Source organism: Homalodisca vitripennis, chromosome X, assembly GCF_021130785.1.
Source record: "Homalodisca vitripennis isolate AUS2020 chromosome X, UT_GWSS_2.1, whole genome shotgun sequence".
Lineage (NCBI taxonomy): Eukaryota > Metazoa > Arthropoda > Insecta > Hemiptera > Cicadellidae > Homalodisca > Homalodisca vitripennis.
The window spans coordinates 9,730,065-9,846,473 of NC_060215.1; the positions used below are offsets into that span (position 1 = coordinate 9,730,065).

Here is a 116,409-nt window from a genome sequence, read left to right on the forward strand (position 1 = left end):
AAAATTAACCCTTCCAACGCGGCTAACGCCTAAAGACGCGGAACTGCCGATGCTTTAAACGCGGATTACGTCTACAAACGCAAAAGCTTTACTTATGAAATGGCGAAGAATTAGTTGTTAAAACTTCCGTAAGAGAGCAGATCGATGTTCCTTTCGACTGTCGGGACTAGACAAAACGCTTTGTCACCGTTGGTGGACTTTGTACCGGTATCTACTCGGTTTGAAAGCAATCGCCGCCATTTTTTGTATGGCCTGTGACGCGGCATACGTACGCCTACAGACGCGTTCGTTTCATTCAGCTGTTTACTACGTGTGTGACGGTCGTATGTCGGTTATATTGTTAAACAAAGTGTTTTGAATCAGTCCGTTGTAATTCTTATACAATTATCTTATACAATTCTTATAAAATTGTTTTTTACTAACATTTAGTATAATTTTTTGTTATAATGGCTAATCTAGATGATCCAAGTTTTGACAAATGAGCGCATTTTTGGTATATAATGTGTAATATTTTTTTCAATTATTTGTTTTGTATTTTTTATACCAGTTTCACCATACAAGTCCAGTTTATTTATTCTAAATAAATAAGGTTTATAAGTACAATATTTGTTTCATTTCCCTTGTAGGCTATCATATAAATAAGTTTGTGTTGAATTTCACATTATTACATTTCAAAATCTTATACTGAACTTATTTATTTATGTACTAATTATACAGGAACTTCAGTTACAATTTACTCATTGTAAATAACCTGTATAAATTTAATGTAATCTGTCAAATAGTGTTGCTATGTACATTATCCTGCAATGCAGTTTATTCAAAATTTCAAATATTTTCGTGCGTATAAAATTCTCAAAAATATGTAATATTACATGTTTATTATTTTTTCTTATTAAGGTAATACCAAGGTATTTGAAACAAAAATTAGCATTGGGAAATTAAAAAAAAAAAATATATTTTTTTATGTCTTAGCGTTTGACAGTAATTTAAATTAGCGCTTTAAGGGTTAAAATTAAAAAAAAAAAAATCAGATAGCTGATATTTGTCTAATTTTTATGTATGTAATGAGTTAGTAAAATAAAATATCAGTTAACAAATAAAATGTTTGTTTGTGATAAAAATATAGTTTTAAGAACAAAACATATAAAAATAAAGTGGAAAAAAGTCTACTTATTTATAAAATAAAAAAGCATCTGCATGCATGCATGCAAAATAAATGTCCATTTGTTTGGTTAAGGCTTTTGTGGTTGCCAGCATACTTATATGCTCAACACACACATCAGGGGGAGGGGAGGGCACGAAACAAATACTTCCAAGGAGGCATAAATTTGATCTTTTAGACTATCAAAATGTTTTCTACTACGTATGGGGTAGAAAATAACAATAAAAGTTTTTGGTGACCAAAAGACCTTAAAAAGTTGTATGTTTTAAAAATGGAAGTTTCATGATGGTGTAAAAGAAGTCTTCTGCAGATTACTGCATCCGTTGGCCTGCAAAATAAAAATAAATTAATAAATCAAAAGAAATAACGATACACCGGTACTTTGTTTAAAATCCACTTTTAACAATGGAGAGTTTGTGAAAGTAACAAGATTTCCTAGGACATTTACCAGTTAAGTGAAACAAGAAACAGAAACACTGGTGTAACACATAGATTGTACTACACTGTTGTGACTCACAGAAGTTAGAAATCACAACAATTATGTTCCGCGTTAATCCATGTGCATCATTTCTATGTACTAAACAAAACTGACTAATTATTATAAACTGAATTGAAGAGCATACGTCCACTTCACATCTGCTCACTAAAACCAATCTCTGAAAACTGTACTATGTTTTACAATAATTTAGTTACAAAGTTCAGTTTTATAAAGTGCATGTGACACCAAGTCAAAATCAAAGTAAAAACATCTTTATTCATCTCATACACTACTATACAACGAATAGTGTCACTTTAGTTACAAAACTTACATCTAAAAACACACAGTTAAATGTTCCTTTTATTAGATACTTCTCAAATAGAACACTTATGAAGTTATTTTTAGTAAAATATACTAAATTATGTTTAGGGAGGAAAATTGTATTTTTATTCCCTTCACTGTGTAGGTGATTTTTACAATGAATATTGATCTAATTTTGATGCTTAGAATATAAAAAATTATACACAGTCAATATCAATATCTTAAGTTCAGACAAAAACTGTTTAACAGATTCACCATGTTTCATTTTTAACATTATTCTAAAACTATTTTTCTGCAAAATAAGAATCTCAATTAAATTTCTATCTCAAGTCCCTCTGTACACAATTATTCCATATGGAATTGCACAGGGAATAAAAAACCATCTTTAACATTGACAAGTTATAAAGTGTGATAATCTATTATCTAACAGTTTGTAATTTAACACAATTACAATAACGGATTTTTGAGCAAAATAAAGTAATAACAAATTAAACACTAATCATTGAAATTAATTGAATGTTGTAAAGCACATTAATTAGATAAAGATCAAATATTTAGGAAAATATTATCCACCAACTATTTGTACAATATATAAAGATTTAATGCCATCGGTAAAGTAAAAAGTGCTCTAGGGAAAGAGTTCAATTTTATTCTGGAACACAATATTTAAAATGTTATATGAACTTCTTTATTATATCAACTTGTGTTAAGAAAAACTTTATTGAATCTACGATAAGTAATTTTACAAACTTGCTAATATTTCAATTAAAAATCTGATCTTCAACATAAAGTGTTGTAATTACGTGCTCATTAACAAAACCTTTAATCTGATCTACTACAAATATTTTATCTACACAATTTATCGTAACATATTCAGGAATGTACTTTCTTAATGATTTCTTACTCTATATGCGTATCCCAGCTGAGGTTTTGATCAATGACAAGACCCTAAAACTTGATTTTGTCAATTTAGCCCAGCATGGTAATATTCATATCAATGCAAGCAATTTTATGGTTTCTATTTTGTTTTGTGTGACATAATGCTAGTTTTGCTGATATTTAACCCTTTGCATGCCAACGTACCGGTATTACGGCCGTCGGCTACTCAACTGAAAATCGCCAACGGCCGTAATATAGGTACGTCACGTTTTTCGCCTGTAATTTTCTTATAGTTCATCTGATTGCCCCGAAATTTTGACTAATCGATAGTCGATTAGTTGCTTTGCAACCACAAAGTAGTTAATTCCTTTATGGACTGTTTGTTTGGTCGTATTTGAGCTTCGCAGCTGTTGAATTGTTTGGTCGAGATTGAGGTTACGTTCGTGTTGCTATGCGTTGTTTACGTTTGTAATTCTCTCATTACTTTTGTTGTTAGGGCATTTTTACTATGCCCCTTTTATTAGATTCATTGGTACTTTGGGATTATACCGACCACACCCAGACATGAATCGTTATTTGACATTTAGCTTCAACTGATTAATAAATTAGCGTAGAACAATATTTCGTCGATATAAAACAGGAATTGTCTTATCGCAAACCCCTCCCCATCCTCAGACAGTTGACATTTAGCTTCTACTGATTACTAGATTAGCGTAGAACAATATTTCGTCAGTATAAAACAGGAATTGTCTTATCGCAAACCCCTCCCCATCCTCAGACAGAGGTCAAAGTCGAGCGGTGTAGTAGATAACGTGATTGCAGAGTCTCGCCGCCCGTTCGCTTTGTTGTACTTTCGTATTTTACCCCTACATTTCTCCAAACACAAAAATTCAACAAACACAAACATTACCAAACAAAAACTAAACTCTTTATTGAAAAAAAACACACAAAACTTGTTATTATTCTTGATCAAACTCCGCCACCCAAAATGCGAGTGCCTCCGGCCGAAGGTGCTTCCGAAGCTCGCGCTGATGTCAACGAAAGAAAAACATCCCTCGAGATAGTATCTATCAGTAAATATAATTCTAGAGGGGCTGATCAGAAATATAAATTGAATTGTAATGGAAAGGCAATTATGTACCGTGCAAAAACTTAAATAATCATGTGATGCCGCGCGGCCTGCCGTAATCGGGATTCTCGAGAAAGATAAGATAGCAGCGACCACAATACCGATCACAATACCTGGGAATGCTTGTTGATTGATGGAATGTTAGTTCTGTTACTCAAATACATCGTTTTATAACGTTCTAAGTTCATTGAAAAAAGTTTAAGCGAATCTAACCTCATTAACAATTGATAATCTATGTAAGTTTGTAATTTTGTAATTAAAGAGTTGTTTTTTTTTTTTCGTTCTACAATGTTTGTTTATAATATATCTATAAATTTATATTTTTGTGTTCTTCATACTAGTGTGGTTGGTATAATCCCAAAGTACCGATTTGTATAGTGTCAAATATTGATTTGTGAATATAGTGTAACATTACATACAACGTCCATGCAAATTACAAAAACTGTGCCCGTGTCACATTTAGTGAAAAAAATCATAACTGGACTTCTATATAAGGTAGGCTTTTGAAATGTTGTAATTAGGTTAAGGGTTAGATATAGTTTACTAGGATATAACAGGAAATCAGCATACATTTTTTTTTTAACCACTTATTTGTGCTAAAAAAAAAAAGTTTTTTGGAAATTTTAATTTTTTTTTTCTTAATTTTTAACTTTTTTATAAGTTTAAAGTACATTTATGCAACTAAAATTTACCAACAGAACAAGGGCATTTCATAAGCAAAATAATGGTAAAAAAATCATCAATATCTGTTAAAAAATAAAAAAGTTATGATACATTTAGTGAAAGCTTGCAAAACTGCTGAAAATGCCCTTGGTGTTTCTGGGTAGTACTTTTGGAAAATGGGCTGGCATGCAAAGGGTTAATATTAATCAACAAGACAAATTTATAATTTTGAAGTTCTGTGTCTGTGGAAATTTCTACGTCATTTCAATATCTGATTTTGAAAATAAAATGACATTGAAATCACCAGCATAAAGACACAGTTGATCTCTTACACTTACAAGATTACTAAACTATTTTGGCATAATTTGTGGGTAGCAAATTAATAATACAGGCCCTAATATTGATCCCTGGGGCACTGTGTTTGTTTTGTTGGGTGCCAGATTGGGATTTTATTACTGGTTTATCTTCGATAGTCAGAAACTAAACTTATAAAGTTAAAGTTGTCAGTAACTAAATAATCCATTTCTATAGCTCACAATATGTACCTGGAGGAGGAATGCCCAGTCCTACAGCCTCTAAGGCTTGCTGCAATTGTTGTTGCGCCTGTGCTTGTTGATTTGCTCCCAAGATGGGACGAACATTCGATCCGGGGCCCATGCCCCTTGACCTGCTACATACCACTTTCTTTCTTTATATAATAAAAAAAAATAAATATTAAGTAATTTAGCTATTTACTAGACAGTTCAACACCAATAGGGTCATTAATAAATTAATAATTGATCATTTATTATAAAAGAGTATTATGTGACCAAAAAATGTGATTTAATACAACTAAAGACTACAATGACACAATAGAGTTTGGGTGTTTGAAAGATCAAAAATTTAATATATTGTATTTTCAATGTTTTGGGAGCCGATACATGTTTCTGGTGGGTGTGGTCTGTAAGAAATAGGTAATCCCCAGCATATATTCAAAATACTAAGATATTGCTAAGAGAAAGTAAGAGACTGATGGTATGTGCAGCATGTATTGAGCATTAATGTTGTTTGAGCTTCTCCTGACTGCTCTGGAATTTCAGGTCAAGAATGACTTTGGAGACTTCATAACTATGGAAAGTATTTTTTGTGTGCTTCTTGATCTTATGTCCCAAGAAGAAAAATACAGTAGGACCGCGGTAATCTGGCACTCAATAGTTCGCCAACCGCAACCCGCAATTTTGTTAGAGCTAGGTACAGTACAGTAGTTCTGTTTGGAATCCTTCAGGTGAAGTCGGGCTAATCTTGACGAAAGCGGGCGGATGAGATTGAGCCCTGGCTCAAGCGCTCGTGTAAAACCGAGCCCTGTAACAAGTTGTTGGGGAAGAATCGGGGCCAATCAGCTGAACACCACTACGCCATTTGGAAAATCATACGAAAATGAGACCATTTTAGTTTTGCGGCAGTCAGAGTGCGTTGTTTACTGAATTCCATATGTAGTGCTATGGTAGTGTATGTGCTCATAAACCATTGTACAGTAGCTACAGTAATTTTTTAATGATATATGCTACATTTTTGTTTACAGTGAGTGATTGTGGTGTAGACTAAATACGTCTTCTAAGCCTAAAAATGTGCTCCTGCAAAGCAAAACGGAAACAGGCAACATTGTCCATTAACCAACTGGAAATTTTGAAACGATTGGAAAAAGGTGAGAAGCAAAATCTTATTATGAGCGAATAAAATGTCTCATCCTCCACTCTATATGACATTAAAAAACAAAAACTTCAATTAGAGAAATTTGTTTTTGACATGTGAGAAATGTGTATTGTGGACATGGTGTATTGTGGCTAAGCGAGTAAAGGGGAATCCAGTAACATGGCCAAAGATTATTGAAAAGGCCAAATTGTTTCATAAAGAATTGAACTTCACTTAAAACTCGTCATGGTATACGCAGTTTAGACGTTTCTGGTGAAATAAAATCTGCTAATCTGTCTGCTGAATGAGTACAAATTAACAATCCAAAAGCTCATCGATGAACACAGTTTATCTCCCGCCCAAATTTACAATGTACACGAGACTGGTCTTATGTGGCATTGTTTACCGAACTCAATCTTGGCTGGTGGCAACGAGTTCTAGCACAAAGGGTTAAAAAAATAAAGATAGAATCACTGTTTTAGTTTGTGCAAATGCTTCAGGCGATCATAAACTAACTCCGTTTGTTATTGGGAAATCTAAGAAGCCCATAGCTCTGAAAAATGTGACTGACTTGCATGTTATATACAATGCTCAATCGAATGCATGGATAGGAAGAGTGAAAAACTGTCGCAGCGGGCAGGCAAAACATTATGATGGGGTTTCACTGTATGTACTAACAATCATTTGTAAGTAGTAAGTTATTACTTTATAAAAAGCAGAGTAAGGAATTTTGGTATGCATACCTCTGGTGTCTCAAGTTTGGTGAAAGGCCATTACGGCCATTTACATGTGGTCGCAATACTGGTCTGCCAGCATTAAACAGTATTACGTCATTATCTGCAATAGAACAGGCTTATAATCATTTATTCTACACAATATTAACTAGACATATTTGTGGTGTAGAAAATTTCAGTACAAGTACAGCTTAATGTTAGCAGTATATAGACAGAGTAGCAATTTAAAACATATACCCAATATATCACAGAAAAACTGTTATCTATCAAAAGAAGAAATATATACATCATATTTTATAATATATACACTATCTGTTATATAGCAAATAAGATCTATTCAATGTAAAATAATATGTGTGATGGAATTGGAAACACGCTACCTTGGTTTGACAAGGTTCTATCTGGTCCAACCAAAATTTTAGAGGAAACGAGTTTGAAAATTCAAAATGCTATAATTTTGTTCATTATGAATATAATTTAACAAAATTTTACTCAGTGTCTAATATAGTTATAGTGCAACATTTCATTTTGTTTTTATGGAAAAAATTTTTACTGTTGATTTTATATAAAATATGCCTAAATGCAGTTAGAACCTTGTCATAGACGAAATGAGCAAAAATTAAAGTGACAAGGGTGTAAGTGCAGATACAACTTTTCCAAACTAACATGTTTATTTTTCTAAAATTACAAACATCAAACAAGGTTGTAACTTAACTATGAGATATTTACAAAACAATAAACAGTAGTATTTTTAAAGTGTTGAGGTATCACAACTTGAATATTTTGGTTCATGATTGTGTATAAAACAAGTTAAATTAGAAAAATTGTAAATAATTAGGCATACTTAGCCATATTATTGTTTTACACAAAATGTTCTTCTCTTAATAACACTAATTTTAGAGATCAAGTTTAGTATCACTATTAAACATCTTTTTGCATTCTACAACAATGCACGTTTAACTAGATTTTTAAAACGGCAGTGTAGTCTTGCAATGGCATAAACTGAAAAGCAGCCTTTATGTCTTTTTTCTTTGCTTCTGAATTATCTATACACTGTTTTTGGATTTTCGGTTTTACTGCGAGAACATTAACGTCACTAGAAGAGCTTGAGGGTTGCTTGCTGGCTGATAAAGTCTGTTTCTTACACTTTCTCTGGGGTGGTTCGCTAAACTTGATGTATTTGCAGTTTTCAGGCTCAAGTGGATCATGTGATGACTTTATGAAAATAGTATGGAGAGTTCATGTTAACCTCAACCTTGAAACACTTGCAAACGGAACTTCTTTGTAATTCAGAAGCTTCGAAGTTTCTGTAAAATTCTTGAAGTCAGCAGGCTGCATTTGAATAATTCGGTACGGTTGGTGGTGACTTACTTGTTTTAATATTCTGACAAGTCCAATGGGAGAGTAAAATTCGAGTTTTTTTTCATCTCTCTCTCTCTATGCAGCTGTGTGAAATGTCGACTTCCTGTACACATGAAGGGCCAGGCAATGAATACTGCATTGTAACTGAGCTAACACTCGGGTTATCCCTTAAAAAGTCCAACACTGCATTTGACATAATGCTATTTGTATTTTGGGGCACACAAGAGTCAGACCAAGTTGTTAAATCACTGATATCATTTTCGTCTACCACTAAATCGAGGATTCTTCTAACGGCAGAAGCAATGTCATTTCCCGCACGACCTGACATAGTTTCAGGCCAAATGGCGCAGTACATTTGCTTCGTAACGGTCTAGTAGGCTGTCAAGTTGAAGATGATAAGCTTTCTTAAGTAAAATAACGAACTTATATCAGCGTGGGGGACTGTATATGACGTTCTCAAGATCAAACAATAAAACTGGTGTGTCATTATCCTTTTCTTTCTTCCTCACATCACGCATTGAATTTTCTCAAACTATATTACATATTCTTTTTGCAACGTTTCAGTAAGAGTTTCAGTTTTTCTTGCCACAATAAACTTTTCGCATGTATCGCACCTGTCACTCTTTGGACAGTGAAATCCCAGATTGAACTCTGTGGTAAAGATTTTGTAATATAACGATTTTCTGACTGGAGAAATATTTTCTGATGCACATTTTTGTACATAAAAATCGTACATTTTTGCAATCGAGAGATGAGCTCCTAAGTATTTCCTGTTTGTCTTAGCCCTGCAGTAGTGGGACTCAACTGTGTGGAAAGATTTAATATGATCCCTTACTAAAGAAGGATCGCCTCTAGGTAGCCTACGGCTGTTTTCTGACCTTCCTCTTTTGTCCAAAGTCGGTGTATTAGTAACGCCATTTTCGCGCTGTGTGGTTTTGTGAGCGGTATAGATAGGTTTCTGGGAGATTGCTAGAGTTCCGAGGAAAAACAATTTACACACCTGAAATTTTCCCCCATTCAGGGTACAAAACAACATTTTGTAACAGAGAACAAAATTCTAGCATTTTGAATTTTCAAACTCGTTTCCTCTAAAATTTTGGTTGGACCAGATAGAACCTTGTCAAACCAAGGTAGCGAATTGTCTTCCATCATTTCCATGATTATTTCAAAGTACTACCATAAATAGGTTAATATAACAAAACACTAACACAACAAAGTAGTAACAACAACAACATGTGGTCAGGAACAACATAATCTCTCATAGCAGCCTAGCAGTCACGTGGTAGTTAGCAGCCCAGCTGATTGCCACAGAGTATCAGTGCGAGATACAACCTTGTCAAACTGCACTGAGGAAACCAAACTCCTTCAGTTAGAACCTTGTCAAATTAGCAGTCTGGTTATTTATTAACATATAAGAGTAAGAGTCAGTTCTTCATGTACATAAGAAAGAGGGGAATCAAAAGCAACAATAACCCCATTTTCGCAAAAAATGTCAGTTACAACCTTGTCAAACCAAGGTAGCGAACTGCCAACTCATAACTGCTTAAAGCATTATATCCAACACAACACCTCAGCTCACAGGTAGGCAGACTCTGGCTACCGAACAATTTTGCAGTAGCTGTCTGTCCACAATACAAAACACAACACCTCAGCTCACAGGTAGGCAGACTCTGGCTACCGAACAATTTTGCAGTAGCTGTCTGTCCACAATACAAAACACAACACCTCAGCTCACAGGTAGGCAGACTCTGGCTACTGAACAATTTTGCAGTAGCTGTCTGTCCACAATACAAAACACAACACCTCAGCTCACAGGTAGGCAGGCTCTGGCTACCGAACAATTTTGCAGTAGCTGTCTGTCCACAATACAAAACACAACACCTCAGCTCACAGGTAGGCAGACTCTGGCTACTGAACAATTTTGCAGTAGCTGTCTGTCCACAATACAAAACACAACACCTCAGCTCACAGGTAGGCAGACTCTGGCTACTGAACAATTTTGCAGTAGCTGTCTGTCCACAATACAAAACACAATACCTCAGCTCACAGGTAGGCAGGCTCTGGCTACCGAACAATTTTGCAGTAGCTGTCTGTCCACAATACAAAACACAACACCTCAGCTCACAGGTAGGCAGACTCTGGCTACTGAACAATTTTGCAGTAGCTGTCTGTCCACAATACAAAACACAACACCTCAGCTCACAGGTAGGCAGACTCTGGCTACCGAACAATTTTGCAGTAGCTGTCTGTCCACAATACAAAACACAACACCTCAGCTCACAGGTAGGCAGACTCTGGCTACTGAACAATTTTGCAGTAGCTGTCTGTCCACAATACAAAACACAACACCTCAGCTCACAGGTAGGCAGACTCTGGCTACTGAACAATTTTGCAGTAGCTGTCTGTCCACAATACAAAACACAACACCTCAGCTCACAGGTAGGCAGACTCTGGCTACTGAACAATTTTGCAGTAGCTGTCTGTCCACAATACAAAACACAACACCTCAGCTCACAGGTAGGCAGACTCTGGCTACTGAACAATTTTGCAGTAGCTGTCTGTCCACAATACAAAACACAACACCTCAGCTCACAGGTAGGCAGACTCTGGCTACTGAACAATTTTGCAGTAGCTGTCTGTCCACAATACAAAACACAATACCTCAGCTCACAGGTAGGCAGACTCTGGCTACTGAACAATTTTGCAGTAGCTGTCTGTCCACAATACAAAACACAACACCTCAGCTCACAGGTAGGCAGACTCTGGCTACTGAACAATTTTGCAGTAGCTGTCTGTCCACAATACAAAACACAACACCTCAGCTCACAGGTAGGCAGACTCTGGCTACTGAACAATTTTGCAGTAGCTGTCTGTCCACAATACAAAACACAAACACCTCAGCTCACAGGTAGGCAGACTCTGGCTACTGAACAATTTTGCAGTAGCTGTCTGTCCACAATACAAAACACAACACCTCAGCTCACAGGTAGGCAGACTCTGGCTACTGAACAATTTTGCAGTAGCTGTCTGTCCACAATACAAAACACAACACCTCAGCTCACAGGTAGGCAGGCTCTGGCTACCGAACAATTTTGCAGTAGCTGTCTGTCCACAATACAAAACACAACACCTCAGCTCACAGGTAGGCAGACTCTGGCTACTGAACAATTTTGCAGTAGCTGTCTGTCCACAATACAAAACACAACACCTCAGCTCACAGGTAGGCAGACTCTGGCTACTGAACAATTTTGCAGTAGCTGTCTGTCCACAATACAAAACACAATACCTCAGCTCACAGGTAGGCAGACTCTGGCTACCGAACAATTTTGCAGTAGCTGTCTGTCCACAATACAAAACACAACACCTCAGCTCACAGGTAGGCAGACTCTGGCTACCGAACAATTTTGCAGTAGCTGTCTGTCCACAATACAAAACACAACACCTCAGCTCACAGGTAGGCAGACTCTGGCTACCGAACAATTTTGCAGTAGCTGTCTGTCCACAATACAAAACACAACACCTCAGCTCACAGGTAGGCAGACTCTGGCTACTGAACAATTTTGCAGTAGCTGTCTGTCCACAATACAAAACACAACACCTCAGCTCACAGGTAGGCAGACTCTGGCTACTGAACAATTTTGCAGTAGCTGTCTGTCCACAATACAAAACACAACACCTCAGCTCACAGGTAGGCAGGCTCTGGCTACCGAACAATTTTGCAGTAGCTGTCTGTCCACAATACAAAACACAACACCTCAGCTCACAGGTAGGCAGACTCTGGCTACTGAACAATTTTGCAGTAGCTGTCTGTCCACAATACAAAACACAACACCTCAGCTCACAGGTAGGCAGACTCTGGCTACCGAACAATTTTGCAGTAGCTGTCTGTCCACAATACAATGGTTTCATATTAAACTCCTCACAAAGAATGGTATATAAACAGTGAAAATACAACATTTTTTTGTCCTGAGGGAAAAGGGCAGTTTGTCTTCGCACTTAGTCCTAAAAGGACCTTTGCGCCTCTCTTACTTAAACTTGTGTCCTCAAAGTCCGAGGCTTTTACAGAAGCCTATCAGATTTAAGGGCTCCTGTTCTCTGATATCCTTGGGGCTGAGGAGATATGCTCCCAGGAATCTTTTCCGAATTTTTGAGATGGCAGGACAATCTAACCAAATATGCTCTGCTGATTCCTCCTCTTCTCCACAGAGTCTAAATTCGTCAGTCTGGCTAAGGCCCACCCTCATAAGACGTTTCCTTAGGGGTCCATGTCCTGTCAACATCCCTATTATCAGTCTTGTATCCTCCTTACTCTGATCTAAGAGAGTTTCCCACCCTTTAACGTAAGGAGAGATAAACATTTTGGATAGTCTTAATCCTGAGGCTCTACTCCAATTAATGTTTCTTATCCTCTTTTCCCAATCTTTAACAAGAGCTTTGCTGATGGAGAAAGCTATCCAACAGCCTGGCTCAGGCTCCACTATTATGGACTCTGCTCCCTTTTTGGCAAGGATGTCTGCTTTGTCATTTCCATGAATGCCCTCATAACCTGGCACCCAATCGAGTATTACTCTGTTATTCGTTGCCAGCCCAGCTAGAGCATTCTTACATTCCCAGACTGCTTTTGAGTCAAACGAACAGGTATCAAGTGCTTTTAGTGCAGCCTAACTACCAGAAAGTATCAAGTATTTTAATCTTTTTGCCCTCATTTGTACGAGTCTTCTGGAACATGAGTCTATTGCCATGACTTCCGCTTGGAAAACCGTGGTTTGTTTTCCCAGGGGCACTGCTATGTTAACTCCTGGTCAGTATATTCCCTATCCTGCCTTAGAGTCAAGGCGTGAACCATCTGTGTAAAACTTCGGGACTGCTTTTGTAGAGTAGGCCTCCTTTTAAATCCATTTCTCTCTTCCATCGATAGAGACAGTATATAGTTTTTCAAAGGAGTATTTCTTAACCATTGCTTCTGACACATACTAAAGGGCAATAAGCATTTCAGTGCAAATTAACTGAATTTTTTACAACAAAAATAGATATGTACTAAGAAGAAAAAAGGAGGATTTACTAATGTCTTCTAATTGTATAGAGCTCTTATCCTCAAAAAGTACCAAATACAAACCTCTGTCTGTGTGTCACTTTTTAGCTTTATTATTTGTTGTTTGTTTGACACTTTTCCTTCTAGTGTCTCTGATTACCGGCTAAAAATTGAGTGTTTTTATCACCTACTTACAGTGTATTAACTACTTACTCGTATTCATAAGCCGAAATACTGGTACTGCAGGGTGAGAGGTTGGTGGTCCTCCATTGAAACGGAGTGGGCTTGCAGGTTGATGCGGATCTATTGGAGCACCAGTGCGTGGGGGACTGCTGGGTACACCCACCTACAACACAATTTCACTATAACCATCTCATTTACATTTTTACCAAATAAATAAATACTTAAAACCGTACCTATTACTTCCACTGCTCAAATATCAATGTGGTTTTGAGTGAACTTCCTTCCATAATGACGAAATTGTTCCTATTACAGAAGAACTCCAACTATCCGGATCAGATTGCGAAAATTAAAAATCTACTTTAACGGCACATTGTCCTTCGAGCAATGAATATGCAGGAATAGCGCAGTAGTTACCCTTCTAACTGTGAACATAGTGTAGTGATAGTGGAAGGCGTGGGAGGGAGGGTGAGTGATGGCCCACACTGCTTCGCTACCCTGCTCCTGTCACTCACTAGTCTCATAAATATTCCTGGACGTTCCGAGTGCAGTGAAGAAGATGTAGGCAAGTGACTGTTATGTGATTCAACGGATCCCGAATTCCAGATTCTCGATGATGTACTCGTCCAAAGTGTTGTGACAGCAGTAAGTGATGACCCGGAATTGGAAGACAAGGATGTCACTACCGTGCCAGACGAGGAGCCAAAAGCGAGTGATGCATTCACAGGTAAATGGATGGAGTGGCAACCACAATATGACCATCTGAAACTGCTCACCATCAATCGGATGTGAGACTTGGCGGCACGGAATCAATTTAAGGCAGCAAAACAGCTGACTGCCTGGTATGTTAAAAAAATAATGTGTTTTACTATGATTTAGTATTCTTTGTCAACACTGCGTAATGAAAACATTGTAATTAATATTGTTTTTCATAATAAATACCATAAATATTCTCTATTGTGTTTTGTTTAAGAATTTGTTCCTAAAAACAGACTTTTTTTGAGAAAAATCCAATTACCCGGAGTTTTGGTTATCCAGATTAGATCCACTCCAAATTAATCCGGATAATTGGAATTCTATTATATTTATATAAATAGTACATGTTGATTCTGAATTGAGTATAGAAAGAAACTTTATTTATCTGTGGTCTTTCTTTGTTTAACATATTGGCTCATATTAAAACTTTAATGCATTTGTAAAGGACCTGTCACATTTAATTAAATTATATTAAAATTTATACATGCTTTGACTGCCCTATGTGTGATTGTTCTATTATAGTTTAAGTAGAAACGATATAACAAAATTAACTATTGGAATATTTGAATAACAAAATATTGTGATACAAACTGTAGTTTTCAATGCAGACTAAAAATAATTTCCAACTTTATAACATTTATATCGATCTACAAAAAATGTTACACCTAATTTTAGATAATTCAGAATTCAATCTATAAGTAAATTCTTAGTGAACCCACAGTAAACAGCATAACCAATCTCGAGTTCAATAAAAGATTCTCCGCTACCTCTTAAATTCAAAACAATTTGATCCTGCTACATTCATAGCCATCAAAATGTGGTCATTTATCTTCACTAATAACAAATTATCATTATCTTTCGTGACATGGTACGCAGTATCTCGTAACGACGCATTATATTCATTTTAAGTTCCCCGAAATTCCATCAGAATACGCATGGACGACATTTACCGCCAGTTTCAACATTAGTATTTGTTGGCTTTGACCATTTGTGCGTGCATTCAGCTTACCATCTGTATGCATAATAACAGCTGAGCACGCATTGTTTGTTTACTCACTTTTTATAATGTAAAATGTGTTTTTATATATTATTTGACCAATATATATATAATACAAAATAAACTATGACAAATAATTTAAATTAAGCACAATAGTAGGTTTTTTAAATGTCTTAATTAGCGTACCAAAGGTTAACATATTTGACTTGCTACACAGTCAGTAGTCAGTGATATCATTCAAAGTGAGAAGAAGGGAAAACTAGATGTTGATGTTTGTTACCACAATAAGCCAAGTGTCAGTTACTTTCTCGAATTTTAAACAAAACAGCGGCAAATAGAAGTCGCTCAAGAGACACTAAATGAAGTCAACGACGATGCAGAATGACTGAAATGCATGACAGGTGACGAAACATGGATTTACGGATATTACATTGAAACTAAGGCTCAATCATCTCAGTGGAGGCGATGTTATGCAGCGATGTTATCTGCATATCCCATCAGGAAAGCCTCCAGAGACATCTGCAAACTCAACATTTCATCGTAGAAAACGTTCCACAAGTCGGGGCTCAAGATGGAACCCTGAGCAGCCCTGCTTGTGATCTCTCTCTTGTGCTCGCCATCTGATTTCATAAAGACCAGCTGCTTATCTGTCAGGTAGTTTTGTACCATCCTGAGCAGATAAGCCAAGATGCTGAAACATTTCTCCACAGCCTCCAGCATGTCAATTCACCTTGCCGAATTAAAAGCATTCTTGATGTTCAGAGTTTGCCTGAAGCCATATTGCCGTGCGGAAAGGTTGCCAGCCTCATGAATCGCCTCTGTTAGACAGCTCAGGAGCTCCTCCACAACATCGAGCAAACAGAGTTTTCCAGATTTTAAGAAAACACCCTCCTCCAAGCAGGGGCTGAACATCTCAGGAGCAACAACCACCTTCAGCACATCACCGGGTATGCCATCTGGCCCTGGAACCTTCTTGTTTTGTGTACCAAGTACCTCCAAAAGCACTTCTTCATTACTTTTTCTAAGGTTCCAACCAGTGCGTGATGAGCTCACAGAAGGCCACAAGCGATCATTGTTTCGTTCAAAACCGCAAGCTGAAAGTGATATACTGGTGATCGCTACCAGTATAGTCCTCACTTACCCTCCAGCCTACAACATTACGTCCCCTTGTTGATCGTAGTGACTCCTGTTCTTGCAACCATCTCAAGAATGTATCTTCCTCTAGCATCTGCATGGGTCAAACCCCACTTCAAAGATTTTGCATTGAAGTCACCAGCAACCACGACATTACCATCAAACGTTCTTAGAGTGTCCTCCAAATTGTCAATCTTTGTCCGGAAGTCTAAGATACTCTAGTTGGGAGTAAAGTAGCAGCTCGCCAAAGTGAAGTCTCACCCAAACCTTTCAGTGCCATGCTCTTCTACAAGCAACTTACCTGTTGTATCTGGAGTCCAAATGGCTGTCGTTCCGAGGTCATCCTGAAACCACCCTGGATCATTCTTATTTGCTCACTGATGATCAGAAGGTCGTGTTTTTCCAACCTCGTTTGATCTAAAACAGCATCAGCTACACGACTTCTATGAAGACCTATAGAATGTGCATCATCGTTTTTTTTTTTGCACGTGCCAGAGCCTGTCTGAAAACAGCAAGCTCCAGTCCCTGGGAGATGCTTGAGATCAGCAGACCTCGCATTATTCTCCTTGCAGAGAAAATAATGTGGATCCTGGCCTTGCATTCCTTCTTTAAGTGACCTATACCTCCACACTGCAGACACACACCATCTTTTCTTAGGTCAGGGCCTTTACAAGCAGCTCGACAGTAACCGACCCCAAAACACCAGAAACAGTGAACAACTGTCCCACACGATTGCATTTGGCAGTACACCCAACCAATCCTGATACGACCAGTGTTCACAAGATGGGTGGTAGCACACAAGGTGACAACATTAACCCTCTCCTGAACGCATTAAGTAGTACACCCATAGCGAGACCTATTTATCCAGCTGCTCAAGTAAAAAACGTAGTAGTTAACTTTTTACATCATACAAAAGTTGCCTTTTAAGCTAAAATTATGATTATAGTTCCGTTTTAGAAATATGACTTCAAAACTGACGCTGACCAAGTACCGCAATGCGTTTTAAAGGTATTTATTAAGGTGATCAATAATATATTTTTAGTCTTTATCTTCATTTGTGAAGGAAATATTTTATTTTTAACGTTAAAGTTGCAAAAATACACATAAAATAATTTTAAAACAGCATACTTATAACAGACTTATGTCGAAGCCGTATCAACTAAAAAATGATATAACAATACTATTTTCTGTAGAATTGCCGATATATCAGAATAATTGCAGAGACATCAGGTAGGCCTAATATGGGAACAACTCATATCTGAAATAAGTCTTGTTTGTAGGATTATAATACTTATTCTTCTAATAAAAATACAAATTAGGTTTTTTATAGTTAAATTATAGTCTTAATTCAACGTTATGGACATGTAAACCTACTGTTCATTGAGAAATGTTAACTCCTTTGTTTTTGATGGTATTCCAGAAAACAGTGTACCTTGCACAGGTATATGTCACAGTTTTCACACTTCCATGAAGTTATTACAGTTTCCTTCTTCAGGACAGTGTTTCCTTCTTGGACGAACAGACGCAACACGTTTTTTAGATTTGAATAATTTGTGAGCTAATTTAGGGAATATGATTCCAACCAGAAGACTCCTTCCCCCATAAATCACATCTAGAGTGCTGCACTTGTCAAGAAAATATCATATTGCGTAGTTATGAACCCCAGGTCAATTCGGACCACTGGCATTATTTGGCCAGCAAGTCGATTTGGGCCTTTTTACAGGAGAGGGTTAATGTAGACAAATAAATAAATATATAAAAAAAATATATATATAAATTCCGTGATTCCGTTACTTTCTGAACGTACCTTATATACTGACCAACTATTGCTTAAAGTTCACGCTAAGTGTCACTTACTTCGCATTAGTATTTACCAAGAGTGTACTAATTTAACCGTAAAAAGTAACATGCACAATGACATGTTTACTACAAACATAAACTTCGATAAAATCACTGGTATGTCAATTAAATCGCATCATCCAACGTTGCCAAAGTGAAATTTAAATGTGTAGACAGTCAGCACATTTAATTGCTATTGTCTTTTGGCAAGATATTTTAAACTAAAACGTATCACACACCTGAACCAATGCCAGACAGACCTGTAACGTTGGCCGCAAGAGCTGCGGGTGGTGGTGATAGAGGGTGGGATAACCTCCATTGTAAAGAGCAAATTGAGAACACGCTCCATTCTGGAACAATATAGAAGTTTACCAACGTCCAACTTTTCAAGCAAAACAATAGTAAGTGGAAACAAAGTACAGTAGTTCAGTCATAGTTTTATCCGCAACTTACCCTCAAAACGCCTCCAAGTACTAGCTTGCATAAAAAGTCATCTAATCATTTACACAATTCAGATCATTCTCCGCAACTTACTCTCAAAACGCCTCCAAGTACTAGCTTGCATAAAAAGTCATCTAATCATTTACACAATTCAGATCATTCTCCGCAACTTACCCTCAAAACGCCTCCAAGTACTAGCTTGCATAAAAAGTCATCTAATCATTTACACAATTCAGATCATTCCCAATAAAAGATCGCATAATTACCTACTGTATGATTTTTTATAACCGTACACTCAGCTGCGGAGTAATAGTCAGCATGGAAAGTCATATTAATCTTATATACAGTTTAGAGCAGTACAATACAAGATAAAACAATAAGCTAAAGCACAATTGTTATAACTTTATACTTAGTTGCATATATATTTATTTGTTACACAAGTTTACAATAATGGAACTGTAAACATACACCAGGTTATTTTTAATAATGTAACAAATAAATCTAATACAAAATTAAGAACGAAACACATAAACAGTGATAATTAAAGTAATAAAGTATGATTTACTGTATAAAATCATATAAAGGTCTGGTATCTTCCGACAGTCTTCAATTATTATTTTACAACTCGTCTTTTAGACATGTAATAATTCTTTTCTAAAGTTAAACTTGGAGGTAAATTGCTGAACAATTTGATTCCTAAAATTATCCAATATCTAAAAGAGTGAGACAATATTAAAGATATCGGAGATTGTTTTTGTATCTTGTAACAATTATTTTCATGATTTTATATTAAAACTGGATTCATATTTTTTTTTACAAATACAACTAATTTTGAAATGTAAATAGACAATATTAACATTTTCATATTCATCAAGAACAGAATTGGTATCACATAGTTATTATAACAAAATTAAAATTACTACAGTACTAGTAAATAGCGGCTAGACCCAGATTCCAGACATCTAGACATCCACATTCTCAGAGCTTACACATAAAAGTGCAGGGGATAGGACCGGCCGCATTTCCGCTCTTTAGTTACCTTGTGCATTTCCCCAATCAAACCCAGATTTTAGTTATTTGTAATTTTATCCTAAAGTGATTAGTATATATAGATTGTAAAAATCATAACGAAAAAGAATGTTGCAATAATACGTATAATACACTGAAATTTTCTTAGAGTATTGCTTAGTCCTGAGTCTGAGATGTTATTGAATAACCCCGGATGGAAAACAACAGTTGCCAGGCTAACCCCAACTACCTGCACTCATGATTGTGGGGGTGCATATGTGCGAGATAACTACCTGGCCCACAACCCTATTTGTTATTACTATAACATTTAAACAGTATACAAGAAATAAATGAATTTTCCTACAAGTGCCAATTGAGTAGATCTTCTTCAAAATCTTCTTTAAGGTCTTTTGGAAGCAAGTTGAACAACTTTGCACTTGCATAAGAAGGCTTCTTAGCAAGAGCCTTCCATAATATGATGGAAGACTAAAAGTACTGTACAATAATTATAGATAATCACCATTCTTCAAAACATGTTTTGTGTAGGTGTATAAGATCACTGTATTACCCGACATATATATTGTAAACTGACAACACCCGATATTTTCTAGGTTTTGAATGCCTCTTTGCAGCTACTCCAAAAGTCTAGTTCAGCAATGATTTGTACTGCATGATCAACGCTGGCTGGAGGGCTGGAGGTTGCCAGCACAGGATACACTTCAGAGTACTATACTGAAGTGAATGTGGTTTCCTATCAGAGTATAATACATGTACACTGCTGGAAGGCACATGACCAGAAAGGTATGCACGAGAGACACTGTCTGTAACACGGAATTAGTTAGCTCATGAGAGAATTCCGAGCATTACGACTGTTTCAGGATAAACAGTCTGAGGATTAGAGTTGATATTGGTTCACGAATCAAGTGTTGTGGGTTAGATATATTCCGTATCTACATCTTGCAAACCGTGTTACAGTGATATTATGTGAGGAATTAAAGTGACTGGTGACCAAATCTAATATACTCGTAGTAGGAGATACCAACTACTCTCTCATCCACTTCAAGGTGAGAAACGATCAGCAGTCATTCTTAATTGAAAGGCGAGACCCATGCAAATGCACCACAAGGACGAAATTTTCCTAGGTTAAGTATGGTTTTTATAAATTTCTCATAGTTGTACGATAACACTTTCACTGTTGCTTTACAAGTACAGGCATTAACCCTCTGAAGCAATTTGACATTATATGGACGTGTCAAACTACGACCTGAGGTTTGGCATTCATATAACATACGGCTACAAACTGTCATGTGGTACTACCTTGCCGCCAATTCTTGAACTATTTAATCTTATTATAAAGATGAAGAAAAGATAAGGATCATATGTTTGTATTTCATTCTGTTAGTTTTATTTTGCTTCATATCAACAATATTCAACAAGCTTCTGTCAGCTGATTTATAGCGGTGTGAAATACGTGGTGATCGTTTTACCGGGACGTATTTTTGGATTATTTACATTACCCTTCGCACGCCACTAATAAATCCATTAACTTTCCTATAACGCCAAGACAAGTAAAAAAAATTTGTTTCTTTAAATTTAAAGCTAATTTTTATTATAGCTAAATTATAAAAAGTAAATGCAAAAAAAGTATAAAACAGGGCATTAAACTTAAAATTAACGTATTTATTACGTATTTTATTTATAAAAATAAAAAAGAACTATTTACAAACCTGTTTATTTCAGTGCTTTTCAGTCTAATTACATTTTAGTATTAAACAAGATAAACATTTTAAACTAATCACAACACTACCAAACGATGAAGAATAATAACGAGAAAATAGTAGATGCGCACGCTCGTGACGACCAAGAAAGCAGTAATACACGCCACAGATATGTTTGGTTATGTAGGAGACGCAGAACTGGCAAGCAAACGGTCGGAGTTATACAAAGGGCACTCTTGTCCTCCTGCCGCTAAATGAAGGTCCAGTCAAGCTGTACTGTCTCTGCATTTGGTTATGTAGGAGACGCAGAACTGGCAAGCAAACGGTCGGAGTTATACAAAGGGCACTCTTGTCCTCCTGCCGCTAAGTGAAGGTCCAGTCAAGCTGTACTGTCTCTGCGTTTGAGACATTCTCAGTATCAATCGATCATCACAATCGACAGACCAATACAAATGTATTAAGATTAAATAAAAAAATTAAATTTGTTCTGTATAATTTTGTAATTAACAAATTTAAAACCGATGTTATCATACAAATAAATATTATAAGTCATATCCTAATTTCCCCTCAACACAATAAAAGAGAAATCATCTTTTTATGTTTAATTTTGAAAAAAAAATGAGAATTATTTTGTGGAACAAATATAACAAAACCGTTATACAGATACTTACATTTTTTGTAATTTGGTATGTTTATTCCTACATACATAAAGAACAATTTAACCCTTTAAGCGTCATGAAAAATTTGACCTGTTCTTTGATAAAGTTACAATTTTTTTAAATTTCCAATGTGTAAAGTTAAATTTATTTTCGTTTCTGTATGTCAAAATAGAGTTATTTAACGGTAAATAAAATTTGTTTAGCCCTTTTTGGATTTCCTAGGCTAATTTTTAACTTTTGAGATTATCGCATTGTAGTTGTCACTAATATTTTTATTATTTATTCAGTAGTATGGGAATGAAACACAGTTTTATAGATAAACATATACTATATTACAAACCAATAAAATTAGAAAAATACAAAAGTAGACAAAGAGTGTTTATTTGGTGGCGGGCTGTCACAACTGACATTCTGCGCGTCTCCCGCAAGCCACTGTTATCGCGTGGACTTTGAACCTTCTTATCGCTCGGCAACCTGTAGGACAGCCTTGCAAGGCTTGAATTATGTTTCTTGCTTTCTGATAACATCCTTATGACCGTAGTAAAATATTAAAAAGTTTGGGGTTGACCAAGTAATTGCTCAGAATTACCAAATCTTCAAATTCCGAATCGTCTGGATTCGCCATTCACACGAATAATGGTAAAAAAACACTACATAAATACTGGAAACTGCTGTATATAATATGAATAATTTACTTTAACACAACAGAAAATTATCGATAACCGAAATACATATGCGTGTACTGGACGCTTCTCACTAACTGACTAGATGCCTTGACGGGAGCTCCCGTCAATGACTTTGTGAAAGGCGCGGGGCAACTCCCGCTAGACAGTGTTTGGCCAATTAGAAGCAGCTGCCACTCCCATTGTAACAGAATTCGAGGCAGGGCAACCCGTCTGTATGTCGCATGACTACTAGAACCATCTAGCAGCAAAATATTCAACTAACATAGCAGTAAGAAAATAAAGAATGCAAAAACGCGGATCCACGGCAATAACGTTTTGAGCTTGTAGTGGCCCTCCGCGGATCCGCGTCAATAACGCTGGAAAGGTTAAGAGATGCATACAAATACATTTTTGTATTCCAAATAAAAAAATTATTGTTTGAATTATTTTTTAAATTTTAAAATGTCATCATTTAAATAAATATTACAAGCAATTGTCTACGTTTTTCCATACACAATAAATGAAAAATCACCTCACTATGTTTTTTTTTTTTTTTTGGCTGAACACTATGTTAAGTTTTGAATAATTTGGCTCAACACTACACAGGTACCAAAAGAGTGCTTGACACTGAAAGAGGTGACCTGTCATAAATGCTTGGTACTGACAGCACCTCCCCCTCTTAAGTGCTTGGCACTTAAAGGGTTAATGAAAAGAACTAATATTGTTAACTTTAGCTTTTCTAAAATATTCAATTATTTATTAAATATTTCATAAGTTTCATATTATCTATCAATACTTAACTATTAATAATAAAAAATGTATATTATTTGATTTGGAGTTAATACTATTTTATTATATCACAGATTTCTTTTTTCGTACACCTCACCATCTCCGTCTCATTAATACAACTTGTACAGTAAATGTTTTAATCTATTTGAATACATACCAACATAAACACATACATATTTACATACAAATACTTCAGACGATATAATGCAATTACACAATTGCTTTCTTCAACCTCATCATCAATTCCGAACCTACTGTAAGCAATTACTTAGTATATATTACCTGAGGAGTATTCGGCGGGGTGGCGATTCTATGGTAGTGAGTCGGTGGTGGTGGGGGTAGTTGCACAGGGTAAAAGTTATTATTGCCGGAGCAGCATGCAGGGCCTCCTCCTACTCCATTACTGCACATAACAAATCATAATGTATTTTTGGTGACCATTATTTATATCTCTTTGCAGTTTAAGCTGAGACTGTATTGATTTTAGATTTGGTACCAGTAAACTTGTTTTTTGAATTATATGTAACCCAGATCTGGTAAAAAGCTGCTTTCTTGTGCCCTTAATCACTTCCATATACCTGATTCTATAGTTTAAGAACTACATTTATAAAATACTTGTTTACTCTCAGTCACAGATGACAAAAAGTTATTACTTTATACACCAGAAACTTGCAGTACTTCGCAAACAGATCTTGACAGATCTTTTTGACAGGTGAGAAGAAAAAAGGAATCAGAATTCTAAAGTTATTACTAGATTACATTCAATTCGGTTTGTACTCTTGCAACAGCTGTCTAGCACATCAAAGTAAGGAAAAAACATGAATGGTGCACACAAGAACTGATGCAGCAGCAAGCAGTAAGAGATTCACAGGCACTTATCGCTGTGGCCACCTAGTCATGTATACCAGTAACTGTTACTATCGATGGCCACTGGGTGTTTGAGGTCAACGATTTGGCTGGGTAAGCTCACGCTATTGTTTTAGTTTCCAAGTGTCCTGATTGATCTGTGATGTACAATCCAATTTTATGAGTTTTTGAGTCACCCTGATTAACTGATTGCTCGAGATATTTGAATCTTAAAAAAATAACTCAAGTTTACACTTTCAAGTGCCCTAATCACTTGGGTAATTTGTATAATGTTGATCAGCTGTCATCCTCGAATAAACAAAGGAGACTTGCGGCGATGCACTAGTATAAAATATAAAAAATACAAACTACAAGCACAGTAAAAATTTTTAAATCTACAGTTATTTATTGCTAGGTTAAATCTATATGATTTTTCAAACAAAAAGTATAAAAACACGGTTTAGTGATCAGCAAATTTGTGTAATGCGGATCAGATGATTTTTTTTTTGCAGCAAATTGAGGCAGATTTGTTTGTCGAATCTCATCGATAGTCTTGAATCCAAATCTTTATTAAAGATTCTGTGGATTCAAGATTTAACTTCGACACATCACTTTCCTTCAGCATCTCCCAGGCACTAGATAGTCTTAAAAATTTTAAAGCAATGATTTTAAAGAAAAAAATGCTGGAAAACTTGAGTTTGCTTAGTAAGTTACCCACTTATAACTTTGGCCCAGGTTGCATCGGCAGGTAAATTTATAAAAAAAATTTTACTACGTGTTGTGTATGAACTCAAGTGTGTGGGTCAAGGAAACTATTACTGTGGCTAACTGTTAAAGGTTTAAAACTTTAAAATTGGAACAAGTAATTCGTATGCTGTGTACGTACCTTTTAATTAAAGGCAGCAATTGCTCATGTCCTAATGGTATGACCAAGAACCATGAAAATAATATTACATTATCACTCAATCCTAGACCCTGTATCACTCGTCCACGGTTATATTTCCGTTTGCCTATTTTTGCTTCATCAATTTCAACGATAATATCCTGACTCCTTAAGACTTGTGACTTTTCCGTAACAATTAAAGCACATACTTCTCGTAATTTTGTCACCCCAGTCAGTAACAATATGATCAGACACATCCAGTTCATTAAGTGAAAGTTCATGGCATCGATTTATCCAAAGTCATAAATATGACAACTAATATGAATAAAGCATGATTGATTGATACCCACACACTGACATAGGTTGTTCGGTATGCAGATAATGCGCACTGTGCCGTTTGCTTGCTATGGAACCTATTCTTTGCCTCAACGTGTGGTGTTAGAAAGCTTATTTAAAAGTATAAACGAAATTGAAGTGATCCAATAATAGCTCAGATCGATCAAAGATCATTAAGAAACAGACAGAACATTACCATTGAGGTAAGATATCACATTACCACCAATACAACCAAAATAATCTAGGGAAATCTTACTATCAAGAATAGAGTATAAATTTGGACACATGGTAATAACTAGATAATACTTCTATATAACTGTACTACTACAAATAATTTGTACACTCTAGGACATGTTTACTATAGGACTGGAAATACTTACGAAGGGCAGCGAGGGGTGCTGAAAAATTGTTGATATTCAGGACCTGAAACAAAAATAAAATTTCTTTCAAATATTTTTTTATCCTTTGTTTGAAGGTTATTTTTGACAATGGAAGGATTGTGAAGGAAACAGGATTTTTCCGGACATTTGCCATCGTTCAGTGAAACAAGAAAACAGTAACACTACGTTTCGAGATCTGCAATCTGATCTCTTCTTCAGGTAAAGAACTAACCTAATACATAATTACAAACTAAGTTAAAATAAACAAATCTTACTAAAGCGTTGTGGCACGCCTAAGTCAGGAATCACATTTTTTTATCGGTGCTTATCAGTGTATACCTGTATTATCAGTGATCTATGAAGGGACTGCTAACATTTTTTAGACTCTTTTATGTTAAATATGAATTTAGAATCAGCTATGTATTAACTTATAAAATGTATCTTGCCTTGCATCTCCATCTTTTGACTTGATAGAAATGTTACTTTTTCTTCCAGCTCATGCATTTAGAAGATCTGATTATAATAATAATAATAATAATAATAATAATAATGTTTTATTGCGTGAACATATTACATGTTATGCAATCGTCAAATAACTGAATTAAGCTAAAATTTTTCACTCATACTTGCATCAAAATCCCTTTCTAACATACAGTTTTGACGTTCACTCTCTCCCAGTCATTCGAATTGTTCCACCCTTTCCCCAGTCAGTAAGCCAATTGTTATGTCTCCCAGTTGTGTGCCATGAACTCGTCCGTACTGTAAAATGCATAAGTGGTCAGTGTTGTTTTTAGACGAGTCTTAAATGCCTTCAGCATTGGGGCACTTTTAATCGAGCTTGGCAATTTGTTGACCAATCGAACTCCTGCCTGAGAAGGCAGTCGTTCATGAGCTACCGTTCTATGTCTCACAGATCGGTAGTCGTCCCTGCCTCTCGTTGCATAAGGGTGTATGTCACTACCTCTTATGGTCTCGCATTTGGACTTGAAAAAAATGCAGGTTTCCAATATGTAGAGGCAAGGAAATGTCAACAGTTTCAGGTTTTTGAAAGCTGGTCTGCACGACTCTCTCCGTTTCAGTTTTGCAATTGTTCGGACTGCTTTTTTTTGAAGGATGAAAATTCTGGAAAAGTTTGCGTTTGTGCAACCTCCCCACAAAGCCACTCCGTAGGAGAGGTGCGGGTAGATTAGTCCGTAATATGCCGTCATCAGTACCTGGGTTGGGCAGTATTCGGACAGTTTCCGCAAGACATAAATGCCTGAGGATAGCTTTGAACAAACATGATCTACATGAGAATCCCAAGTCAAACCTTGATCTAGGTGTATTCCTAGGAATTTCATAGCGTAGACTTCAGTGATTTCAGTTTCATCCAACATGACTGTTGGACTATAATCTGAATCTGTTTGTCGCAAACTGAATTTGATGAAAGATGATTTCGATGGGTTTGTTTTCAGATTGAGCTCGTTGAAGTGTTGAACTAAATTGTTTAGCTCAATAAAAGACATTTTTTCGAGCGCCTCTTGTGATTCTGAGTTGAGATAGAGAGTCGTGTCATCTGCGTATTGGACGAGCCGCCCTTGTTGCACAGATGAGCCAACATCATTGACGTAGATCAAAAAGAGAAAAGGGCTGAGTATTGAGCCTTGAGGAACTCCATAGTTCAGCCCCAGCTCCTCCGATCTAACGCCTGAAATGCCTACGAATTGTGTTCGATTACTAAGATTGGCTATGACTAAGGCACTAACGTTCATGGTGGGACGATGTATATCATAGTGTTACTGATAAACACTTTCTATGTCTCTCTCGATCTCAATACTTCACTGGTTTGACCTCTGCTATAAGGCAAATTCTAATAATTTAGTTTTAGTTTATGACTGATGATTTAGCCTTTACATTTTATTATTAAAGTCAACTCAGCGATTTCTGTTTGCTTTCCTGTTTTTTGTTTGTTTTATTTATATGCTTTTTTTCTGTTTTCCAGGTTAATTGTTAGAGAGGGTTTCTTAGCCCTTACTTCGCCTGGTAAAAAGACATCTTTACTTTACTTCAACCCTTTGTACTTACTCTGTATTAGGTCCTCACCCTCAGATCATCAGACCACTATATGTGGCCCATTGTATTGTGCAGTTATAAAATTCAATCCTTATCCAGGTGTGGGTGGAAAGTGCTGTAATCTATCAGCCAAATAAGGAACTAAATTAATATTTCACTATTCGCAGCATATACCGCAGCAAACATAGTTTGGATTTTTTCTTTGAGTGAAGTGCCAATTTGGCTGATATTGTCATTCCTATTAATTTATTGAAATACTAATCCATTTGGTGGAGGCAAACGTCAAAATAAGGAAATGAATCTATATTCTGTTGTTATTAGAGAACTTCTTCAGACTGATTGTATTTTTACATTACAAATAACAATGCTTGTACGATGTTTGTCCGGAAAGAAAAATTGTTTTAAATTAAACATTACAAATAACCTTTACAGCTTTTTAATTACATAAATTTGAAAGAACACATTATTTCATAAAACTATTTTTTTAACATTTCTTAATGCTGGCCAGAAAAGTCTTGATATAAAAAAATGAATGAACTTTATTAATGCAATAAATTAAAAAAAACCTAAAACACTGTTTCTGGCTATGGAGTATTTTTTTCTAAAATGTTTATATTAGTTTAGAAATAAAATTTCTTAATTACCTGATTTCAATTAACAAAGGTTAAGAGTGAGGGAAGAGTTTGTGAACTTACCTGCTGGTCTCTCCGGTGCTAAATAATGATTGTAGGTTGGGCCGGTGTACCTTGCATGACCCACATGATTTTGCTGCCCACCATTGGTAGCTGCGCCTGGATAATACATCGCCGCAGCAACAGTAGGTCCCTACAATACACAAATCTTTTCATAAAATCTAAGTAACTTAAGAGCAACGCCTTTTAATATGTAGACTGTGGTAAACACGCAGTACATCAAGCTTCCTGCCACTATTCAAGATCAATCAGTGTAGAACTGCAGTAAAGTTGTTAACTAAGTCAAAGTCAAAAAATCTTTATTCGATTTAGTTACAATGATGTAAAATTTGAATAGTGTCAGTTTAAACTAGCTAAAAACTAATATAAAATAAGCCTATAGTAAAACTAAAATAAAACTACCTGATTTGCAAATCAAAATATTCATCTAATGAATATAAAGCCTTGTCTATCAAGTATGCTTTAAGCTTTCTTTTAAATATTTTATGTTCTGTTTCTTGTTTGATAGCAAGTGGAATGGATTTAAGAAATTTGGATCCAATGTATGTTGGTTTCTTTGTGTAAAAATTTAGCCTATGGTGAGGTATTAAAATATAATTTTTATTACGTGTATTGTACAAATGAATTACGTTGGTCATACCAGTATTTAAGTTTTTAATTTTAGAGCACATAATTGTATCCATTATATATTGACCGTAGACAGTTAAAATTTTGAATTCCTTAAAATATTCTTTCACAGAATCATTTATTTTTAGTCCTAACATAATTCTCAGAGATTTTTTCTGTATCCGGAGAATTTCATCAAGATTTGATTTTTTTGTAGCACCATACAGAGGCCATATGCAATATAAGAGAAATAGATTGTCCTCAATGTATCAGTGCTACAGATAAAAGACATCTTCGTCAAAGCATAAATTCCCGAGTTTAATTTTGTAATCAACAATTGTACGTGTTGATCCCAATTAAGATTCTCACCAATAGTCAGACCTAAGAATTTGGTACTCTGATTATTTGTTACTAGTTGGTTATTTACTATGATCATTGGCTCAATTATTTCCTTTTTTGTTGGGTTTTAAAAGATATATAATTTGTTTTATTTATATTTAATTTTAAATTGTTTTCATTTAAAAAAGAATTAATGTTATTCAATTCCAAATATGAAAGCCTCTCTATCTCATCTACTGAATTAGATGATAATTTGAGGTTTAACTACATATTATATTCATTGTGCAGGTGTGTAATTTGTCATATATTTTCCTTCTTTGGCATAGAGGTACGCCAAGCCATTCCAAGTGTGGAACTACTACAGTCGGGTTTACAACAGCCATGAAGTGGTTCTGGTTAACAGTTCCGATGCAACAGCACATTGCATATAATGAATTGGATTTTATTGAAATGTAATTAAGTAAATTAAAATTTTGATTACAATGTTGATTTAGTTTTGTTTGCATTCCATATTACACACATCAAATATGGTAGGATGTGTTATAAATATTAACAGTGTGATTAACATAAAAATTAAATGTTAATAATAACATAAACCTAGATAAGTATTCAAACATGTTTTAACTACGAATAAATAAAAACCATACAGACGTGACATATTTAAAAATGTGCTGAATGAAATAGAATTGGAGGGAGAGGAAATAGGGTAAGGATAATAAATATAGCATCTCTGGACTGGTGCTGTTGCACTGTATGTTTATAGTGTCATGGATGTTTCATTGTTCCAGTTCTTATTTTCCTGCCAGTACTGCTCCAGGCATTCATTGTAACAGTTCCAGATACAACGACCCAACTCTTACTTACTACTTACTACTACTTACTTTGGCAATGATAATAACCTAGCAGCTTCGCAGTTATCGTTTTTTAGATTCTGAGCTTATTTTCCTTAACCCTGGAACCTTCTCACCGAGCAATTATGTCATATGATATAAGGCATCTAATACTAAATAAGTAAGGAGAGTAAGCTCTCTATATTGTATGGGCAAGTGCCAAGGCTTTTGGAGCAGCCACACAGTCAACCTGATTTTGGGGAGATTGAAAACCGAATTTACTTACATTGCGGGATCAACATTTGTTTATGTTTGGCATGGTGTTACTTCTTGTTCCCAATTCACAGTTATATAACATTCATTCGTAACATTGTCAGTCAGCACCACGAATAATAAATTAAGGGAAAATATAATAAGAGAGAAGGAAATCAGGACAGAAGAGATAGTGACATTACTTACATTTCTCATTTATTTCCTCTACTACCAGGAATTTGATTACGTACCAATCGGGCAGAAAGTTACATATCATTCAAAGTGTACACTACTGGTGACCAACCTGTGTGAAATTGTTCTGAAGGGAAGGGTGACCAGGGGCAGGAGCCGGAGCTTGGGTAGGAGCAGGTGCGGTGGGACAGTAGACCATATGCCTGTCACCCCGTCCCACATCCGCAAAGCTCAGCCCCATGATGTAACTACACAAATCTGGGTGGCTTCCATCCTATAAGTACAAATATTAATAGTACATCATTGTACATATAGACTATGCTAACAATCTCAATAATATTATATTACAATCTACATGAATTAAAAATAAAATAAAATGTAACCAAGACTTACTTCCGTGACAATCTATTAGGGTGACTCTAAAATTGTTGACAGTATAAATAAATGTTATATTTTTCAACGGATACTGCATATCACTGCTAGTATGCACACCTATTACTTGTTTAGGATTGAAGTACTAATGCTAATAATATGTATAAATGGCTATATCTAGATATGTCTGTTCCTCAAGTTAGTTGATCCTATCGGTTCTTTGAACCTAGGACCAGGAGCCGAGTCTTTCCTCAATGGTGAAGCAAGTACAGTACTGGGAAAATATATTAAACCATCAAAACCTACTGATTGATCAATCCAAACATTGCTACCGTACTAAAACACTGAACCGTGTCACAGTAAGTTAAGAAATGGATGCATAAGCAAGTGTATGACTAAAAGACATGAACTGTTTTCATTTTCAACAATGACTGGGTTTTTATTTGGTTTCAAAATCTTGGTTTTTTTATACAACTGAAGAAGAAATTAACTTAGGGATTTTGAAATGTATTAATTTAAGTCGTTTTTACAATGGTAATTTCCATTAATACTTATTATTCTATGTTATAATCCATACTTCAATGAGATTATTGACGATTAATATCACCGTAATATAATGTTTCAAGCATGAAAATATGTAAATGTGTACAATTTTGTACACATCTAACAAACAATAAATAAATTAACACAATGATAGTATTACTAAGGTGGAAAAAAATAAACATTAACCCTTTGGATGCCAATGTCCATTTGGACGGACCGTCGAGGTATAGTTGTAAAACGTCGTCCAATCAACCGGACCACCTTGGTCCGGGTAAAAACCTCCGAGGGCTGATTCATCACCTGTTCGGGAAAACATTTTTAAAAGTTATTTATGAACTCGAAAATTTAGTTTAAACTGTTTTGGACTATTATTTAAGTAAATAAGACTATCTGTAATCAATTTTAAAGTTAGTAGTACTAATGATCTTGACACAGGTGTTTGTTTTTGTGGTTTCTATTTGACAGTGTTATTCATTATTGTTTGATTTTTTGCTAACTTTTTAAAAAACTGTTTTGTGTGCAGTAGACTAAGTACAGCCCAAGGTGAAAAAAGAAAAAATTAAATTCTTGTAAAAATTACAAAAACAGAGTCCACCCGTTGTGTATTTCTAAATACAAATGTTAGACCTGACATGTATATATTTGTAAATAATGTTTTTCATTTTTGACACATATTTTTATTACTTTTTGAAGGAAAACTATAATATAGAATAAGAATATGTTTATTGTCATAAAGCTTACACAAGCATCGATACCTCATGTATGAAATATGAAAACTAGCATAAGCCCAGATGAGGAAACTTTGGTACCCAAAACAGTCACGCCACAATTTAAATTATTTTAAAACAAATAAATACATAACAAATTAAAACAGGTAGATAACAAATAAATAACAACAACAAGTAAAACACAGCCTCAAAAATTACAAAAGTAGAATATATAACATTGATACATTTTCTAATATAGTCTATATAAATAAAATACAAATGACATTAAGATTTAAAATCTAATCATTAAACTAAATAGTTTATGTCTAGAAACTATAGGTCTTAAAAAGTTGTAGACTTTCAAAGCGATTACTGTGTGACTATTAATAGTTTTGTTTAGTCTATAAAAATCAATGGATACATTTTCTCTATTTCTGGTATTATACATATGTCTGTTACTGTATGTCTTCAGAGGTTCAGGATGTTTGAGAATGTAGAGTACAATATCAAATATATATATATATATATATATATATATATATATATATATATATATATATATATATATATATAAGTTAAATATAGTTTGAATTTTACTGGCAATAAAAATTGGTTTACAGTGATCTAATGGTTCACAATGTGCAATAATTCTAATGGCTTTCTTTTGTATAGTAAAAATTTCTAATATCCTACTGCAGTTTCTCCATAAAATTAGGCCATATCTGAGCACTTATACTTACGGTAATGAAAAAAAATGCTCTCATTTTAATACTATGTAAGTATTTACAAACTTATTTCCTGCTGTAAAAATAATTCTAGTTACATAAAATTTGTTGTCAACAATAAATAAAAATAGTTGTTGCTAAACTATTTTTCAAATTTAAATTCTGAATTTTTGTGAGCAGTCATAGATACAATATCTGTATTAAATAAAATATTACAGGTGAATAAATATTGTGCCAATATTTAGGCCTGAAGGGAATTTTTTGTGTAAACAAATGTTTGGTTAGGCATTTACACATCATAAACAAATTTTTTCTATACAAAATGATATTCATATTAACACTATTCGACAGCGCATATAACCTGCTATAAAAAACCATTCAATTTACATAAAAACTAAGGATAATAGGTTGCAAAAATGCCAAAACAGGGTAGGTGGTTTTAGCTACTAGTACTACAGTTGGTTCGGGCGCTGGTAGTGGCAGCCTTAGGTGTTGGCGTCAATTAAAGGGTTAATTTATAAATCTACGTTATAAAAAAGGGATGGAATTTTAGTATAATTTCCAGGTATAATAATATATGTGACTAGGTGCTTACCAGAATTCCTTGGCGCTCATAGTTATTGGTCGGTGGTGGCGGAGGTGGTGGTGGGGGAGGAGCAGGGGCGAATTGATGCATACTGTACATTGGGCCGTATGAATGTTCCAAAGGAGGGATAGGGAGGGCAGACACCATCAGGTGAGGCTGAGTGGGCTGGTGATAATTCGTGGGGTGCGGGTGTTCACCTGTTGTCTCTGAAACACCATATTACGTGGTCACATACGTAATCTAAGTAAAATGAAAAAAATTATAAACCTAAAACTTAACATGGAAGTAAAAGGTAAGTTATGTTACAAACTCATCTTTTGAACTTTTAAAGATGTTATTAAAGATAGTTAAAGGTGACAGATTAATTATATCCAACAGTAAGAGGTTAATAGGGATGTAGTGTTGGCACATTAAAAGACATATAATGGTGGCAGGTTAATCAGTATGTAATGGAGAGAGAGGTCAATAGAACGTATAATGGTGGCAGGTTAATCAGTATGTAATGTAGAGAGAGGTCAATAGAACCTATAATGGTGGCAGGTTAATCAGTATGTAATGGAGAAAGAGGTCAATAGAACGTATAATGGTGACAGGTTAATCAGTATGTAATGTAGAGAGAGGTCAATAGAACCTATAATGGTGGCAGGTTAATCAGTATGTAATGGAGAAAGAGGTCAATAGAACATATAATGGTGACAGGTTAATCAGTATGTAATGTAGAGAGAGGTCAATAGAACCTATAATGGTGGCAGGTTAATCAGCATGTAATGGAGAGAGAGGTCAATAGAACGTATAATGGTGGCAGGTTAATCAGTATGTAATGTAGAGAGAGGTCAATAGAACCTATAACGGTGGCAGGTTAATCAGTATGTAATGGAGAAAGAGGTCAATAGAACCTATAATGGTGGCAGGTTAATCAGTATGTAATGGAGAGAGAGGCAATAGAACATATAATGGTGACAGGTTAATCAGTATGTAATGTAGAGAGAGGTCAATAGAACCTATAATGGTGACAGGTTAATCAGTATGTAATGGAGAGAGAGGTCAATAGAACATATAATGGTGACAGGTTAATCAGTATGTAATGGAGAGAGAGGCAATAGAACATATAATGGTGACAGGTTAATCAGTATGTAATGTAGAGAGAGGTCAATAGAACCTATAATGGTGACAGGTTAATCAGTATGTAATGGAGAGAGAGGTCAATAGAACGTATAATGGTGACAGGTTAATCAGTATGTAATGTAGAGAGAGGTCAATAGAACCTATAATGGTGGCAGGTTAATCAGTATGTAATGGAGAGAGAGGTCAATAGAACGTATAATGGTGGCAGGTTAATCAGTATGTAATGTAGAGAGAGGTCAATAGAACCTATAATGGTGGCAGGTTAATCAGTATGTAATGGAGAGAGAGGTCAATAGAACGTATAATGGTGACAGGTTAATCAGTATGTAATGTAGAGAGAGGTCAATAGAACCTATAACGGTGGCAGGTTAATCAGTATGTAATGGAGAAAGAGGTCAATAGAACATATAATGGTGACAGGTTAATCAGTATGTAATGTAGAGAGAGGTCAATAGAACCTATAATGGTGGCAGGTTAATCAGCATGTAATGGAGAGAGAGGTCAATAGAACGTATAATGGTGGCAGGTTAATCAGTATGTAATGTAGAGAGAGGTCAATAGAACCTATAACGGTGGCAGGTTAATCAGTATGTAATGGAGAAAGAGGTCAATAGAACCTATAATGGTGGCAGGTTAATCAGTATGTAATGGAGAGAGAGGCAATAGAACATATAATGGTGACAGGTTAATCAGTATGTAATGTAGAGAGAGGTCAATAGAACCTATAATGGTGACAGGTTAATCAGTATGTAATGGAGAGAGAGGTCAATAGAACGTATAATGGTGACAGGTTAATCAGTATGTAATGGAGAGAGAGGCAATAGAACATATAATGGTGACAGGTTAATCAGTATGTAATGTAGAGAGAGGTCAATAGAACCTATAATGGTGACAGGTTAATCAGTATGTAATGGAGAGAGAGGTCAATAGAACGTATAATGGTGACAGGTTAATCAGTATGTAATGTAGAGAGAGGTCAATAGAACCTATAACGGTGGCAGGTTAATCAGTATGTAAAGGAGAGAGAGGTCAATAGAACGTATAATGGTGGCAGGTTAATCAGTATGTAATGTAGAGAGAGGTCAATAGAACCTATAATGGTGGCAGGTTAATCAGTATGTAATGGAGAGAGAGGTCAATAGAACATATAATGGTGGCAGGTTAATCAGTATGTAATGGAGAGAGAGGTCAATAGAACATATAATGGTGGCAGGTTAATCAGTATGTAATGTAGAGAGAGGTCAATAGAACATATAATGGTGGCAGGTTAATCAGTATGTAATGTAGAGAGAGGTCAATAGAACATATAATGGTGGCAGGTTAATCAGTATGTAATGGAGAGAGAGGTCAATAGAACATATAATGGTGGCAGGTTAATCAGTATGTAATGTAGAGAGAGGTCAATAGAACATATAATGGTGGCAGGTTAATCAGTATGTAATGGAGAGAGAGGTCAATAGAACCTATAATGGTGGCAGGTTAATCAGTATGTAATGGAGAGAGAGGTCAATAGAACATATAATGGTGGCAGGTTAATCAGTATGTAATGTAGAGAGAGGTCAATAGAACATATAATGGTGGCAGGTTAATCAGTATGTAATGGAGAGAGAGGTCAATAGAACATATAATGGTGGCAGGTTAATCAGTATGTAATGTAGAGAGAGGTCAATAGAACATATAATGGTGGCAGGTTAATCAGTATGTAATGTAGAGAGAGGTCAATAGAACATATAATGGTGGCAGGTTAATCAGTATGTAATGGAGAGAGAGGTCAATAGAACATATAATGGTGGCAGGTTAATCAGTATGTAATGGAGAGAGAGGTCAATAGAACATATAATGGTGGCAGGTTAATCAGTATGTAATGTAGAGAGAGGTCAATAGAACATATAATGGTGGCAGGTTAATCAGTATGTAATGTAGAGAGAGGTCAATAGAACATATAATGGTGGCAGGTTAATCAGTATGTAATGTAGAGAGAGGTCAATAGAACATATAATGGTGGCAGGTTAATCAGTATGTAATGGAGAGAGAGGTCAATAGAACATATAATGGTGGCAGGTTAATCAGTATGTAATGGAGAGAGAGGTCAATAGAACATATAATGGTGGCAGGTTAATCAGTATGTAATGTAGAGAGAGGTCAATAGAACATATAATGGTGGCAGGTTAATCAGTATGTAATGGAGAGAGAGGTCAATAGAACATATAATGGTGGCAGGTTAATCAGTATGTAATGGTAGAGAGAGGTCAATAGAACATATAATGGTGACAGGTTAATCAGTATGTAATGTAGAGAGAGGTCAATAGAACATATAATGGTGGTAGGTTAATCAGTATGTAATGTAGAGAGAGGTCAATAGAACATATAATGGTGGTAGGTTAATCAGTATGTAATGTAGAGAGAGGTCAATAGAACATATAATGTTGGTAGGTTAATCAGTATGTAATGTAGAGAGAGGTCAATAGAACATATAATGGTGACAGGTTAATAAACAGTGTGTAAAAAAGGTATTGAAACTGTATTATAGCTTCTTAGCTATGAAACTTATACTTGTAGAACTTCTCACTTTGCTTTAAGCTGTTAGTTGTACATTTTCATGACCTTTTCATGAACTCTGAATACTCAGACGATGTCCAGGCCAGGAGTTGATCAACAATTTTTAATATAAGCATACATTGAGTTTGGTAAAAAATAAAGTTATATTTAAATCAACTTAAATACAACAAGTGAGACTTCCAAACTTGATTATTAGACGTTCAACAGTGGGTGGGGGTGGGGGGGAGAAAATGTAGTTCCAGCGTTGTACACATACACTGTCTGAATAATACCCTTCCCCCCTACATATCCAGGAACTGGAACTGCCCCCCCCCCCCTAGGTGTATAGTTCTAACCTTTCGATATGACCAAGCTCTGAAAATACAACCCCCATTACTAGTGGGAGAGGGAGGAGTATTATTCCAGTCCCTGGACGTGACCAAACTGTTATATTAAACCCCACCTGAGGAGTGACACCACAACCTCTGGGACACAGTTCCAGGGAGGGGAGCAATGCCTGTGCTCCATTTTAGCTTTTAAAACTAGGAAAACTTTTAGAACTTTTATTGATAAAATGAGTAACCATGATACAAAAGACAAAAATAGCACTTTTTTATAACATTCATTTACCACTTTAGCTTTTGATCAACATATGTTTCTCTTATTTCTTGAACCCGTTGAAGTATTTTGGTTTAGAGGATTTGTGGATTAGCAGGATTCTACAATTTAAATAAAGTTAACTGATACATTAAAAACAAACCACTCACTTTTATATATGTTTGTGTTTTTATAAATAAACTGACTGAGGAAGACATATTTTACAGCTACTACAGCTGTCCATGTATCTTGACCCGCAGTGAAGCTGTCCATTATTTTCTTAATCTGTATTTTTCAATTAAATGATTGGGATGAACATCTATTTTCTGTTTCTCACTGTTAATATCATCTCCAAATATATAAATTGACATTATAGAAAACATTCAGGTTTACTTACCTGTATGAGGTAGTTGAGGTGTCGGATGGTACTCTAGAGGAGGTTGAGGTGGGGGTGGACGGTTCATCACTTGTGTGGCAGGGAGCGATGATAACAAAGAGTCCTGTCGCTCCGCACTCACTGAAACAGTTTATAAATAATAAACATTACAAAGTAAAATTACTATGAATATTTATTATGCTTTTGGAGATCTATAAAGCTCTGTTCAGTTGTCTCTGCAGGTTTTACCGCAGTTGCAGCACAACCATATGACCATTAGTCACTTTCATTATCACTATGTGTGTATATCACTAAGTGGCACTGCACAAGGGAGGTGTATGGCTCGGGGGTCATGATGTATTGGTGTCCGGGATGAGGTGGTGATTTTAATGCATTGTCTGGGATTGTTATCAGATCGTTTCTTCAGAACTAACAATGTCACTGTTAGGTTCCAGGTCATGAGGGGTCTTGGGGAAAGAAAGGTCTGATGCCTTGGCCAATCTGGGCACGGCATCTGACACGACAGGGTATCAACAGTTCTGTAGGTTAACCCTTTGACGTGGTTTGATGTTTTATAGACACGGTGCCTCACGACCCCACTATGTGGTTCGATGTTCATATAATGCCAGCCATGCAATTCAGTTGAAACCTACAGCAACAGTGGGTGTCCTAAATGAGCTCTCTGCACATGATAGATATCAAGTCAGGATGGCTGAGTGGTCTAAGGCAGCACTACTCTCAGATGTGGGAGTTAGCCTTGGAGTCACGAGTTCGATTCCCAAGCTTGACGTACACATATGAGTCACTAGCCTGTGGTAAAGCCGGTAGGAGGACCCACCTTAAATTAACAGAGGTTGCCTTGGGTGGAAGTTGATGGCATCAGTGATTTTCTTATATAAGTGTACCTGTCCCAAAACATCTGTTTTGCATTTAAGTTTTTTTTGCTCTACAAGACATTGTTTATTGAATCATGATCATAATAATAGCTTTTAAGAGATAAAAAACCGTTTATACTACAATAACCATTTATACACTATAAGTATCATGTCAAAGAGTTAAGCAACACCTGCTGTTTGACTGCCCTGTCATAGTTAAGGAATGTTGTGCCACCTTTGGCACTCTAGACAAGGGTAGAAAATTTCCCCACGAGGACTTTATTGGTTATTTTCAGCGCAAGAGGACCTGTGATTACCATCTCTATTCAGTGATGAAGACCTGGCTTAAAACGTAGCACTTCGTTAGTGACACTGAACTTCACACTGACGTTGACCGGTGTTCAGATCTCAGACAATGGATTTCTTAAAAATTGGAATGGAAAAACTTGTGTCATGGTATGATTAGTGCCTCAGTTTGAACGGGGATTAAATTACAAAACAAGTTATGAATGTAGCTTTCAAATTTATATAACACAAGTATATCCTTTGACTTAGTTAATTTTTTATTTCAAAACGAATGTTACTTTCTGGGCAATAAGTTTAACAATTTTGATTGAATTTGTAGACATACTTCTTATAATTCATGCTCAGATAGTGTATAATAAATTACCTTGGACCTGAACACTTTAATTTACAAATATATGTTTTACAGAAAAGGTAAAAACACTATAGTAAATAGTGAATAATTACATAACAAACCCAATAATCATTTTGAAAAAGCTGATGGAGTATATTATTTTTGTGCAATATTGAAATATACCAATAAGCAATACTTTAATGTCAGTATGAAATAAATAATATAGACATTTGAAATGTTTGAATGATTTTGAAACTAAATAACTCATATCAAAGCAAAACACTTTAGGATACTAGAGTTATGTGTCACTTTTGAATAACAATTTGAAAACAACTAAACAAGAATATTTTACAACTTTTAAATTCCATTCTTTAAGCCAGATATAGAGTAAAAATACTTTAGAGCCTGTTATTAGTATTCATGTTACAAAAATAATGTTTACTGTTATTACATTCAATATTACTACATACATATAATTTGAACAAAAAAAAAAGAAATTGTTAATAAATTAAATTTTTTATTGACTTAGAAAGTATAATGGCTTACCAGAGCTCGAGGAGAATGTAGCGGGTTTCGATGATGATTGAGATCCAACAGCGATCTCAAACTTTGGTGGATTTTCGGGATCAAAGTGGTATACAGTACCATCTAAGTTTGTAAACGGACGTCCAGTCTAAGACAGAGAAAAACATTTGAAAAATAACAATCAATAATTAAAATACACCTACTTTAACTAATTACTGTACTGTCATTGTTTAATGGATATATTAAACAAATGGATAGCCTAGAAGACTTCATGATCAGAATCAATATAAGAAAAATATTAACAATTACTGATTCATACAATGTACAAGTAACCAAAGTAGTATATTTTCTCATTCATACTATGCATGACATATCTGGTCAGAGATTATTGAAAAATATTAAATTAAAACTAAAGGACTTTAATGTCAAAGTATTATTAACTATGATAAAAATCTGGTTTCATTAGTTATGCAATCTTGCTCACAATGCATAACAAGAAAGATATCAAAACATCCAAGATGATTAGAGAAGATATAACACACAACTCCAGTGTAAAATGCCAATCAAATAAATACTCCAACAAACCAAGTTAGTGTGGGGGGGGGGGGGCAGTATTAATCAAACCCGTACATGTCAATGAAGAAGGTAAACACTACAGTTGTAGCTGAATTAGATGTAAATTTTAAACTGAAAAATCTACAGAAGATGAATTTTATTGTTACAAAATAGCTTGAAGAAAATGAATTGCTGAGGATTTGAAATAGAAGATCTACATTTTATTTTATTTATTATGTATGTTTTTTATACATTATCGTATAAGTAAGCAAAGGGACATACAGATATAATGTTAAAATTTAATGTTTAAATGTTCATTAGTCTGTTCATAAAGTTGACTAAGTTGTTAAAAAGGATATTATATTGCAGCAGCCAGCACTGAAGTTATCTTCTAAACTGTTTCCTGTCGGTCATTTTTTAAGTCCCTTGGAAGGGCATTCCCTAACTCGGCTCCAACATGCACTGCAGAGGCTATCAGTTTGTGTACAGGTAAATGGGGTGCCGGTTGCTACTGCTTCCGGTGACTCCAGATGGAGCTAGAGAGTTTCAGAAAATGGAGATTCACCACAGTGAATATTTTTAACTCTCCAAAGGCTTGTATACAGGATTTTCTTTGTTAGAGATTCATGAGAATTCTGACAGCACTTTTTTAGTCGATAAGGAATTGCTGTAAGTTCTTCTTCTTCTATGGGGCGGCCTACTGCCATGCACTTAAGCCTCAAGGGCCTTTTGCACACTCTGGAAGCACACCATGAGGCCTACCAGCCTATGATTTCAGCAGTTCCACAAACCGCTCATCCTGCTCATCCACAATATTAATAAACAATCCTAGTGTTTTAGTTTGAAATTGAATGACTTAACAATAACGGACAATCATGACTTAAAATGTTCTATTGCCAGGCAACGATCTATTTGGAAAGATGGTTTCAAACAAAGTAACTGAATATAACGGAATAGGTGCACAAAATATACATGCAGACCGCAAATTATAATGAACTTAATGATCAACTCTGCTTCAATGTAAAGGGGTAAATTATAAACAATATAGTACAGCACTGAGCAGCAGGTTCTCCATTAGGAAAATTAAAAAGGCATATTATATGATGCTGGTAAATAATCAACATGCCATGCATAAAGCTCGACTATTATAAAGGTAATAAATGAAAGTTGTAGTAATTTTATAACGGTAAAATCACAAAAATGAAAACTAAAGTGCATGACCGGGTGGTGAGTCCGGGAGTGGGTAAGTGAGGCTACTGGACCTGAGGATTTATGAGAACTGAGCCCGGGGGCACGGAGGCCATGTTAGTCACTGCCCACATGACTGTAGGCTCTGGTTCGGGCTCTGGGGATACAGCATTGCTCTGGCTGGACAACTGTAACAACACAGCTGGACGACAACTTCTCATACCACAACTGACATCTGTTATCTCACCGCTTCTTTCTTCAGTATAATAAAGCATATTGACAGTATTATAACCCACCTTGACATAGCTAGTCACATTTACAATTACCGTTGAATAGTACATTAAACTTTTCTTAGATATTCATTTACTTTTTATATGCCTTTAAATAGGAATTGATCAATCCTATAAATATTGAGTCTGACTTTAATATCCGAATGGTTTTAATCTTTAATGTGATTTACGAGTTCTATTCTGATTCATTATACGGTATAACGCATATTAATGTCCAATCTTTATAACCACAAATGTTTGTACGCTCAAGTTTGTAATAATAAATTAATCTATTCACACAAGTGGTGTCCGTTGACAATTAGCTATTACGAAATTCACAAAAAAATTACGTGTGCCTTGGTTGTAAATAAACTGATACATTAACAGCTCTTTAATGATTTTTCTTTTCATAAAAATTATACTATTACTGTTAATAGTTTTCTTGACACTTTTTGTTACTAATTTCCCAATTTAATAATTTTTAAGTTCAACCTAAAATAAAATATATACACATAATGAATTAGTAGTTTCACAGATAATAATAGTTATGTTAATTGAGAAATATAACTGTTAGACATGGAATAGATAACTATTTTACTAGTAAGATCAACATTAATCCAGATACTGGAATCTGAAAAGAAGTAAAAACAAATTTTTAACAACAGGAAAATGTCACAGCCTTATTTTTACATCGAACTCTTGTCAGAACCCCAATGTATAAAATATTACGCTGATATATTTTATATAAGACTGACCTGGGTCGTCAAATGTGGAGTGGCAGATGGTGAAGGGGTCGCACTCAAGGTGGCATCGGAGCGCTGAGACTGGCTCTTGTAGCCAGAGCTAGACGGACTCACACGTGAGCTTACACTGCTACCAGAGTCTGGAACATGACATTTTTAAACGTGTATTTCTCCAGAATCTTCTCAATCACATACTACTTATTCAACTTATAATGACAATTTCAGATGTAATTCAACTAGCTTCCACCCTAGAAGGATAAATATCAGATAAAAACAGTTTAAATAAAAAATACTGTTGATATCTGACTAATTCGTACTTACTACATAATTTTAAAAATACTAACATTTTCATTAAATTTCATTTAATCAAAATACCAAGCTTGGTTGTACCAAATCTAATATGTATTTTATCTGAGTACTTGATTCAATCCAAAAGTTGGCGAGGACTTATGTACCTTACCTGCTGAGTAACAATGTGGCACAGTTACAAACAAACAATCACAGAACAAACATTTAATCTGACCCAACAGATTTTATAATCAATGCAAATAAATTATTACAGTAGTCAAAGAAGCCTCAAAAACCAGAATTATAATTATTTTTAATGAATTTTGAAAATTTTTATAGGGGAACTAATGATCAAGTCACAAGCAAAGATGCACGATGTCGTGGACAATAACTGTTTGGGGACGATGCTGGTAAAAACATATAATTTATTTTCTTCCGGGTAGCAACTGTACTTGATACATCTGTAACTGTCACGCATGTTTGTTTGAGTACTTAAAATAACTAACATTTGTATACTGACTTTGCTCAATCATCTTCTGGAGCTTCTGTGTTATCTTATGTGTGTTTTTAGGTGACAGTTTATGTAAACTTGGTTGTGTTTCGACTCTGTGTGTACAGTCTTTTCTAGCTTGTGGTGTTTACACGTTAGTTATTTTGCTTCCTCATGAATTGGAGATTGCACTCCAGACCTCAAACTGTAGAGTCTTGTTATTAATGATGGATAATATCATGATATCCTGTAAGATTTGGAAATTATGGACTGTCAAAAATTAAATTTTATAAAAAAATTGTCAACGTTTAGAGAAACTTATTGATGATGGATGACTGCTCACCTTGTTTGGTCAGTGTCTTCGCAGAGCCATTGGTAGAACTCTGGTCGTAGCCTCCAAAACTATTGGATTTGCTAATGCTTCCACGCAGGGAGTTGGCACGAAGTGTATCCTTACTCTCGTAAGATTCAACTTTTGTTAGTCTTGACTGCCTGTGTAAACATGTGCACTCATTCAAAGTGAATTCCAAAATAATCAACATAGAATTTAGTGTGTATAGATAGTGTGCTCATGGAAATCATGTAAATTTATTCAATAATAAAATTTTTGAACATATATATATATATATATATATATATATATATATATAAAACAGTCAAAAGTCAAAGTCAAAATATCTTCATTACATCATCGTCAAGATGAGAATGGTGTCACAGAGAATTTACAATACACAAGAACAATACAGGTCCAACCAGGTCAATACAATACGGGTTAATGATCGAAAAATTAACCCATATATAAACCCCCTCCCGTTTAATTATATATATATATATATATATATATATATATATATTGTATAATATGAATATAAAACCTGCAGAGAGATGTTGCAGTATAGCTGGAAACATGCCATGTAAGAGGTGACAATATGACGATTTATTTATGCTATATTATAATATTTAAATACTTTTATTACAGTACAAAAGTTAGAAAACATGTAGGTTAAAAAACAGAATATCTTTACAGACACAGAATAGACCTTTATGGTTTACAGATCTTAAACTATGAACATACGTTTAATATGAAAATTGTATTAACTCAAATAATTCCTGTATCCTAGAACTTTTACAACCAATTTACTTCTTTTGAGATACAATCTCAAAACATGCTCTAATGTAGCCAATAACAGAGTTAAGAGAAGAATGTTGAAGAATTAATTTTTAGTTTTGTTTCCAATAAAAGGAATATTAAAACAAACTAAACCAAATAGAAAATACATATGCCCAATAAAAGGCCAGAAGAAACATACACTAATCATAAAAAAGTTAAGGTTAGACACAGAAAATTAAATACCCGGTCATAGAACCTAAACTAACAGCTGGGGTAGGGTACCATGATACAAGAAACATGAAGACTTACACAAATGTAAAAAGCAAAACAGAAATAAATTTAAAATCCTCAAGACAAAAGCCACTTTTTGTTCTGATAGTAAAGGAAGGAGAGTGTACAGTAAAACAGAAAAGAAGTAATGGAAAAATTAGTACTATGGCAACTAATAGATTCTGAAATATTGGACAACAGAAGCCCTCTTAAAGGAAGAAATTATAGGCTATACAGCATTATTCAAGAGATATGTAAACAACCTGAAAGTAAAACTACTTTATTCAAGAAAACAAATGTAAATGTTTGTAATCACAGTGCCTTTCCCAAATGATCTACCAAACCTCTACAGAACTAAATTTATTGCATAACACCATCAGGGAATTGACTATCACGTTCCAAATTGTGTTCCTTGTTAATGTAGAGGATCTGACAAGAACTGGTTTTACAAAACAAGGACTGTACACAAACGAAATTGGAAAGTATAAACCTTACCAAAACCATTATTGCTGCTACAAATTGACACAACTTTCAAAATCCTGCAAAAACTCACCACAAAGATAAGCACAGCTAAGAGTTGGACAACAGGACAGAGGCAGTGCCTTTACGAGTGACACAAATCCTGAAGAGAAAAGAGAATACGAGCCTGCTTCAGGTCCACATTGATATCGCACTTAGCTGTAGCGGGAGCTCCTCTTGTGTGAGGTGAACGACCTGAGATAGCGATGTAGCAACCCATATGCCCAGAGATGATAAGTGAATTCGTGGTGGACTTCATTACGTTTGCTCTTGTGAGACCATTTTGTTCTCCTTGCAAAAAACACGTGTATTTCGTTTTAGCAGATGATTTCAATATAAATGTACTGGAAAATAACAAGATCACCAATTATTTCAAGATAAAATTTAAATAAAATGAAATGAAAAATTAATTTATCCAGAAGAGAATTTAGAACTGTTGAGTTCTCTCTACCATGTGTCTTAAAAAATTAACAAACATATTTATATTGAATAATTAAACTTAATTCCAATTCTTAAAAATTAAAAAACTTAAAATCATCAAGAAATAATTAAAAAATAAACATATTTCCACTCATATGTACACATCATCACACTTGCTTTCATTCAACTTGTACTGAAGTACCGAGAATGCTAGAATTAAATTAGAAAGCTCTACAGCCATGTCATCAATGACTATGTATAGTAATTAATTAAAAATTTGGCAATGCAAGCATTATTATAACATACAGCAGTAGATATGAAGCCCTGCAAAGACCCTGTTAATCATCAAAGAAGTTTGCTTAGTCTGTCTACAGTGTTTTTCAATAAAGAGGCTACAATGTGTAAACAAATAAAATGGAATATACTTCATTATTTGTTAGGTGGTACGTAGTTACAGTTTCATATTCATAAGTGATCTACAAAATAGATAAATTTGGGAATTAATGTTATAGGGAATCTACTGCTCTAACTAATACATATATTTTTAGGTATTTTCAAAGCTTTCATTATGCATTTGAGTTTCTAGGTTATGTGGAAAATGTGTTATAATGTAGCACCCTTCTACTGGATTTTTGTATACTAACATGTGTTGTGGTAATAATGTTTTAATTTTAGTTCTGGTGTTCTATGAGTAACTCCTTTCTAATTCAAGGTAAGATTGTGCCATACCATGTGTTGCATAACAGGCTTTGCTAAGGTTGCAAGCTAAATTTAAAACTTATATAGCTCCTTTCTAATTCAAGGTAAGATTGTGCCATACCATGTGCTGCATAACAGGCTTTACTAAGGTTGCAAGCTAAATTTAAAGACTTATATAGCTCCTTTCTAATTCAAGGTAAGATTGTGCCATACCATGTGCTGCATAACAGGCTTTGCTAAGGTTGCAAGCTAAATTTAAAACTTATATAGCTCCTTTCTAATTCAAGGTAAGATTGTGCCATACCATGTGCTGCATAACAGGCTTTACTAAGGTTGCAAGCTAAATTTAAAACTTATATAGCTCCTTTCTAATTCAAGGTAAGATTGTGCCATACCATGTGTTGCATAACAGGCTTTGCTAAGGTTGCAAGCTAAATTTAAAACTTATATAGCTCCTTTCTAATTCAAGGTAAGATTGTGCCATACCATGTGTTGCATAACAGGCTTTGCTAAGGTTGCAAGCTAAATTTAAAACTTATATAGCTCCTTTCTAATTCAAGGTAAGATTGTGCCATACCATGTGTTGCATAACAGGCTTTGCTAAGGTTGCAAGCTAAATTTAAAACTTATATAGCTCCTTTCTAATTCAAGGTAAGATTGTGCCATACCATGTGTTGCATAACAGGCTTTGCTAAGGTTTCAAGCTAAATTTAAAACTTATATAGCTCCTTTCTAATTCAAGGTAAGATTGTGCCATACCATGTGTTGCATAACAGGCTTTGCTAAGGTTGCAAGCTAAATTTAAAACTTATATAGCTCCTTTCTAATTCAAGGTAAGATTGTGCCATACCATGTGTTGCATAACAGGCTTTGCTAAGGTTGCAAGCTAAATTTAAAACTTATATAGCTCCTTTCTAATTCAAGGTAAGATTGTGCCATACCATGTGTTGCATAACAGGCTTTGCTAAGGTTGCAAGCTAAATTTAAAACTTATATAGCTCCTTTCTAATTCAAGGTAAGATTGTGCCATACCATGTGCTGCATAACAGGCTTTACTAAGGTTGCAAGCTAAATTTAAAACTTATATAGCTCCTTTCTAATTCAAGGTAAGATTGTGCCATACCATGTGTTGCATAACAGGCTTTGCTAAGGTTGCAAGCTAAATTTAAAACTTATATAGCTCCTTTCTAATTCAAGGTAAGATTGTGCCATACCATGTGCTGCATAACAGGCTTTACTAAGGTTGCAAGCTAAATTTAAAACTTGTATAGCTCCTTTCTAATTCAAGGTAAGATTGTGCCATACCATGTGTTGCATAACAGGCTTTGCTAAGGTTGCAAGCTAAATTTAAAACTTATATAGCTCCTTTCTAATTCAAGGTAAGATTGTGCCATACCATGTGTTGCATAACAGGCTTTGCTAAGGTTGCAAGCTAAATTTAAAACTTATATAGCTCCTTTCTAATTCAAGGTAAGATTGTGCCATACCATGTGTTGCATAACAGGCTTTGCTAAGGTTGCAAGCTAAATTTAAAACTTATATAGCTCCTTTCTAATTCAAGGTAAGATTGTGCCATACCATGTGTTGCATAACAGGCTTTGCTAAGGTTGCAAGCTAAATTTAAAACTTATATAGCTCCTTTCTAATTCAAGGTAAGATTGTGCCATACCATGTGTTGCATAACAGGCTTTGCTAAGGTTGCAAGCTAAATTTAAAACTTATATAGCTCCTTTCTAATTCAAGGTAAGATTGTGCCATACCATGTGTTGCATAACAGGCTTTGCTAAGGTTGCAAGCTAAATTTAAAACTTATATAGCTCCTTTCTAATTCAAGGTAAGATTGTGCCATACCATGTGTTGCATAACAGGCTTTGCTAAGGTTGCAAGCTAAATTTAAAACTTATATAGCTCCTTTCTAATTCAAGGTAAGATTGTGCCATACCATGTGTTGCATAACAGGCTTTGCTAAGGTTGCAAGCTAAATTTAAAACTTATATAGCTCCTTTCTAATTCAAGGTAAGATTGTGCCATACCATGTGTTGCATAACAGGCTTTGCTAAGGTTGCAAGCTAAATTTAAAACTTATATAGCTCCTTTCTAATTCAAAGTAAGATTGTGCCATACCATGTGCTGCATAACAGGCTTTACTAAGGTTGCAAGCTAAATTTAAAACTTATATAGCTCCTTTCTAATTCAAGGTAAGATTGTGCCATACCATGTGTTGCATAACAGGCTTTGCTAAGGTTGCAAGCTAAATTTAAAACTTATATAGCTCCTTTCTAATTCAAGGTAAGATTGTGCCATACCATGTGTTGCATAACAGGCTTTGCTAAGGTTGCAAGCTAAATTTAAAACTTATATAGCTCCTTTCCGTCCTGCAGACAGATAGACAGACATCATCAAGGAACAAAATCACGTTCCAAATTGTGTTCCTTGTTAATCTAGAGGATCTGACAAGAACTGGTTTTACAAAACAAGGACTGTAAACAAACGAAATTGGAAAGTATAAACCTTACCCTTACATTCATACAGAAAATAAATATTTATATTCCCCCGGTAGACAACAGAAAAACTGTGTCAATCTACTGAGTGACCTACAATGACACTCTGCCACATTCCATGGTTGAACATGCACCATCATGGAACTCAATCTTGTCTAGAAATGAAGTTTTATGCAAAATTCTAAGCGTACAGATGAAATGTTTCTCGAGATATCTTGACGCATGATTCTTTAACTTGGATTTTATAGCAGTAATGAAATAATAACAGTTTCCGTAAGTTAGCGAGGGTACTACAATGCAAGAGTGCGCTGAAGTCAAATATTGTCACCGACTTTTAACATTGACTCCAGTCTATCATACTTTCTTTTTATTCTATGAATAAAAACATACAGTTAATTATCACTTGTAAAAATCTCATATGGTTAAACAAACATGTTGGGCTTTATATCTCGATTCTCTAGAGGCATCAATAATCCTTCTGCCCTACGTTCTCTCTATTGTTCGTTGGTAGGACAACTCTTGGAGTATGCCAGTCCTGTGTGGTCTCCTTATACAGTTGGTGCCAGGACTAGACTTGAGGCCCTCCAGCGACGCTTCATTCGTCTGGTCGGTGTGAGGATTGGCTACAACTATCCTGATGTTCCCGTGGAAGCATTAAATGCATAACTTAATATTCCAACTCTGTCTTTGCGCCGTGATGTAGCAGATGTACTCATGTTGTGGAAGTTAGTTGGCGCCCATGTGCAGTGCCCAGATCTTCTCGCTGGAATTGGTATCAGGATCCCTGTAAACACCAGATCTAGTGGGCTTTTCAGCCGCAAGTACCACTCCACGAACTACGACTTCAACAGTCCACTGGCAAGATTTGTTCGCCTGGGGAATCGTGTTGCATCAGAGTGCGATTTTTTCGCTGATGGCCTACATCAAATCAGAAAGCGGGCCACTTATGTTTTGTCTCAACACACTTAAAATCCCCTGTAACTTTAAGACTGTTTCATTTTTTAGCTTTTGCTATTTTGTATTTTTTATTATGTTCTGCTCTACTGCAAGGTACATTTCATTTAATTTCGACTTTTTGCATCATTGGTGTATTTATATTATTTTGGTTATTGTTATTTACGTGTACTTGTTGTTGTTATACTATTCTATTTTATACATTGTTGTTAATTCTATTGTACGTTGGTCTATTTCATAATATATTGTTGATTTTTATATGATATTAGTGTATAACTAAACTTTCTTGTTGTGATGGACAGTTATTGGGACTTGGAATCGATCATTGTCATATTGTGTTGTGTTCTGCCATTGCTAGCTCTGTATTATTTTATACTAGTTGTACTTTTTACTGCACTATATACACTGTACTGCCATCTTATTGCATATTGAATGCCATTGCTAGCTCTGTATTATTTTATACTAGTTGTACTTTTTACTGCACTATATACACTGTACTGCCATCTTATTGCATATTGAATGTAAATTGGCTGCTTGCCGTTAATAATAAATAAATAATAAATAAATAAATAAATAATAAATAAATAAACAAAGTTTATTCTCATTATCATCAAGGTTACGCATAAGACCAATGTAAAGATATTCGCTAACGATCAGCCAAATCCCATGGAGTGACTTGTACCATAATCGAACTGTGTTCCACATATAGAAATGAAGCTTCATGCAAAATCAAGTCTATAGATCAGTTCATTTTTGAGATATCGTGTGGACAGACAAGACAGAAATTGAATTTTCCAGCTCCACATGAGACAGGCTTAACTAATGATCAGCCCATAACTTCAAGATAGGATGTTTTATAAGTTAATAAAACTATAAATATGTATCGTCCGTAAACTGTTACAATATTTAAAATGTTTAAAACACTGAAGTTTATTTTTCCAACTAGCTCCAAAAGTATGGAGATTCCATATGTAATTGAGAGTGGATAATAAGATTAAAAACAAAATGTATTTTTAATCTTGTAACAATACACAAACATGAGACCATACAAGGCATTCATTTAACATGTCATTTAACATTCGTCAACAGAGTAGAAAGCATTCACTTTTAACCATTTACTTAACACTAACTTAAATCTATTCATTTCTACACTAAAAGCTCTCTGAGGTAGTTTATTAAATAATTTAATCTTCATGAAGATGTGGCTACTTATTGATTTTTCCAACCTTACTGAAACTTGATTAAGTAGTTATTCCTTGTATTGAGGGTATGAATATCTTGCCTAAATGTAAAATGGTACAAATTTTCCTTAACAATAACTAAACAAGAATAAATATACATACAAGGAAATGTCATTATTTGAAGTTCTTTAAAAATGGGCAAACATGACTTTCTTTCTGGTATAGATTTAATTGTCCTTAGAGCTTTCTTTTGCCAAATAAAAATTCTATCTGCATGACTGCTATTACCCCAAAGTGTAATTCCATACAGAAGATGAGAATTAAAAAAGGCATAGTAGGCTGTAATCAACATGGACAAGTTAACACAATTTTTTAGTTTTCTTAACAAGTAGATAACCCTAGATAACTTTTTACACAGACTATTAATATGTGAGCTCCAACTTAACCTGCTGTCTAGATTAATGCCAAGTAATTTAACAGGCTTACTACTTTAAACTACTTCCCAATTCAGAGAGAAAATTATTTTTTTCAGTTTTACTATTATTTACCATCAATCCATTTGATCTAAACCATTCTAGAGCCATACCCACAGAATTATTTTGTTTAGTTATCAAATTATCTAAAGTTTTGTCAAAGTTTAAGTGTTGTATCATCTGCATATAATACAGTTGGACATGGCATGTTAAATGATAAATCGTTCACAGCAAGTATAAAAAGGAAAGGTCCTAATACTGATTCTTGTGGAACTCCTTTCTCTATAATTTTAAAATCTGATTTTTTGTTATTTATTGTTACCATTTGTTTTCTTCCACTTAAATATGATTTTATTAAATTGATTTCTTTATTTTTAATTCCATAGTTTTGCAGTTTATCAATGAGTAGGATATGTGAAATACAATTGAATGCTTTTGTAAAGTCAATCAAGGTAGCAGAGGAGATTAGTTTATATTCAGTTTTCTAATACCTTTTCTACAATATTTTCTTGAGCCTTGATTGTGTTAAGACCTTTTATAAATCTGAATTGTTCTTTGCAAATGTACTCGTTTTCATAAAAATAATCATTTAATTGCTCTTTAATGCACCATTCAAATATTTTACTAAAAATAGGAATAAGAGAAATCGGCCGGTAACTTGAGGGGTTACATTTATCACCCTTTTTATACAATGGAACACTTTTTATACACTCTATGTTCACTTGTAAGTGATCCTGCCACATTCCTTATGTAGTACATAAATAGTAATGTACCCATAATTGATCCATTAGGAAGACAATGAGAGATTTTACACAGTTTTGAGTCAAATCCGGTCGGCTGCAATCGGCCTGTACGTGCTCGCTGGTGTGAACCACTCCATTTGATCAGGTATACTAAATTGTGCCCTGAACAATTGTCGCGATTAGGCTTGCGCAATTCTGCTCACATGTGAACCAGGCCGTATGACATAGTCACTGCGCTGATGCATGTTGATTCATTTAATCGCAAGTTGTGAGTTTAATCACACAGTTTGTAAATTAAATTCATGGTTTATTACAAGGTTTTTTTAACGAAATTCACTGCTTAATCACATTTTCACGGTCGGATGGGGATCCTGAATCAGTGATATGTCATCAAATCAACAAGAGTGTTTATTTTTACAAGTTACGATTGGATTTATAACTTTTTTAATGTGATTAATTTTAAATGACAGAATGGCTACTTTGCTTTCTCTAACCACCAAACAATCATTTGGATTTATTCAAGATATTGTGCACAATTGATAGAGTAGTCACTAAATATTCCATTAATGTTGCTTCTTAATGCTTTGCCACACAGCGTTTGGAATAAATTTCCAACTCTGTTATTCTCTGATCAAAAACCTCTTTTCTACAGTCTCTTACTTTTTTCTAAAAATTATATTATGGCTCCTTATAACTGTCTTATAAACAAATTTGCAATTGTTAAGTAGATAACTTGTCATTTCTATTTTACAAAAATAGACAGAAAAAGTATAACATTACGGTATAAGAACTTCTTCTTTGCTAAAGGTAATAGAAAAAATTATAAATCTGAATATTTACCTGTTTGGATGGAGCTTGTTGGGTGATTCATCAGAATTTGTGGTATTTGTTTGGGTGCTCCAAGTTAACAATGGCCAACGCAGATTTTCTGTTGAGCCTCCTTCTTCGGACTGCCCTTCCTAGAACAAAACACATACATACACTCATACACTAGCAGTATACTGCTGTCCATTTATACTTATAAATCCAAATACTAACTGATGAAAGTTTCTATCCAAAATTTAGAAAATATTTATGCAATAAATAATACAAAAAACTAACATATTTTCTTCCTGATGTCTAATAATACAATTGTGAACAATAATTTTATCTGATTAGAGATTGTCATTTTCGTAAGATTATTGCGATCAACAGTAACATTTCAGCAAAAGAATGAATTGGATGTAAAAGTTAAAAAATTTTATTTCACTTGAAGACATCAAAATTTGATTTACATGTTTTGGTAGTTTCATGTAATTATCATATTTAAGGTTTTCAAGCTTAGAAACTGTAGAGATTTTGCAGAGTCCATTTTTCACACTTTATTTATATAGGATAAATTTGACTATTTAGTCAAATAATTTTTATTTAAGAATTATTTTTCATAAAATTTTCATAAATCTTTTAAGAACTGAAAGCTTTTTGAGACAATTTTGTTGTATTCGAATGATTTTGTCAACTTTTTGAAAATTTACTTTTAAATTTTCATAAATTTGATTACTTTTTAGTGATATTTTCATTCTTTTATTTTTAAATTGTATAGATTTTTAATGGTTCTGTAACTTTCATTATATATCTAGATTTTTCATGAAAAATTTTTTATGATCCCTAAAAAGTTCTAGGAACATTTACTATATAATTTTGTAGATCTGTGTACAGTCTTTTATACAGTATTTATATTTCAATTTTGAATGGCACCAAAGTGTTGTAGGAACCTCATTTTCTAATCTACTAGCTTATTTATATTTCAATAACAAACCCATAAATAAGTAATAAAATTATACTATATAGTATGTAAATTTGTGGCATGCCAAGCCAAAGTACATCTGGAAGAATACTTTGAAATAGTTCTATGTACACTCTACAGTAGATTGAAATGCAAAACTATATAACTAGGAATATTTATCTTCTCTTTAAAAACATTACCAAACAGTTTTAATATGATGTACATAAATTTTAACAGTCTTTAATAATTACAATACCATTGAGACTTTCAAAATCGCCATATGTATGTGTAGGTGGGATAACATAAAAGCATGCGGAAATTTAAAAAGCAAACTTATATAAACTGGTACAAGTCCACATTACGTACATTTTCTTGATGAAAAATACGCCGCCGCGCTTTTTCATATTCTTCTTCTCTTTCTTCAAAGCTCTTAGATCGCCGAGGGGGATCTGCAGTGTGTCGATCAGGGGACTGCAAACAGGTTATCACATGTCATATTCTCCATTGCTTTAGTAAATATTGATATATCCATTTAGACTACTACAGATTAGAATATATTCATCATTGATAAATACCATAAATAATCTCGACCAGTACTAACTGGATGGCTCCTGTTTCATAGATATCTCGATTGATACACTTTTAAAATGATTATTTGTTTAAACACATACAAGTGAATTACACAATACAAAGTGTTCGGCAGGTTGTAAACAGCAATAGAGGAGAAGTATCAGAGAAAAATTTAGAGGTTTGAGAACAATGACTGTACATCCAGAAAGACACAGGAAAGATTAAAATATAGAAAAATCCACTTAATTTTACATCTACATAAAGAGAAAAAAACTGGATTAACATTACAAAAGTTTATTGGTTAAGGAAGTCCCCAGTTACAGTATCTTTCTGTTGTATAGAAGTGAACCAAACTTACTATGGTTTATGCAGGGAACTGTTTGCTTATACCATATTTTAGATGCTTAGGAAAATGAAAAATCACCATCTTCATTAAGTTTTTAGCAGTTTAGTGTTTTAAGACTGTAATTTTATTAAGAGTAAAAATTATGAAGCTTATAATGATTTTTTTATTTACTGTAATTTTTCAAGAACAAATTTATGTAAATAGGGTAAAATATATTTTTATTCTAAAAGCTTTAACAACTTTAGATACTTAAACAAATGTTTAACAGAAAATGTGTTTATTGAATCTATATCGATACAAAATACTGTAACAGTTTAATGAGTCTTTCATCTTTTATATTCTAAAATTAAAAATAGATTAAATCTTACCTTTCTTGGAATCACTGGTCAAAAATAAAATATGGCTTTTTATACTTATTGTAGACATGGCTATACTTATCTTGCAATGAATGTGGCTAAATGTTTAAGGATGGCCTAAATTTAATTAATTTTGATTCTATAATTAACTTATGGTTAATTTTATTACCAATACCAGAATACTGAAAATGTAGGAAGTAGGTGAGTACGGAATTCTCCCACAAAATACGGTATTAAAATTAGAGTAATTCCGTTATATTTTATAGTTTTAGGAAATCTTCACAGTTCATATTATGATACTTACTTACTTACTTGATACTTGAAGTCTTCATCGATGACTGGAATTCCAGATAGATTGCGTCAGTTTGGTTGATCCCGGAAGGTGGGACTAGAAGAGTGGCGTCGCATCCAGCTCAGTGAGTGAATAGAGAGGCCTTTCTATTAATTTGTTGTAGATTTCACTTCTGAACTTTAAACTGTTCAACGCTTTTTTCTCTTCAGGTAGGCTGTTAAAGAGTTTCAATGCTGCTACGGGGAAACACTTTTGGGACTTTGACAGTCTACATTTCGGGATGTTCAACGCTTTTGCTCCTCTGGTGTTGTAGTTGTGAACGTCTTGTCTTTGGGTAAAATTTTGCTGGTTATTTTTTACGTACAACAACGAGTTTAAAACGTACTGCCCATATACTGTCAAAATTCCCAGTCGTCTGAAGATCGGACGACAGTGGTCCAGGTGTTTGGCAGATGTTAGGGTGCGCATAGCCTTCTTCTGGAGCAGCAATACCTCACCACACATAGGGGCATGTCCCCAGAGAAGCAATCCGTAGGACAGGTGGCTGTGAAAAAGTGCATGGTACACAATTTCAAGGTATTTCTCTGTAATTACATGTTTGAGTTTCCAGAGAAGGAAAACTACCCTGGAGAGCTTTGTGCAGATTTGCGTTATATGCTGATTCCAATCCAGCTTAGGATCAAGCCAAAAACCAAGCAGCTTAACAGCCTCCACATTATCTTCCGGATTTGTCCGCTTCAAAGTGCACAAGATCTGCTGGGTTTTATCTTCGTTTAATTTCAGCTTGTTTGCTGCAAACCACATTTTTGCCACAGACAGCAGATCTTCGGCATCTCTGAGAACTTCATCCATGCACCCTCCTCTTGAGACCAGTGTGGTATCATCAGCAAAAATTAATACCTGGCCGTTTAGTCTGAGGTCGTTGACTAGGATGATGAACAGCAATGGTCCCAGTATGGAGCCCTGTGGGACGCCGTGCATAATTTCCCTGCTGCTAGATGTTGCGCCACCGATGGAGACTATCTGGCGTCTGTTTTCCAAGTAGTTTTCCAGGGTCTGTAGAGCAATTTCCCTTATTCCATACTTCTTCATCTTATCAAGTAGGATTCTATGAGGCACACAGTCGAAAGCCTTACTCAGATCGCATAGCGTTAAGGCCAGCGAATCCGCATCCTCAAAGGCCCTGATAATTTCCGCAGACAAAGACAGAAGAGCAGTGGTGGTGGAGCGGTCTCTTCTGAAGCCATGTTGGTGATCTCCCTTATGTATTACATAAGGTAAAAATACGCCAAGCCACTAGGACTTCATTGAAATTTCGTGTAAAATTACAAATCCATAGCTCATTTCATTCTTAATGTATCTACATAAAACAGCCAGACAGACAGACAATCAGAGATAAAAGAAGTTTTGCCAAGTCCCTGAATGGTACCAAAGTATGCAAAGTCTATAGCTCAATCCGTTCTCTGGAAAGTTAGGCTCGGCTAACGCTAAGTTAAATCCCATGGAGAGACATGAACTATCATCAACCTCGAAGTTGCCTATACATAAGTCAAGCTTCATGCTAAATTTTGTACATGAATTAATTTAAAGATATCATGCGTACAGTTATACTGTTACTACGCCACAACTGAGGATGATTGTATTTAACCCTCTCCCACTTGCAAGGCCTGAATCGGCACGGCCACCACATAGTCACTGCAGCTTAAACGGCACAGATCGGCACGCACTGCTTTATCTACTAGAGCCGATAAGTGCTGCTCTCGAGTAGCAATATTTTGTACTACTACGGGTTGTTTACTATCAGGAGACCATTCACTTTACTTTTACACTAGATTTATTCCATTATTTTGCTATTTGTATTAGTTGTGCGGAAACAATGGCGGGTTGTAGTCGTACACTTCGTGACAGTGAAATCGATCTCGTTATTAGTAGTGATTGCGACGATTCAAGTGAATGTAGTGATGTACCAGAGCCTTGTGAAATGGTTGGTGGCATTGAGAATGTAGTTCGGAGTGATCACAGTGGCAGTGACGGCGAGCCAGACAATGACCTTCACCAAGTAACTGCGCAACAAACAATCCCGCCCCACCGGCGCCCAGCTGTCCGTGTGCCCCCCCCTGGTCTCGTACAGTCAACTTCATTGAACCAATATATAGTAAAATAATTAATATATATAATTATAGTTAATTACAATGACAGAACGTGTGTAAGTTGAGGTGCAGCGTATTTTTAACGAGCGCGACCAGCAGAGCAAATTAATTGAGGTTAGAAGCACCGTGAGCGTCTGGAAACAATGCAAGCGGGAGAGGGTTAAGAGCATCATATGCACTCTCTTACTACCACTTAGAAAATGTTGTGTTCCTTACTTAACTATAACTATTTGAATAGCATTATTTTTCTTATAACTTTTTCCTTCATCACTGCTTTTTTATGCGTTTAGGATAAGAAGCTGAGGAACCCTCTCTAAGCACTTAGTCCTAAAGCACCTTTGCAACTTACTTCCAGAGTGGCAGGATATTCAGGATGGGTTAGGTTAGGGGTTGGATCCAGCTCCTGTTAAGACCATACCTTGAAGAGGGATAGGCAGGCATTCTATTTCAGTCATGTCACCTGGGAAGAAGGGGAAGTCAGCTCTGTCATAAGTCATTTATTAGCACATAACATTTTACACTATTACAAATTGTAATACAAAACAGGTGCCTCATCATAATATAAACTTAACTAAATAACTACTCACTAAAATAATTTTAAAGTAATAAAACATGCAATTAAAATAACAATGAACAAAGAATTTAAAATATTTACATGTTTAAAAAATTGGTTGAAAAATATTCATTTATTGAGTAATAGTCCTTATCTAAGAGAAGGTTTTTAATTTTGTTTGACAATTCCTTATGTGATAAACTTTTTAAACACAGTGGTAAAGAATTGAAAAGCTTAATTCCAATATAAAATGGTGATTGCTTTAAAAATGTGTTCCCATGAATTGGGGTTGACAGCAGAACAGTCTTGTATTATAACTATAGGGAATTACTGTTTTTAATACTAAATGTTTGTTTCAATATATGTGTAAAGTAGAACCTCAAAAACAGAAAGTAACAGTACTGGAAATATTTGTAGCCTTTAAAACAATTTCAGTATGGTGCCCTGCAGCTATATATGTGCGCGCACGCACGCGCGCACACACAGTTTTATTAGACTCATTTAGGATTAATATTATTGATATTTACAGAGTAATAAGTAAAATGAAAAATAAGAACAGCAATGGCATAGATGGCATAAGCACTGTACTAGTTAAGAATAACATAGATATTTTTGTACCGTTATTTTATAATATTTATAGTAAATCTCTAGAGCAAGGTATATTTCCTGACAAGTTTAAAGTGGCCATGGTGGTACCTGTATTTAAGGGAGGGGACACCACAGAAATGTCTTCGTACCGCCCGATCTCTCTCACAAATACTATAGCTAATTTTTGAAACATTAATTAAAGAAAAGTTACTGGACCACTTTCAGCAGTATAATTTTTTTCTAGTAATCAATATGGATTTTACCCTAATAAGAGAACAGATTTAGCCTTAGAGAAACATGTAACTTCTATTACAGATGCAGTTAACTCTCACAAATTTACTCTAGCTATTTATTTAGATTTAAAAAAAGGTTTTGATGTTTTGGATATAGATATCTTAGTACATAAGTTCAGAAGGTATGGGATTGGAGGCTCTGCCATTGGCTTGGTTAACATCTTTTTCAAAATCCTGTCAGCAGGTTGTTAGAATAAATAACATCAAGAGTGACGCCTTAAACCTATGTTATGGAACTGCTCAGGGGGGAGTACTTGGTCCACTCATGTTTCTTATCTATATTAACGAATTACTGGATATCGACCTCAACTCTTCCATATTTGCATATGCTGATGACACAGTATTAGTTTGTTCAGCTAGCAGCAGAAATAAACTTAAACTGAAAATTGATAAAGACTTAGTGAAAGTATCTGAATGGTTAATTACTAATAAGTTATTGATAGATGCTTCTAAAACCAAATGTGTATTATTTTTTGATAACGATAAGTCTAAATGCGAGTTAGAAGATATGTTTAAAATGTTTTACCATAGTCATCAGTGTCTGTATGTGTGTAAATGTCCAAGTGTCGAAATAGGTGGTTGAATTAAATACTTAGGATTGTAAATAGATAGCCATCTCAAATGGAATGACCATATACAGTTCTTGGGGAGAAAGTTAAGATAAATTAATCATTCTTTATACCACATGAGAGGATTTTTGAATAGCCAATTTTTTAAGTATTTGTATGTCTCCTGGTTTGAAAGCATGATAAGATATGGTGTCATACATTATGGTGGCACATATAATACCATACTGAATCCTATAATTATGTGTCATAGAAATGCATTGAGAACAGTTTTTGGTATTGGGCGTATAGGTAGAATAAGCAGTTTTTTTTAATGATAATAATATTCTTGATTTTTTTCAGTTGTATAGTTTATGCATATTGATGTATATTTACAAGTACGTAGATGACTATCCAAAAAGAGATGTCTATCTCGATTAACAAGAACTGCTTAATATGATCTCCTATATGAGCCAAATTTTGCAAAAGAAAAATGTAGACACCAGTTTTGTTACGCAGGGTTAACTTTATTTCACAGGTTTATTAGATTATATGGTAATAGTGTATTTCTTGATTGTAAACCCAAATTTAAAATGAAAGCTGTGCAGTTTATATTAAACCTTGATAATTTATTTCTATTTGTTATATTTATTAAAATTGTTTATTTATTTCTCGCATGCTTATCACACCTTATGTTATATTATGCCTGTTAATGATTTCTATGTTGTATTTATTATTTTTATCTATTTTATTTATTAGTTGTTGCTGTTTTAATTTACACAAATGTACTCAATATTGTTGTTTACTGTTCTCAGTCATATTTATTGTTATATTTGTTAGTATCTTTTCTATCTATTAGTTATAAGTAGTATCTATTTATTAAAAATTAGTTCACATTGTTATTGGTCTACCAACATAAAGACTAAACATTTTGACTTGTAAGCTGCATTCCCGCACGCACCTTGCAAGGTGCCTTGGGGTAGTACATAAATGTAACATGTCTTTTTTTCTGAATAAATGAGTTTGAACTTGAACTTGAACACACACACACACACACACACACACACACGTGTGCGCGTTTATCAAATATATGTATACATCTTTCCAAATTTCTGTCATGTGGTGATTATAATAGGCAGTTTAAAACAAATTTAAAATTTCTAATATTTTGCACTGTTTTTGCATAACTACAGATTTTGTAAATGAAAGAGCTTTGATTAACAAATATTCCTTTTAAAACATAAGCAGCATACTATTATGTATACAGTCATATAAAAAAACAATATGTGAAATATCACTGTACCTTAAAACTCGTGGTATCTTCGAACGATGCTGAGTCGCGTTTCAGTATCGATCTACGTGGTTCCTCAGATAGTAGAAATTCATCTCTGAAAAAGAAAACCATCATAATAACAGCTACATAATTATGTTTCTAACAATAATGCAATGTTCAATACATCTTTACACAAGATGTTCTGTGTAGACGATTTAACTTCTCCTTCAAGTAAAGACATTTATAATGAATTCACAAAAATGTTGCAATAATCTGGCTCTCTAAAATTTTCTTCCCTATTAATTTTGTCTGCAATTTTTTGCTCCTCCACAAGCTAGCATAACGAATTTAAAGAAAAAATAAAAAGATTGCCAGTAAAAAGGAAAGAAAGGTGGGAATATTTGTTTAGGCTCCCCTATCTCATTATTTCACACCACATTTCAATGACAGGTCAAGTTGTTGACCTTCACCCAGAAGATTGAACTGTCAGAGTGACCATTCTAGTCCCTCCTCATGGATTACTCATGAGCCTAGTTAACAAGCTCTTCAATCTACCCGCTGAAGAGAAGTAATTTTACTAAGAGAAGAAAATTTTCTCCAGATTTATCTACTTCCAGTTTTAAATGTACATGTTTATGTATTTTTTTAATTAAGCTCAATTAAATATACCAAGATAAAGTGCTGTTCAGAAAATAAGCTTCCCAGGTATCTGATCACCTCATTGATGGGAGTTCTATGTGGCATCTGGCAATGTCATAGTGAAGGTCACTGTGCTCTAAACTATTGTTCTAAATGACTGCTGCAATCAAATCTCTCACTGACTATCAAGTAAATAGCGTTATTGTATTTATTTTTACACAGAAAATGCAACCAGTGAAAATTTATCGTGAATTGTGTTCTGTACAAGGAGAAGACATTAAGAGCTATGCTGCAGTTAAAATTGTTGCCAATTGTTTCATGGTGTAAGAACCAATGTGCATGACGAAAAGCATATTGGCTGATCGGTGTACATGGTAATGAAACATGGGTTTCTTATGTCATTCTTAAGAAAAAAAAGGAGTGGAGTGGCACCTCATCATCAAGAAACCCACCACAATCAGTTATGTGCACTGGCAGCAGGATTTCATTCAATAAGTATTAAAAAGCTTGCATCTACATATGATAAGTGCTTAAATATAAATTTAAAAAAACTATATAAGTACATTGAAAAATAGTTTAAGAGTTATTCTTTCAAGTGTATACAGTAAAAAAGCTGTACACGTTTTGTGTAAGATTTTTGATTTATTAAAGCAACATACTTTGCGAATGACCCTTATATTTTTAGTTTTGTTTTAAGACTATAGTTGACTTCAAAATATTTCATTAATTTTAAATAAAACTTTTTAAAACTATATAACTATATTCCTGTTTTATGGACAATGTGTACGGGGAATTTTCCTTCCCATACTTCCCCTCCCACATAGCCTAGATAAGACAGCATGGAACAAAACTCAACTCTACCCGAGGCCGTGGTGGACCCAGCTCGCCATTCGGCAGATGGATTGACCAGCAACATCACAGCAATGGAGATAATCTTCCCAACTTTTATGCTATGCATTTCCAGTCTCTTTACCACCCGCTAAATATATTGTATGATTTGGCTGTGTGCTGACATTGTTAATAATTTGTACATATGCATATGAGAAATAAAGACTAATAGTATAACAATAATTAAATTAAATTACATTACAGATTTGGATAGGGGGAATCGAGTGAGGGATCCATGATAATTCTAAATTAATTATCTGCAGAATGCCTCCCTCTTCCAGTTTGTAAATGTACTATGTACCTCAAAACATGAATACAAAATGTAGCATTAGGCTACAAACGGACTAGTGTAACTCACCTGATGAAATCACTAAATTTGTTTTCGGGGAGTCTGGTGGACTTTCCTTTGTTTACAATCACCATGTGTCCAGTGGAATCCACGTTGTGCTCCATACCAAAATAGTGTGCAACTCTGTGCACTAGCATTCTTTGGTAAGAAGACATTGCACCAAATTTGTGCGAACTTCTTCTGCAATGCAACATAATAGTACTTGTTAGAATGGTTCAGATGAAGAAGGCAAAAACTAAATTATATTTTTTATGCAAGAAACTACTAATTAGATAACTTTACATTTTACTTGGATAACTTGGTACTAGATATTAAAGAAATCCATAGATAGGTGAGCAGGCATAAATAAATAAACTTCTTACTCCACTGATTTCAAAATTCACTTGTGTGAATATCATTTCAAGTGAAACATCAAAAGATACAAATTAAAAATGTCAAAAATTAACTGGATTAAAAAGTTCATACTCATTTAATCTATTACTTGAAGTTACACATAAACTGTACGAGGTGTGTTAATTAAAAGTAATGGGAATTTTTAAGTTTGGCGAGTCTGATTGTCAGGATTTCTTTTATTATGTTGGTACTCATGCTCCTGAAGTATGATAACATTTCAAACTGTATTCATTGTTTAATTTTTCAATGGCAGCTGCTAAGGTTAGACGTGTTTTATGAACTCAGCAATTTTCTTTTGTTAAAAAATGGATTAAAGAATATTATGTGAAAAATTACGGACGTCAGAACTAAAACTCGATTATGCCAGTGGAGGCATTCTGGGTCACCAAGACCGAAAAAGGCTCAACAAGTATAGTCGAACGGGAAGGTTATGCTCACTGTGTTTTTTTAATTTTACGGTCAATAAGGAGTACTAACTGCAAGTTAAACACTGTTTGTGTGAAGCAATCCAAAAAAGAAGTCAGAAGTCATCATGCTTTATTCATGAACTTTAAGTACAGAATTTGCGTCATAAATTAATAAAAAACAACATATACTATCAATAACAATAGTAAATAGAATGGTGAAAAATGTTTCTTCTAGAGGATCAAAATTCCTGTGATTGTCGCCATCCGTAAAACTCAGTCATGGAGTAAAATGGGTGGACAAGAAGCCAGTTCTTCAGCAAGTGACGAAACTGTTGAATGCTTGCAGTCTTCAGCTCTGGAGGAAGGACATTCCACATTCTGGCACCTGCATAGCTGGGTTTCTTCTCAGTCATTGTGCGATGGTGTGTAGGAAGGCTGAAATTGGCTGACTGTCTTGTGCTGTAGTCATGAATCTGAGCTGCGGTTCTTATGGGGCTTAATGATTTTAGATGTGAGTATGTTACAACTTCCAAGATATACAGATTTACTACAGTCAGGATTTTTAGGTCTTTGTATTTGCTTCTGCAAGTTTCTCTTGACTGGAGATCTCCAAGTATTCTTATAGCACGTTTTTGGAGCAAGAGCACTCGTTCTAGATTACCCCTTGTAGTTGCTCCCCATACTTCAATAACATAGCGTAAATGGGTCTCGAACAGGCTGTAATAGGCGATCTTGGCTGTATCCACGTCACAGATGTTCTTAATCCTGCGAATTACAAACAGGCTTACACTTAGCTTGTTGCACAGGAGATCGATGTGGGGGGTCCAGGAGAGGCTTTCATCAATTGTTACTCCCAAGTATTTGGCAACAGTAACTTCTTCAAGGTCAGGTAACTTGCCTACGGCCTCTCTTTGCTTGCCTAAAATAAGTTGCTTAGTTTTTGTCTCATTTACAACAAGGTCGTTCCTATGGCAATACTGAATTGCCATGTTAAGAGCAATATAAGAGGTCACTTCAAGATGTTTTGGATTATTGTTGCCCAATAGCAATACAGTGTCATCTGCATACATTAGTGATCTGCAATAGTCTTTTAGATATCTTGGAAAGTCATTGGTAAATAAAATGAAAAGTACTGGACCCAGTACAGATCCTTGAGGAACTCCCCGTGTGATGCTTTTTGGTTCAGATTTGATTTGTTGCATAATCCCCTTGCTATTATGCATAAGTTCAACCATTTGGCACCTCCCTGTCAGGTAACTGTGAAACCAGTTATAGGCAGTCCCTGTTACACCTATCGCACTAAGCTTAGCCATGAGGTGTTCGTGGCTGAGGCAATCGAAAGCCTTGCTATAATCTAGTAGAATAGCAGTGGTGGTGTTGCCATCTTCAAGTTGATCAATAAGGAATTCTACCAGACAGATTAGGGCGGTGGTTGTTGACTTGCCTTTCAGAAATCCATGTTGCTGGGTTGTAAGGAGTTCATTTGTCGTTACATGGTCTATGAGTCTGGTTAGTGTCAGTTTTTCAATTATTTTAGAGAATGTTGGAACTAGAGAAATCGGTTGATAATTTGAGGCTTGGGTTGGGGATCCCTGTTTGAACAATGGGTAGACTTTGGCCATTTTTAGAGCAGATGGGAAGTTTCCAGACAAAAAAGATTTGTTTACTATGTCTACTATGGGGTCAATTAGCTCTTCTTTACAAGTTTTTAAAAGCTTTGCTGAGATTCCATCATAGCCTGATGAAGTTTTTGGTTTCAGACTATCCATAACTCGAGACACCTCCTGTATGGTTGTTTGATAGAGGTCTAATACAGGAATATCTGGATTTTCAACTGGTAGTAACATTGCTTGGCCAGTAGTTTGTCCATTGTTATGGATTGTGTCATCAGCTATGTTGACAAAAAAGTTGTTCATATAGTCTGCCATCTTTATTGGGTCAGATGAGAGTGTACCTTGTATGTCAATTAAAGACAAAATTAAGTAAAAAAAAACACCCAGGTTTGTGGCAAAATAATTCATGGCTTTTGCAACATGACAATGTACCTGTTTACACTTTATTGCCATAAAAAGAAGATTAAAGGGCAATTGTTTTATATGCATAGACGACATTAAAAGTGCATCGCTAAAAGAGCTAAAGGTTATCTTAAAGCTTGAGTTTGAGGGTTAGAACAAAGCACAGGCACAAGTGCATAATATCTAATGGGGACTATTTTGAAGGTTACATTAATGGAGATGAATAAATAAATATTTGATAGAAAAATTTAAATTCTAATTACTTGTTAAATATACCTCATATGAATGGTTTTTCCCATTGATCTAATATTTGAAAGGTCATAAACAAGAATAGTTTATACGATTCTAAATTGCCTTCTTCCCCATTTTGGTTAAAGAAACAAAATCAAATGTACTGAAATACAATCTTCAAATAGTATAAAGGACATTGCATTTACATTTTGATAGTAATTTTATTATTAACAAGGTGAAGAGAGAAGATAGTGATAGATAGTTATCTATTTCCACCTTTCATGATGAATTTTGTGCAACTTTAGAAATATATAGTGACAAGTCCAAAATAATTTTGTGACCTTTGACTTATTTATGAGATGACAGTACTAACAGTATTATTTAATACAGTTCAAAATGTTCAGTTATTAATAGGTCCTATTTATGTATGTTAATTTTCATGGCATAAATATTCTATATTTTCATGATCTTTCATATGAATTGCTACTACATAATCATTAATATCACGGTCTTGTGTATGTGGTCTTACTTCTACCGATGGGTTTTGTCAAATACGACAGTATTATCTCTTATCTCCTTCATCACGCAACTAAATATTTCTACATTTTATGCCTTAAAACACACCGACACATAACAGTAACACTTTTTTCGTCCTTTATAACTAGAACTAGGAAAGAAGTCCTAGACATAACCCTATCTACAGGACTCAAAAACATAAAAACATTGTAAGGTGGCACGTCTCTAAGGAGGCCTCACTATCGGACCACTGCCTAATTAGGTTCGACATAGAGGAGATAGGGGAAAGATACGTGACCCACAGGGTTCCTAATTCTACCAACTGGAAAGGATACCGAGTGTCCCTAGTAGAAGAGTTGGAAGAAATAGGACCCTTCCAGAAGAATGAATTTGAATTAGAAAGGTCTGCACAAATAGTAGAGCAAGCTATAATAAAGGCCTACGAGAAAAACTGCCCTCCCAGGCAAAACAGGTTGAAGAAGGATGTGCCGTGGTGGACTGGGAGGTTGAAGACATTAAGAAATAAAACTAGGAAACTATTAAATTGGGCAAAAATGACAGACGATTGGCTCCCTTATCTACTGGCCCAAAATGAGTATAAAAAAGAACTTAGAACAAATAAAAAAAGAACTTGGAGAAATTTTTGTAAAAACATTAACAGCCTTCCTGAGGCAACCAGGCTTCAAAAAACTCTCCAAACGGAGCACACTAACCCTATGGAGACCCTAGTAAAGGACAATGGTGATCTAACAGTGAACAGGAAGGAGACCTTAGAACTACTTCTGGAGACACACTTCCCGGGGGTCACCTGACTTGAAATGAGGATACATGTTCTCTAATCAGGGGGGATCCAGTCGGGAGGTTGCTAAAGCCAGACAGCGGTCTGACACACTTCCCAGGGGGTCACCTGACTTGAAATGAGGATACATGTTCTCTAATCAGGGGGCGATCCAGTCGGGAGGTTGCTGAAGCCAGACAACGGTCTAACAGACTATTTACACATGAAAGAATTAAATGACTATAAGATCGTTTAAGCCATTTAAATCTCCTGGGGCGGATGGAGTTTTTCCAGCCCTTCTTCAAGAGGGGCTGGATATACTTTTAAATACTCTTAGCATTCTGTTTAGAAGCAGCTTCGCCTTAAGATACATACCAAAGAACTGGAGGATAGCACTAGTGGTGTTTATACAGAAGAACAACAGGGATCCGACAAAACCCAGCTCGTACAGACCCATAAGCCTAACCTCCTTCATGGTGAAAACTATGGAAAAAATAATAAACAGACACATAAGGGACGTAATATTACCGGATCACCCACTTAGTCCCACACAACACGCCTACATAGAAAGTAAATCAACCACCACTGCTCTCCACAGCTTAGTGGGAGAGGTGGAGAATACCTTCGAAAAAAAGAAAGCCCTAGTCAGCGTCTTAATGGACATTGAAGGAGCTTTCGACCGAGTAGCATATCAATCCATGGAGACTGCAATGGAACGTTTTGGAGTTTCCCCAGATGTAGTCAAATGGATAGTAGCCCTCCTAAAAAGCAGACAGGTGAAAGCAAAGTACGGAGACGAATCTACCGCGATCACAGCCCAAAGAGGCTGCCCCCAGGGGGGAGTTTTGTCTCCTCTCCTGTGGGCGATGGTAGTGGATGATCTCCTAAGCAAAGCAGAGAAGAGGGGAATTAGGCTACTATGTTATGCGGACGACCTAGTGCTTATGATCAAAGGAAAAAACAAAGGCATGCTGGAACGCCTAATACAAACAGAACTTAACTTCATAAGTAACTGGTGTCATGGGGAAGGTCTACGGATCAACCCATCAAAAACAAATATGATTACCTTTACCAGGAAAAGAAAATTCCAGCTATCACAACCTGTTCTAGAGGGAATCAGCATCAACCAAACAAAGGAAGTGAAGTACCTGGGTTTAATCCTGGATGAAAAGCTTACTTGGAACTCCCATATTAGAAACAGGATATCCAAAGCAATAATGCCCTTGGGGCCTGTAAGAAACTTTTTGGATTTAAATGGGGACTTAAACCCAAAATGATATATTAGATTTACGAAACCATAATAAAACCAATGGTCACATATGCTGCCTTAGTGTGGTGGCCGAAAGTAGAACAAACAACAGCTGCAAAAAGGCTACAGAGTCTTCAAAGGTTAGCTTGCTTAAGCATCACGGGAGCGATGAGCTCCTGCCCAACACTAGCAATTGAAGCGGTCCTGGGTTACACTCCTCTTGGCCAGGAGGTGATGAGAACAGCACCTATAAGCGCAATGAAGCTTCTAGGAACAAAGGTAATAAATGCTACCTCCTTAGAAGGCCACATGAAAATATTGCAAAAATTTCCTGAGGCTGAAATGCTAACCAAAGTGTCAGATGCTAAGGTTAAGAAATACTCCTTTGATAAACCATATACGGTCTCTATCGGAAGTAGGGAGAAATGGATTAAGAAGGAGGCCTACCCTACAAAAGGAGTCCTGAAGTTTTTCACTGATGGTTCACGCCTTGACTCTTGGCAGGATACAGGATATGGAATACATGGACCTGGAGTTTACATGGCTGTGCCCCTAGGAAGACATGCCACGGTTTTTCAGGCGGAGGTCATGGCAATAGACTCATGTTCCAGAAGACTCGTACAATTGAGGACAAAAGGATTATCATAACTAATACTTTCTGATAGTCAGGCTGCACTGAAGGCACTGGATACCTGTTCGTTTGATTCGAAAGCGGTCTGGGAATGCAGGAATGCTCTAGCAGAGCTGGCAATGAATAACAGAGTAACACTCGGTTGGGTACCGGGTCATGAAGGTATTCATGGGAATGAAAAAGCGGACATCCTCACCAAAAAGGGAGCGGAATCCACATTGGTGGGGCCTGAGCTAGGTTGTGGGATAGCCTTCTCCAACATTAAAGCTCTGGTCAAAGATTGGGAAAAGAGGACAAGACACAATAATTGGAGTACAGCCTCAGGATTAAGACTATCCAAATTGTTTATCTCTCCTTACGCTAAAGGGTGGACAGCTCTCCTAGACCAGAATAAGGAGGATATAAGACTGATATTAGGAATGTTGACAGGACATGGCCCTCAGAGGAAGCACCTTATGAAGGTAGGCCTTAGTCAGAGTAATGAATGTAGACTCTGTGGAGAGGAGGAGGAGTCAGCGGAGCACATTTGGTTAGATTGTTCTGCCATTGTAGAGACTCGAAAAAGATACCTGGGAGCATATCTCCTCAGCCCCAAGGACGTTAGAGAACAGGAGCCCTTAAATCTGATTGGTTTTTGCAGAAGCCTCGGTCTTTGAGGGCACAAAATTAAAGTAAGGGAGGCGCAAAGGTCCTTTTAGGACTAAGCGCGGGGGCAAACTGCCCTTTTCCCTCAGGAAGGAAAAAAAAAATTTTTTTCAACATCTAGATAAAATCAAACTTTTTAGTACGACTCTAGCCTACGCACAGGCTAATTTCCATTGTAGCCTGTATGTTAATCTGTAATATATAGTTTAATAACTCATACTTAAATTACATAAATAATATTTATCCAACTACTGTACTTAAAATTAAACTGTTTTATTTTATCAATACTTAGTAAGGATAATAAAAGGGTAACTTACAATTTATCAACTGTAAATAAATCTAATATCTTGATGTATATGTTTTTGGAAATAAATAATTTTTCTATTCTAAAACAAATAAAATACTAATTGCCAACCAAAACACTTATCTACATTCTCATGGCCTAATAATTTGTGTTCAACGTTGTGACCTATTCATGAATGAATGATCAAACCATGAACATTTATCTAAATATCACAACCTAGTATATTATTGTATTTGTCGTAACCTAAATATAAATAAGTTAAACTAAATAAAATTGTTTTGAAAATATTAAATAAAGATTACCTATTATCTTTGGTGAACATGACTAGTTCGTTTTCAATTCGAAGAAGGAAACTCCTATCCTTGGAGTTTTTATTCAGAGTGTCAACAATAAACTGTTCTATATCAATACCAGCATGATCCATGTACTGTTGTTCAATACTATTGCCTGCAAAAACCAATGATCATCAGACCATATAACAACATTTACAATACTACTTGGGAGAATAATGTTGAATTGGTTACATGTATTATAATTACCACATTTAACCAGTCCCCATAACTTAACTCTTATTTACACTCACACACACATACAGAGTGTAAAAATAGGGACAACCTTGTATTTTTTAAATTATTACAGATAAAGTTGTACAGCAAGATACTTAAGTATCTACTTTTTGAAGCAAATATCTTGTTTTTCATCAAATGAATGGAGAAGCTCAATTACAGTGTTTATCGTTATTTCAACATTTATTTTCAAAATTATAAAAAGATTTATAGAAAAGTTATCCTAGCTGCAAAAGCATATTGACGTCTCACATAAAATTTTTTTCTTTCAAAAATGTTTCAAAAACCGTATGGGATATCATTAACAATAAAACAAAAACTTCTAAATACACAAAGTAAAAATATCTAAACAAGGTAAAAGATATTCTAGTGCAAGATGAAGATCTCAAGGGTTGCCCTTGAGTTAACGGATATTTTACATCTGTTACTTGTGGGCTAGATCCTCGGCCGTCTGAGCCCCGGGTAATTTTTTTTTTTTTTGCAGCATTTTTACCGAGTATAAATCTAAATTTTATAGCTGCACGTTGTTCACTTAAACTTGCCATCATAAAAACGAAACAAGAACATAACAGCAGTAGCAAAAACAATCACTGCTGATGAACGGAACAAGTTACATTATATATATATATATATATATATATCGTATGGGGGACAAAGGCAGCTATCCATAAATAAATAAATTAAAAATTACAATTATTAAAAAGTACGTAAGAACAAAGTTCTTGAGTCATAAATTAAAAATAATATTAAAATCTCCCGTCACAAAGCTAAATCCAAATTACTGAGCCAGTTTAGAGACCCATCCTCTAAACCACTCAGACCAGCCAGACCACCAGAAAACAATCGCAAAGGGCAGTCGTTTACAATGTGCTCAATTGTCTGAGAGTTTGCGCCACAATCACACGTCTGGTCGTCAGTAATACCCCACTTGAATTTCCAGTAATTGCTTCTCCCAACCCCAGTTCGAAAACGATTCAATAAAACCCATTCCTTTCGAGGAATTTCCAAGCCACCCGCTGCTTTCGTAGGATCGGATATCAAGAACTTGTTCCGTCCATCGAATGATTCCCAGGATGACGCCCAGTTAGCATTAGGCGTAAAGTTCTCCTCTATCAACTGGGATGCTGTTCGTAGTGATGGCTTGCGTGATTTGAGCCGGCTATCTTGCTGAGGAAGGTCGCGCGTAACGGGCAATTCGGGTTACATTAACAATACAGATGGGACTGAATTGGCTATGAGTTGGGCTATACACGCATAGTGGCAGAAATGCGTACTACACAAGCTCCGCCCACGGCAATGCTATTCCGGTTTCTTTTGGGCACCCCCTCGTAAAACCAACATTTTATATGAAATGCCTCACTTTTGCCATATCATGTATATTGTATATGGCAATAAAAGGTTTGAATTTGAATTGAATCGTAGTCTTCAAAGAAATTCGGCAATCAAGCCAATTGTTTTTTTTGTGTAAGATTTTTTGAGTCCACCTGGCACAAAATTTGTGGCATTAGGAGACAATGTTCTGAATGTTCAGTGATTGTGAAACAGCAATTTTCATGAATTTTCTTCATTGATTATTGTCAAGAAGCCTGCAGTAACTAGACTATCACCGTAGAGAACATTGGTAGGCCATTTAAAAATTAATTCTCTCAATCACTCATTACTTGATTCGCTTAAACATCACAAACTTAGTAATGGATCACTAACAGTGTACAGTTTTACTGCCAACAAAAACCTAATTACTCAATGCACTTCACAAAGACGGAAAGTAGGTAAGATACAGATCACCCACTGCCGAGCTAGTGCAAACATCTGTTACTTTCTTTACACTCCTTGCATATTGAAAAAAGGCTATCCTACAATTTCAAATTGGTTACACTATGGTTACAAATCTTTGATACCAAAATTTAATTTAGATACAGTTTGGTGCAATATTTTTCTATCTCGTTTTGCCATATTGTCAATACAAAATTGAAAAATTCTTACTTAAAATAATGAAATACTCTGTAGAATTCAATCAAACTGAATCATTTCTTTATTTGACTTGGAATAAAATCTTAATTGAACAAGTTTCTTTGGTTACAATCTGATTCTGGAAACAAGTATATACTTCTAATTTAGGTTCACATAAATGCCAAAGAAAATAGATTGTTCTTGTTCATATACTGTCAAATAATTAAAAAAGAAATCAGATTTGTATTGTTTAAAGTAGCAGATGACATCAAACAAGAGTGTGTACACTTTGAGCAAGCAAACGATTGTTCTCACCTCTGGAGAGGCTGGAGGACCAGTTGCTATCGGTGCTCTGGCTGGATCCATCTCGCTTGACAGGAGCCTTAGCACCATTACCGTTGGTGCCATTGGCAGTGATGGCAAAGTTTGTTGGGGCGGCGGTTGGCATGTCCACTGAGGTAGATATTGGACTATTTAAAGGTGATTGCAGAATGTCTGGTGGTGGGCTAGTAGATTCATTAATAGCATGACTACGCTTAAGTAGTTTCAGGCTCGTTTTGGACTGGAACAAAAAAAGTAGTATAGTGTTAACTAAAACCATGATTAACAAATAAAGTATGATTAAAAAATATTTATTAAATTAAGTATATCACACATACACAATATTTCAGTAAATTACGGACCACACTTTGAGTTTTCTTTTTAGCTTATTTTAGAAGCTAAGGGATTGGGGTACGTGAGAAAAGATTGTTAAAGATATTTTCAATCATCAACTCTTAGTAAGTAAAGTACATGAAAAAAAGTAAAGTTATAAAATATTTTATACCTTTTACATATCATCAATACGAGGGCTATCCAGAAAGTAGATTACGTTTTAATATAAACAAAAACCAGGAAAAAATTGCACTATATACATTTGAAAGTGACACTAAAATACTCTTTTTCAACATAGTCACCATACAAATGTAGGCACTTATCATGGCAATGTACTAGTTTTTTCATACACGGCAGCGTTATAAAATTTTACCGCCTGAGACTTCAACCAGGTAATCACACCCTCCCATAGTTCCATGTCATCAAAGCACTACATTGCAAGCCAGGTCTTCATTGCTGGAAACAGGTAGTAGTCACTAGGTGCATGGTCCAGACTGTAAGGCGGATGTGGAAATATCACCCACTTAAAAGCATTCAGAACTTCTCAAGTCCGATTTGCCGTGTGGTGTCGGGCGTTGTCATGCAAAAACAAAACTTACGAACTTAATTTTCCCCTGCACTTGTTTTGTATTGCTCTTCTTAACTTTTGCAAGATTTCTAAATAACTCACAAAAAAATCAACAAGAACTCCTTTCCTGTCCCAAAAAACAGTTGCCATAATCTTCTGTGCCTACAATGTTTGCATGCATTTCCTTGGATTTTAGGGGGAGTATTTATAACTCCACTCCACAAACTGTAATTTAGTTTTGCAATTCATGTGCTTTACCCAAGTTTCGACTCCTGTAATGATTCAATCGAGCAGCGAGTTACCATCTCTGTCGTAAGTCCCCAAAAATATTAATGAAGCAGCCATTCGCTGATTTTTATGGGTCTCTGTTAAGATTTTTAGTACCCATCTGGCACAAAATTTATCGTAAGGTAACCTAACTTGTGCATAACAATTTCATATAACAAACCCCTTGAAATTTGAGGAAAATTAAGTGAGATTACTGTAATTATGAATCAGCGGTCTTCTTTAATCTACTCATCGACTTTAGAGACAATTACATTCGTTAGAATACTTGGCCGTCCACTTCGTTCATCACCATGCACATTAGTCCGGCCATTTTCAAACCTAATGCAACATTGACGGACTCCACCTTCAGTAATCACATCTTTCTCATAAACTTCACAGATTTGGTGGTAAATCTCAATATTGTGCTTATCAACAAAAACCGTACTAACAACCGCACTTCACAACTAGTGTGATTTTCAATTGCCTAACCAGTAAATCCCTCACTAGCATTGCTGGATAGCCACTGAATGGAGAAACGCTCTGACTTCAAAATGGCCGCAATTGTATCACCTAGAGGGAAACATAATCTACTTTCTGGATAGCCCTCGTATTTACTAAACAATAAATAATAACAGGTGAAATGTGTGTCTTGTGGTCTCCTGAAGAGCCAATAATGCTTACCGATACAGTCAGTCAGGGGTTGCGTCCAAGACTAAACTTGTGACACAATTCTCAGTGAGAATAAAGCCCTAACTAGTGACATATTTACAACTTCAATAACCACAGAACATTCAGTGAAGTGATTTCAAGGTCAAGGTACATACGCCTGCCGAAGCAGTGTGAGGAGAAATATGTAAGTATTGACCCAGTCAAAGAAACGATTTTCCCAGACTCTCCGAAGTGAAACCAAATTATAAGAGAACTATAGGCTTTTCTTTATTAAAATACATTCAATTCCTGAGAACAGAATGATATTTTAGATGAAAAGTTATTTTTTTTCAGTTAAAACTTTAATGAAAAAGGGAAGTATGGGTGTGAATTTCATTAAAAATACTAGACTTATGATTGGTTTGATAAACAAGTATTGTATATTTCATATCTAACCAGAACTACCTATTAACCCTTTAACTAGTTTGCCAAAGGATAGTCTAACGAGCGAGCACAGCAATCGTAAGCTACTACTGAGAAATTTAGTAATGTTTTATTAACAAATTGTGATATGAACATTTTCGAACTTGTCCAGTTATTACGAACGTATTGACATCCTAGTTCTGCATGGTGGTTGCACTAGTGATAATGTGTAGATTTATTTTATGTGTAACAGTTTGGCATGCAATACGCCCAAGTGATCTGTCACTAAACTTATATGCACTGGGGGACCATCGTAAAGCACAGCACACGCCTTGCGCACTTACAAAATGGTTAAGATGATTTGTAATATTTAAGAATGTAACTGGAATGCCAACCATAATTTTAAAATTAGTCGTGTGGAGGTGACTAAAGAGATTTTAAAAACAGGAATGGATTTACCGATGTTTTTACAGACTGGTAAAAAAAATTGATGAAACATTGTACTTTAAAAATAAATAAAAAGTCGAAAGTAATAAATCAGATCTTATCTTTTAAACACACGAAAAGTGATGAATATAAAATAAATTATTGACAGGATATTATTCAACCAAGCACATGCTAATATAGATTTTTGTTGGTAAAGCACATGGTAAATCTAAATGTAGTCAACTATAAATAACTCATTCAAAATCTAGAATGTGTGGATTATCACATAAGAGATATGCATGAATTGTACCACCATTCCAAGAGCAATTCAGTGATTGATTTGGCTAAGAGATTTTATCAAATCAGTCATCTCCAGTGATTCAAGAACTTAACGAAATTCAATGTACCTTTAAATAGTTATAGTTTCAATTGTATACCATTTGACCCCTACTAGTGAACAGCAGTGTAACATCTGCATTCTTGTATAAAGTATTGCTGCATTGCTTGCTAACTAAATGAATTCAGGAAATCTTATCTAAAATTTATTTATGACAGCAAATGTAAAAATGCCTTAAAAAAAAAAGAAAAGAACTGTTTTACATTAGGCTTGTGTTTGCTCCATGAAGGAACTATAGTCGAATAGATACAACTTCCTTATTGGAAGGGTGTGGAGGGGCAGCAAGCAGTGGGGAGACTGATGCCGCGGTGTTGCCGCGTTGGTGCGGGCACTGCCGTGAGCGGTCACTTTCTCACCGAACACTGAGAAGAGAACATCAGAAGGTGCGCGCCAGCGTACTTACCAACAAACAACGCGTCAGTGTGTGTTGTCTTTTGATTGATTACACTAGTAATCAGAAACGAAATTTCTCTTAATATAACACAAATATGTGCGATATTAATATGTTACCATTATACTATATAATAATCTACAACTACTAAATAATTCGGATATCGTGAAGGACAAATAATTTGGATACTCTGAAAACCTAATATTGCATTCACAGCACGAATATATTTATTGCGGGGGCTGTCAAAATACTTCATACACCGCCACCCCCCCCCCAGCTCTGCGCCTTTAACTTTTGGGCCTTAAAAAATTCCGGACTTTAACCACAAGTTCCCGTGACTGACTGCGCAAAGCAGAGCCCTGGCCGATTTTGGTGTATGTTGATGGTCTCACTGGGCGAACGCGAAGGCGGCCTCTTTTATTACCACTGGTTCCTCCTCTTCTTTCCATTACGGTGATAGTTAATGTACAAGGTACAGTATATACAACACACACACACTCACACCCTGATATTCGCAGCGAACAGCAAAAAACACCGAACACAGACAACAAAATTTAGCAGTAAACTCGAAGTAGTCACTCTAGTAGCACTTGAGGACTGTGCAGAGAAGCGGTCGCCGCGGTGCGATGTGGCAACAGTGCCTGTTGCTATGGCAACCGCTTCAGACGCTCCTCGCTCCTATTGGTCAGGTAGCCAACCAGGCAGTTCTCCCTCTCACTCCAACGTCAGAGCGCCCCAGCACGCCGATACGGAAGTTGTATCTATTCGACTATAACGGTGATATGAAACCAGTAGTGTACTACTATTTCACATGTTTATTAAAAGAAAGCTCTCACAGTTGTTCTATACCCAACTATTTGATGCCTTGTTTGAGCATAACCACTGTTCAGTTGACAGAGGTCACTTTGCATATTAAAAACTGAAAGAAAATAAATTAAATATTTTAGCATAAAACTTTATTTTAAATTCTCAAAACGAATACAAACACTTGGAACTTAATAAAAAATAAACCTATTGAAAAAATAAATAAATGCCAAGAAACCCCGACACAATTAATGAAAAATACATTTAATGAATATTTTATCAATGTTCATTGTCAAATCAATCAATACCAGAAAGTTTTTATTCTATTAGATATTCATTAAGTAACTTGTTCATCAAGAGCTTAAATTGAAATATAATGTTTTCCAATTTATATCTATTGTTAGGTCTTTTTTCCATTATATTGTGAATATCTATTGTTGGTTGTAAATAATTTAATTGTTGTTTTTTGTTTATAGCTTAAGTATTGTTATCTATATCTGATCTCTTTTCATATTTAAATTATCTATGTATATGTCTTTCTTTTGTATTACAAAACATGTAAATGGGTTTGTCCATCGGAAATGAATAAATAATTCTAGTCTATAATGATTGACAAAGTATACACAATTTGTTTAATAGCTATACAGATTAATATTGATTTTGAACATTAAATTAAACGTAGAATTGTTTAGTTACAATCTTAATCATAATACATTAAGTTTCAGTAGTGTACCAAAATAAACTCAGTTTGAAAGCAAATTTCAATGTTTTTGTAACTGATATTTCCTGTTCGATACATTTTCCCGATAATAACAATTCTTTCGAAAGTTTGCATAAGCAACGATGAAGCCGGACTATATAAATTGGCTTATTATAATCATGTAATGTGTGCAAATAGCAGTTACAGAGCACTAACTATGGTTTAGTTTTACATCATAAACATAATTTATTTACCAACTTTGAACATTATAAACTAAATTTTATTACAATTTATATTGTAAAACTAAATTTTGAATCTAATCATGCAATGTTTCCAGTTTTAGCAACATTTAGATTACACCAACATATAAATAAATAATTTGTAAAAAATAAAAAATTTAATAATAACAAATAAATACAGAAGGTTCTTCTAGAATTATTGATGTACTAGGTCATCTAAAAGTAATACACTGCAGTGTCAAAATAATGATAATGATCAATACAAAAACGTGATGGTGAGTTTTGGGTTGGAGTCACCAATTAACGAACCTATTAGAGTTAGAGACTTGGCTGAAACTAAAATTGGCTATGTTTATGCCAAACTACTTTTTAGACATAATAGGGTGCGAGACAGTGTTCTATTAAAGATCATTACATGACAAGAATGATAGTGAGGATGGGCACTGGGAGAGGGGGAGTAGCAAACGAATTTAATACATATTTTTTAACAGTAATTAATAAAGTAATGAGCCAACGGATAAACCATGATGACTTCAATAATTTACAGTATAAAAATGATTTTCCTAAATATCAACAAACAAGTCTTACATTTTTAAGCCCGGTTCTTCCAGAAAAGGTAGTAGTATTTTAAAACATTATTCATAATCTGATGGTATAAGTGTGAGAATTTAAAAGAAAATTTATCCTAAAAGTTTGAATGGATTTACACAATAAATTTGAGTTTCCAAATAGAGAAATTTCCAGAGATATATTTAAAATAATATGGCATGAACTACAGCTTTCCTTTTATTTATTTATTTTACAACTCAAAGGTTTCGTTGGTTATCGAAATAAACGTCTAGTTAAGTTGTTTTCAAGGCATAATTCTACTCTTGTGTAAGGAATAATAAATAATAAGGCAAATATAAAATTTAATACTTAAGAGCCAATACTACATTTATGCTTGCATTATAGGATAGTATTCATGACTGAAGGTTCTTAATTCCACAGATTGTTAATTACCCAGGCTTCAATACTTCCGTACCAGATACATTTCATATACATCTGTCAGAAAACAGTTATTGCATTTAGACCCATGGTACTCATGCTGTACCATAACTATAATAACGGACTCTTTTCTATTGTTATTATTTTGATGAACTGTTCAGTGTTATTCAAACTAACTACAGATATATGTAAAATGTGTAAAGAATATAAATAAAATGGCGGCTCCTTATAATAAATGAAGAAATTGAAACCAATTGTGAAGCTAATATATACATTTATGTACAAATTAAATACATTAACATTGTGTTTTAGCAACCCAAGGCACTATTAATTCCAAAGCCAACGATCATATACTAATTATACTATTGTTTTTAAAGTAATAAAAATGGCCTTGCATTAATAATATGGTTGTAACCAATGTTTTTGACTGAATTGCATTGATCACGGAAAAAAGGCATAACCAAGGGTAAGGGGAAAACTACTGTACTAGTTATCGAGTAATTAGAAAAATCATCTCAAATATTAAAAAATTGAATCAGAACAACCATTTTATTTAGTGTAAGAAAAACCACACAACTCAAAAACCCACAGTAGTGTAAATTAAACCCTCCTCTATATTATAAGTAATGGTCAACACAATTACAAATATGAAATATAAAACTACAAATAAAAACTACTGATCCACAACAGCTAATCTGTTACGACTACGGTTAATTCTCTGTTCAGATTAGATAATTAATCCACCCAAAATGGGTACAATATGAACTCACCCTACACCTAGGTAGAATGTTGTTATTCGTGGCAGGACTAAAAACTTGGTTGGTTGTGGAGACAGGAGTTGTGGCAGTCTCCGGCTCACTAATGTCTGTGGGTGGTGGAACAGCTGGTGGCTCGGTCTCCTCATCGAAGGTGCTCTTAAAGTATAACAATAACCAATTACATAGTTAGTCGTGGAGACCAGCTCGGATTGAACTATTTCGATGTTCCAGTGAGATATGTTTTTAATATTTTGAGACTTTCCCTTCTTGAGATGAGAAGAAGAAATTTGGATTTGGCAACTCTGTTTAAACTCATTAATGGGTCCATCACGTGTCCGGATCTGCTGGCAGAGATCGATCTAAGAATACCATGAAGTACCAGGTCTACTGAACTGTATGGTAGACACCACTTCTTTCTACACACCATATATTTCAGTATAATGCCTCGTCTTTAATGATTTTGAAACAAGGCATTATTTGGATTTCTTTGAAATGTCTTTCCATTCCTTCAAGAAATAACATTGGAGACTAATCTAACTGATCTCGGCATGCACGGACGCCACATACACACATCCAGACTCATACACAACATCCAGTTGTGCAATTAATTCTTGAATTGGTTTTCTTTCTATTAAATTATACAAAATATACAATTATTTTTCTTGCAATTTTTGTTTCATTGCTGTATTTGTTGTTATTTTTTATTTATTTGTCATTGTTATCTCTCCTCACGTGTTATTGTTATTGCTTTCATAGCTTATTGAATCATGTACTACTTATAGCTTGGTTGTTGTTTTTTTTAAAAATATTTATTGTATTTTCCCTATTCTTACATTTTCCAGTTTTTCTAGTGTTAGACCTATCTTCCATTATATTGTCAATATCTATTATTGACTGTAAATAATTTTTATTGTTGTTTTTTTGAAGCTTCAGTGTATCTACGTCTGATCTCCTTTCATATTTAAATTATCTATGTATTGGTCTTTGATTACATATTTTACAATATCAAGAATAAAGACGTTTATTGCCTTTAAACACAAACAGTGCAGTTGTCAAATTCATAGGCTTATAATTATTTTGCTCATATTTACTAACAATTACAATTATATATATTGTTTAACAGACAATATAACGACAAATTAACAATAAAATGAGATTAAAAAATAACAATGGCCTAATTAAAATATATTATAAACTTTGTTCTACAGATAACACATTAAGAAAAGACAACAAAGTGATTTTAGATTGAAATACTAATACTAAAATAAGATTTAAAATAACAACAAAGACAAAATAAATAAATAAAAAGCTAAATAAGTACAGTAAATAAATAAGTACAGTAAATAAATAAATAAAGTAAATAAATAAATAAAGTAAATAAATAAATAAAAGCTAAATAAATTAAATAAATAAATAAAAAGCTAAATAAAGTTAATAAATAAATAATTGTAGTTTATAATGATTGAAAAAGTATATACATTTTTTTACAATAGCTATAAAGATTAATATTGATTTTGAACAATAAATTAAATGTAGAATTGTCTAATTTCAATCTTAAACATAATACATTAAATTTCCCATAAATCTTATATTGTATGTCCCTCTCATTTTGGTACATGATGTTCGGCTTTTCACATGTTTTGTAATATTTCATTTGCATCCTTGCACCTATGTATACATGTATCTGTGTCAATATTTAAAATAAAATATAAAGTTAACTTCATCCACTAAGCCAATTTCTTTAGCAATTCTAGTGCTGCCTAGTAATTCTATGGATATCCTCCCTTCCATGAATATAAAAAAAGGGCCATTATTTATAACGGGTTTCATCGTATAGTAATTGGCCTAACAATCGCAGGATTATTCAAATATCCTCATGATGTTGCAAAACATTTATTACGGTCCACTCCTTTCTTGAAAATAAAGTAAAAATGCTACATCATCAAGTTTCCTATATTTTTTCTTTTGGTTAATGGTACTCCAAGCTGTATGATGTATTTGGTTTTTAAATAAGATGATTAGTTTTACTGTGATAAATTATGTTAGGTGTACACTCATCCTTCCATTAGAGGTAAGTGAATGCATTTTCAACTTTAAAAATAAATTAGAGTCCTATTCTACCAGAATTTATGAGACTGAGGTAAATTATTATTAAACAATTCAGTTAATATAGAATAATTCACAAAATTGTACTTTGCATAGGAAAATATCATGTTAAGCATGAAGTACGCCTGCATGTCTATGATAATACAATGGAGCTTTATTTTTAACAAAATTTTATATTAATGTAATTATTCATGTAAGTGAAACATTGAAAATTCATACTTTTTTTAGTGTCAATTTAGCTAATGGTGAAATTTGGTATTTCAAGTTTCAAGAATACAGGACCAGATTGTTAAATACCAATAAAAAAGCAATGTTAACCCTTTTACTGCCACAGACCTATGCAACTTACGGCACGATGACCACCAAGTGTTAAGACAGTTGACTACCTATCCTCAAAAATATTAAAAATGTGTGAACTGGAAACGACAAAGCCACTAGTACATATAATAAACAAATCTCTCACTCAAGGCATTTTTCCCACAAAACTAAAACAAGCTAAAATATACCCTAAACACAAACAGGGAAGTAAAACAAAAGAAGAAAACTATAAACCAATATCGCTGCTCTCAACTTTTTCCAAGGTAATTGAAAAAATTGTGCTAGTCAGATTGCTGGACCACCTCATCAGAAACAGCCTACTACCAGAAGATCAACATGGTTTCATAAAAGGCCGCTCAACAACTACTGCCACAATAAACCTGGTTGAATATCTGATACAAGCAATAGAAGCTGGGAACACAGCAACAGCAGTGTTTCTTGACTTTAGTAAAGCTTTTGACAGCATAAGCCATGAAATGCTAATCAGAAAATTACAACAACTGGGAATAAAGGGAACATCACTGACATGGTTTGCAAGCTACCTAAAACACAAAACCCAAGCTGTAGCAATCAGAACAACCTGTAATGGAAAAATCCAAACAATAATTTCAAACCACCAAAGCGTACAAAGAGGAGTCCCGCAAGGATCGGTCTTAGGACCTATCCTGTATATTCTATTTGTCAGTGACTTCCCTTCCTTCTTAGACGAACTCTATAAAACACTGATGTATGCAGATGACACTGTGCTCTTGAACAGAAACAGTGAACCTGACCGTCTGGAAGCTGAGTCTTTTGATGTATTTAACAAAACAGAAAAATACTGTCAACAAAATGACCTTGTCCTCAACAGGAAGAAAAGCCAACAGATTATCTTTGGACGAAGAAAAGATGAAGTAGTCCCACTGCCAGAACTCTTGAGGGCTGAAGAGGCTAAGTACCTAGGTATAACCATTGACAACAAATTATCATGGACACCTCACGTAAACGAGCTATGTGGGAAGCTGACCTCAGCTCTATACGTACTAAGAAGGTTGAAACAAATAAGTGGTGATGACACAGTCAGGACAGCCTACTTCGCACTCCTCGAAGCACACTTAAGATAGCAGTATGGGGTGCCACCTCAAAATCAAACATGCAAAGAGTCTTAATTCTACAAAAGAAAGCAGTCCGTATACTGGCTGGACTCAATCCAAGAGACCACTGTCGCAGAGCTTTCAAGCAAAATAAAATACTAACTGTCATTTCTCTATACATAATAGAAACAGTAATGTATGCCATCAAGCAAGAACTTGAAAGAGGTTACAATGTGCACACTCACAACACAAGAACAGCCAGCCACTATACCCTACCACAACACAGATTGGCACTCTTTGAAAGGCAGCCAACTTATAAAGGGACCAAATTCTTGAACATCCTGCCCGAAAAAATAAAAAACACTAACTGTACCAAGGAGATGCGGAACTTGCTAGTCAAATGGCTCCTAGAAAGACCCTTCTACTCCATAGAAGAATTTGAGAACTGGAGAAGAGAACCCCTACAAGACAATGAGATCTACGCACCATGACGGGGACGGGACAACAAGCCCAACTTCAAGGAAGGAAGACACATATGAATATGACTCATGTACTTTTCTCTATGATAATGTACACAGTTTGTAATAAATAAAAAAAAAAAAAAAAAAAAACTACCTGAAAGTTACCAACCCTATGCTACAACTGATGAACACCACAGCAAAAATCTGTTGGAACCATCATAAATCCACTTGCTAGACCTATAATTTTTGTTTTGTTTTATTCATTTCTAATTGTTTTACACCTATATATAAAGTTTGAAAAGCTTATACCTGCTTTTAATTAGAGTAAAAAAACAAAAAAAACTTTTCTCTAAACTTTTTATTTTAAATTTAGAAAAATGTATATGCAATTTCGTATTATAAGTTAACTATATATTTTTGTAGACATATTTATTTTATGATAGTACAGCAACAATTTAAGATAAAATACTAATAAATACTGTAAATAAATATGAGTAAAAAATAACTAAATGTGGATTTTTGACAAAAACTATTCTTTTTAAAATAAGCAATTTCTTATTGTTGGGTCACATTTGCACCATTTAGGTTCTTATACTGTGTATGTTGGTGTTAAAAAATTACATTTACAGTAGAACCCCTCATATCCGGCCACCACGGGACCGAGCCCCTGGCCGGATAACGATTCGGCCGGATAAACCAACCTACAGTACACAACACTTGACGAAACAAAACAATTGTACTGTACTGTACTAACCGCACTGGAAATAATCAACGAACTGTTTACAGGTTAAACCTATTAGCTCAACTGAGGACAACACAGGAAAATGTAAACAAATAGATACACCAAAATAACGCAAGAGTCGTGGGAGACTAGTGCGTGCAACTGCGCGTCTGCAAGCCGTGGTAAATAAATTTCGATATTGGCTTCCGGAAAGTGGCCGGATAAACCGAGGTGCGGTAAAACTGAGGCCGGATATGAGGGGTTCTACTGTACTATTAAAAACACAGTTTATAACAATAACTTATAACTGTGATTCTGAATAAATCTTTATTTAAAATTTTAAAACTATAGCACAATTTTATTATTGCTATCCCAATAATCCAAAGTTTAGAGAAAAATGGAACATAATTTTTAGTGGAAGTTACACATTATAAAAACTAAAAGAATAAAAATAATTTTGAATTCTATTTATAAATAGTATTTAATAATGCTGACATATGCATTCAGGTGGTGCGGCACAATGTACTTGATATTTTTGTTGGCCTATCACTTTTATTTAGTTGGTTCTTTACTATATTTTTGTATAAATTTTATATTTCCCAATAAAAAATAACTGTGGGGTAAAAATATACACAAATCAGATATAATCGGCCCGTTGCGGAATTTGAATCTGAAAGCCAATTAGATAGGTCAATGGTGATGCTCAGAATAAATTGTAACGCCAATTAAATCGACCCATGGCAGTAAAAGGGCTAACATTTTGATATGGTAACACATATTTATATACCTACTAACTCATGTTGACAAGATCCAAATTTGGAAAACAAAAAGAGTTTAAATTAGGCAAAATACAAGTACTTCACTGCAAGACAATAATATGTATACAATTTTTTTATTTCATCCGATATAATAATACTATATATTGAGTTTTGCTTCAATGACACCTATTATAATATTTATTTAGTTTTGTGCATGCCTGAGATTATGTGAACGGTAAAATCTTCATCAGTTTCACGTGAAAATGCAGAAGTGACTGGCGATGTGGGTGAGTAACAACTGTTAATAAATTACTTCATTTGTTGTTATACATTTTAGGAATTTTATTGAGGAATATTGTGAAGACTGAATTGATTAAATAAGAAAACTAAGCACTTTTTCTATTTCTTCAAATTATAAAAACAAAAATTATCTTGTTATAAATTTGACAAATACTAATAATAAATTTGAGTGAATACTAATAGTTATATGGTAGTATATATTTTTACTAATATCTTTACTGTTTTTAACACTTAATATTTTATTGGCATTACTTTATTAGTTGTGTATTTATAATTTTCTGCATACATAGTAATATTCAGAGAATAAACTAATATATCGCATTAGCTAAAGGACTAAAAAGTTAAAGACGATCTTACAAACAGGTTTAGGAGGTAGGAGCTAAGCTAGTGGACTAATTGACCCTCTTAATTGTGTTAATGTAGCAGAGAGGGTAATTGGGCCAACACCAGCTGTCAACCTTCTTTAAAATATTATAGAAGTAAACCTGACACGGCTCTAATGTAACCTAGGTATCTCTGAAATCAAAATGATGCAACACGAAAACAACTAAGAACTCATTGTGTTGTAGAGAGTACGTTTTGAATATCTTTTTCACCTGGCTGATAAATGAAACTATTTTATACAATTTACTGAAATTAAACAAATATGATTGTTGAGCCAACAATCCAGTTCACTAACTCAACCTCTTTATCACTAAAGAGGGTCATTGGTCAATTGACTAAGTATATATTACATAACTTCCAGAAGGGTCTTTGGTTTAACAATGAGTGGTGTAATGAAACTGCTTCCAAGCTTACCTGATTTGACATAGACCATTGGGTCCTGGCAATCGAGCTGGAGTGTCGATCCATGGCTGGTGATGTTTGGGATCCACCCTGAACTATTATGCTTGGAACTGCAACATAACACAATCTCCTTAAATTATGCTGACAATTTAACTAAAGAAAAGCTAAAATGGCCACTCCAAAGTGATGAACAACCTTCTTAGTGGTATACACGTTGTGTTAATGAACTATAAATAAAATTGACTAAGTAATTTTCATTATTTAGGATTATTTTCACATTTCTCTTGATAAAAATGTTTCAGCCCTTGTTTGCCCCACTAAAACTGGGGAGTATGACATGCGGTAAGTGGTGTATGACTAGTGAGTACAACAGTAGCGTTCCCCGAGTACTGGTAAAATCGTAAAGAAAATGCTTCTCAGTGGACATCTCAGCCATGATACTACGGACAATCATGAAGAAGTGCAACACAGGGCTATGAGTTTTGATGTGTGGTGTCTTCATACTCCAACACATGCTCCAGTCAGTGTGCCCCAGAAGCACACACAGTACCTACTCTCCCATCTAGACCTACACTTTTCATGCACATACAACTGGGAACTGCTGGGTCCAAACTTCTTCCTTTTTATTACCAACTGAGGCTATGCTGATCTAACTGGCTTCTTCCCTATTATTTTAACACTTTTATACTTTTGTTTCAATAGACAGTGAAGATATTCTTAGACTCAGTAAACCGTACATCAGACTGTTTTCTAGTCTGGTGACTGGACATAACTCACTTAGTTACCATCTCTTTAAGATGAGTATCTCTGAGTCTGAGACACTTCGCTTCTGTAGGGAGACCAAGGAGACTGCTATACACATAGTCTGTGACTGCGGAGCAATTATACTCAGAGCAGGTGGATACACCTGTAGAGGGCATTCCTAAAACCTGCTGAGGTGAAATTTTACCTCAAAAGGTTTTTAGTACTTTAAGTTATCTACAAGATTTCACTATTCTTTCTCTAAATATTAAATACTCAATTTAAAATATCATTTGGTTTTTTTAAATTCAGAATATGCCAAAACAAAATGTATTAGATTATTAACAACCCAATATCTTTTATCATATTTTAGTATCTGACAAAAAGCAATATTTAGAAGCAATGTAGACACATACATGAATTCTCATAAGACCAACAGTTTGGACTCTGCTACAAATTGATATTTCCACCAACAATATGTATAGTAAAAGACACATGTATGAAATTAACAATGGGTCAATTTTTGTAACAGATTTTATTCAAATCAATAATATCTTGGAACTGGTAAAACATTGCAGAAATCATAATCTTACATTAATGGTCCAATAAGCCTGATTCTTAGACCATGGTTTATAAATATCAATAGGATAATTTTTATACAAATTATGGGAGGAAAATTTTTTCATTTAGAAAGCTGGACATCATTTTTATGGGTCACCAATTGTAAATGAACTGATGGTTGTAATCAGTCGCTGGTTTTGAGCTTGGGTCTACAAATCAACCAAAGACTGACTATCCTTGTCAAATTCAACTTCATATTACAATTTTTGCAAGAGTATATAAATATACTAGCTCATATGCTAACCAATGACACCAACATTGTTGTAGGAAGAAAATAGCGTGACACCAAAATATTTTGCTGGCATTGAAGAAGAGTTGGAACAACACAAAAGCTGATTTATTCCTATAAGTGAAAAGTGCTGAAATGGGTAAAAAGCGTGACAAGTAACAAGCATGACGAGTAGCAAGCGTAACGAGTAGTTGGGGTGAGTGAGGGAACGACTACTCAGTACTCACTCTCCAGTTTTGCCATTGTTTTGGAAGTGGAAGGAGGTTGGAGTCGGAGTGTCAGACTGGGGTCAGAAGAGCTGCCTGCTGCTCACCACATATGGATATTTCATCTGCACAGTAACATACAGACTATAAACATTTGTCTGTATTTATTATTTTTACAGGACTGAGTTACTTAATAGTTTTAAATGGAAATACTTTATGCATTATAACATTTGTTAAATAATGGAGTTAAAAAAAATTTTCATCCAATTCAGTTTGGAACATTTGTTGAATTCAAAACACCATCACTAAACAGTGCTGTAGGAAATTTTCTATTACAAGGAAACAGATAAGATTGTAAAAACTTTTAAGTTTTCCAGTTGATGCTTTGTCAAAAAATTGTTCTAACAATTTATAGACTTGAGATACTTTGGTCTTGCTTTGAATATCCATCTTCAGTAAACACGCACTAGGCAGAAAATAATGATTTATTTTAAGTTTTCGTTTAACGTTTCTTGTGTTTTATCCAGATATCTCAAGATTTTAATTGTGTTAGTAAAGCCATGACACAGCATAAACCGGAATACTTAGAAGATAGTTTACATCAGTCACGTAAAAGCCTAAAACTACATATGTTACACACAAACATATATACATATCAATGAGTTCTTTGGAAACTGACTTAAAATGAGTAAATGAGGTCTATCACTATCTTACCGAAAATAAACTTTTCACTTCAAATATAATTTTCTAAATAATATTTTGTTATAGTACGAAAAAGTATCAAAATGCCAAATCTGTTAGATTTTGTCCCTTCATTAAGCAATAATAAATATCAGATTTGTTTCATATTTTATCTCAAGGTTTACTCTTCACACCCAAAATAACCCTGGAAAGATCAACAGATTTGTATGGCCATTATAAAATCATGCACAAAAATCCCCACAATATTTAATTTCTTAACCTTTTTTATTTCATTCCACCACCAACTCACTAAAAAAGAATTTTAGCTGACTTTTGGAACATGTAGATCTGAAAGAAGGGATTTTTAGATTCATATCCGTTTGAAGAGTCATACTTTACCCCCTTCCCCACCAGAATAAGCTCATAGAGTGTCTAATACTCAGAAGCACCCTATATACAGCTGGACACCTTAGATAAAACAAAATCTAACTATATATGTCTTATATAACATATTGATTAGGTTTTCTAAATTTTTAATTGATGGTCGCCTAACAGTGTTTTATAAATAGTAAAATGTTGTTAGTTGTGTCACATTATTTTGACCTCTTGATGTTGTATATTTAATAAACAATTTAACCAAATATTTTTGTACGCATAAAGTTTATTTTGTTTATATGTTTATTTAGCTTTATCAAAGAATTCTAAATTGTTTATAAATTTTTGTTACACTTTGAAATCATAATTTTGTCACAATTTGAATGCAATAAAATCTAATCTTTTCTTATGTTGGTATCTTATCTATCTGGTTCCAGACAGTTTTTAAAAATATATTGTTTTTCCACTGCATAAAAAAGAAGATACAAATTCTTTAGCAAATTTATTGCTATTTCTCATTGTGACAGTAGGCCATCTAGAGCCAATGGTCGCAACAGGCTTATACTGTGGTATGAAATGTTTTTTATATGACGCTACAGCTCTTCATGGCTAGTTAGATATGTAGGGTGTTCACAAAAAGTGTCACGAACTGCTAAAAATGCCTAGAAATGAGAACAAGGTAAGACAGGTGGGTAGTAGAGATTTGTGTTGATGTAGCATGTAGGGACATAATTTAAGTTTTGCCAGACTATCCGAGGCCTGCTCAAAATGCCTGGAAAAGAGATCAAGATGAAACAGGTGGGTAGTAGAGATTTGTGTTCATGTAGCATGTAGGGACATAATTTAAGTTTTGCCAGACTATCCGAGGCCTGCTCAAAATGCCTGGAAAAGAGATCAAGATGAAACAGGTGGGTAGTAGAGATTTGTGTTCATGTAGCATGTAGGGACATAATTTAAGTTTTGCCAGACTATCCGAGGCCTGCTCAAAATGCCTGGAAATGAGATCAAGATGAGACAGGAGGGCAGTAGAGGTTTGTGTTGATGTGGAATGTAGGGCAATAGGGCAGTCCCAACCTCCTGCCACCCACTACATTACCTCCCCTTACTCTCAATCAATACATGAATTACTCCCTGTGAACAGTGTGGTCAGGTTCAAGGTTGTATCACCCATTACCAACTTTGGCATAGCAAGCAATAGTGTTCAATAAGTTCAATCCTCTTAAACACATTTTAAATAATTGCATTAAATAAAACTACTCTCTCTAATATATCTTAAATACATACATATATATAAAGAAAATAATAAACATGGCACCTTTCATCATTTTTATTGCTTGCACGTATTTTGCCAATTATACCATGATGATATATGGCACGATGATAAATTAATATCAGCACAAAAAACCAAAAACAAATTATAACACATACGGTGGTAATATATATTGAATTAAAAAAACTCTTCCTTGATAAATTTTACTTTAATTTGGCATTACTTTCTTAATTTTGATACTGTTCAAATATTAGATTTCTTTAGAGCTTTTCATTGTATTTAACATTTTAATTGATTCTTATAATTTGAATAAATGTGTAGTTCTTCAGAATATAATTTCTCTCCCTTTTATTAAACTCAAAAATTTGTTACGTTTTCTTCCATACTTTTATAGTTGTAACCTGTTAGTAAAAGATGCTCTGAACCATAAGATACATACTGATTGTGTTGTCTGATTTTAAGGTTTGATTATGTTCCTTATATTTCAAATAACTCACAAAATATGTTAAACATGTCAAAACGTTTTGTTTTAAAACACTGTAGTAGGCTGTAGCTTCTAAACGAGTAAGTTAAAAAGAAAATTGCCAAAAATAAAAACGTTTAAAATGTTGTTCTATGCCTAAGAAAATATAGGTTGTCCCATAAGAAGAAATATTTAAGTTGGCCACCGTATTTGGTAAAGGCAGGCAATTTTTAAATTCCTAATTCACGTTTTTAATTCACAAAAAGTAGGCGTAGTCCACTTATAAAACTTTCCTGTAAATTTTGTCGTTTTTGAAATACTAATAATGGCACAGTTAAAATGGACACCCTATAGATATATATCAGATACAGATATATATATAATAATTCCTAATTCATATTTTTATTATGTAAAAACACACACACACACACACACACACACGCACACAAATAATCTCAGGGTACTTATAATGTTTATGTTATGAATATATTTTTGTACAGAACTTTATTTAAATGTTCTATTATTTTCAATATATTTTTATGGAGGATATTATTTATATAACAATTTAGACTGAATACAATAACATAGTTAATTAATAAGTAGTAAACCAAAATAAGAATAAAAATACCATGTTATTTTGGGGGTTAAAATATCTGATTTTATTTTAGTACTAATGCATTTATGTTGAAAATAATATTTATAAACTAATTAAACTTAGTTGCTTTTGTGTTTTATCATTTTTTCAGATTTAGTACAATGTCATGAATGTGACCACATTGTTCACTCACAATACGTCATGTATTGATTGAGAGTAAGGGGAGGTAATGTAGTGGGTGGCAAAAGGTTGAGACTGCCCTATTGCCCTACATCAACAACAACACTACTATGCACATCACTACGTCATGGACGGATTGTGAATAAGGGGAGCTATGTAATCTATGCAAGAGTGAAGGAAAAGGATTTTTCTGGACATTTGCCATCATTCAGTGAAACAAACGATTAATTTAATATTGTGAACAATTTGACTCATACAATCATGTTAAATAATTATTTGAAATTATAGCTCTAACATTAATTGTTTTAAGTTGATTAATGTTAATAAATATAGCTGTTTGACATAGCTATAAACAAAGACAGTTTATGATTAGTTAATTAATTATTTTTAATTTCTTAAACTGAAAAACATGGTTTTGGCTCTCATGTGCAACAAACAACTTAAAACTTGCATAAAAGTAAATCCTATTCATTCTATCAATTAAACAAACCTAGTAAAAAATAACCATTCAATGATATGGATAAACATATTTTAAATCTTACCGAAATGACTTGCCAAAAGAAATAAAAATGCAAAAACAGCTTATTATAGAGGGCAAACTATAAATTCCTTGAATAATCAAAAACCGTTTTGGCAAGTTACCAATGACATCAGTGGTGGGGCACGATACTACACTCCATTCTCCATTCATAACAGTGGAATTTGTATAGTACTGGAGATGTGCTTGAAACGTTAGTTTCAAAATTATCTTATAGTAAATAATCTTATATCAAAATCGCAATATGGATTTAGGCCAGGTAAAAATACTTCTGACGTCCTTTTTTGCTGTCGATAAAGATATAATAGACTTTTTTAAAGAAAATGATAAATTCTTATTTGTTATTATTGATATAGTGAAAGCTTTTGATTGTTTTAATAGAAATTGTGAGTTGTGAGTATAAATAACATTAACAGTGCATCTAAGGAAGTAAATTATGGTCTGGTTCAGGGAAGCACACTGGGCCTGTTATTATTTTTAGTCTATATAAATAACTAAGATAAATTGAATCTTAGTTAGTAGTTATATCTTAGTAGAAAACTACTCTTGTTTGAAGATGATAATATTTAGCGGTAAAACTTGACATCAGTATATGAAACCGCTTTGTGAGAATTAAATGTAATAAATAAATGGTTTTATTGACGACGTTTTAACCATAAATGTAAGTAAAACAAAACATAACTCATTCAATGTGAATGGACTACCTGCGGATCTACAGTTGCAGTTACAATTGTGCGGTGACTCGTTTAATACTGCATGCAATTGCAATCTGATAAAGAGGGTGGACCAGTACAAGTATGTTGGTGCAATCATCTATCTGCATATATATAAAATTATTATTCCAAAATAAGAAAATTAATTTACATAATTTCTTAAATTAGGGAAAATTCTAATTTATATTGAGTTAAAAAACAGTTTAATGTGTATGTAAAATCCGTTATCACAATCTGAATGTACAATTTATTATTATCACATGGGAAAGGCCTATGAAACCATACTAGTAAAATTTAATGTTATTTATTAATTAATTATCCAGGCAGATCTTAATAAGGAAAGGATATTATCCATCCATATTTTTTATAGATACTAATATTATTACAATAGAACAATAATTTATTAGGACTGTACTGGTATGCACTGGTATGGAATCTGCAAGATGGTGGCAGGTGAGAAGTGTATGTGTGGTGGCTCGTGCTAAAAAGTAGTGTTAGATAGGCAAAATGCTTTAAGAAATCTGAAAAAGTGGTGGCATATTGCTTGTGCAAACAAAGTACTGACTCTGCCTCTGCAACTGATTGGCATCCGTCAAACGAATCTGACTACCTACTATGCAATCCTTAACGTTGTCGTGACAGAATTAGAAGAAATAAGCAAAAATAACCCTAGATATGTCTGTCTGAAAGGTTAAGTGAACTTGAAAATGAAAATAACGTATTTAGGACACAACTAAATGAAATTATGCAGCATCTTCATCTCAACCCTAAAATTGAAACATCCACAGACGAATACAAAGGACCGAATCGTTTTCACAGCAATTTAGAGAGAGAGAGAGAATTATTCCTATACTTCATAATGCCAAGTAAATCCTGAAATAGGAATGACACATAAGCCTTAGTGTATGTGTATATGAAAACACCAACGATAAAATAAAGACCCCATCTTATGTAAATATTATTAAAAATCGAACTTCCAAACGTCTTAGGAATAGAATATGCCAAGATGTAAATAAGCAAAATGTGGAAGTTGCATCCAGGCATGAGAATGAGCAGAATAGTACTGCAGTCGCCATCCTCCAGAGTGGCGTCTGACCTTCTCTCACCAAATAGATCAATGTCTTCTCGGGTTATAGGTCTGATCACGGGACATGGTCACCTGAGGAAGCATCTTTACAGAGTTGGCATCCTTCATGAGGATCTGCTCTGTAGAATGTGTGATGAGCAGGAATAAACTGCTGAACACTTGTTCTTTGACTGCCCTTCAATAGCAAGGGAGCGGTAAGCCATCTTGGGTAGTTTGGACAAGGATGGTGAATTTCCCCAGGAGGACCTGATAGGTTGTTTTTGGCGGTTTGTGGAACTAAGGTCTCATGGTGTGCTTCCGGGGTGCGCATAAGGCCCTTGAGGCTTAAGTGCATGGCAGTAGGCTGCCCCATAGAAGAAGAAGAAGAAGCAGCCAAGAGCTTATTAGTGAAAAGGACAGTACTAGGACTGATACCTGTTCTTTGGTTGCAAGTGACAATGTTTCTTTTTCAGAGACAGAAAATAAGCTATGAATATTGGTAAGCTGTTGGGCCTAGAAGGAAAAATGTGAGAAATAAAACAAGTAATTCTGGCAATAAGCTGAGGGGGTGAATGTAGCAAGGCTAATCTAGGACTAAGCAAAAATAGGGTAGGCCTATACAAAAATTTCAAAGGTCATCCAAATACAAAAAGAAACACTTTATTCTAATCGGTACAGGTGATAGTGAGGTCATCAAACCTTTGTCATGCTAGGCAAAGTCACTATGGGAAAGATGACTTTAGAAGTTTTGTAAGTAAAGCCTTTCCCAATATTGGTTTTAGTATTGAAAAACTTGATAACAAGGGAGTAAATAAGAGTTTCAAGCTAGAAATAGAATTTTTACATAAAGACAAGGTTATGGATTGTACCCGCTGGCCAATCAGAAACTCGCGAATTCTCAGAGTATCTTATTTCCTCAATTAATTGTCTAACGTTCAACCTAGTGATGTTTTTCCATCTAGCCTAATCTCTGAAACAAGTATACCTAGGCCCAAGTTAAATAAGACAAGACAAATTATAACTCAGACAAGGTAATAGTCAAAATAAATGTTCAATGACAAAAGTGGAGGTTCTATCTTTCTTTATATTGGAAACTCAATATACTGTGCGTCTCAGAGCATTAGCTAGTTAAAGATGAAATGTATATTGGATTTTAATATTGAAGATTTAGTTTTGACAGATGCCTATTCTAGACAGGAACATAAAAATGAGGGCACAGCAGTTCATCTAAAAAATTATTTTAGATATAAAAATTAACTTTGAAAGATTTTGTAAAGAACTAACTTTAGAAATGTAGGTCTCATGGTGTGCTTCCGGGCTGCACAAAAGGCCCTTGAGGCTTAAGTGCATGGCAGTAGACCACCCCATAGAAGAAGAAGTTTAGAAATTGCCGTTATTGTGTTCTTGAACTCTATAATGATCATTTAAATTTACAACTTTTCAGATGGTGATTTTGATGAGTCTGTCCAACTTCTGGACATATTTTTTACTTTTCTTTCTCTAAATAACGAAAAGCTTGTGGTTTGTTTAACAGTTTAATCACGTAGTTTAAGACACAATATTTTGTGTACTACTTTGTATTTTTTCATTTATTTTATCTTTGCAACACTTAAATCATATGAAATATAATTTTAAATGTCCATTTTGTAATATATTTTAATAATGAAAAAAAAAATTCTAGGTTAATCCAGAAATTACTCTGAATCTCCCGGAGTAGCAACGAAGGTATGTTTAGGTATGTTTTAGCGCACACTCTGTCAGTTTAGTGTGAACTATTCTCAAAACATTGTTCTAACAAGCATTATTGTTATTTTTTTTTAGATCAAACAACCCTCTCTTGAATTCACTATTATATCATTTTACAAAGCTAACGATGGTGCAACATCAGATGTCAAATAACCAATAGGCTACGACATTGAAGATGTGCAATACACGGCCACAAGACCACAGCGCATATGTAGAATAAAGAAATGTTGCTCTGTGCTAGAAAAGTAGTTCCATTTGTATTGTGAATGTTGAGTTTTTCAGTTCATTTACCGCTTAGTGTAACATCAGATGTCAAATAACCAATAGGCTACGACATTGAAGATGTGCAATACACGGCCACAAGACCACAGCGCATATGTAGAATAAAGAAATGTTGCTCTGTGCTAGAAAAGTAGTTCCATTTGTATTGTGAATGTTGAGTTTTTCAGTTCATTTACCGCTTAGTGCAACATCAGATGCATCTGATGCTGTCACAGACTTGACTCCTGGAATCTGGAGTCATGTTTGTCTGAAGAGTTCCAAACTAAAGTCGTCCTAAATTCAATATTCATATTGAATAAACCCTTCCCACCATGGCTATGTTATGTGTAGAAAATTCAATTGCTCTACCGTTCTTTGGAATTTCCAGATTCCAGGAGTCAGTTATGTGACAGCATCAGATTTCCGATGAACTGGATTCAGTTTAGAAGGTAAAGTGGAGCTGAACTCAACATTCACGTTGAATCAACCCTTCCCACCATGGCTATGTTATGTGTAGAAAATTCAATTGCTCTACCGTTCTTTGGAATTTCCAGATTCCAGGAGTCAGTTATGTGACAGCATCAGATTTCCGATGAACTGGATTCAGTTTAGAAGGTAAAGTGGAGCTGAACTCAACATTCACGTTGAATCAACCCTTCCCACCATGGCTATGTTATGTGTAGAAAATTCAATTGCTCTACCGTTCTTTGGAATTTCCAGATTCCAGGAGTCAGTTATGTGACAGCATCAGATTTCCGATGAACTGGATTCAGTTTAGAAGGTAAAGTGGAGCTGAACTCAACATTCACGTTGAATCAACCCTTCCCACCATGGCTATGTTATGTGTAGAAAATTCAATTGCTCTACCGTTCTTTGGAATTTCCAGATTCCAGGAGTCAGTTATGTGACAGCATCAGATTTCCGATGAACTGGATTCAGTTTAGAAGGTAAAGTGGAGCTGAACTCAACATTCACGTTGAATCAACCCTTCCCACCATGGCTATGTTATGTGTAGAAAATTCAATTGCTCTACCGTTCTTTGGAATTTCCAGATTCCAGGAGTCAGTTATGTGACAGCATCAGATTTCCGATGAACTGGATTCAGTTTAGAAGGTAAAGTGGAGCTGAACTCAACATTCACGTTGAATCAACCCTTCCCAACATAACTACACCATTTATAACATTTAAAAACTTATTTGTTCTAGAGAATAGGTACAATAACGTAAGTAATGATTTTTAATCTGGCAAATAATTTCATATATTTAAATCATCCATCCAGTAAGATTTACTTTTCTTGAAATTAATGTTGAAAGCCTATACAGTTACTAAATGGTTGTGTTTGTGAAAAACAAGATTTTGTATGTAAGTTATTAAGAGAAGTAACTCTTTAAATTACTTTTTCTAATGATAATAATAGCTTATTTAATTATTTCTTCTTTCCGAAACCTACAATTATCTCAAGTGCTCAAAAAGTGTTCACTTCAAAATATATTTCAATAGTTAAATAAATTAAGTAGATATATCTCGTGATAAAAATAGTGGATAGGGAAAGAGGATAGCATTGTTTGATTTGTTTTTTGGATATTCTTTCTTTCTGACACCTGTTTTCATCTCAAATGCAATAAAAACTGTTCACTTTTACATATAATTCAACATTATAAAAATAAAAGTTACTAGAGTAATTGCAGAGAATTGGCCATACAAATTTAACATATTTTACTGATATGTACTATCTCGAGGGATGTTTATCGTTTGTCCCCATCAGCGTTGGGCAACATATTGCTTCTGCAGTCCTCACTGATGGCCGGAGACACTACTGCAAACTAGTTTGGCTGCAGTATGATAAGCAGCCAACACTCAAATATTCAAGTTTACCAAATCAATTATCGATCAAAACTATTTAAATGCTGTCAGACATGTTTACCCTGTTAAACAATTTAAGTACTACACTGCTCAAACTAAGTATAAATAAAGTTGTATTATGTTCTAAATTCTAAAATGCATGTATTTTCTTTACATATGAAAATATAGCTTCACTATAATACAATCTTAAAAGTCTATAATGTAATTCTTTGTGAAATTTTGTTCCAAATTAATTCAAACAAAGATAAATCATGTGTATGGTTTTTTTTAATAATGGAGCTAGTGCTGGGAAATACTATTATTTGTCAATAACCTATTAGAAAATAACGTGTTGAGATTACCAGCCGATCCAATCTCGGTATAGCATTATGCTGTTACTAAGTTGCAAGTAAGCTGAGACTAAATCCACATATGTCGGTCTATTTATACACAGAATACAAACATTTAACTAACTCAATAGAATGTAATATTTAAGACTGATTTAGACTAATAAAATGTTATACTGGTTATTTAAATTTTTCAATATACAATACAATTAATTGGTTCTACTCAGTCCCTATCAACTATTTTATTATTAGGCTATAGATACGTGCGTTCGGCTATAGATACTGACCTAAGATCATGTCCCAGATCGTTTCCTGCATTTCTGGTGAAAAAGAAAAACATCTCTCAAGATAGTACCCACATTCAAACGTAGATCAAGTAGAGCACTTGTAGAGGTTATCTTTAACTTTGGTAATAAGAAACGTTTTTTAAGCAAGGTCCGTTTGTACATAAGTTCACGAGAGATTATTTCAAAAAGTAAATTTATTTTCAGAAAGTATATATTTCACTCTAATTATTAACATTGTTCTAATGGTATGGAGCTGAATGCTGGCAAATGTGTTGTACTATCTTTTAAACGTGGTTCTAACATCATCTTAATAGACTATTTGCTGGATAATGCTCCACTGAAAAGAGTTGTTAAATTCAAGGACTTGGGTGTGTTTCATTCATCTTCTCTCAGTCCCTACGATTACATACAGCATATAGTTTCTAGAGCCAACTCGTTGCTTGGATTCATCTTCAGGTCAACTAAACACTTTGTCTCGCCATACTCTATGGTAATCTTGTACAAAGACCTAGTCCGCCCTATTCTTGAGTATAGGTCTATTATTTGGTCGCCTTATCAACTCAACCATGTACACAGTCTAAACAATGTACAGAAACGCTTTGTCAGGATGCTTGGCTGCCGGCTTGGCTGGACCTATTTTAGCACTCCCATTGCTGAGATTGAAAACCAATTTGCTCTCCGTCCACTGGATTCGAGGCGTCAAATCACTGACTTGGTTACGTTATACCAGCTAGTAAATGGATTGATTGACTGCCCAGTTCTACTCAGCAGTGTTGATCTCTCTGTCTCAAGAGGAACCCATTCCAGAACGATATTTCAAAGACGCCATCGTTCGACTTATTACTCCTATCACAGCGGCCTCTCTAGACTCCTGAGAACTGGAAGTGATATTGCTACTCATGTAGACTTTTTCAATGAATCTGTTGTGTCTTTTAAATGTAAGGTAGCTTCCATTATTTGATATGTAATTCAGCTAGCCTACAGGTACTAATGTCAGTCTTGTTATTTATTTTCCTAGTTTAATTCAATATTGTTTTGTTGCCATTCGTTAAGTAATGTATCTATTTGTTTCATATTTTGTTATTGTTGTGTAGTATTTATTAATCCTAGTCATATTCTTGTTACTGTTGTACTTATATATAAAACTAAAACACTAAGTTACTCTGTACTATTCTATTTGTATAAATGGTGTGTACCGTTGAAATAAATAAATAGTTGCCAAGTTTGTTCCAACACCTATCCTCTTAGCCAATTAAAAAATACCCTCTTCATAAAAACTTGCCACCTTCAAGAGTTCACAGCCGTTTTCACATCGTTATCATCATTGTAACGGTTCCCACTGAGGTGTTGTTTGAGGTGGAGGAATAGATGGTAATCGCTCGGCATAAGATAACGACTGGGTGGTCAAAAACTTCCTTGCCAAAACTTTTCAACAAATCCCGGGTCTGACGTGCAGTGTGAGGTCTTGCATTGTCATGGAGAAGGATACTTCGCTTTTTGTCTGCATGTAGCGTCTTTTGTTTTGAATCACTCTGAGTAGCTTTCTCAGGGTTTGGCAGTATGCTTCTAAATTGATAATGGTTCCTCGTTGCATGACGTTGACCAATAAAACACAATGCTATCCAAAAACACCCATACCATGATTTTGCACTGGGCCAGGCCCTGTTTGGCCTTCACATTTACAGGGGAGTGTGTGTGTGTATCTATTCCATGCACTGCTGCTTCGATTCGGATGTGATATGTAAAACCCATGTTTGTCTTCAATTACGATCTGACTCAAGAAGCAGTCACCTTCTTACTGATAACAAAGCTAAAACTTCATTGCACACTCAAACCTTTGGTTTTTGTGGTCCTCTGTTAGGAGATTCGAGACCCAACGGTAGCACAGTTTCCTAAACTTTAGGTGTTCAGAAACATTGTTGTAAAGCACTGATCTCGACACGTCAGGTCCATTGTTTGAGAGACCTGTTATAGTGAAGCGCCTGTTCTCACGAATCCACGCTTCAACTGAAGCCACAAATTGTCTGTAACCAAAGAAGGGCGATTGGAGCAGTCCTCATCATGGACGCTGTCACAGCCATCTTTGAATTGTTGTACCCGCTTACGCACTTTGCTTTCACTCATATCGTATCACAGTTCACTTTGCAAATCTGTCGATGAACTTTTGCAGCAGGCAGGTTCCTTACTGACAAAAACCGGATAACTGAGCAAACCTCACACGCAGCGGGCAAGTTGATAGTATTAACCCATAGCACACCACTAATAAAAACATTAAGTTTCTTATAACAAAAAAACAAGTAAAAAAATTGTTTCTTTAAATATTTACTGAAATATTTAAATATTAAGTCATTTTTATTATAACTAAATTATAAAAGGTAAAAATAAAACAGGGCATTTTACTTAAAATTAGCGTATTTATTAATAAAAATAAAAAAGAACTCATTTTCAACCATGATAAGCATGGAGCGTGCACCAGGCATTTTGAAGGCCTTTTGTGAACTAAAAAAAACTCCAATAGACATAATCTATATCGGATAAACGAGTTTCAACTGTATTTACTGTTTTGGTCAAAGTCTACCATTCTAATATATCAGTCTACGGCGTGGGAAGGGTTAAATATTTTTAAATCACAGAACAGAACCGTTCAGGTTAGCTACAGAGGTGAACTGAACACAATTGTTCCCGAGGCATGCCGGTACATGACGCATGTGCTCGCTGTTGAATGCACGCAAACTACTAGTGTCTACAACAAAACGGACCTTACTTAAAGCTACATTACAGACTATTTTACAAACTGTGAAAATGACACATCATTACGATCAGTTCTTTCTTTCTATGTCCAAAGAGGAAGCAATGCCAACGAGGTCTCTCTCTCTCTACCTATCTACTATTTATTATAGGCTATACAATACGTTTTGATTCATTTATCATTAATATCTTAGTAGTAGTACCAAATTTATAAATAAGTTTGACGAGCTTGAATTTCTGTACAATCTCGAGGGATGTATTCCTTTTTTCGCCAAAAGAGTGGAGGGGCACCGAAAGTGCAACTGAAGTCCGCACTGATGGCCAAGGGCATTTACGATCGGTACTTTCCCGACATAAGATCACGTTGGATGATCTGGCAAGTGATCTGGGGTTAAGAAAATACCAATCGGAAATGCCCCATCAGTGCGGAACTCTGTGTCGCCTTTGGTGCCACCCCGTTCTTCTGGCGATAAAAGAAAAACACTCCCCGAGATAGTACCTAAATTCTAGTTCAGATCACGTGATCGCTGGTTTACATACTTTATAGTCTAATAACAATTACTAGATAAGGACAAAGTGGCCTTCTCACCGTTATTGCAAACATCACTTTCTTTTGGAAGGTACAAGACAAGAACCAATCATCATAATAACAAGTACTTTTCACATTAAGTAAAATAAACTATGTTCTTCCTAATAATATAGTTTTTTTATGTGCCCGGTAAGAGAAACCCTTCCAAAAATAGTGGCCTCCAGATAATACAAATTACCCATATTTACGATAACCTAATATAAACCCACTTATATTGCATAATATTTCCATTCCTAGCCTCATTGCTTGCATGAAATCGCTGCTACTGGTTACCAAGTAACATAATACCAGAAAGTCGTGAGAACGACAAATATTATGCCTGGTCCGGTAATAGGTTCTCATTGGACAATATGTTGCTGATACTAATACTGCCGATCTGTAATGGCTGCAAGTACAATGGAAATGTATGTTACACTGTTTCTTTTGTTACATTTTATAAATATACATAGCCTACATAGTTTTTTATTTATCTTAAAATTATTACTATGTAAGATATAGAAACAGCCGAAATATACTGTAATTTGAAAAATAGTAGAGTCACGCTAATCCAAACTAGTTGGGACCAAACACTGTTCAGATTCACGGTAATTCGGAATAGGCGGATTTTACGAATAACATCGACATAACGGCGTTGATCGGTTCATGAACAAGTGAGTCATTAGTCAAGAGCAGTTTAATCACACTCAAATGCTCTTGACATTGCCTAATGGTACATCAAACAACACGCTTCATCAACACCAAATGAAGTTATGTTTCAGCGGCAATGGCGGAACATTGCATCCTCCTGTTCGGAATAACCGGATTTTTTGGAATAGCAGGACTCTACTTTACTTGTAAAGTAATTTAAAATTATTACTTTTTAATGTACAAAAACAGATGAACTATACACTGTAATTTGAAATCTCTATAACATAATTTGGTTAAAACTTGTTGAGGATTCATTACTTATGAATATTCAAGTGTTGGACAGTTATTATACTGCATCCCTAATTCCTTTTGAACAAACCAACAAATAGTGTGAAGTGGCAAAATTAAATATTTATAAATCACAAAACTAAGTGGACCTACACTGCTAGTCTACAAAGTTGATAAGTCACTAACTTATAATTTGATGAGCATATCCTGTTCTCTAAGAATGTTTACAATATAGAGCGAGTCCTTTATATAGGCAATCAGATATTATTTGAACAAAAGAATGCTAAAATGACTAATTACACTTTATATAACTAGTAAAGATTAATTAAAGTTCATCATACTTGATTGTCCCCAACAAACAAGGCAACCCTACCTGTCTCACAGATAGGTTAGGACTCTGGATGTTCTAAGTTATTAATGTTTGATAAATAAAACGTACGCCCTGTTCTCTATATATATATCGTCCAATAATCAAATATATATATATATACTTATAATTAATAGTAAGGTAATGTGTATGTTTGAAAAATTAACACAACTAACTCTTACTTACCCCGTAAATGAATGTCTCGTATAACTAAGCCACAAATTTACAAAAATAGAAGTTTAGTTATTATCATTTAATTCACTTATAGATGACACATTTAAATTGTACAAAGCAAATAGTAAAACGCGCAAGTAATATTGACTGTTCACCACACGCGATTCAACACCGTATTCAGATCGCAACCAACACTTCCATACTTCACCCCTGAACTAAACTGTCCTGTCCTAGATCAAACGTTTACCCAACGAAAAACAGTCTCTTTACCAACCAGATTCAAAAGTGCAACTTATAACTGTCATTTCCGTTTGCGACATCCGCTTGTTCGTTTAAATAATTATCGCGCCATATTTTTGAGATACTATTCAAATTCAAAATTTCTTTATTCAGACATGTAACAGATTACAAGAATAGCTTCACAATAAATCTCAATATAAAATTATCAATTATATATTAAACATAAAAATCAGTTTGACACTCACTGAAAAAGTAAGATTTGGCTATGTAGCCTTCTACAGAGTAAGTTAAAGCAAAATTTACATTAAGGCAGTTATTAGTTAAGGTATTATTAGGTAATTTAAGGGGATTTTATACATTTCTAAACATACCCAATAATACTTAAAAGTTGTTTACATATTGAAACAAAAAAGTCTTCAAAAGAATACAAGGGTAACGTTAATAAATAGTCTATAAGTAGTTTTTTAAATTTTTCATAATTTTGCTCATTTTGAATATTGAGAGGAAGGTTAAAAAAAATTTTGTGCCGATGCAACTAGTTTTCTTTTCATAAAACTTCAGCCTATGTTGTTCCACATATCTGCTACGTCTTGAATTGTGATCATAATAATTATTTAAAATACTAATTGGGTTGTTGTATTTTTTTAAACGTATAAAACAGTTTCATAAATGTATAGATCATAATATGTTGAAGAAAAGTTGAGAAAAGTATGGTTTCACTGTATCTCTTTGTTTTAGGTTAAAAATTATTCTTAAAGCTTTTTTAGTTGTAATAAGATTCTGTCCAGATTTCTTTTAGTTGTGGCGCTATGTTTTACTATTTTAAATTTTGAAAAATAGGTTCTAATGTAATTATATTGACTTCCAGTTTAAAATGTGTTGAATTTTTATTTAAATAAAAGTCTTGATTTAGTTTTTCCAGCTGTTTCATTTAAAACTGAGTAAACTTTCATCACTCTCATGGCCGTAAATAGTATCCATTAAAATAAAATGCTTCACGAGTTGTAATAACAAAATAGTGAACCTACACGATGCATTCTGGAAGTAGTCACTACTGTAGCAGTTCTATTGATTATTATTATTATTATTTGAACTATTAGCTGTTGATTTATTTTAGTGTATTTACATCATAGCAATCTACATACACAATTGATTAATTGTACATTTATTCAAGGAAAGTAATCCTCATATGGTTATCAGAATGTGCATGTTGAAACAACGAATTATGCATATTGAACATTTTGTTCTGGACACGTACGACAAACGATAACAATTAAAAAAAACTTATATGTAATATTTTAAAGCATTATTTATTTGGTCAATTTTTGTAGCAAAGGGAATTTATGACATATCAGTATAAATTGATAAAGCTGTTAGTATTTGTCTTTAGGTGACATTATCTAGAAACTAGTCTTTGTCTAAAGGTGGCTTCCCTCAAAGAAGGAAAGAAGGTATAGTTCACATCCCCTAACTAAGTTATCCATCCGCTTCTTCAGATTCGTTTTGATTTTACCTGTGATATCAAAAAAAAAGAAAAAAAGAGAAAACAGTTACTCATCAGTTGATGAAATGTGTTATTGATAATAATACTCTACTTACTTACTTTACTTTACTTTATACACAAACCTATTTTTTGACTTCATTAGTGCGAAAGAAAAAGAAAGTGGAAAGTATAGTTCGTTTGTTATATCGGATTATTCACAGGCTTCGATTCAATAATTCACAAGATATTGCTGGTTAAGATGTATTTTTATGGTTGTAGTGAAAATGTTATTGAATTGGTAAAACTTATCTAGGAGGAAGATTCCAGGTTTCAAATGTTGAGAACTAGATATCTGCCTCTCTAGTTTGAAGGCAAGGTTGACTCAGGGAAGTTGTCTTGGTCCTGTACTGTTCAGTCTATGCACTTCTGACTTCTCTAAGTGTGTTAAACATTGTACGGGCCATCTCCTGTATGTCGATGACTGCTAGCCGATGATCCTAGTTTAGCTTTAGAGGCCACTGCCCGTATAAACTTGGACTGAAAACAACGGTAAATGGTCTGTAGACAATGAATATAGTCTGAAACTTAATGTAGGCAAGTGCACTGTTCTTCACGCCATACACGATTGAGCTGTGAGGGTTGATCTTGACACTATCAGATGTCTGATATATACGTTAGGTCCTTTTTCGATATACCGTGTAGAAAAGAGAGGGATATGAGATTTTCCAGCCCCTCGAGTTATATACTTGGTCTTTTACTTTCCTTTGATAACTGTGTAGCAGAAACGTTGACCTTTAAAGCTAGTACTGTTCTTTAAATCATACAAAATATAAAAATATAAATATTTTAAATCTGTATCTGACTATTTAATACGACAAATACAACGCGGTCAACAACACTGTAGGTTTACGATATGTATCGCGTATCACAACTTCATCCTACTAAAAGTTCTGTTTCCTCAGATGCTTACAGCCGCAACAACCATTTTTCTATTGTGCAGAATAACGTCGCAGGTCGCAACGCGTTACCGCTAAACATTTACGATTTAATCTCTACCTCCAGGAGGATTATTACGTTATTAATTATTCAAGAATGATGACTCCGAAGGGCCCTCCAAATTTGTTTCTAATTGGATAGCTTAGTTAGGAGTTATAAGTATTAATGAAATCAACCACAATAATTATAAAATAAAAAGCGCTTCTTAAAGCGACTACGGCAATTGTAAGTTTACTATAAATAGGTAGTGGTTGATATATTTTCTATTGTAACATAATTAAACGATGGCATCAAAACTTGTCTTAAACTTGGTTTAAATTACACTAGGTTTATTAATTAGGTACCGTACATATATAAGGTACAAAAAGATAAGATTATTATGAAAAGAAAAATCGATTGTGGCCCATTATGTACTCAAAAGCAGGAACTAACAACACCCACTAACGCTACTAGCACTACCGTTAGAGAAACTAGCAACTATATTTAATATGTATCTTTTAGAAATCGCTGCATTAGCGACACTCATAAAGCAGTAATGTTGCTTTACTGCTGTTTTCAAGGGTCATATTATTAAACTTGATTGAGGTAGGCAGTCGTTAGTCGTAAGATATGTTAATTATTCCAGCCTCTGAGGCCTGTGTGGGTAACACCCATACCTTAGATGTAGGCTGTGAGCGTTGGTCCATCTTTTTTTTTATTTTTGAATTTTTAAAACTTTAAAACGGAATGATCATACAAGTCAGCTGATGTGGTGTACCGTTCGAAAGTCACGATTCAGACATCAATACGAATAGTATATAAAATTACGAAGTTTTGTAACATGTAAGGATATTTTAACGTGTAATATATAGTAGTAATACCTTTGAACTGTTACGTAACCAAGCCCTGCAACGTATTCTAAATATAATTTAAAAGAGACAGCAAACATGTTTTAGGAAATTAGTTTGACTTTTAAAACTGATTTTTAGAGCTAAAAGATCGTAATTTTCGTGTTGAAATCATATTCTATGCCTAACAATATAACAATATTGCCCTATGACTTTTGCTTGGATAACGTATTATTTTTTGCATATGAAATGTCTTCAGATAACACTATAGTATACTATAGTAGTAGAAAATCGACTATTTGCTATAGTCTCCTAAATACTCTTCAATTAAGTGATAGCATTTATGACACAAATACACGTTAGGTATTTTTGAAGGAAGTTGCACTTTCGCAATCTCTTAGTGTTTTAGGAAGGCTGTTGAACAATTTGGATCCAAGATATTGAATAGATTTTTTTAATGTGCTAGTCCGGAACACAGGTATGCCAAGATTGCTCATGTGCCTAGATAATAGACAATATACTTTATTCATTATCATTGAGACAAGAATGGTGTCATTAAGCGAATACATTTTTTTAGTTGAGATAAAAACAGTGGTTGAGATGGAATCTGCTCTTGGTTTTATGGGATTATTTGAGCCTGATTCTGATATTAATTGTAGTTTTTCTTTTAAGACCCTAATGTCATATACTTGGCTCTTAATTTTTTTCTCTAGCTGCATTATAGTTTCAGCTTGCTTGATGTCATGTTCCTTAAAAAAATATTTGCTTTACTTCATGTAGGTAGTGTTTTTCTTTAACCATCTGTGACTCAAGATCCTTTATTTTTTGTTGATTGTTCTCAATCCTTGCGAGAGCTAGTTGATAGTTTAAATCTTCGGCTATTACTTGGAAAATCTGAAAGATTATTAAAAGTGAACAGACATACTGAACATATCAAAATAGAAGATAGAGTCAACAGACCCTCGCTATGGAAAATATCTAGACAGAGTAGTCACGAGACCCCAGCCCACAGATGATTCGAATTGCCCGCTTCTGTAATTTAAATACTCGTTCAAGTGAAAACATAGTAGTGGTTCCCTAGAACATAATGCCGTGGTTTAAAAGAGAGTAAAAGTAGTCGAAGTATACAACAATTTCTTTGTTTCAAGGGGGGGAGAAATCTCTACCAGATACCTAGAGGGTACCGCCTATCCTTGACGTTTCCCCCAGGCTCTGTGAGGCTCTCACCCACTAAAACCTCTCGCCCTATGATCTTCATCTTGCAAGAGTCGGGACCACCAGTCGGTATTACTTCAGCTCTTGCAAGGTTTTTAAGCTTTCAGTTAATTCATTGCTTCATTTTTTGGTCGGTTTATTCCCATATCTCGTCTCTGGCTTTACAATCATTCGAGTTACATCCTCCCATGCTCCTTCACTCTCCAACATCTTCCCCACAATGTTGTCCATTGTGAGTTGCTGCACCCCATTTCTTCTCTCTGCCTGCCACCGGTTGAATACACAAATTGTATGTTCCGCTGTGTCATCAGCCTCATGACAGTACCAGCACTCTGCAGTTTGGCTTTTGCTTATCTTGTGTAGGTAGCTGCGCAAGCTCCTATGTCCACTTAAAAACTCGGTGACATGGTAGTCAGTGTGTCCGTGCCCACGCTCGACCCAAGGCTGCAGTAGGGGGATAGTTCTTATTATCCATTCTACTTTCTCCGCTAATCCCCACCTCTCCTGTAATCGTTGCATGAGTTGTGTTCTGGCCTCTTCTTTTTTCATCCCATTATAAACTTCTGTTCTCTCTAAAGCCAACAGCTCCATTGGAGGGACTCCTGCCAAAACGAAAGCCGCCTCTGTGGATATCGTCCTATATCCACCGCACACTCTCAGTGCAACCTTGCGCTGTAACCTGTCGAGTCTCTTCCTGACTATTTTCAGTTTCAAATCCCGGCTCCATGCTGGTACTGCATATAGAACCATCGAGGAGATAACAGATGACGGAAGTCGTCTGGTTCCTTGCTTCGGGCCTCCCACATTTGCCATTAATCGTCCAAGAGCCATAGTTCTCATTTCTGCCCTATGCACCACCTCCTGTACATGTGCATGGAATGTCCTTCGGTGGTCAAACCATATTCCGAGGTACCGGATCCTCTCCTTTGCTGTGATGATGAGCCTGTCAACCACAATCGTTACTGGCTCCAGGAGCACTCTTCTCCCTGACATGACCACTACTTCCGTCTTCTGTGGGGCAAGTTTCAGCATGTGTTCATTCATCCAGTTGCTTATTCTTTGTATTACCTCATTTGCACATGCACTTAGCTTCTCTTTGGTTCTTTCAGTCGCAACTACTGCGAGGTCATCGGCGTACTCCACTGCTACTGTTCCTTCTGGCAATTGCATCCTTAACACTCTATTGTATAGGACATTCCAAAGCACATCTTGATTTCTACATTCGGATTCTCTGATACCACCCATCTGTCGCAGAGATAGTCCTGTATCATACATAGCTGTATTGGCATCTAAACATATCTCCATTAGTATTCTTCGATGTTATCAGGGACCTGTGTTCCACCTGCTTCCACTAGCCCCATGACCTTAGTGATCGCTTCTGTAAAGAGACCATGAACAAACCCGTACTGATTTGGTGAAAGTCCACTACTTACCTCTAATTCCGTCTTAAGCCTTGCTACCAAGATATGTTCCAGCGATTTCCCGGCTGCATCCAAAAGGCACAATGGTCTGTATAAAGAGGGCAAACCATCTGGCTTTCCTTCCTTCTTCAGGAGTACTAATTTTGCCTTCTTCCAAATGGGTGGGAAGCTACCTTTTTGAGAGCCTGGTTCATCATCCACAGTACCTCCTTTGGTTGAATCCTCACTGCAAGTTAAACTACCTCTAGTGGGATGTGATCTGGTCCTGGGCTCTTCTTTGGTCTAACCCATGTACTTGTTGCCTTGAGCTCATCTTCTGTAAAGAGAGGAATGTTCACAGCTGCTAGTTCATCAAAAATTGCTTCTTCATGCAGATAGAAACGCTATTTTGTTACTAAATAAAAAGTTCTTGGATCCAGTGTGGGATTGCCACGATTGAATCTATCTGTGACTTGTAACCTCTTTCTCAGACACCATTCTCTCTCCAGTATTCAGCCTTTCTACGCCTTGTCTCGGTTTTCAAGTCACCTAGTTCTCGTCTTAACTCATTCCTCTGAAGAATGCAGTGCAGTTCTCTAGTCCTTCGTATTTTTCTTTCCAGAGCTCTTCTAGTCCTTAAACTGCTATTTCTGAGTCCTGCAATTACATCTGTCTACCAATACACTGACCTCTTCCTGTTAAACTATCAATGTCCGCCTCGCAAACCCCAGTATTTTCCTCTACAAATTCTTCAGTAGTAAAGTTTCCACCATTCTGGTGACGATGCAGTGAATAATGAAGAGCACACACCATTTTTGGTCGCATGCGCCAGTCACTTAAGCCCCCTCCTTTTGACCTAGTCCCATCATCCGAAATCTCTACTTTGATACACCGGTGGTCACTAAGTGTCTCTGCTTCTATCACTCTCTAATCTTCTACTCTACTTGTGATTCCATATGATGCAAATCTCAAATAAATTATGGAGCCATAGGTTCTTCTCTCAAAAGTAGGTTCTCTTCCTCTGTTGTGACAATAGAGATCTTGCTCTGCAGCCCACTCATACAGCCCTCGCCCTCTAACATACGTTATTGGCGAATTCCAATCCGCTGCCTTAGCATTAAAATCCCCTCCAATCAGAGCTTGTTCTCGTCTCTGTCTGAGTAGCACCCCTATCTTTTCCAGTTTCCGAGTGAATTCATTCATCTGATCGTTTGGTTGCAACTGACCACCAGTTGGTTCACTACCTCCACACAGACAAACCCGTCTTCTTTTCTTTCTCCAGATACTGTCGCCGCAGTAGCGCTGACAATGGCGGCATAACGTCTGTGGTTGCATCTCCACCCGAAGCGTCCTAAGGAATTAATGTTCGGCTCACTAACTAAAAGGATGTCAGTTTTGGTGTTTGTTCCATTTGCCACCAGTAGTTCCATAGCCTATTTCCTTCTACCAGTATTCAGTTGCAAGATTCTAACCATGTTTTCATCATGTTGAACCTCCCTGCATTTTCTATTACCAACCCTATGCCCCACCTCGTTGCGGTCCAAACACTTCTGTTCCTTGCTGCAGTTATTAACGAGATGTCCATTTTTTCCACATATGTAGCAAAGATTGCTGCGGTCTGGGCCCAAACAGTTCTGATCTATATGACCTAACACCCAACACCGGAAACATCTCTGCTCTATCTATCGCTCCATCACCCGGCACCTCACTCTCGTTCGGCAATCTCATGGTATCCCACTTGAACTGTTTAATCACCCAAATCTCTTGCGACTCCTTTGTAGTCTGAATATCATTGTTATCCAATCTTCTATTAGCCTTTTTCAACTCGCCTACTGCCTTTTTCAATTTTGGTGGTAACATTTACTTCTGTCAGCCGATCCAGCTCTCTACAAAAGCTTACCACATAGGCCTAAGACATTTCAGCATTCCATCTTTCTTCTCCTCCTCCTCCCCTGCTGAAGTTTTCTCTCTAGATCTCGTTGAAGAGTTTCTTGTCTCGAAATCTTTTAAGTTCGGCAGCGAATACTTCCGCATTGGAGGTGACCTCTCCAGTTTTGAACTTCTTGCAAAAGCTCTCTTCTCATCCCCGTTCTTCATTCTAGTGGAGATGGTGGTCTGGTTTTCTACTATCTCTCTCCCAAACCCCCCGTGCAAGCTTTGCCCTTCCCAGAATCCATAGGGAGGCTTGGAGACGGATCTCCAGGGAGGGATTCACCACAGCGACTACCCTCCTTGTTGAGGACTGGGCCCTTGTAGAAGACCCCTCTTCGGGCCCCAGCGTGTGTGGGGAGCAATCAAAGGCAAGATATTTTTTAATTTATAGTAAATGTAGACAAGTGTGTGTGTGTGTGTGTGTGTGTGTGTGTGTGTGTGTGTGTGTGTGTGTGTGTGTGTGTGTGTGTGGGTGTTTACAGAGTTAACAAAAACCTTTATTTAAAAAATAACATAAATGTACATGTGTGTGTGTGCGCGTGTGTGTGTGTGTGTGTGTGTGTGTGTGTGTGTGTGTGTGTGTGTGTGTGTGTTTTATAGTGTCTCAAACACGTCTCAAACTCCTTTTGGAGTCCAAGGCTTTCTACTATGTTGATGAATTCATGTCAGGCCGCTGGGATATTTGAGATTCCTGGATCTGAGGTCATGCGATTGTGACCTGAATTATTGTAAGAATTGTGAGTATGAGGTTGTGTGAATGAGTAGATGAAATCGTGTAAATTGACTTAAACTACTGACGATTGCGATACGATGTAAAAATTGTTAAAAGGATGCAATAAAGAGATTATTATTATTACTATAATATTATAGTGTAAAAAAGTTGGTCTAAGCTAAAAATTGTATTCATATACAGTGAAGTAAAATAACACAGTAATATTTTGAAAATGTTACTTTTATATTTTAAACGTATTTTAAACTTCAATCTCATTTGTTTTTTTAGGTTGCCCGAAATATATCGTTAACGAGCCTTGCACAGAAAATTGAGTAAAATATTGTTTACTGAGTATACAAATGGTGAATGGAAAAATGCTGTACGCACGTGAAGAAAATAGGACATGAATACTGGGAAAGGGACCATGTAATAGATGAAGAAATGGTTAACTTCATTATTTCAGTGAATGGATCGGACTATGACGACTCAGATTAGCCTGACTGCACACTGCCACTGCTAACTTTTGAATATTTTGTAACTTCATTGTTTGTGTATAAATACATAAAATTATGTTTTAAGTAGAAATTATTATTAATTTATGAACAGTTATGTATTCCATCCCATGATTAAAGTTAACCGTCAGTTTGTAACACATAAACTACGAGTGGTAAAGTGACGACTGAGGAGTGGTTTGCAAGGAATGTGGAGGGGGAAATGAGTCCGCGCTTCTTCTCCCTCTCCACATATTTCTCTCCCCCACCCGCAACACTGTTCACTGAATAGGTTGCTTTCAAAACGGCCCATCCATCTATAGTGACCTTGTAGACTTGTAGCTTGACTATTTTCGGTGTAATACACTTTATTACCGTTTACCCGCAATTATAATTCATTGCACGCCGTTCTAGTGACGTTGTAGATTTGAATTGTGCGTCAGGTTAAGCATGATCGGTGACCTCGAGATGCGCAGAAGGCAAGGAGTCGATAAAGTGGTTGGGATTGCTGCTTAGTGAATTGCCGTGTTGTGTCTAGTGTACTTCGCTCTGCGACCTTGTATACGTGCCGCCCTAAAAACATTATCTTGTGCAAATCCACGTGTAGTAATGCCTTTTGTGTATTCGTTATTTTCGTTCTTTTCTGCTCATAACGTTTTTATTAAAAAGTTGTTATGTCAATTAACGCAAAGAGAAAAATAGGACATTGAAAGGTTATAAGCTACACATGAAGTAAAATTGTAAATTTTTAGCACCATATAAAAGACGAAACGGAAAACACGCCTACAAGTATGAAAAAAGGGTCAACAGCGTGTTTTTCAAACACACTGAGATGCATCCTAAAGGAATAAAAACAAATAAGTCCAGTTAGCACGCCAACAAACTTAGAAAACTTAAAAGATATTAAAAGTGATCTGGACAATTTTGATTTAAGTGTAGTTGGGAGAACAATAAAGGATTTCCATCGACAGCATGAACGGGGTACATTGAAATACTAATTGAATGTGTTAAGGGACATGATTTAAAGGGAAGTAAGTAGGCATTGATAATATGTTATTGAAGTAAGGATTTCGCTGGAATAATGTTAACAGATCTTTCGATATCCTTGAATTGCGTATAACCCGTTTATATGTTTAGCTGAGTACATAAATTGTATAAGACAGGTAGTGTACATGGATGAAACATATTATGTTCACTCTACACGCACCAAATGCTTAGACTCACGGTAGAACTTTGGGGCAAAAGACAGTTTTAAGTAATGGACAACACATTATAACTGTCCATGTAGGTGGGGAAGATGGATAATGCTCTACTTACGTTCAAATCAGGAAAGATATCAGGTAACTACCAGAATGAAATGAACTACGACAGTTACGAAAAATTGGTGAACACTAATTTTTTTCCAAATCTGAAAGATAATTGCGTTGTTGTGATAATGTAATAATATCACAACAATCAAGACGATTCTACACCAACATCAACTAGAGAGGCCGAAATGGTTTAATAACTTCCGAGCATAATAGAAACTCTTATCAAAGCCTACTTGCAAAATGTATAAAATCTATGCACATTTTCTGAAAGTGGACACATTTCCGTATGTTCGTCTGTAGAAGTAACTGTAACTGTTCAGCAAATAAGCAACTTCTAGTAGACTCACGGTTAGTATAATTATTTGTATTACCATATGCTAATTTATAATAAAAACAAAATGTATATCTTAATTTCACATACATTTTAAATAAAACCCACTTTTGTTTCTGTTTCTATAGAATAAAGTTTCTCGGACCTATATTAATGTATATTACAATATTTTTATTGTAATATTGTACAATGATAAGACTATATCATATTCGTAACAACATAAATAGTACATCTTTAGCAAGTTTATCCTAACTTCTGCACAAGTATAACCAATACGCATAATGATGCAACGCAATACTAAAAAACAGGCCATTGAATGTGGCAGTTATTTTAGTGCCACGACGAGTCGGCCGCGTCGCTCTGAGGCAGGAGCCGAAAACACTCAGCTACGATAGTAGCATCGCATTCACTCCCTAGTCTAGACTGTGTCGTCCAGCGCTCACCTCCTTCGCGCATTTCACCGGTCATGCTTTTTTTTTTTTTTTTAAATACCTGACGCGCAGTAGTTTAACCAGAGCCTGTATATTACACTCTATTTCAGTTTACCCGTTGGACCAAAGAACGTGATTTTAGTCGCAAAATAAAAATTCCAGTTCGTGATTTAGTTTAGGAAGATTTGTTAATCCTACATTAGTGGAACAGCTGTTGATAGTTATTGGTTACTAATATATAGGCTGTACAGCTGAGGAGTCGACACTGATAAATCGATAACATTGTACTGAATCACTCCAAACCCAGTGAGGTCTTTGGGTTCATTCCTAGACTAGTAGATCGCAGGGCTGGATGTACATAAGGGCTAAATGGGCTATAGCCCAGGGCAGCAGAATTCGGGGGCGGCAATTTTTGGTAAAAACGTAAAAAATAAATTATTTCTAAGGTAAAAATATGTGAAAAAATTACTTGTAATACATTTGTAAACATAACAATTTATAAATTGGAATTGTTCAAACAATGCTTCGTTTAATATATTCCATTTATTTCGTAGTCCTAACATTAAGGAAATGTGGTGTGTTCCGGAACGGGACAGTATTCGCCCGCAAGTAGTTAGCCGATAGCCTCTGGGACTTATCGTATCGTTTGAAGGTATCGGAGTTAAGGTATCGTTTGAAGTTGCCGCCGACGTCGCGTCGACCCACCGCGGTACAGTTCGAGGAATTTAGCTGCGCGCGTGTCCTTGAGTGTGTGGTGATAGGCAGGAGGGGTGGCGGGGTAGCATTATGCGCTGCGTCCCGAAAACATTTCCTGTGATTCATGGGTAAAAAACCCTCCTTTCAGGAATCGTATTGGCCCAAATAACTCGTCACGCTCGCTACAATCAGTCTGTTTTGTGACAGTGCTGATTGTGGCGGATTTAAATAATAAGAGAATACCAAATAATAGCAATAATATAACTAATCCTTGTTTCC

The 116,409-nt window shown here is 35.0% G+C and overlaps 1 protein-coding gene across 8 annotated transcripts; it reads right to left on the bottom strand.

Annotated features, from left to right (window-relative positions):
- Positions 1 to 1,111: 1,111 nt before the first annotated feature.
- LOC124368664 (cAMP-regulated phosphoprotein 21) lies at positions 1,112 to 104,295 on the bottom strand. 8 transcript variants are annotated; one of them, XM_046825923.1, is made up of 26 exons: positions 104,079 to 104,295; positions 88,931 to 89,034; positions 87,125 to 87,222; positions 80,602 to 80,745; positions 73,643 to 73,889; positions 71,114 to 71,258; positions 63,652 to 63,822; positions 61,797 to 61,881; positions 55,167 to 55,271; positions 53,876 to 53,994; positions 44,508 to 44,656; positions 43,399 to 43,526; positions 42,449 to 42,562; positions 40,653 to 40,779; positions 38,616 to 38,735; positions 33,968 to 34,164; positions 32,127 to 32,240; positions 31,138 to 31,299; positions 28,810 to 28,939; positions 26,063 to 26,105; positions 23,900 to 24,020; positions 18,598 to 18,687; positions 13,645 to 13,777; positions 7,047 to 7,140; positions 5,178 to 5,299; positions 1,112 to 1,490 (listed from the first exon to the last, which is right to left on the bottom strand). In XM_046825923.1, exons 2-26 carry the CDS (start codon positions 88,944 to 88,946, stop codon positions 1,474 to 1,476), a joined length of 2,991 nt encoding a protein of 996 aa, XP_046681879.1. In that variant the 5' UTR covers positions 88,947 to 89,034; positions 104,079 to 104,295; the 3' UTR covers positions 1,112 to 1,473. The 8 variants fall into 8 exon arrangements, with proteins under 8 accessions (XP_046681879.1, XP_046681878.1, XP_046681885.1 ...); XM_046825922.1 differs by having other exon boundaries at positions 5,178 to 5,302; XM_046825929.1 differs by lacking the exon at positions 80,602 to 80,745 and having other exon boundaries at positions 5,178 to 5,302.
- Positions 104,296 to 116,409: the final 12,114 nt, after the last annotated feature.

Excerpts from the sequence above, each read along its gene's own strand:
- LOC124368664 (XM_046825922.1), bottom strand. Across the intron at positions 80,746-87,124 it reads AATGGTCTATGTCAAATCAG|AGCACCTTCGATGAGGAGAC; the intron begins GTAAGCTTGGAA and ends TTATACTTTAAG. Across the intron at positions 71,259-73,642 it reads GTCCTCCAGCCTCTCCAGAG|GCAATAGTATTGAACAACAG; the intron begins GTGAGAACAATC and ends TGGTTTTTGCAG.